General features: G+C 39.8%; 1 protein-coding gene and 1 long non-coding RNA gene across 2 annotated transcripts; one reads left to right on the top strand and one right to left on the bottom strand.

Moving 5' to 3' along the window:
* The first annotated feature begins 39,525 nt into the window (after window positions 1-39,525).
* On the top strand, window positions 39,526-126,321 carry MRPS9 (mitochondrial ribosomal protein S9). Its single transcript, XM_079110712.1, has 11 exons — window positions 39,526-39,691; window positions 50,916-51,095; window positions 66,363-66,425; window positions 66,513-66,543; window positions 73,605-73,684; window positions 84,332-84,417; window positions 85,076-85,151; window positions 119,791-119,959; window positions 120,841-120,949; window positions 123,930-124,099; window positions 126,048-126,321. The coding sequence occupies exons 1-11, from the start codon at window positions 39,557-39,559 to the stop codon at window positions 126,137-126,139; spliced, it is 1,191 nt and encodes a 396-aa protein (XP_078966838.1). The 5' UTR covers window positions 39,526-39,556; the 3' UTR covers window positions 126,140-126,321.
* LOC306644130 lies at window positions 89,319-122,699 on the bottom strand. Its single transcript, XR_013759177.1, has 2 exons — window positions 122,363-122,699; window positions 89,319-90,122 (listed from the first exon to the last, which is right to left on the bottom strand). It is a non-coding gene; the product is annotated as an uncharacterized lncRNA (long non-coding RNA).
* Window positions 126,322-144,179: the final 17,858 nt, after the last annotated feature.

Raw genomic sequence — 144,179 nt, 5'->3', positions numbered from 1 at the left:
AATCAACTGTTTACTGTCATATTTAGATAAGCTACTTCTCAGCCCATATAAACTCCAAGAATATCCCTATCTTGGCCTACACACAGGAGATGAAGTGTTTGGGATCAAACTGACTGGAAAGGGGTCATTCCAGCTAAAATCCCACGAGACTCATCAAAAGGGAGAGAACACAGACCAATGGCAGAGACACGTGGCAAATTGTATTGACATCAGTTTATTTTTGATTACTTGGCAAATGTGAAAGAAGAGAGAAAAGTGAGTAAGTAAAAGCACGCAAAAGAGAAAAAGGACCAAGGAATGGGGATGTATGAAAACAGCCCGCTGCTGTCAAACGGAGAACATGTCTTCATTATTTGGAAATCTCCATTTAATTTAACCAATTTACTCAATTAAAGGAAAGTAATTTAAAAATACTTTTGTCATTATGCTTCCTTTACTGATGATTTAATTTTCTATCTTTTTATAAAACATGTCAAAATATTGAGATGTACAGCTTTGGCTTTTATGGTGATTAGTCATTAGTTTAAGCTGACCCTTTCAGGAAGGAGCCAGTTCACCTTTTTGAACACAGAAGGCCATACTAAATACCCAACTATCACCTCCACGGTCACAGCAACTACCACCTCCACCATCACCACCGTCACAACTACCACCACTAACACAACTATCACCATAACCACCAATATCTCCACCACCATCCCCATGGACACCATCACCATTATTACCTCACTATCACCACCACCATCCCCACTACCACAACTATCCCCTTAAACACCAACATTCCCACCATCATCTCTATCACCACCATGACCATTACCACCATTGTTACCACCATAACTATTACCATCTGTAAGGAGCAAAGTTAAATGTGTGACATTCTGTGTGCTGTGTAACTTACAAAAAACAACTTGTGCTGTGTAACTTGCAAAAAAATAACTGAGTGCTCTGTGCTGTAATGAGGTAATGATGTGGTGTTGCCCCCAAGTTGAAGACACGTGCAACTGACCCCGAGTAGGATAACTGACTTCCCCCTGACCAAGACCGGCTGGCAGGGTCTGATAAGAAGGGTTTAAAAGGACTCAGGATGAGCCCAGCTCCAGCCCCCATTTTACACCAATGACGCCAGTGCTGCGCCAAGCCTGAAGGGGACTCACTGACTTGCTCGTTGCTTGATGGACCATCCATCATCCTGACCGTGACCGAGACGTTCCTGTGGAAGTGACCGCGGAGCTGCCCGTGTGCATCCTGCCTGGGACGTCTCCGCCCGGCCTGCCTGCTGTGACCTCGCCGCCCTCCTTCACCTTCCAACCGTCCTCGCCCATCAGGACTCCGGCTGGAGGGAGCTCCCCAGCGAGATCTCCTGAGCTGTCTTCCTGACCGACCTCTGGGAGTCGCTGTCCCTCGACTCACGACAGGTCACACAGGAGTGAGTGGACCTTAGGAACGGGTCTCAGCAAGGAGTGAGTCTTGTTTATTCGGGGCTTACAATAATTTAGTGATTAAGTTGTGTGTGATATTGGTGTGACTAAAAGTTAGAATAACTATAAATAATTGTGTGATCAGCATCAAATAAAAGCCAGTTGATTTTGGACCAAATTCACTCTCATTGACTCCTTGCCGCTCCTGACACCGTCACCACCACAATCACCACCACTACCATGACCATCACCATTGAGCCATCATGCTTCACTTCAAAAATTAAACAGTATCTCTTTGGTCCTGGCCATTCAAAATGTTATTTAGGCCCGGTGTGTGGTGGTGCATGCCTGTGTTCCCAGCAGCTTGAGAGTCTGAGACGGGAGTATCTCAAGTTCAAAGCCAACCTCAGCAAAAGCGAGGCACTAAGCAACTCAGTGAGACCCTGTTTTTAAATAAAATGCAAAATAGGGCTGGGGATGTGGCTCAGTAGTCGAGTGCCCCTGGGTTGAACCCCCAGTACCCCCCAAAATAGAATAGAATAAAATAAAATAAAATATCATTTAGATTCACCTACTTTGAGCAGGGTGTGATTTCTTTGCAAAAGTACAGAATGACTTAGAACCAAGTCACACAACCACTGACATAGGAGGGGCACTAGCTAACGTGGAGATGGTCAAGGTCAAGGTAATTTTATAGAACTGGTAACACAGGGAAGACTCTGCGTAGAAAATTATTGTAATCCAATTTTAGTACAGGTGCTGCACAGGGGTTATGATCCAACAGAAGCAGCAATCGATACGGAAGCTGAATGAAGTCTTACCCTCTAGCCCATTGTGGTCACCCTGGTCTTTTAATAGAAACACAAAGTCTCTGAAAGCCCCATCACATATACATGGGGTCCCTCATACTCTTCCCTGTCACCAAAGATCCCAGAAGGAAAGCAAAGGACTTTCATTTCCAGTCTCAGCATTTTCTCACTATTACCTCACCCACAGTGGCTGACCAGCTCCCGGAGTCTCTTCCCTCAGAGGTGCAGGACCCCTTCCTCCTCTAGTAGCCAACCTATTTTACGGAACCTTCTTTATTGAAGGTTTGGGGACATTAAAGAGGCTGTAGCACTGCCAGGCAGGATAGGAAGCAGTGGAAATCTGAATATGGTGTCCTCAAAGTCTGCAACTGTTTGTCACCAGACTCTCCTTCTCTGGATCCCAGTCTGCTATCATGTTTCTGGGTTTCACTTTCTCTATGGAGACCTCCCTCCTATCTCATTTCTGAGTCTTTTGGTCCCAGCATGACATCTTCCTTTCTGGAAGCCATGGACAAATTCTAGATTCTTCATTCTCTATTACATTTGGCTAGGATAGACTTCATTACCAGGAAGAAAAAGAATCCAACTAATTAATATAATATGTTTCTTACTTAATTGGAAATTCAAATGTTAGGTGATCTTCTCAGAGTTTGTTCCATAGCCAGCCACATCATGAAATGCCAAAGTACTTTCTTCCTTCTTTTTCTTCCAACATCCCTAGAGAATTGGCTTTTCACTCTGTAATGAACTGAATGTGTGCCCCCAAAATTCATATATTAAAATCCTAGTCCCCGTTGAATGTTATTAGGAAGAAGGGCCTTTGGGACATGATTAGGTCATGAAGATGCAGTCTTCATCAATGAGATTAGTATGGTTATCAAAGAGGTTCCAGAAAACTCTTTCACTGTATTTCTGTCATGTGAGGACACAAGCAGAAGTTGACAGTCTGCATCCTGGAAAAGGGTCTCATGCTGGCACCCTGTCTCACTCTTCCAGCTTTTAGAACTATAAGAAATAAATTTGTTTTTTCTCTAGTCACCCAATCTCTGTTACTTTGTTATAGCAACTTAAACTCACTAAGGCACACCCTAATGCTAGAGGCAAGATGGCTGCTCTGGCTCCGGGCATTGCATCAATGTTTTTATGGCAGTATAAAAAGTGGCGTTGTTCTTGTCAAGTAGGCCCTTTCTTATTCTGATTCATGAAAGGAAAGCTTTCCCAGAATCCTCTTCACTGGATAGAACTGCATCACATGATTTTGGAAAACTATGTGCCTAGTAAAGGAAAATGGGACTGGTGTTACTGGTTCACTTTTGCTCTGAACCAAAAGTGGACTCCAAAGTAAAGAAAATAAGGGGTAGGACAATCAAAAGTGTGTGACATTGGAGTTATGCTTTTCATAATCCCAAAAGACTATTGGGCTTTGTTATGGTTTGGATCTGGAATATCCCTTAAAAGCCCAGGTACTGAAACCGCGGTCTCCAATGTAGAAAGAATCAGCAGTGGGGATCTTGGGCAATGGCTGGAGCATTAAGTCTCTGACCATTTGCTGGATTAATCCATTAATAACCCAGTAGACTCCTGGGAGGTGGGACTTGGTTGGAGGAGCAGGTCACTGGTTTATCTCCTCCCCAGTCCCTTCCTCTACCCTCCCCTGCCTCCCAGCTGCGATGAGGTGAGCCCTTCATGATGCCTTCCTCCATGACGTTCCGCCTCACCTCAGATTCAGACAATGGAGTCCACCAGCCACGCACTGAACCTCTGAAACCATGAGCCAAAACAAACTGTTCGTGCTTGGCGTTGTTCTTGTCATGTATTTTGGTCACAGCAATAAGAAGCCCACTGACAGGCTGGCACCTGTGGGTACATTTTGCTTGACCTCTGACCTTTCTTTCCTCTCACTCTACCTTGCTGTCACTTGTTAGCAGGGCAGCCTCCTCCACGTCAAGGGAAGCCTGTTGACAGAATGCTTCCTAAGACTGCTGTACTTCCACCAGGGGAGAGAGGAACCGGGCGCTCTCTTTCTCAGAACTAAATAAGCCCTGCAATAACGTCATAACCCGGTTGTGGCTTGAAGCAGCTCAGGTCAGAGGTGACCATCTCAAGACCCACCAAACACAGTGGCAGAGGGAGCAAGACTTGGATTTATACAGTTGAAATGAGGTGCATCCCATGCATCATTTAACAGTGGCCTGGGAGGTCAGGTCTTAGCAGAGAACAGAAGACCCTGGCCTTGTGAGGGATACTCGCCAGGAGAGGAGAAGAAAGGGTTGCTGGGGGTCAGTGCTTCAGACATCCATCACAAGCTGCCTCCTACTCCCCAGCCTCCACCAAGAGCAATGGGAACCACTCTCATTGTTGTTTAAAATACTATCATCCCTTGGCCAGGGTTCCCTAGAAAGCAGAGGTGGAAACCCTAACCTCTGAGCTGCTGCTTCATTAGGGGAGGAATGTCCTTGGGAAATAAGACCGATGCAGCCCCGTGCGGTGGCCCACACCTGTAATCCAGCAGCTCGGGAGGCTGAGGCAGGAGGATGGTGAGTTCAAAGCCAGCCTTGGAAACTACGAGGCGCTAAGCAACTCAGTGAGACCCTGTCTCTAAATAAAATATAAAATAGGGCTGGGATGTGGCTCCATGGCTGAGCACTCTCCCAAATGCAGTACCCCTCCCCCACCCCAAAAAAAATTGATGCAAAGAAAGTGAGGGAAGGAAGTTGGAGAGTGGATCAGAGAGTGTGTTGCCAGGCTGCTGGGACTTGGTATCATGCTCAAATGATGCTTCGTCTTGGGGGAACATCTTTGTCAAGGTCCTAGGAACCAGACTCAGTCTGAGAAGGAGGGAGGGGAAGAATGCATGTACTGTTCAAAGTTTTGCCACAAGGACATTAACTTTCTCCACTGGACTGGGGGACCTAGAGAATCCTCCTGCACCTCTTGCTGCAGTGGAGAAGGGGAGCCACACGGTGCAGGTGTGAGGTGCAGAAAGGCAGCCATGGAAACTCTGTGAGGCTGGTTGTCTGGAGGAGCCAGGCTGAGTCTGTGGCAGGGGTGTTGTGAGAAGAATCCGGAAAACAATGAAGCTGAGTGCATCCGGGTGGGGGTCCAAAGGTGTCAGGCCTCCTCCTTTCCACTCCGGGTAAATGTTCACCGCGTGCATGCTTGGTGTAAGGCACTTCTTGAGGAGGGAAATACCAAGAGGACAGTGTTCGTACACAACACCTGCCCCTTCAAATATACATCAAATTGGGAAGGCAAGATAGGCCCTTAGGCAAAGACAGCTAATAATATAGGCTAACACACTGAAAAGCTATATCACTGCAAATAATGAGTGCAGAAATGCTTGCATTTATTCTTTTGTGTATCCAAAAACATTTATTTGAGTGTCTATTTTCTACCAGGCAAAGGAGATTTGAAGAGTCATGGTTTCTTTGATCTCAGAGCACCGTCATGCTCTCTATCGACGTTTGAAATCGTGAGATGCTCTTAGAACATTTCAGTTGGAATTTACACATTTGTACACTAAGATCGATGTTCACTTCTCTTGAAGAGTGTGAAGAGGTGGTGTTTCAAGAATATCCATGAGTGAATGAATGGTCATTCTTCCTTGAAATATTTAATAGCTGGTAGGAAAAAAACCCAGGATGGTATTTTGTGAGTAGGAATAACTTTGTAAATGTGTCTCACTGCCAGTCATTCTGTAGAACCATCGAAGTAAGCATGGAAAGACAACGGGGAAGGAGAAAAGAAGTCTGATTTGGAATCTCTAATCCTCGACTAACCAGCTCTTGGACCATGGGCCAATCCTAATCTTGTGGATTCCCAATGTCCTCATATACAATATGGGCATATGTCACACCTGCTTCAAGGCACTGCATTATAATAACACCTTGCACCCGTATAAACCGCTTCACAGTGAAAAATCCTTCCCCAAGATTTAGACCAGTGCATTCATTATAACACCCCATCTGCCCGACCATGAAAGAAATGACTATTATAAAGTGCTTTGTAAATTTTGAGATCCATTAGGCTATCCAGAGGCTCTTTTAAAGTAAAAATAATAACTAATATAACTTAATAGCAATATGATGTCTTGCATTTATAAATCATTTTTTAGAGTGTATAAATTTAAATGTGGATCCAGGTCCCCCCGAGGACAAGGACAGCCTACGGCAGAGGTGGGCCCTGCAGTCTTCAGTCATTGGATTCACGTCCCCAGTTGTGCCACCACCTCTCCATTCACCTGCTGAATATATATCAGCACTTTGAATTGACTTTGTGAGTTTCTTCCTTGGATCTGAATTCTACCTTTACTGGCATTTGTTTATAAAACACGACAACATTCTTATGAAAAAGTAATAATTTTTCCTCTTCATGCTTTATAGTCTTAAAACAGAAGAGTGCTGGGAATTCCTTGAAATTTCAGAGCGAATTATTGGCACCGGCAGAAGGGGAAAAACCCAAGACAAACAAACAAAATTCCTTTCCACCAGATCACGTTGCCCCGCAACTCCAACAGCATTGCTGAAATTCCACTCTGAATTTGAGCTCCATAAAATTAAGAATTCTATAGTTATAAAGAGCTTGGAAAAATTAAGACACATTTCTCACTCCAAAACTTCCTAAATGTAAGAAATTATATATTTTTAAAAGGGTTTAGCTCATTTTTCAGTCAGTGGGTAATACAAGTAGAAGGATGATAAATGGATACAATCCAGTCATCGACCCAAAAATAAGTCTCTTCACGCCTTCTCAGGTTCTGCAGACACCCTGTGTGGGCCCCCTTAATTACCCTTTGACACACAGGAGATCAAGGGTTTAATTCAAATAACTAGCTTTCTTTCTGATGAAAGTAATGTTTACTTTACATTTCAAGCTGCGCCAATATACGGAGGTTATATTTACTGTGATAATCATTCTAGACATTCCGACTTCATTTTTTTCAACATTGGCAAGGGTTTCAAGAGCACAGTCACATACTTATCTTTCACCAGTACAAAAAAGGGCTCTCGCTGCCACAGTGGCACAGACCTATAATCCAAGTGGCCTGGGAGGCTGAGACAGGAGTATCTCAAGTTCAAAGCCAGCCTCAGCAAAAGGGAGGCCCTAAGCAACTCAGTGAGACCCTGTCTCTAAATAAAATACAAAATAGGGCTGGGGATGTGGCTCAGTGGTTGAGTGCCCCTGAGTTCTATCCCCAGTACCCTCCCCCCAACACATAATAAAGGGCTCTCCAAAGTTCAGGCAGAGGAAATGCATGCTTCTGTTCACCCATCCATTCATTTATATATTAGCTGAGTGCCTACTATGTGACAAGACCATACATATCACCAGTAAGTATATAATAAGATGGGATAAATGTTTTGAAGAAAAATGAAATGGAGAAGGAGGAATAAGGCTGGGGATTGTCCTTTAAATAATGTGGTCCAGAAAAGCCTCATGCAGAGGGGCCATTGTACACATTCTGGAGGGGGTAAAGGGATTGCCCTAATATCTGGGACTAGAATGTGACTATCCAGTGCAAAAGGGACACAGGAAGGGGAAGGGGCTGAGGGAAGAAGTTCGATTGGGACATACATAAGTCTAGTATATTTCAAAAATTGCACACAAACAATAGAGCCCGGCAGGAGCAAGAGTGAGCAAGGTGAGCCTAGTAGGAGACCAGGTGAGTGGGGCGCGTGAAGGTTCTGGGTGACCAATTCCACAGGGGCTTCGTGGGTGGTTGTAACCACTTTGCTTTTACTCCCGGGGGATGGGAACCACGAGGAGATTTTGATTAAAGGAGTGACACAACCCACTGTCATTTTAAAACAGTAAGAAGGCAAGTGAGGATGTCCCTGGAAGGTTGTGGCCACAATCCAGATGAGATAAGAAGGCGGCTTTAACCTGGGCAGATGAGTAGTGGGCGTGGCGAGAGGTCAGAGGACTCCGACCTGTTTTCAAGGTAGGTGCTACCCGAGGATTTCATGATGGGTTGAATTTGGAGCGTGAGACGGGGAGGGGCTCAGGGATGACTGGTTTTGGTTTGTGCACTGAAAGTCCCCAATGCTGCTAGGAGAAAGAGGGGGGCTGGACTGGGGCTGGGGGAGGGAGCAGAGATCGTGAATTCCAATGGCACATTGGAGATGTCTACTAGACACTGGGCAGAGGGAGGGACAAGAAGGCAGCTGAACTTACCTGCCTGTAATTCAGAGGTGTGATCAGGACTGGAGATTTAATCCCAGCGGCTCCGGAGGCTGAGGCAGGAGGATAGCGAATTCAAAGCCAGCCTCAGTAACTTAGTGAGGCCCTATACGACTCAGTGAGACTGTCTCTAAATAAAATATAGAAAAGGCTGAGGATGTGGCTCAGTGGTTAAACACTTCTGGGTTCAATCCCCAGTACCAATAATAAAAAAATAAATAAAATAAAATAAAATAAAATAAAAATTGCCTGAGATTACCAAGGGAGTTAAGCAGGTTGAGGAGTACAGGGAGGTGCTAGGATTACAGTCTGCACGCTCCAACACGAAGAAGCGAGATGAGGATGAGGAACAAGGAGGGGGGCAAAGCCTAGGAATTTGTGAGCTGGAAGCCATATGAAGAATGAACGGGCCACCAGAGACAAGTCCTGCTACTAAGGAGTCCAAGACAACCAGTGGAAATTAATACTGCGTCCAGCCAGGTGGAGGTCAGTCAGCTTTTGCCGCAGAGTGAGCTTAAGGCGGGACAGAGGAATTTGGAGAAAGCTTGAAAGAAACCCCAGAAACAGTGGGCAGCAAGAGGCAATGCTGTCCACTTACATTCTCCATTCAGCTGGAAGATGGCGGGTATCTGAATAGATCTTTAATCACTGTGAAGCAGTACTATGTTACTATGTTATGACCGAAGCAGGAATAAGACCTTGAAATAGATGTATGTATCATATAATATAATATATTATATATATTATAAACAATATTTAACGTATGATTTTTTTAAACAACTTGCACAGATCATCTACTCAGATACAAGCATAGATAAGATTCAGCCAAGTACCAAAACCTAAATGGAAAGGCTTACCTTTCCCTCACCATGTTCTATCCCATTATCTTCCTATTTCAGCAATGATATTGGTGGTTATGTTTTGGCCACCTGCCTAAATGCTGGTTGGAATCTATAATTTAAATACGTATCATAGTAAATGCGTCATTGTGCAAAAGCCAAGAGGTTTTTGGTGGTTGGTGTTTTCTCCCTTCCCGAGACACAAAGAAGCTCTTTTTGGTCTCCAGAATGCAGGTGTAATGTTGGAAAATGCCATGAAAATTTCGCCCATGCATTTGCCTGGGAAAAAAACAGCTAAATTTTTAAGCTGTAAAAACATACTTGCTCTTCCATCTGAGTGGGTAGATGGAAATGGGTAAAAAATGTACCATTTCTAGTTGATCTGTTTATGTAGTAAAACCTTGAAAACATTTCAAAATATACAGTCCTAAATAGTTAGGCTAATTTAAATTTTGCTCTGAAATAAGACTTACTTATTATTTTGCATTGAACCTTGACCTGTACCTATGAAAATTAGATTAAGCCCATTTCAGCACATTTAGAATTTATCTTTTCAAAGAGTCACTTGCTATGGATCCAAGGTCAGGAAGAACTCAAACAGCTTCTTAAAATCTTAAGTGCAACAAATTCTTGGCAATAAAAAAAATTTATAAAACATGAATGGGAAATGGTAAGCTGGCCACATCCACCTCCCCAGCCACACTGAGCATCAGACATGTGGATTGTTATAGAAAATCTGCACATAGTATCTAGAGTTGAACTTGACTTCACAGTGTCTACTATGGCAAAAATGGTCTCAGCTAGAGCTGGGGTTATTTACAGAAAGCTATTTCAGTTTTCCTGCACTCAAATTAAACAGTTGTAGAATGTAGTGCTTTTAGTGGGAAATGAAAAGGCCTATTTATTTAATATCATGAGCCAAACAGAAAATATAAAAGTACCATTAATTACCCATATCTCTAGTCTCACTCCCCTGGTCCAAAGTAAGTGTGGTTTTCTGTATGTTCTTACTTGAAGGTTATAGGTGACCAAAGAGGTGATGTTAATTGTTTTTAATCAACTTTTTCACTGCTGTGACTAAACCATCTGATCAGCACAATTTTAGAGGAGGAAAGTTTTATTTGAGGACTCATGGTTTCAGAGATCTTAGTCCATAGAGAGCTGGTTTCATTCCTTGGGGCTCAAGGTGAGGATGAACATCTTGATGCTTTGAAGAGCATGGCAGAGGGAAGCAGCTCGCTCATCAGGAAGCAGAGAGAGAGAGAGAGAGTCTTCACTCTCCAGATGCAAAATATGTACCCCATAGCCACGTCCCAATTCCAATCTCCTCCAGTCACATCCTACCACTTTAATTAATCCCATCTGATTAATTCACTGATTGAGTTAAGACTCTTACAACCCAATCATTTCTCCTCTGAACCTTCCTGCCTTGTCTCACATGTGAGCTTTTGGGGACACCTCACATCCAAACCATAACATTCATGGTCTCTCTTGTAGACTGGCATGGCTGTTGCTGATCCCCTACTTCCTATTACTTGGCTTGTTCTTTTGGGGAGATATTTAGATCTTAAAGCATTATGATAGATTAATAAAGCAGCCACTTACTTGTAACTCTTCTTATTTCCCTACCAATTAAATCTTTGTTACCCTGTGACCTGTTTTGCACAATAGATAGCAGCAGAAGTAAGATTGTGTGTTTAAGCCAGGTGTCATGACTTGGTTCCTGTTTCCAGTTTTTTTCTACATTCCCAGAGCATCAGCCTTATCTTAGCTTCTCTGAAATACCAGCCACCAACTGGCTGACATCTCTCCTTACAGGCCTGAGTGCCCTCACCACCACCAGGACAGGCAATATGGCATCCACAGCAATGGCAAAGAGCTGGTCTCATGCCTCTCTCACTTGCCCATAGATCTGCCATTCATCTGGGATGGGTCATGAGAGATGAGGTCCAGTGGGTGTGGCCCAGCTGACTCCTGGAGGCCATCAGCCCTTTCTACAATACAGCTTTATTTCATCAATACTGGTTACTCACCACTCCATAAGCAATCTCACAGTTTCCAGGACTGCTGTATATCCTTAGGTTGAATTACTACAAGTATCTTTTAACATATTCTTAGATTAATAGTATTGCAAAAAGTGCTAAATCAAAGGTCACCTAGTAGTTAAAGGAAGCCAGAGGGAAGGCCACATGGCCAGATGCTAACCTTTCTTTCTTTCTTTCTTTCTTTTTTACTTTTGTAGTTAAACTTTAACATTTATTAATGACTTTGGATTTTACGTTGCTGTTCAGTAATGTTTCTTCCTTATCTGTAAAACAGAGATTATTGTTCTAACTACTTCATAAAGGTGTTTTTTGTCCTTTCATTTAAATGAGTTGATAATAATTACAAAGATACTCACAAGAATTCAGAAACAATTAACTATTAAATTTATAATGAAGTATAAAAAGATCTGGACATTAAAATGAAAGATATGGAAATTTGAATCTGAAAAATCTGACAATTTTTAATATATAAAGTAGAGGAAATGGAAGAGATCATTTACCAAAAAAAAAAAAAAAAAAAAGTGAAACAAACAAACCAAAAAACCAGAGGAATATTTCCCAGAATTGAGGAAAATCAACCGCAACAATAAAAAGGAATTTCCCAAACCCCCAAACTTCATACGTTCATATTTATTTATTTTTATTTATTTTTTAATTGGTTCTATTTAGTTATACATGACAGCAGAACACATTTCAATTCATTGTACACAGATGGAGTACAACTCTTCCTTCACCTCTTCTTTCTAGCATCTTAGTGGCAAGCAACGACATAAACTGATAACTGCCAAATTGGGCTGTGCAATCTGAATCTGTTTCAGTCTGAACTCTAGAATATACATGAGAATGAGACTCTAGCAAAACAAAAATGATCAGTGCCTAGGGCTAGGGAAATATACATACCCTGCTCATGGTAGAAAGCAATCCTTGGCTGGATCCTTATCCTAGGAAGAAAAATTTAATGTGTGTGTGTGTGTGTGTGTGTGTGTGTGTGTGTGTGTGTGTACATACATTTTATTGCTCATCAGGGGATATTAAGTATCATTCCAAAAATATAGAAGGAAAACCTATATCTGAAAATGATTAACTATAGAAATCAGAAGAAAGATTAACTAATGATCAGGCATTTTTCTTAGTGTGAAAAATAAACCAATTGTGTTCTCCATGACACAAGAAAAAAATGAAATAAAATGGTGTGTCCAAGTGAAAAGACAGTGGAGGTGATAAGAAAGCGTTAAAGGAAATTACAAAACCAATATCGCCTCTGTAACTTCAAGTGTAAAAATGGTGGGAGAAAGGACAAGGACGGCCGGCCCGTTCCCCCTCAAAAATCCCCCTAGAGCATTAAGAGGATAAGATGCAGAAGCAAACCATTTCAACGAGACGGGAAGACCATTTGTAACCCGACCTCAGCACGTGAAGCCGGATTGCAACGCTAGGGAAGGTCAACACAAGTATTGCGCTGCTAAGAGGATGTTCCCAGCCACAGGTCTCACAGGACCTTGACCCTCACAGCTACTTGACCCTCGGCCTGGAACTACCCCTTTTTACCGTGGTGGCTCTCAAATCACGCTTTCCTGGTAGATTCTGCCAGCAGAGGGCGCTGCAGGAAGAGGTGGAACATGTCAGGGGTGGCTGATCTTCATTCACCAGCGGCAGTCGGTTCCAGAAAGAGTTAGTTCATGTTTCCAGACTGCTCTACAGCCCAAGAGCACCAGCCTCATCTTAGCCCTTCTGGAATACTAGCAACCACTGGCTGACATCCCTCCTCACAGGTTATGGTCCCCCCAACCACCACCAAGCTTCCAGGTTCTAGTAATCTTAAATGCCCCCCTTTATTCCTCCAGTACTGGGAGTGGTAGCCTCCTCCTAACTCTGTGTTAACTCTGTGGACTCTTTTTGCACTTGCTATCCCACAATAACTATTTAATAATTTTTTATATTAAATTTTTGGGAGGTTACCGGGGATTGAACTCAGGGATTCAACTCAGGGACACTCCACCACTGAGCCACAACCCCAGCCCTATTAGTATTTTATTTAGAGACAGGGTCTCACCGAGTTGCCGAATGCCTCGCTTTTGCTGAGGCTGGCTTTGAACTTGTGATCCTCCTCCTCAGTCTCCCAAGCTGCTGGGATTATAGGCGTGCTCCACTGTGCCCAACTCTTATATTATATTCGATCTAGTAAAATTACTGTTGGGGTTCAATATTCTTGACTGTACCTTGATTTATAAAAAATCACCAACCTCAGAAGGAAAGAACACACCTTGAGGAGCAAAATTAATCATTCCCGAGGACCAGTGGATGAAATTTCCCAGGGAGAAGTCACATCTAAGAGAATGTTCACACAGGGTCTCAGCTGCAGGAGTTCTTGCCATCCCAGGGTATGACCCTACCCGTGCCCTGGCTTGCACCTCCTACAGGAAACTGGCCCAGGGTTCATCTCATTTAAAGGTGATCAGCAATCCAAGGTGAACTTGATATCAATTATATGCAGATTATATACTATGTCCTAGATAAGAAAACAATTGTGTAAGAGTGTTAATTCATCAGAGCATCGAAGCCATAGCAAAGGGTGAGGTGAACGTGCACACAGGTGAGCTTGCACAGCATTCCCAGAAAACAGCAGGGAAAATCAGAAAGATGAGGGGCTTTGACCCACGCCAGGCAAGCAGAGAATCTGTATAGGTTGTTAAATGTATTAGATTAGACTGGGGTTACTGGGGTTGGAGCAATTTTTTATTTGCATCGCTTTTAAGAAATGAATGTAAGAACTATCAAAATTCAATTAAACTTGAAGGAAAATTGCAGACCAAGAGCCTTGGCCCCTTATCACAAGAGAATTCAAGACATCTATTTACTGGTAAATTGAAGAGTGAGTTAGAAGATCCTCAGGGCAAGCCATCAGTACCAACCGAACTTACAAATGGTATTAGTCTGAAATAGGCATGTTCTATTTGTTTTAGAAAGTATGTGTTAAAAACTAATATCAGATTCTAGTGAAAAGACAAACTCTTAAAAAACCAAACAGAAGTATTTTGGATTAGGCAGAGAGGAGTGAAGGAAGGAGAGAGGGTAAGGGGGTAGGAAGGACAGTAGAATGATTCGACATTACTTCCTTATGTGCATATATGATTTACATGACCCATGTAACTCTACACCATGCACAGCCAGATGAAAGAGAAGTTATGCTCCATTTATGGATGATGTGTCAAGATGCATTCTACTGTCATGTATAACTAATTAGAACAAATGAAAACATTTTTTAAAAAACCAGAATGCTATGTCTTGGACATGATAAAGAATATCTAACTTAAAACAATGGCCAACCCCCTGTCTTCACTAATCACCTGAGAGATTACTAGATAGCTGCCATTGACAGGTTATTTATTCTCAATTGAGAGTAAAACCAAATACACTGAACAACCCTACCAAATGAATTTCTAGGCCATAAGAATTTAAGATAAGCATAGTATCAGACATGGATTTCCTGCGTTCATATATAAACACATGACCTCTGAAATTCCACATTCTGTGCAATCACAGTAATGGGAGCCTGATGGGAATAAATCAAACTCCATGTATGTATAATATGTCAAAATACACTCTACTGTCATGTAGATCTAAAAAGCACAAGTAAAAAAGTGAAAAAATAAAAAGTGAAAAAAATTTGTATAACATTTTTCTCTTTATTTATTTTATTGTTTTTGTTTGTATCAGGATGGAACCACTGAGCCACATCCTCAGTCCTTTTCATTTTTCATTTTGAAACAACGTCTCACTGAGTTGCTGAGACTGGCTTCAAACTTGCCATCCTCCTGCCTCAGCCCCCTTTGAGGCTGGGATGACAGTCGTGTGCCATTGCACCCAGCTCTCTTTAAGATTGTTCAATTTTGCTGTGTTGTATTTAGAAGCAACATTTTATTATTTCTCCTGTGAACTTTTCAAACTGTGGTCTTTTAATTCTTCTACCTGAAGATTTTCATGTTTCTTTTATTCTTCAAAATATATTATTAAATTCCACTGAACAACAAGCAAGTATTAAAAAAAAAATCAAATACAGACACTGTTTAAAACAGCAATTGCTGACATAAAGAACCTGAATATGAGAACAGATTGCACTAAAGGAAGATTCAAGAGCAGAACCAGATCAACACATCTTCCTACAGGGCACCAGTACGTAATAAAAGTCAACTTCCAGATGACGGGAATGCCAGAATGAAAGGTAAAAGAGAGGGAGGAGCATTTGGGGAGAAGGACGCTGATAATGACTGAAAATTCTTAAAATCTGCAGACCAAAAGCAAATCACGAAGGACCAAAAGATAAACTAGTCAACCCTGGGAAGACAGCAGGGAAACTAGAGGCCCAAGGAGGATAGCTCAATGGGTCTCCACAAAATGTAAGGAGGGATAGTCCCTGCTTCTGAGAGGTACCGCCATGGTAGTTTCTGGTAGGGGAGAAACTACCATGGTAGGGGAGGTAGTTTCTCCCCTCAGAACTCATACAGAAGTTTGATCCTCCAAATCTTACCTTATTTTTAGTAAAAGGGTTAAAACTTAATCCAGCTGGTGACCTTCTAAGGAGGGGGAAAGTGACCACACAGAGAGACACATGTGCTTCTACCATGACGTGATGCAGCCCAGAGAGTACCTCAAAAGAGCCCAAGCCATGCCGTTGGAACCTTGTGCCTCCAGAACTAGAAGCCAAAATAAATCTCTTTTCTTTATAAAATAACCTGCCTCCAGTACTTCTTTATAGTAACTAAAAGCTGGAGAGGAGAAAGGAAAGAAGTGGGGAAAGAAAGTAGTGGTGGCCAGTGAGAAGGTCTGAGGTTGAAGGCTTTGGAGTAGATGTAGCCAGAAGAAATCTCCCAGGAGGGCAATAACCCAAGAATCCGCAAAGGCAATTTTCAAAATTTGATTTAGGGCCATGTACATTGCTAGAATGTAAACTACGCTCCCGTGCTCTTCCCAGTTTCCCACAAGCTGATAATAAAATGTTTGACTCTTCTGAATATGTTTTATGAGAGAGAGAGAAACTAATTCATGAAGGAGACTGAGTGTAATATCTGGGATTGATGTGTATGGAGCAAGGGTGCCCTGCTGGCACAAGGAACCTGGAGACAGAGGTGACCAAAAGAAGGTAACCCCCCAGGAATTTGTAGAACCCTTGGAAGAGAGAGGAGGTTGGACTTCCACAAAGTTTTGAGCCAAGCCCACCTGGACGGGGAGGGCCTGGGAGACCATTCCAGCTGTCCTCTGGGTTGGACACATGCCACTCCAGGACCAAAGCCCTCTCTCCAGGGTGGCTCCCGCACCTGGGATTCCTCCCCTGTGGATCATCTGACAAATATTTCTCTTCCTCTGGGTTCTCAGACCTTCCTCAGTCCCCTCCTCTCACCCTCATCGGCATGTCCTAAGTCCCTCCTCTCTGTCCAATGAATCCCAGCACCTTCCACCAGCCCCCTGAGCACGTCTCTTCTGATCGTCCCAGGCCACTGACTCATAGGGTCATCTGGGCTCTTCACATTGTTTCATTTTACAATTTACCCAATTACCCTGAACTCCAGGGGCCTGAACATCTGCAAGTCCATCATGAATTTGGAAAGAAGGGAGACTCTGTTGTCATATTTTCCTAAACTTTCCAAACCTTTCTGTAAAGCATAGTAGCCATTTTAGATTCTGCAGGCCATCTGACCTCTGCTGCGGCTATTCAGTTCTTCCATTGTGGCATGAAAGTGACCATAGACAATATGTAAACCAGTGGGCATGGCTGGGCATCAGTCACATTATATTTGCAAAGGGCAGGATGTGGCCCACTGGTCTTTGTTTGCTAACTCCTGTTCTAAACAAGCACTTGACAAAGTGAATACCAGTCCCGGATGATGGGAAGTCCAGCTGAGTTTGGCTACCACTGGCCCGATCTTCCCGTGGAGGCCCAAATCTCTCCCCGAGGTTTTTATGGTTTTTATGGTTTCTTGGGGTGAATTTTAACTCTGGAATTCTGCTTTGGCAAGGAGGCCACTGCTCTGCATCTGCTCTACCCTGACTTACACACGGATGTCATTCACTGATTCATGCTCTTCTTAAGCCATTTGCACTACATTTCTGTGAGTGTATGCACTGGCTAGGGCTATCAGAACAAAGCACCACAAGCTGGTGGTTTAAATGACAGAAGCATGTGTCCTCAGCATGCTAGCAGCTGAAGGTCCAGGGTCTCTCTCCTGCTTGGAGACGCCATCTTCTTCTAGTGCCCTCCCATGGTTGCCCTGCTGTGTGCTTCCCTGTCCTGTTCCCTTCTTAGAAGAGCACCAGGTGCGTTGGACTGGAGTCCACCCTAAGGTCTTCGTTTAACTTAGTGACCTCCTTAAGGACCCTTTCTCTAAACATAATCACATTCTGAGGAACCAAGAGCTAGGACTCCAGCGTTTCTTCTGTACAAATTTGGGAGAAATTCAGCCCATCCCAGTCTTCATAAAGACTGTGTCTGTAGGCAGGGCTCATCACACACACACTAGAATAAAACTTCCAAATCGCTCGTTAGCCATTCTCACTGTTGAAAGCCTTTTTGCCCGACTCTGCCATTGTGGGTGTTAGTCAGTTTCCATATCCCAAGTAGTATCTTGATTTCTACCATCTAGCCAGCAAAACTTTTATCTACCCCCTTCTCAGATCTTTACCTCCCTCTCTGGCTTACGTTCACACAGTATTGGCTGACCTTGAGGTCAAGCACATGGGTAGTTCATTGATCACTCTTATGTGATGAAAATCTGATCAAAACTCTGAGCACTGAAGCTTGGGTGAGCATCCCTGGTTGGCATTCCTCTGTGCGTGTTGTTGCATTCCGACGCTGAAAAACTAAGCATCCCCACCAAACAGAGAGAAGACAATAGACCCTCCATGTTTCATTCCTTCCTGAACTGATTCGTGTACTTCTTCCTTGTCTGGATCCCTTTCTGGTAATAAACTATAACTGCAAGTATAATAGCTTTACTCAGTTCCATGAATTTTCCTAGAAATCATTGAACCAGAGGGTTGTTTGAAGAACCCCCTGAATTTGTGCTTGGCTTTGGAAGTGAGGACAATCCCGTGTGGACTAAACATCTTTGTGTGTCATGCCACTCGTATTTCTTTTAGATCCAGCTCAGAAAGGATTAGTCACAAGGTTTTCAAAAGAAGGTACTCAAAATAATGAGAGGGATACTGTTAGAAATTGAGATGCAATAATTTTTTGGTACATCTAAAGGGAAAGAGGGTTCTCTGGCTTCCCTAACCCCTAAATTCAGAAACAGCATCTTTTGGTTATCATGAGATCGGATGCTAAAATGTTCCAGGCAAAGTGTAATCGATGTGTAACTCAGACACCAAAGCTAGTTATTTCAGAAAATCAGTAGAATCAATTAATTCCTAGCCATGTTGACCAATACAAAAATATGAAAGACACAAAAACCAGTATCAGTGAGAAAAAAGATGAGAAAATCCCTGTAAACCCTAAAGGTAGGGAGTAATGTAAAGAACTTATTTTCAAGAATAGTGCCAAATACATTTATCAGAAAAAGGATCATTTTTTCACCACATGGTGTTAGAACAATTAGACAGCCATATGTGCAAAAAATGTTAACCTGTACTTCACACCATATAAAAATTAACTTGAAATGGATCGTAACCTAAAAATAAGATGAAAAGCAAAAAAAAAAAAAAAAAAAAAAAAAAAAAATCCAGAATAAAATGCAAGGCAAAACCATAGTAACCTTCGATTCAGCAAAAAGTTCTCAGATATGACACAAAAATGTGAACTCTAAAAAATCAAAACAATAAAAAATTTTAAAACTTTTGCTGTCCAAAAACAAATGTTAAAATTAAAAGTCAAGCCCCATACCAGAATAAATTATTTGAAAAACATGGAGTTTTATGTAGAATATATAAAGAATGCAGACAAGTCAAGAATATGTAGGTCAGCCAATTTATTTAAATGGGCAATTTTTAAGTTGAGTAGATCCTCAGCCAAGTAAGATATTCATATGATAAATAAGCATCGATCTATCTATCTATCTATCTATCTATCATCTAATCTGTAGGACATGGTTTCTGGAAAAGTTCCTTTTCTTTTGCTTTAATATTTTTTTTAGTTGTAGTTGGACACAATACCTTTATTTTATTTACTTATTTTTATGTGGTGCTAAGGATCGAACCCAGTGCCTCACACATGCTAGGCAAGCACTCTACTACTGAGCCACAACCCCAGCCCCAACAAGTTCCTTTTAGATTAAAGTTTCCTTCAAGATAGTTGAAGGGCCAGTGGTTCTTGGGCTCTGAAGGTGATGTGTAGCTTCCTTTAAGTATTCAAAACATTTTTCTTTTTGAGGTACTCAAGATTGAACCCAGGGTGCTCTACCACTGAGACACATTCCCTAGTTCTTTTTATTTTTTGAGACAGCGTCTCATTAAATTTCTTAGGGCCTTGCTAAGTTACTGAGGCTGGCCTCAAACTGTGATCCTCCTGCCTTAGCCTCTGGATCCCTGGGATAATAGGCAAGCACCGCCACACTTAAGCCTCAAAGCATTTTAATATAAAGTTTATACTTTCGGTTATATAAGAATTTCATGTTCAAGTAAAATATTTGCAATATACAGGACGAAGTAAACATCTCCCTTATTCACGCTGTACTAAATAATTACCATGAATATTTGGGTGTTTACTTGCAGCATTTTAATGCATTTCTGAACATAGTGATGACTAACATACATAGAAATTTTTACTTCCTGTGAAGAACATCTTTAAGTCCAGAAAGTTAATTAATTAAGTGACATGGGGAATTACATCTGCTCAAGTACAAGGGATTTATCAGGGTATTATAGAAGAGATCATCGCCTACCACAATGAGCTTGTGTGTGTGTGTGTGTGTGTGTGTGTGTGTGTGTGTGTGTAATGTAGGAATTCATTTTCTTTTTTACCTGATATCATTTTCACATGGATGTTTGTTTAGATGGATAAAGGATAAAAATCAAAGCAGTATTAGTTACATACAATATTCAACATTAATAATAATTAAATTAACATGCTCCATTGAAAGCTAATGGAGCTAATGGAGAGCTCAGCATTAGCAAGTCCTGTTTGGAGACTTAGAAAGCTTCCTGATACCAGCTTCCTGATAGTCAACTTCTAGGTGAAGAGGTTTTTCCACGGAAATGTGTGCATTTGATGAATGCTAATTACATGGTACCAAATCTTCGTTAGCCAATCCATTTGCAGCTGTTATCCAAGTTATTTCGTAAATGTCTGAAACAGCTGTCAACATTCTGTGGGGGAGGCTCTTCAATCAATGGATTGACAGAAATGCAATAGTTAGATTTTTCTGAGCAGAAGGCAAGGGAACATAATATACATCTATTCAGTGATGTAGCCAGCAATGAAACAGAGCGATTGATACTGCCATTGTGTTTTAAAGCATTGAGAAGAATTTTCATGCTCATGGGCATGGAAAAGATATTATAAGAACACACTGCTTGGGTGGGAGACCCAAAAAGTCAAATGGGGTGTTCAAGTGTCCTAAGGATACAGGCAGAAGCAATCTTATTTCCCATCAATAAGAATGCTTCTAGTGGTGTATAGCAACATTGTAAATCATATTTTAATTAAAATTTTAGTGCTTGTTGATGTTATTTGTTTATTGTCCCCATAAAACATTTTTTAACAGATGACATATGGACATTTTGCTTAATTTCTCCCTCTCTCTTTTCTCTATAAAATTCTTTACTAAATTTAATTGTCAAGAAAGTCATCAGACTGACAGCTTTGAGAAATGAAACCTTTTATTCAGTGCTGTAGATTGGAACTTGAATGTCCCCTGTGTTAGTCAGCTTTCTGTCACTGTGACAAAATACCTGACAAAATCAACTCAAAAGAGGAAAGTTTTATTTTAGCTCACAGTTTTAGAAGGTTCAGTCTTTAGTCACTTGGGTCCATTGCCTCTGGGCCTGTGGTAAGGCATAACATCATGGGAAGGAGCATGTGGCGGTACAAAGCTGCTAATCTCATGGGAGCTGGGGAACAGAGAGAGAAGGAAGGGGCCAGGGACAAGATATAAGGTACACCCCCAACGACCTATTTCCTCCAACTGGGTTCACCTCCTAAGTTTCCACCACCTATCAACAGCCCAATAAATTATCAATCCATGAATGAATTAAACCATTGATGAGTGAGAGCCCTTGGGATGAAGTCACCTCTCAACGGCCCTCCATGTGAACACTGCTGCATTGGGAACCAAGACTCCATCACATTAACTTTTGGGGAACACTTCATATCTGAACCACGACATCTCCCAGAGGCTCTTGTATTAAAGGCTTGGTCTCCAGGGTGATGGACTGGGAAGTGGTGAAATCTTTAAGAGGCAGGTCCCAGTGGGAGGGCTTCAGGTCAGTGAGGGCATGTCCCTGAAGGGGACAGAGGAACCCTGGCCCTTTCCTCTTTCTCCCTTTTCTTCCCGGCCTTGAGGTAAGCACTCCCTCAAAGATGTGTTGCCTTGTCACAGGTCCAAAATGATGGACCCAACCAATCATGGGATGGAACCTCCAAAATGGTGAACCAAAAATAAACCTCTTCTCTTTATAAGTTGATTAACTCAGGTATTTGCTATAGTGATGAGAAGCTCGTACACTTAGCCTCAGAATCAGTGCCTTCGGAAAAGAACCGCCAGTGTGCTGCTGTCGACCTTGATGCTGCATGAGAGACCACTTCCCAGAGAAAGCTTAGGTTACTTTCAACCTTGATTTACTTCTTGACGAAGGTTGCAGCCATAAGTGGACAAACAATCATCTGTTAGAGCAGTGCTCAAACAGAAACTGAATCCAACTCTCTGTCTTCCATCTGCAAGTGGCCCCCCCAAAATGATTTTTGAACTACCATGACCTACTTAAAAGTAACCCAATATTTTTCTTGCAAGGAAAGAGAAAAACCTCATCTGCTCTGATTTTTCATGTAACCATGTCCCTGCATGGGCAGTCAGAACTTGTCACACCCCAGTAACCAAAAGACGGAATCAGGGCGTGTGACTTTGGTAGAGTCTGCCTGGTTAAGTCATGCTGGAAGTATATACACCCTCATCTCTGCAAATTTGAAACTCTTTCTGATGAATGGATAGATGAAAACATTTTACATTGGTACTGTTTTCTGTTAGGCGGAAGTGCCAGTAGTCATGGCGCAATGTCGCTGGGCAATTTTTTAAAAGCACACAGAAAAATCTTTTAGTTTTCCAATGAAGATTAAAAATAAAAGTCCTCTTTGTTGAATTTAAGACTAATCATTGCTGGTTATGTTCATTTACTTCTTTACAATTGATGTTTCATTTGCTATTTTCTCTTTCCTCCTTTAACTAACTTACTTCCAGGGTTAGTTACTTCAAAGCACCATCATCAAACCATGGCCCACTCTGGGTCCCCAAAAGGAGATCCTGAGACAGGAGATGTTACAAGTGATCAGTTCAAAAGCACACCCAGGAGAAACCAATGAGGGGGAGAGAAAAGCAGGACGGGGAAGAGGAGGGTCAGGTAAAGCTGTGATCTCCAACAAGTTCCCTGGAAAGAAGATTGATGTTGATCCAACTCTTGAGCCTCACCTTAGTTCCCCTCAGCTGGAGGTCAGAGAACTGGGTTTTCACAGTGCATCCATCAGCTACTGGCTGGGATGGACATTCCCAGGCATTTCCCACTTTCTGTGCTTGTACATGTCGTGGCTCCAATAGACGTGGGACAGACCTCCAAAAAAGACACAGGTGGACAGGAGAGGCAAAAGCAGAGGGCATGGGGGTGGGTATGGAGGAATAAAAGAGATTCCACTGAAGCTGGCTGAGCCCCAACTATGTCCACAAACAGGTAGGGGTGGCATATGACAATATGCTGGAATTATAAAGTATGGACGAACACTCACAAGGAAATCATAAGCTCTGCCCTAACAGAAGATAAAAGTCTGAGCAGTCTATTTTGAGTAGCATTAGAGAAAGAAAAGGCACAGAGCAGAGATTCCTATGCCATTCATATCACCTGGGGAACATTTAGAAATTCTACAGCCTGGCCATACTCCAGATCATTCCAGCAGAATCTCTGGGCCTGGAGAACAGGCTAATGTTTTTCAAAATGGAGCCAGTGTTGTTAGCAGCTTGGTGCATTCTTCTCTCCATCAGAAGAATCAGATATCAGTGGCATAACTGTGATGGGCACAAGACTCTTTCTTGGGACTTCTTGCGAGAGCAGAAGGCAGACTGCATTGAGTGTCCCAGGGTTCCCAGGACAAAGAAGAGGGCTGTTCGTACATGTATGAAAGGGTGTTAGGGGTGGACTAGAGTTTAGGACTGATAACTGGTTTCAGGTACATTCCAAAACGTGTTTTCTTTTTCAACCTTGAGGGAGGAGTAGTCGGTTGGTCTTCTTGGACCAAGAGTTGCGTGTCAGATTGATGCCCCTCTTGCATAAACATGCTTGCCCTGTGATAAGGCTGAGTTGCCAGAGCTGTTAAGAGAACACACAGGGGGAGTGGAAGGGAACACAAAGCAAGGTAAGGATGCTGGGACGTTGCTGTTGCAGTGACTCCCAACAGTTTCCTTTCATGGTGTCCTTAGAGGGCCAGGGTGAGGGTGTCCTGGCTTTAATGATGCACCTGGTTTCTGGAGCCATAAAGAATGAAAGTGGACAAGAGGACACATTAAGCTTCTGGTGTCTGACAAACTGTGAGTTTAGGTGGAAAGCAGGAAAAAGCACACAGTCATCTTTTAACGGCTCTCAGGCCATGAGTTAAGGCCCAGGAGTGAATTTGCCCTTTTCCGTGGGAGTGGCTGACAGTCTCGCTGTTTTGCATAAAGCCTGGTCCCAATATTGACACCATTTGCAAAAAGAGGTGGTTGTCTTTAATTTTTTTTTTTTTTTTACAAAAGGTTGAGATTTACGACAGACTCCAAAAAAAAAAAAAAAAAAGGTTCGCTGTAGCTATAGGTGGCAAAAATGTTTTCAGATGCTTAAGAAGGAATTGTCACCATCCAGGGTCACCATTATCTCAGTCACAGAAGCAGCTTTCTTTTTGCCAGATTTCTTAATTCCGGGGGTCTTTCTCTGCACCTTCACTTCTAACTCCTCAAGTCCGTGTGCTCGTCTTTTTGCTTCTATGTGATAGCCCCATCTTCCTCATCCATCTCCTTGGCCTGTCTCGGGGGATTCTTCTTGCCACCTTCCTGGCCAGACATGGTGCCTGCCACCCCTCCCATTGTCCTACTTAAAATGGTTTGTAATTTTTAAAATAAAACATATAATATGATTAGTAGTATATGTTTATAATATTAACAACATATTAGTGCAGAAAAGTATGACCCATTCAAAGGAAAATAAAATCAAAGTCAAAGATTACCCCCAAGAAAATTGGATGGCAGACCTACCAGGCAAAGAATTAACAACTGTTTTAAAGACTCTCAAAGAACTAAAGGAAGATGTGGAGAGGCATAAGAAAAGAATACATGAATGTTTTAGTTTGGATCTGTAATGTCCACAGGGGCCCATGTGCTAAAGGCTTGATCCCCAGCCTATGGGAAATAGTGGAAGAAAGTTAGGGCATTGGGTTGTGCCCTTGCAGGTATTATTGGAAGACTAATTCCTTGCTCTTGTTTTGCTTCCTAGCCACCATGAGGTGATCCTCTTACTCTACCACATGACCCCCATGATGTACTATGCCCCCATAGGCCCAAAGACAAAGAGGCCAAGCAACAATGGGCTGAAGCCATGTGCCAAAATCTAACTTTCCCCCTTTTAAGTCGATTATCTCAGGAATTTTGTCACAACTGAAAAGCTAACACAATAAACAAAATGAAAATAACGATAAGGAGATAGAAAACCTTAAGGAACAAAAGTAAAAAGAAATTCTGAAGTTGAAAAGAACAGTAACTGAAATGAAAAATTTACTAGAGGAACTGAAAGTCAGAGAGAAGCAAAAAGAAGAATCGATGGACTTGAAGAAAGGACAACTGAAAGGATCAAGTCTGAACAACAGAAAAAAGGTGGAAGAAAGGAAAATGAAGAGAGGCTAAGGGACCTGTGAGGCACCCTTAAGCAGACCAGCATGTGCGTCGCCAGAGTCTTGAAGGAAGGTGAGAGAATGGAGAGGAGAGATTATCCAAAGGAACAAGGACCAGAAATTTCTCAAATCTGATGAAAGGCATAAATATAAATGTCCAAGAAGCTTAATGAACTCCAAATAGAGCACACGCAGAACTATGCCACGAAAGATTATAATCAACCCATGAAATGACAAATACAGAGTCTTGAGAACAGCAGGATAGAAGCAACCAGTCAAATACAAGCATAAGGCCGTGAACAGATTTCTCATCAGAAATTTTGAAGGTCAGAGGGCAGTGGGCTGATAAGTGCTGAAATAAAGACCTTCAATCAAAATTCAGCAAAGTGAGACAGAAAGTAAGACATACCCAAGTTCTCCAAAAGCTGAGTGAGTTCATAATCAGCAGACTTGCTATGTACAAACTGATAAGAGGAGCATTGCAGGTAGAAATAAAGCATACTGGAAAGTTTCTTGAAGGTGTATGAAGAAATAAAGGTAAGAATGTGGGCAATTATAAAAAGCAAATCTTATTGCAAGGCCAGTTTATAATTCTGTTTTTGTTTCCTATATGATTCACAACTAATATTTGAAAAAAAACTAGTTATTAGTTGAAAAGTTGGTATTATCCTGAGTGGTTTGTAACTCTGTGTTTTGTTTTCTACATAACTGAAGAGACTAATGCCTAAAAACTCAATTGTTGACTTATGTTTTTGAACAAATAAAGTAAAAAGATAACTTTGTGACATTAATAACTGAAAGGGGTAGGGATTAAGATATTAAGGGAACAGAGTTTTATTAGTTACTAAAGTTAACCTAGTATAAATTTAAATCACAGTATGATGACTGTAGGATATTAAATGTAATCCCTATGGTAAGTACAAAGAAAATATTTATAGCATTTTCACAAAAGGAAATAAGGGAATTAAATATTTTGCTGCCAAAAAAAAAAAAAAAAAAATCAACCAAACAAAAAAGACAGCAACATGAAAAATGGACAAAAATCAACAAATAGCAAAATGATTGAATTCCCTCTTTATTAGTAATTACTTTGAATCTAAATGGACTAAAATCTAATAAAAATGCAGAACTTGGCAAAATGCATACAAAGAAAATGATCCAATGATATGCCATTTACAAGATAGTCACTTTAGATCTAGAAACATAAATAGGTTGACAACAAACAGCTGGAAAAATATATTCTGTGGAAATAGAACTGTATTAGATTTCCATTAGTGTCTGAAACACCAGATAATCTGATTATAAAGAGAAAAGGTTTATCTTGGACCACAGTTCTGGTGGTTGGCTTGTTGCTTTTGGCCTGCAGCAAGGCAGCATATTATGGCATAAGTAGGTGGTGGAATAAGCTGCTTATCTCATGATGGCTAAAAGCTAAAAGAGAGAGACCAGAGTTCCACAATCCCCTTCAAGAGCAAGCCCCTGCTGAAAACCTCCCACCAGGACCCACATCTTAATGGTTCTCCCAGCAGGACCAAACTAAGGACCAAGGCTTTAACACATGGGACTTTCAGGGACATTCCAGATCTAAACTACAGCAGTAATCACATAGCATCATTATTCACACTATCTAAAACATGGAAGCAACCCCATTGCTTATCAATGAATGGATAAGCAAACTTGGATACATACTTACCATGGAATATTATTCAGCCTTTAAAAGGAAGAAAATTCTGGCACATGCTCTAGCATGTGGATGAACCTTGAGTATACTATGCTGAGTGAAATAAACCAGTCACAAAAACACAAATAGCATTTAATTCTCCTTATATGAAGGTCCTTATGTCATCAAATCCATAGAGACAGAAAGTAGAATGATAGTGCCAGAGGCTGGGAGGAGAAGGGTCTGGGGAGTTATTGTTTAATGTTCAGAGTTTCAATTTTGAAAAACAAAAAGAATTCTACAAAAGGATGGTGGTGTTGTAAAACAACAAGAATGTACGTACTTAAGGACTGGGGATATAGCTCAGTTGGTAGAGTGCTTGCCTCGCAAACACAAGGTCCTGGTTTAATTCCCCAACACTCCCCACCCAAAAAACAGTATGTACTTAATGCTATTGGGCTGTGTCCTTAAAAATGTTTAAGATGGCAAACTTTAGGTTATCTGTATTTTATCACAATTAAAGAAAAAGAACAAAGACACCAATATTAAGCAAAGAGAAAAAAGGTTTTTGTGGGGAGGATAGTAAGCCAATAATGAAAAGGTAGAAGGGACCTCTCAACCAACTGGTTTTCTAAATCCTTATTTCCTCGCTCTTATTCTAAATTTGGAGAATAAACATGATCCCCCTGGCCAAAGGAGCATTCCGTAAAATCTAGAAGCCATACTTAGAGCAAATTAGTGTGTGTGGTGATGAAAGTATCTCAAAAACTATTAAAGAATTTCTCTCATACTATTTAGGATTGTTAGATTCACTCTGTAGGCACATGTGTGCATGTATATATGAAGAAATTAAAAACATCCAAGAAATTTGAGGTATTCTGGTTTTCGCAACCAGTCTAGCTAGATAACATTTTCTATTTCCTTTGAAGTATTTAATTATCATTGTGTTTAATAGGTGAGTTCTCTCCTGACTTTTTTTCTAAGGGATATTGGACCCAGGGGTGTTTAAACACTGAACTTTTTTTTTTTTTTTTTTTTTTTTTTTTTTTGGTATTTTATTTAGAGACAGGGTCTCACTGAGTTGCTTAGGGCCTCACTAAGTTGCTGAGGCTGGCTTTGAACTTGTGACCTACTGCCCCAGCCTCCCAAGCCGCTGGGATTCCAGGCATTGACACCAAGCCTCGTTCCACTTTTTTTCCTTTTTTGGTGTTAAAATAACATTTCCATTTTTAACTCATGTGTTTTTAGCATTTAAAATACACAAACCTGTATAATGAAACTTAACACTGTTTCTGGTATGCTTAAAATCTAATTAGGTTGTTCTCAGAATTCAATAAGGTAAAAATATGTAAAATGCTTTGAAAAACATAAATTGTTGTATAAATATAAGATACAAGTTTTGGCCTAGGTATAGCTTGTAAATCTAATTTTCAAAAAATCTTATCAAATGGAAATTTGTAAAGTAAAACATGGAGTTGTACATAATATGCAATAAATTCACTTTAATTAATTCCTAAAAGGTACTGATCTTTAGGCACTTTAATTAAACAATCATTTCAATAATTTATTTATAGAAATTCACAAACCTGGGTTTGCATGCAAAATAAAATGGAAGTTTTTACAAATATCTAAACCAAAGATGAAATATCAAAAAAATTATTTTAAACAGTTTTTTTTAATAACTAGAAAAAAATATATTATGAAAATGGTAAGAAAGGAAGGAGGCATTTACCTCCTTTAATAAGCAGATCTCCTTATCATCCTTCGCCCCACCTCACGTAAACAGAACCACATCAAGGACATGTTGTTGGGAGAACTGTCATGATAACCATTATTATCTGATTAATCATGCTGTATTTGTCATGCTTCAGGAGCTAAGATGCTTTTTGTAAGCTCAGAAGGAAGGTGTCTTCTGCAGGGTTAAAAGTCTCCTTCAGTACCTTCCCATACAATAGAGAAGTGAGGGCCATGGTGGAGATCAGTGATACAGCTCTTGCCTAAATTGTGCAGAGACCTGAGTTGAATCATCAGCACCTCAAAGAAAAAAAAAAAGAGAGAGCAAGAGAGAGATGGACCCATGAGAGAACCACAATGTTTTTGTAATGCTCAGTCCTACATTGAGTTAATGAAGTATCAAAGCATACTTAGCTCTAAGTCTAAATAGAAGGAGCATATGTATGTACCCACTCATCCACCATTCAGGAAGAGGAAATCAAATCACCAATTATAAAAGAAAATATGTATACAACCTAAGAAAGTGGGGAATAATCAATATATGAAGATTGGCCTCTGAAAGATGGTGGAGATAGGAGAAACAACCTATGTTTTATGTAATCACTCTATTGACTGAGCATTTATTGACTGTCTCCTATGTGTCAGGCATAGTAGTGAGCTGGGGATACGATATGGACAAAATAGACATGGACCCTGCCCTCTAGTTTTTCGAAAGGGACCTCAAGTCATCTCCTCTAACCATCTAATGGATGTTTAAGCCCTAGATGCAAGATCCGCATGAAGTGTCTGTTGCAAAAACTCTGGATTGGCCTCCTCCACATCCATTCCACTTTCCCTTCCTCAATGAATATTTGTGTTCCAGGTTCCAGGTATTGGGTACCATTTGGAAAACTGAGAAATCGAGCAATGGGTCAAACATTTTAACAGTTAGTTTCTCCTATGCCACTAAAGAAGAAGAGTTAGAGTTCTAGGTATGATTTAGTTTCTGCTAATCAGAGACACTCATATGAGACTTGAATTTGGATTCAATGAGTTTGGGAATAGATGCACTGAACACAAGGCATCTACTTGGCCAGTTCAGGGCAGAGTCAATGAAGTTTTGGGTGTGTTCCCAAAGTTCAGCCTCAGCTCAAGCCACCAGAATTTCCCTTCATTGATTTTGTAAGCTAGTTAATACCTGGTAATAAGTCTTTTTCTACTGAAACCAGTCAGAGTTGTTTCTGCTTTCTGCAACAGATCACATGAACCAAGACAATATCCTTAACCCAATGCTTTTGCCTATTGTTTAGCAGGGATCACTCTATCCAAGATTAGCAAGGTGTGCATCTATAATACTGATTACTATTTGTGTGATCATAATAAGCACCAAAAAATCCATGAAGGCCAAAATTCCCTAGCTTTTCTCATGATCTCATTAGCCAGTTACAGGCCAAATGTGTGCATGTATATGTGTGTCTGTCTGTCTATCTATCTATCTATCTATCTATCTATCTATCTATCTATCTATCTTTTAAAATCTAGAAGTTATGTTAATTCATACTATTAGTTGTATCTTCTCTGTGATAAACTGCATGAACTTGTTGAATTTCTAAATTGATCTCTTGATTTTGACAACATAAAAAGCATATCGCACTGATTAGATAAAAATTATAAAGAATATGAATATTTGATAAAGGCATGCATGCCCCGAGATCAGCAATCTATATCCAAAATGTGTTGGACATATAATTAAGATGATAGGAAAACATGGATTTATCACATAAGCATATATAGCTCTAAGCTTCAAAGGGCATTAAGAATACAACTCTAACACTTGGTTGAAAAAGTGATATGCTTATTTCCCAGGATAAAATGTTCCTTTGAGTCTAAAGTCAAAATAGCATCATGCAGGTGTTTACAATTTAATCACAGCAAACTCTATTCATAAAGAGATGAGATAGTTTAATCACACACTAGGCTGTGATATGCTCATCGAAATTGGACACAATTTCAAATATCAGGTATGATACTTGATTTTGGAAAACACTTGGAAAATGGGCTAGGAATGTTCCTCCAGTGCAAACAGGCAAGGTGTCAGGTAAATGCTTAAGAGTCATTTAAGGATATTGAAGAATAATTTTTAAGCACATGATTTGATAAATTGAGAGAGTAAATTCTGCTTTGTCGGTATTATAAAATGTGGTAGGTTAATTGCCTTCAGAGAGAGAGTTTAGGAGTAGTTCTGCATAAGAGTAAAGAAATGAGTTAGAGTTATTTTGATTTGCAATGCTATAAAATGGTTAGGAAACAAAACTATCTTGATCTTTTGGGCAAGAAACAAGGTTTTCCCTTTTGTTTCTTAAATTACTTTGCGATACTTTCATGACTTATTATGGTCTTTCTAGTATCATCATATTCATGTAAGTATCTATTTCCCCTATATGGTTATAAGTCCCTGAAAGGTAGTGTCATCTTACACCCCATGCTTCCTGTCACCAGAACCTTGTGAAATATCAATAAATATTACTTGATAAGGATAAAATAGATTCTGTGTAGATTAACTTCTTCCTTTAATTCCTAAGATATCAAAATTCTACTTTTCAGCTGGGTAGTAAAGCCAGCAGTTTTGTTGAACGGGACTCCCATATCTCCAAATCATGAAATATCCAGTTACTGGTCGATGTTTCTAGGGTCCTAGGCCCTAGCATTTCTCATTCTGAGTAAGCAAAATCTGAGCAGTTGTGAGGTTCATCTCTGTATCAGGAAGCATATGTCAAGTGTGTGGTGCAGCTGAGATAGAAAGCAAGGCTGTAACATGAACTTGGGGACGGCCTGACGTAGGACACCAGGTGGAGGCTGCTGAGGATGTGCTAAAGGGTGATGAGTCATCAACTGAACACATCCCTGTTTATATTTCACACATCCACTCTCAAAACACTGTGCAGGCCAAAGAAAACATATCTGATGGAGGGCAAGTTTTTGACTTCTCAAAAGCAGCTGGAAGCTGAGAGCCTGTAATCCCAGCAGCTTGGGAGACTGAGGCTGGAGGATTGAGAGTTTGAAGACAGCCTCAGCAAATTAATAAGGCCCTAATCAACTCAGTGAGACTCTGTCTCTAAATAAAATACAAAAAAAACAAACAAACAAAAAAGGACTTGGGATGTGACTCAGTGGTTAAGTGCCCCTGGGTTCAATCTTCGGTAACCCTCCCTACCCCCTGATAAAATAAAGCAACTGGGACAAATATAACCTCATGTCCTAATACAGGAGATGGGATGGAGGACACTCTGAGAGCAGTGAGCAGAGTCGCCTGAGCTTGGGTGGTGAAGCTAGGAGACAAGTAAAATGTGAGTCCCTGAAAAGAAGGGTAGCTGCGAGCAGACGCTGTGGATGCAGGCGAGTGAGGACTCACACGACACGCTTGGCAAAGGCAGGGTGTTAACGAGGGTGTTGGTCAAGGTTTGCATGCTCTGGTGCCATCACATGATGTCTGGCTCCATCCCTTCCCTGTTGTGGGATCTTAAGGAAGTCACGTAACATTTTGCACCAATAGCATACTAAAAGTACCTGCCTTGCAAAGACAGTGTTATGATTAAAAAGAAAAACTTTCAAGATACTTAAAACAGTGCTCGACTAATCCCACATGTCATATAATCCTTTTTAAGGACTGCAGTGTTATAGGTAATGTGTGTGTTTCTGTGCCTACGTACACATAATTCATGTCATTTTCTTTTGATTTCTCAGACTTGTGCCTTGTGGCTCATCTAAATCCCCACCTTTTTTCGGATGGAGACACATGAGATACCATGCTTTTATCTTTGCTTCCTTAAAAGATTAAGAATGAAAATTACACTTCAGAACCCTCTCACTTCTCAGATCTGGATCACAACCTTCTTGCACTTATTTACATTTTCAGGCAGCATCAGCTTTGAGGCACTTTTTAAGTTGCTACCCTGCTGTGTAAAGTGGTACTCTTTCTATTTGTCCTAAAATAGTCTCTTTCATGCCTCAAGGAGTCTCCCTTTGGTTCTTGTTTCCTGGAATTTGATTATTAAGTCTGTATTTATTTTTGCCGTATTCCTAGTGATTTTCTTGATTTCAATATATCCATTCTTCTTCTTCTTCTTCTTTTTTTTTCCATTCTGTAAGTCCTAATGTCCTAAATATACCCAGCTTATAGCCTCAGTCATTAGGTTCTCTTTTGTTAGATCTTCCTTATGTCCACTCAGCATCCATTACAGGGATGTCCTTCTCAAGCCAAACCCTTGCTCAGGGCATTGGTGAAACAAATACCCATTGGGCCTGGGGTGGCTCAGTGACAGAACACTGCTCAGCATGTGCAGGGTCCTGGGTTCTAGCCCATCACCAAAACAAAAACAAAACAAGAAATCCCCATGATGCTACAGAACATTTTTGTACACATTGTTATTCCAAATTTCAAATAGGGAACCACACTTAATCCTGCCCCCCTATTGCAATAACCACTTTTATTGTCTACATGCACTTTTTTAAAATGACAAAATCTATGCAAAAAAATTACAAACAAGTTCAAGGAAGCACTAGCCCTAAGCACATTGTCCCTGATCTTGTGCAGGTTGGGAGATGTTTTTAATGCACAGTAAATGGTGTGATTGATTCACCTTTATGTTCCATGTAAATTTGTTTTATTTTTGATAACTAAACCTGGAGAAATGACGCTTGAAGCATCACAACAGCATTGACTGACAGCTCCCGAAGTGTGCTGTCGCTTTTAAAGCAAACATAATTGACAGCTTGGAGGTAAAGAGCATATGTGGATGGATTTAGTCCACATTGAACACAGTGAGAAAAAAATCAAAGAAGATACTTGTTCTATTTATTATTTATTAAAATTCAATTAATACAGTAAAATGTATGCACCTCAGAAAAATCGATTTACTTGTAACCTGAGACAGTTTTTGCTTTTAAACTTGATTGATACACAGCAAGTATATACTGAAATTACCTCCTAACTATTTTACCATTTCAGAGAAATTTACATTGCTCATTTTGTTACCATATATAATTTTTTTTTCCTTAGCTGAGAGCAGTCTAAATAATTAGGGATTTTTCAAATTGTAGATTTAAATACCACCCCAAATTCCTTTTGTGAGAACCTGCCTATGTGGACTAAGCTAAAAATCTGTCCACATTAAAAACAAGAACACTGCAATTCCATTTCTAGGTAAATGACCAAAAGAATTGAAAGCAGGGACTTGAAAAGATATTTATAAATCCATCTTCACAACAGAATTAGTCACACTAACCAAAAAGTGGAAATAACCCAAGTGTGCATCAACAGATGAATGGGAAAACAAAATGTGGTGTACACACACACACGCACACTCGCACACACACTGGAATACTATTCAGAGTCAAGGAAATTCTGACATATGCTACAACATGGATGAATCTTAAGCACATTGTGCCAAGTGAAATGGCAGCTATAAAATGACTAATATTGCATGATTCACTTATGAGGTCCCTGTAGTCATCGAATTCATAGAGACAGAGAGTGGAATGCTGGCTTTCACGGGGCTGCGGGGAGAAAGGAATGAGGAATTAGAGTCAATGGGGACAAAGTTTCAATTTGAAAGTATGAAATTGTTCTGGAAATGGATGGTAGTGATGGTTATACGGTGGGAATGTCCTTAATGCCACTGAACTGTACACTGAAAAATGATTAAAATGGTAATGTCATGCATTTTCACCATAATAATAATGATGATGATGATGATGATGATCTATGGGAATCTGTCAGATGAACAATATATAAGGAGGCACTGCCAGTGGATTAAGTGTAATGGAATTTGATCTTTTACCAAATAGCAAATGGCAAACTCAAAACAACAACAAAGAGAATCCGAAAGGGTTATACTTTCAGCCTCGTGTGCAGATAGAATAGGTCTGGATTACGATCTAAGTGTTTACATTTCTAACATACTGTCATTTTCTCTATGCTGTATAATTAATTACTCATACTTTAGTGGCTTACAACCACTAAATCAGTGGCTCTGGCCCAGGATCTGTCCTGAGGTTGCAGTCAAGATGTGGCAAGAGGCTGCAGTCACATGAAGGCTTGACTGGAGGAGTTACTTCCAGGATGGCTCAGCTGCATGGCTGTTAGCAAGAGACTCAAGTTCATGTAGGTGGGAAACTCCAGAGACTGTCTCAGGATGGAACATCCCAGTTTTCCCAGAAAGGGCCCTTCAAGATAGAGAGAAAGCAGGAACCACAGTAACTTTTATCATTAGAATCCAATGTTGTACACCAAGATTCCCATTTAATCATCTGCTTCCAAGGTGGGTCATTAAATCCAACTTACACTCAAAAGGGATGGTTCTGCCTTTAGCAGAAAGGAATATCCAAAAACTTGGTGGGCATTTCAAAGCCAAGACATTAGGTATATTCCTGGTATAGCTATAAAAACGTTCCATAAACTGAAGGGTTGAAAGCACAGAAATTTTTATTGCCTTACCTTTCTGGAGGCAAGTCCAAGATCAAGGGGGTCAGCAAGGTTGGTTTCTTCTGAGGACTGTGAGAAAGACTGTCCCAGGCCTCTCTCCTAGCTTCTGGTAGCTGTAGGCATTTCTTAGCTGGCAGGTGGCTGTCTTCTCCTTTGTCTTCATAGTGTTTTCTCTATGGGCCTGACTCTGTTCCAAATTTCATTTTTTAAATAAGGACTAGCATCATATTGAATTAAGACACACATCCTAATAACCTCAGTTTAACATGATTGCTTCTCTAAAAACCTTATTTCCAAGTAAGGTCACATTAGCAGGCACATGGCAACAGGAGATGAATCACTTTTTGAAGGCTGGGATTCCACTCGATGCAACCAGGGAAGGGTCCAGGTCTTCGAGAACCCGCAGATTACACTAATGAGAAATGTCGGGTGCTTGTCAGCTAAGGAACCGCTAAATATCAGAGAGCAAGGTAGTGGCAGGGCTTGGTTGAGAACAAACCACCCTGTTTGCTCATCTTTGATCCTGTGCTCTCAGACGATCCCAGTTATCTGTGGAACCCAGTAGACCTTTACAATTTTTTTTTTTTTCCTGGGCTAATGACTTTTATATTGATCCACAAAGCTCTCAGTTCCAGGGACACTTCCTAGGAATCCACTGAAGATGGAGGGCACCAATTTTCTTGGGACTACGTGTAGTATTTAAGTTATACACACTGGGTAGGAGGAGAAGAGAGTAGGAATGAGAGGTAGCAAGAAAGCAGAGAGAGGAATAAGAAAATGAGGTGAAAGGATTTTAGGGGAAAAAAATAACAATCATGGCAATTTACAAGCCAGCCAAGCCTGCCGCACCTTTCAGTGTGAGTCAGGGTGAGATGGAAGATGAAAAAAATTCTTCCTGTTAGATGTAAAATCATCCTTCATTACCTCTAGGACTCTCCTTTGGATACCAAAACACATGGATGTTCAAATCCCTTATATAAAATAATGTAGTATTTGCACACAGCCTGGATACATCCTCCCATATCCTATAAGTCAACTCCAGATTACTTATAACATCTAATCCAATGTAAATGCTATGTAAATAATTGTTACACTGCATTAAGGAATAATAACAGGGAAAAAATATGTTCATGTTCCATACAGATGCAATAAAAAAGATATTTCTGATCTATAGTTGGTTGAATCTATGGATGTGAAATGCACAGATACAGAAGCCAAGGGTATCCTTCTCAGGCACAACAACTGCCTTCCATGACTAATAACATAAACGGTCAGAAATATTTGTGCTTGGTATGGGACTTATCCCATTCCATTTTCTTTGGGCTTATTTACTTTGGGGCCTTTCTCCATTCTTCCACTATTTGGGTGAGGGCAGGAGAAGAGGATGCCTTGGGAAGGTGGGTTTTTAAGATGCTTATATTGGGGCATCAGTGGAATATTCTTTTGTAAGTGAGAGCCAGAGCAAGTTCTGTATCAGTGTTATCTCACCACCAAATGAATAGTTTTCCTTTTCTTTAAAAGGTGGTTTCTTAACCTCTTTTAAAGCAGTGAAGATTTTGTAAAAAATAAATATACTATTCTACCTGTGTATTTTCTCCGCCAATTCTGAGCCCCACAATACCATTAAAGAGATGGTGTCAAACTTAACAATGAATCAAATTACTACACTTTGGCTAGGGAGAACTGAAGTCCGGAACCTTAGAGTCAGCATTTGGCTTGCTGGAAGAAAAAAATATCTGTAGCTATAGGACAGAGGAGAAAGGCTACATGTTGTTTGAGAGGGAACCCTGGGCAGGCTTGAAGTGACAGTGAAAGCCACAGGGAGTCTAAAAGGTACATCAGAGGCCTGGGAGTTGAGAGGATGGGGGTTCAGGCCCAGAGCATTTGCTTCAACAGACAGCTCTGTTTTATATGTTCTATCTTCTGGTAACATGTAAAAGGGGTGTGTGTGTGTGTGTGTGTGTGTGTGTGTAAGTCCAACTGCAGACACAATGCATCTGCAGAGCTTCAGAACAGTAATAACACAAACATCAATGAATCCAGAGATCATCCACAGAGAGATCATTTACAGGAACGCTGCAGTCCTCTATTCTGTTCGTGTCATCCCTTCCCCTACTCTCAGGGATTTTTACTATCCTGAACTTTTGTTTATCATTCTCTTGTGTGTGTTTTTTTTTTAATGGCTTTATTACCTAGTGATTAAACCCTTATGTATTATCTTGCTCCGTTTTGCCTGTTCTTGAACTTTATGTGAAAGGGGTCATATTTTGTATATGCATAAGTGATTCCCATGTTTTTGCACCACCTGGTGAAATTCATCCTTAGTCATGTGTGTAGTTACAGTCCGTCTGTTGTCATTGCTTTATGGTGCTCTCTTATTCATCCTCCTAGCAACACGACAGATTGTTTTTGTTATGACAAAACTGTTGCTATGAACATTCTTATTCATGCCTCCTGATGCCGTGCATAAGACTATCTGTAGGGTATATATCTAGGCATGCACTTGATGGATTGTTGGGTGTGCTCATCTTAACTTTAGTAGGTCACTGGTTAGTTGGATCACTTCATGAAAATTGTATCCACTTATATACCAGCGACATCTAACAGTGCCTCCTCCTGCACGTCTCGAAAACACTTGATGTTTACCCAACATTTTTTCTTCCGTGAAGTTTAGGAGATTACTTTAGAACCAAATTTCACATTGTACATGACCCTATTGTATTGGACTTTTGGTACCTAGGATGACCCATGCCTATGACATAATAAATATTGCTCAATCAACGAGAGAAAAATGAATCTAAGCCTTAGACATTTGGTAAAACAGATTTTTTTTTTTGTATTTTAAGTGTTCATCAACACATTGATTTTTCCTTCTATTTGCCAAATTATGTAAACATAGCAATATATTTATTCAAAAACTTGAAGACTACACAGGAAATTCAAGGCAGCAGTGTAAGAGTTGCTTCTAGAGGTGGACAACGTACTATATTTACTATACTGATTATAGTAAAAGACTAACATAAATTTAAGAAAAATAAGAGGAAAAAACAACTCTTCACCCCAATGTCAGTCAGTACTACATTCTTATATGCTCCAACATCAATTTTCTAAAGGTAAAATTCTGCTTTTGTATATTTCCTTATTGTTTTGGTTTAATTTCCACCATTAACATTTCATTCTTTAAAAAAAAATGTTGCAATATGTAGGAACTGCTACTTGGCTGTACTATTTTAGTGAACTATAAAGTCTTGGTTTCAAAATGTTAGTTCATGGACCTCTGCCAATTTCTGACGAAATTTTCATTAAAAAGTGATAACAAAAAGAACACCAGGATAAGTTTTTCATACAACTAAATGTATTGCATTTAAAGAATTGCCCTTTATCCTGAAATTATTCCTTTTCCACTTTTTTGAATGTTAAAATTTCTGTGCTTTGGGAAATGAGGTTTATAAATAGATGGCAAGTATTCGCTGGACCACTTCGTATGATTTCAGATTTTCTGTGGATGTGTATGATCCTTCAAATCTAGATGTTTGGAAGCCCTTTAGTTTACTAAATCGCCTAATTTGTATTTGATAGAAAGTACCCTGGGAGTTACTGTCAGAAGCACACAAGTTTCAAAAACCAAGGCACACTCATCTGTATTCAACCACTGTTCAGTTCTGAGTGGCTTCAATGAGGCTCAGTACTAATGCCATAGGGAATCCCCTGCGAAGACAGGTAGTGTTCGTCCTCAGTCTGTTATAACAGTGTGGGAGCGAATGCCAGGGAACCTAGACTGGTTTGGCAGTTGCTGGAGAAGGGTCTTCACCTAGATTCTGAAAAATGCTTAAAGTTAGGAGCGGCAAGTTCATTTTAGGAAGGCAGGCAGGAACCACGCCTTGGTGTGAGCGAGGGAGGCGGTGGGCCCAACGGTGCTGGGGAACGAACTCCCACCGAAGAAAGACAGGTTCGGCGGCTACGCAGGGTGCCTGAACACGAGGTGCAGGGAGAGCCAGCTCGCGGTGCAGCACTGGGCCTGGGAAGGAAGACTGATTAAATAGCCACGCATAAGTCAGTGCCAAAAAAAAAAAAAACTGGAGAGCCACTGCTAGACTGGAGAGCCACCTGAAGGAGCCCCAACTAAAACACCTACTAACCACGCCCACGAAGGGGTCGACCCCGCCCAGGGGGTGGAGTCTGACACGCCCCTCGGGCTCATTCATCCAATCAACCGCGGACCGCAGGACACGCCCCCGTGGCAAACGCCGGTATAGCTCCTCCTCGCGAGCGCCCGGGGCGTTCGGAGCCCGACTGCGCCTGCGCAATCGCCAGGCCCCGCCCCTTCGCCCCTCCCTCCGGGTTCTCCGACAGCCAAGATGGCAGCTCCCTGTGTGTCCTGCGCTGGAGCGCTTTCCTACCGGCTCTTTCTCCTGGGTAGGGTTAGCCTCGCCCGGAGGCAAGGACTTTGGCAAACCGCGGCGGCCAGTTTGCAGACAGCTATCGGATCCCAGGTAAGGCCTCGGAGAACTGGAGAAGGTGGTGCATGTAGTGTGAGGAGGTGGAGCCGCCGCCTCCACCCCCGGCGTCCCGCGTGTCCCCAGGTGGGGACTCTGGGATCTGAGATATTGAGTAGAGTTCTGAGTTTAGGACTGGGGAGTTGGGTATTGTCTTGCAGCCGTCCCTCCGGAGGTCGTTTCTGGCATTTTGGAGTGCCTTCAGACGGAGCAGGAGCGACCCCTCCCTTGACTTGCTCTGGCCAGGTTCGGTGTTCTGTGCTTTGGTGTGCAGTTGGGTCAGAGTGGAGGGGACCCCGTCAGAAGAGGGGAATGGACACTGGACTCGTGCAGTGGCCTGAAAGACTGAATGAAGGAAGTCACACCGTGGAGAGAACAGCAGCTTTTTAAGAGTGTCTTGCATCTGTACCGTTTAATTTCTTAAATTTCCCCACACCTTATCTCTGTAGAGATACAGGCCAGAATTTGTACACTTCACTTTAATCCTGAGAGCGGTGGGAAACTGTCATGCTAGCTAGCTTCATAGCTGTTTCGCTGATTATGCCAGTTAACTGCAATAGGGTCCCAGGAGGCGGAACCAGATTTAAAAGGGAAGAAAACCAATTTATTTTGGGGTGTAATTGTGTTTTAGGTATTCGTGGCATTTCCAACTGGAGATTTCCACACGGCCTGTAGTTATGTATGACTGTAGCCCAGGAGAGCTGACTTAGAAGTCCCCTGTTACCTTGGATTTGGCATACTGCATGAAGAATAGGCGGAGGGACAGACAATAGAATAGCCTAAAGGACAAACAAGACAGGAAGTGACCCCAGGAGTTTGAGAATGAACTTTCAAAGAAGTAGGGGAAAATCAGTATGGTGTCATGGAAAACAGGAGATTGTTTCAAGGAGGGAAAGTACTGAATATTGGTAGAGAAGTACCAGTACCAAATATTACAGAAAAGTCAAATACTTTGCCCCAGAATCTATTCTGAAGAAAAGAATACCATCTTTTTTGTATATTATTTGTATTTTAGCCTAAATAAATCAATCCACTCATTATCCATCAAACTTTTAAAAATTTTTTTATTGGAAAATATGCTAGAACTTTCAAATTTTTCATGCATGCCTTTGAGTCTACCTTTCTTGTTTGTGCGAAAATGTTTATGAAAGGGACCCTAGCATACAGGATATTGCTGTTTTTGACAGTGTATATGTGGGAGTGGGTCACTAACTTCCTCCCCTCCTCCACAACTGTGAACCTTGCATCTCTCCTATGTATTTCCCTATGTTCTTAAAATCCTATATTAATAAGTATATCAGATCACATTTACTCTTTGCTTTCCTATCATACGTTGTAGAAATTGCTTCAGGTCACTTACATCTGTAAAGCAGTTTTTAAATTGCTGAATAATATTCTGCTATGTGTGTATCAAAGTTAATGGATGGCTGTATTTTCACTTTCTTCCCATTAACAGGTTTGCAGTAAATATCCTGGTCTGGTCCTTAGGTTCCAATACTTTTATTTCTGTTGTAGAGAGTTCCACTTGTGAGGTTATGCTACAAAGGATGCATACATCTTAAATTCTAATAGATTTTTCCATATAGATGTACTGAAAGGCTATAGCAGTTCACATTTTATCATTATGAGAAAATCTCTTTTCTACCTACATCAAGATTGATTGATCAATTGGAATAAGATGAATGAAGACTGAGTTCTCTTAGATTTGGTCACTCTGACCACTCTTGAAATAAAATTCCCCCTACCTCCATGGCAGGTGTTTACTGGTCACTTCACTTGAGGTAAACAATATATAATCCAGTAATTACCTGACAGTATCAATCTTAGCACTTTCAAGGTGAGTCCTGAGAAGGCTGAATCTCAAAATTCCTGAATACTACCACAGCATATGTTTTACCACATGGGTACAGTTCAGATATAACTGGAAAACTTAACTAACCCTTTTAGATCCTCAGTGATTCCACATTGGTAGTGAAAGACATTTTTAAAGCTATTTTTTTTTTCCTTTCTGGTACAGAGTTTGTCTATCTTAAATATTAATATTTTTTAATATATTAAGAAACACCTTCTGCCGTGTTAAATATTTATAGCTATGTTAATAAAAGTTTTAATTTTTACTTACTTCATGAGTGACTAGAATACCTAATGCTCCCCTACTTTTTTTTTTTCCACTAAATTTGGGTCATAACCCATTAATTATGAAATCTCAGAGGTCATAGACAACTTAAAAGGAGTAGAGAAAATAGAATAACTTATAATTAAAGTGCTTATACAGGTTAAGTATTTTTGCATTTTGTATATGTGTGTATTAGGTGATAATATAAACAGTAGATGTAACTAGGTCACAGACAAGAAGTTTGAGAAACATACAGGAAAAAAAATTAAAAAGAAAGAAAAGTTTTGTTAAACTGCAACTCCTGGTTCTTAGTTGTGACCCTAAAGAGCAAACTTCATCTTGCTCACCAATCTTGTAAAATGTGTTTCATACTAATACCTTAGTACAATGGCAAATAATCTGAGTGTCCCAAATTTGGGTGAAGAAGGTTAATCTTGTAAATGGCCAGACTTTTCAGATTATATATCCATGAATATACTGTGAGATTTAGAGAGATCAATACAGAAGAACACAGAATTGAAGTGCCTAATTCAGATAAGAGCTGTAAAAGGATAGAGAGTGTATATGAGCAGCATCCCAGAGCAAGTGGTGGTAGCAAAGTGGAGCCATTTGCAGTTATTAGGAATGAAAAAAGGGAGGTATTCTGCTCTAGAAAAATGTAAATAGACGCAAAAAAGTATAGAGATGTGTAGAATAATAGTGGATTCTGGCAATAACTAATAATTGGTTATAGCATAGTTTTGGTAAGAGAATTGTGTTACTGAATCAGGCCGTGCAGTATGCCTAATGATTGAAAGAAGAGTTTTGCAAAAGAGAAAGAGTTTAAACACAGGGCAGCCAAGGAAATGAAGACAGTAGAGCATCTCCCAAGGATAGGGAGCTAAAGAAGCAGGGTGGTCGTGGGGAAAGCTTGTTGGAGGTAGGGTATAATGAAATAATCAGTGGTCTGTGTATGCTTAATCAAGTTCATGTCTCTTCATAGGAGGCACGTTCACAAAGTGGCCAAGTTGGCACGCTCTGAAGGTAGAGTTCTGGCCCTCTGATGTTGGAAGTTCACCTGTTAGATACTTGTGTGGGTCCAAGGGAAGGATGAGTGGTTTCAGCTCATTGGAGCTGCCTCCAAGTACTGAAAACCAACTTAGACAACTGTTACCATTGTGAACCTGATCAGTTATCTATAGAGAGCTAATGGGAATATGTATCTTAGCAGTGTGATCTCTAAATTGGTGATAAAAGCAAGTAACTAAAAGAAGTGAAGGTGGAATGTTTATGCAGATTTTCCTTTGGTTCAGTGGTGACAAAAGGATTGAAAAGTTGGGCAGGGGTCAGAGTGTGATCTGCTTTACTATGCTAAAGTACTTGATTTTTTTTTTTTCTTTACTATGACAAGTAAAAATAGGCTGGCATTATTATGAGCAGTGGACGGTTCTGTTTCATGGTGTTCTACAAAGATTACCCATGAATTTTTAAATCCTCTAGGGCTGTAATATAGTAGTACCAATTCAGCTTTTCATATATTTATGATTTTGTAAACAAGGCAAAACAGTAACCAATTGCTGTTTTGAAATTATTGCTAGGATATTAGTAGGATTTTTCTCTTAACTTTTATTTTCTACGCACTTTCTTATTGCTTTCAGTTTCTACCAAGCCAATGCGCCCCTGTCGATTTAAACTGTCTGCCAGAGAAGAATCATCAGTAACATTTGATGACTTAGATTTGGATATTTGGATTTCACTATAAACACATTCCTGTCTCTTGTCTGAAGTATCTGTTCTTTTTTGTTTTAATCTCTGATAGATTCTGGAGGTTATTACATCCTATAATTATTGCAGAAGCCCATTGATCTACAGAAAAGGCTTAGTAATGTGTTTTTTTTTTTTTTTGATAAATGGCTAAAAAATGTTTTGAAAAACAAATTTTAAAATTGACTTTCATTATTATCAGTTGCTTTATCCGACTCTATAAATTACTTATGATCCCCCTGATAATTGTTGGAAAAAACTCCATGTAGTTGATCCTAGTTTATTAGCAGTGGAAATGAAAACCCCTTTTGTGAGATAAGTTGTTCTTTTTGAGATCCCATCTTGTCCTTATGACGATAGAATTTAATGTGGTCCTCATTGCTTTAATTATAAAAATACCTCTACACTAAAATTTGTGTTTCCCTTAGGTAGCAATTTATGAATTTTTTATTTGAATAAAACTTGAAAACATATGCTAGTATCACCTCCATTTCTCTTTTCTTTATAAAACAAGATAAGTAAACTTTCTTGTATTGTGCTTTATTTTTACAATTAAGATGATGAAGTAATTATTTATCACTCTATAATAAACTACCTGAAAACATAATAGCTTAAAACATCAGACGTTTGTCATCCCACAGTTTCTGGGGTGCAGGGCTCCAGGTCTATCTTCTCAGTCTTTGTGCCCAGGGTCACTCATCAGACTGCAGTCAGCTGTTTGCTGTAGCTACAGTCATCTCAAGTCTGCCCCGGGGGAGACTCTGCTTTCAGGTTCTCACTAGTCAATATCAGGATTGAATTCCTGCAGAGTTTTGGCCCTAGTTCTTTGCTGGCTCTTGGCTAGAGTCCTACCTCAGTTCTTGCCACATGGACTTCTCTGTAGGGCAGCTTGCCACATTTGTCTGCATCAGGTTGGTCAAGAGAGGGTGACCAAGGGGAAAACTGTCTTTTTGTAACCTAAATGCAGAAGTGACATCCATGTTTTTAATTTTTTCCACTCATCTGAATCAAGTAGTAGGTCCAGCCTGCACTTGAGGAAGAAGAGGATTACACAAGACATCAGCTTCAGCGGAATCATGGAGAACCATATTGAAAGCTGCTCCTGACAGCAGAAGACCCACATATAGTTCTTTTGTTGATGTCTCAATGTCTCATGTATTTGCAGCTTTTCCCTGAAGTCACCTGGTAAACCTTTTAAGAAGAAAAGTATCATAGTCCTGTATCCCCACTGTGATTCCTAGCACAGTGTCTACAGGTAGCTCATACATGTTCATTATTTCTTAAACACCTGGCCTGGGTGCACTAGCGAACCTGTAGTCCAGCACTTGAGGAGCTGAGGTGGGTCACTTGAACCCAGGAGTTGAAGGCCAGCCTGGGCAACGTAATGAGACCCTTTCTCAAAAGACAAATAAATGTGAATAGTTCTTATGTTTGGGCATATGTGTGTATATGTGTATATATGTGAATACCTGCTACGTAATTCTTCTTTGCCAAGTAGGGTTAAGACATGTTTATTATGCCTTATCTTTATTATGCTTCCTTATCTTATGGCAATATTCCCATCCTAGTGTCACTCAGTTCTGCCCTGCAATTATTTCTCTTCAAATGTAGCACAGAGCCTGGCCTATGGTAGATGCTCAAATTTGTTTAGTGAACTTATAATATAGTTTTTTTTTTTTAAACAATTTTATTATGAAACATTTCAAGCATATACAAAAATATAATGAGCCCCTGTAGGCTTTGACAATTATCAAGGTTTTCCCAGTCTTATTTCATCTCTCTCTGCATCTTCCCCCAACCCTACCTCCTGGAGGCATTTAATGTAAATGTCAAACATTGTGTTATTTACTTATACTTGAATATTCAACAGATAAAGATTTTTAAACTCATAACTTTCATACCACTACCATATCCTAACAGACCGAGCAGTAATTTCTTAATGTCATCTCTTATCCATTCCATGTTCAAATTTCCCTGATTGTCCCAATAATAACCTTTTATAGTTGGATTGTTTTAATCATGATTCAGAGTCCATACATTTTATTTAATTGGTAAGTATGTTAAGTCTCTTAATTTACAATTTTTTGCAAATGAATATAAACGGTGAATTTTTTTTTCAGCAATGCAGTAGATTTCCTAGTTTGTTTAATCTAGCTTCCATTTCCCCTTTAAATAGCACCTCGGTTTTCTTCGGAGGAATTAGTTCTTTTGCATTGAACATAGTCCAGCAGAACTACAATATGGGGCATCTAATGCAGAAGAGTCACATTAGATACTCCCTCCCTTGAGATCTCGGGCATAGAAACAAGATTGTTTGACTCTCATTTGATCTTATAGCCACATTCTACTAAATAGAACCTGTGGTAGATGGTTGGAATTCCTGCTTTTTGACTGCTAGAGATTCCATAGACCCTGCCTGCTTTCAAGTATTGTTCTGTGGGTTCCTAATAGCCTTCTAAGAAATGTCCCTTTAACTTAGGTAAACCAAAGTCTGTTTCATTTGTTTTCATCCAGTGACCTAATTTATACCTAATTTATACAAGTAAAACCCTATTCAGAAGTTCCTATAACACTCTTTGGAGACCTTAGAGTGTTTTTATTCACATTTTCCCTTATCTGACTTCAAGCTTTACCTTTTTAAAATTTCTTCAAAGTTTGTTGTTGTTTTTTGCCTTTCAATTCACATTAGTAGCACATTCTTCTTTGTTCCATTTATCCAATTAAACCAAAAGGAAACTCCTTAATACTGCTGTAATACCATTAAAGTAGTGTTAAACTGGCATCTGGCCAAATTTGGGACATCACTGCTGTCAAGATCTTTGGCAGCCTGCTTTAATGAAATTATAGTTGTCTGACCCACTGATTATCTTTAAAAAGAAACAAATCTGTCAGGTCATATCTGTACTATTTCACAAACAAAAAGTCTGATGAATATTCTCTTGCCATAGCTTTTTAGTTGGAAATGAAATCTAGAAAATTTTGTTGGGATTGTTCTTAACAGTTGCAAAGCAAATTCTCTCCAGGAATTCTTAGTGTTTTTGGCTGAAGATCTTGTTTTTTCACACTCTCTGTCTTCTTATTTAATGGATTATACCCATGAATAATGAACTCCTTTAAATGTAAATATTTTTGTATGACTTCCTTGCTGAAATAATCCAGAACATTTAACAAATATACTCAGTAGCCTGGTATTAATGCTGTGATAACTTTGTAAATTTAATAAATTTAATAAACCTACTATACTAGTAGGTTAGCGTTATTTTTAAAGCCCTTTCTAAATGAATGATAAAAATCCTTATGAATATGTTTACACCTCATTTATATTAAAAGTAGAAAAGCTACCATTTAGTGTTGCTCCAGAGAACATAGGTAAATGTAAAATTTTAAATCCAGTGAAGAAACAAATCTTCAAGTCAGTGATCATCTGTGTTGCTTGAGAAGATGCTAAAATATTATAGGAACCAAAGAAGAGAACTGTTAGAAGCAAAAGACAAAGAAAATACAAATAGATATTTATTTAATAAAATAGAAGAATTTATAGTAGTCCCCACCCTCCATCCATGATTTTGCTTTTTTCTAGTTTCATTTGTCCATGTTCAACTGTAGTCCAAATATTTTTCTTAACTCTCTCAAGAGAGAGACCATGTTCACTTAACTTTTATACAGTATATGGTTTTATAATTATTCTATTTTATTATTAGTTGTTATAATCTCTTACTGTGTCCAATTTATAAATTAACCTTTATCAAAAGTATGTAAATACAGGAAATAAAGTCTGTGTAGGGTTCTTCTGTACTACCCATGATCTCAGGCTTGTACTGGAGAGTCTTGGAATATAACCTCTAACAACTGTGTTTTACCACAACTCTGCTCACTGTGAAAGATGCCATTGAAAGGTTTTAAGAAGGGAAAAGCCAAGGAGATATGATTAAAAGAAAATCCTGAGACTTGAATTTTGAAGATAGACAGTGATACAAAAAACAGAAGTTCACAATGACTGCTGTAAGCAAGATTGACATCGCAGAAAGAGGAATAAGAGTTCAATTAGCCCAAGTGCAGAAACGGGACAAGAAATGAGAGTAAGAGAAGCTGCTGTAAATGGAAAACACGAGAATGGATGATTGCCACGGAAGCAGAATAATTTGGTGAGAATCCAGTGGTATTGTTTTTCCAAAGTTGATAGGAAAAGTACTTTTAGACATTTTACTTAGAGACACACTAGTAAAACAGAGCAGGCTGTATCCTATTCAAATTGCTAGATCGAAGGATAGATTAAAAACAAAAGGCAAACCCAGATCCTTCCATATGGTAAAAGAAAGAAAATAGGAAAAAAGTATGAAAAATATAAAGGTAAAATAAGATGACAGAACAGCTAAACCCAAATAAATGGGATATTTGCATCTATTAAAAATTCAGATTGTATCAAACAAAACCTAAAATGACCTAAAATTTAAATGAAAAGCATGGGCAATGATATCTCAGGACATGTAAAGGGTTGCAATATTAAGATCCAACAGAATGTAATTCAAGGTAAAAATAATTTCATGAAGTGGAAAACTTTGTTATGCTGAGAGGTAAAATCTGCCCTAAGATGTAACTCTCTGAACTAAATAGTGTATTGAATGTGCTGAAATATGCAGAGAAAATTTACAGGAAAGGAAAAGATAACTGACAACATGTTACAGGTACTGTGTGGTTGTAGATTCCTGTTTCTTCCTACATCTGAAACCACTGTGTCCTTGCTCTTCAAATATGGAATATTCAGTCCATTAAACCTATCACTCTTTGCTCTTAGTAGACCATCTCATCTACTTCTCAAAGAAAATAGTGGCCACGTAAGACAAGTAACTTTACTTTTCTGATTCCTCTCCCTCATGTGTAAATAATTTTGTTTATGTAATACAAGAAACCATTCTCATTCTAATACCAATGCCTGCCATCTTCCTGACGCTAAAGGTGTTTGCCTCATGTCTCATTTGGATTTTAACACACCTGTCCCCGTACCTCAGATCTCTCCCATGCGCATGCCCTCGGAGCCATCTGCCCCTTGGGATGTCCATCAAATATCTCAAACAACATTCCCATAGTTGAGCTCATCACTTTCCTCCCTGATCTTGCTGTTCTACAATTCTTTACTTCAGTGACAGAGCCGTGTTCTCTGGAAGGCTCATTTCTCCTGAGATCTGTGGGTGGCGATTGCTGGGAAGTGTGGTAGTAACCTAAAACAATGTCTTCAGGAATTTGTTTGAGTTGTGGGTTCACTTGTTTTATGAGTGGATTGTTTTAGCCTTGGGCAAAAACATTTTGTCATATCATTTATAAATCTGGCAGCATAATTGTAGTTTGTCAATGGAACATTTGGGAGAATTACCTCTAGTGTACAACTACTATTTTTTGGCCCCAGTTTATAGCTTTGACAGATTCTTGGGTCCACAAAGCATTTTCTCTTCACTTTGAATATAAGAAGCAGCATTCTCTTGCTCACGGAAGACATGGAATCAAAACAAAAACAAACCAACCAGAAAACCACTGTACACCCGTAAAACATGAGATGATAAAACTCCTAGAGGGGGGAGTTGGTGGCTGTGGCGATCAAAGGTGTAAAAACAGGTCCTGTTCGTAAGAGTAGGGAAACTGTAGTAGCCCCCCGTATCCACAGGGGATGCACTGCAGACCCCAGTGGATTCATGAAACCACACATAGTATGAACTCAGTATTGTTTTTCCTGTAACATATATACCTGAAAGAAAGTTTAATCAGTAAGCAATTAGCAATAATAAATGATAAAATAGAACAGTTATAACAATGTACTATAATAAAGGTAGTAGCAATGTGGTCTCAAAATATCTTATTGTACTGTATTGTCTTTCAACTGCTAGGATCAAGGAAAGTAAAGCGGTGGGTCAGAGGATCCACCATATACACAAGCAAGTTGTGGTCTTGTTTTTATTCATTGATAATAACACTGTATCTTTACATAGCTCTGTAAAAAATGTAATACTTGATTCATTACATATTTAAAAGGGAGAATTTCCTCTGTGCTCTCCAAAGAAAAAATAAAGTTTCATGGAATTTGAAATCTCCCTTTCTTACCCATTAAAGAATAGGAAGATCTCCTTTTCATTTACTTTTGAAGCTTAAAATATAATTTTACCATTAATTGGGTGTCGTAATGTTTTTCCTATATTTTTTTTTCTGATATTTCCTGTTGTAACTCTAGTGTCATTACTATAGAGTCATTTGAATTTAGGTTTCTCAGGGGAAGGGGAAAGGTATGGGAAGGATGGAGGTATGAGAATTTTTATTTATGAAAAGGGAAGTGAGTGGATTACTATGATTGCAGTTATAAAGTTTTGAATATTGCTTTAGCAGTTTTAGAGTTGTTGGGGCAGGGATAAAGAATAAGATCTTAAGGAAAGTCTTAATGATCTGTTCTAGTTATAGCCAACATCTGAATGCAGCTGAAAGTCATTTGAAAACATTTTCAGTTTTTTTAGTGTATTTATCGAAGATAAAATGTTAGTGCTTTGGAAGGAAATTCCTAGTTCCAAGCACAAAAGGACCAACAGCAACAAGTATGATATAATTACTGATGTTTTAAAAAAGATGTGAAAGCTTTTGTTTCTACAGTTAGCATGTTGGACCAAATTTGGAAGAAGAAATCTTTTTAGTGTTTAGTGAAGGAGCCTTTTCATTTTATAAGTTTAATGCAGGGACCCTGGAGTAAAGTCTCAAGCTAAGCCCAACCTATTATTTTTAGTTATTTAAAGATACGCTGTACTTTTACCTTCAGACGAGGTGATTACCCAGTCCAGGGCTACTGTTCCCAAGTTCATGCCCACTTCCTCCTATGTCTTCAGCTTGCTAGTTATTGGCAGCATATGCATTTGTTTTTTTAAGGGAATAGCATTTTGCTCTTTTTCACGTGTGCCAGGTATCACTGATATTGACCAGTCAGTACCAAATATGAATGTTTATGGTAAGTAAGGATGTGTAACATACCACTCAGATATTTTTAATGTGCTGAAATGCTAGTAGTTTAATCTGCTTCACAGGCAAGTTTTTGAGCAGGATCAGTTTTTAACACCTTTCTTGTTTACGTGCTTTGTGGTGTTGGGGATTGAACCTGGGGCCTCCTGCATGTATGGCAAGCTCTAGCACTGTATTCCAGGCTGTATTCCCAGCCATCTTAACAGCTTTCTCAAAGACCCTTTTACTTTGTTTCTGGACTCCTTGCCAACTGAGTATGATAATAAAAAAAAAAAAAACAACTGTTCAGATATCCTCTTTTATTTAGAGATGCTGGCCTGTTGGATCAGTTTAATTTAAAAATATTTTCTTTCCATTTACATTTTCTTTTAGATATTAAGGTTAATGCACACCACAGTTGTAACAACAAAGAAAAATGTTCCAGCCTCAAGATGTGAAACATACACAGAGGATTTTATTAAAAAGCAGATTGAAGAGTTCAACATAGGAAAGAGACACTTGGCCAACATGATGGGAGAAGATCCAGAAACTTTTACCCAAGAGGATATTGACGTAAGTACAGTTAACTCTGTTGGAAAAATAATTGCTGTAGAGTTTTTAGACATTTACAGCACTTTTCTTCAGCATGAGCCCCTTAGCTCTGTGTAAATTTTAATCAAACTGTCAGAATAAGGAAAAATGTCACTATACATTGCAAATTGGAACCATGATTTCAAAGAGAGATGCCACTTTGTATTTGAAGCATCACAAAGTATGGTGAGTTTTAGATTTTAACCAGGTACGGATACTTTTCTTGACTCAACGTTGGAGGACCTCTGTGGATGCTTATATACCATTTGAAAACATTTATCCTGTTGAGTAGTCTTAGGTTCTGCTTTCTGACAAAAATGATAAAATAGATGGTAATATTTTTAAAACGAAAGCATGTTCTAAGTAATTTGACAGTTAGGGTCAGAATTCAGTTCCTTTTGTGCTCTTGAATTACTGATAAAAGTAATAATAGTAAATAATACTTTTGTGTTAGAAATTCCAGATAACTAGCAGAGGAACTTGAATTTAATCACTAAGCTTATGCTGATTTTTAAAAAGTAACATATGATATCTCCTGATGTTTTGTATTTAACTGAAAATGGCATATTCGTATAGACGTAATATTTTTACATGCTTTTTAAATATAACAATGCTTTGCTAAATGACCAGGGTGTGTTCTGAGAAGTACATCCTTAAATGATTTTGTAATTTTGTGAACATCATAGAATGTACTTCAACTAAGAGGGAATCTATGTCACTAGCCAATGTAATCTTATGGGACCATCATGGTATGTGGGGTACGTCACTGATTGAAACATTATTATGTGACATATGATTGTATATGGTTGTCCCTTGTTATCCTGGGGGCTTGGCTCCAGGATATCCACAGATACCAAAGTCTGATGATCAACTCTCATATAAAATGGTGTAATATTTTCACATGACCTGCATACATTTTCCAGTGTATTTTAAATCATCTCTAGATTACTTATAATACCTAGTACAATAGAAATGAAATGTAAATAATTGTCACACTGTATTATTTAGGGAACAGTGAGAAGAAAAGTCTGTACATGCTCAGTATAGATGCAGTTTCTCTTTTTTCAAATATTTTCGGTCTGTAGTTATTGAATCCACAGATTGAGGGTACACAGACATAATTACCATTTTTAAGGAATTAGTTTAATTCCCATTTTTCAAGTATACATTTCCTGTTTGTAAATGGTTCTGAAGTATCTTTTTAATGTCTCAGGTGAACATTTTTTGACTTGAAAATTTTCCATTCCCCTTTTAGGTTTTGGTGATTTGAAGTTATGGACCTTATAGCTGCTGTCCTCTTTTAATCTTAAGACAATCTGGACAGTATTTGGGAATATTAATAAAACTGTATTTTTATAACACTAACTTTATCCTAGGTAGTGTGGATTTAAAATGGTTGCTTGCTGCATTTTTTAAAGAGAAATCTAAAGCACAGAAAGGCTTGTTTAAGTATGCAAAAATGAAGAAGCTGAAAAATTTATACTTTAGAGTTCTTTCTTCATTTCTGCCTCATTTCATAGATCATGGTCACCTGAAAGTATCCATAATTCTTACTCGAATAATTTATGATACTCAAGAGAATTGAAAAAAAAATTATTCAAAAAATATTAGTTTTCAAGAGTTGAAGGAAAGGTCAAAAACAAGATTTTCTTCATCTCCATTTTCTACCATGTCCCCTTTGAAAATATAGATAAAAGAGCATCTTGGCACAAATTGTCATACTGTAGTTTTCTTTTCCAGATAGGAATATAATCTCTACTTCCCTAAGTATTATGTCCTGAGATAACTTTTTTGCTATTTACTTTTTTGGGTGGTAGCTGCTGGATTAAGACATAACTCATATATCATTTAGGGTATACAATTCACTGGATTTTAGTTTAATCACAGAGTTGTGCAGTCATGGCCATAATCAAACTTTAGAATATTTTCATTATCCCAAAATGAAACTTCCTACCCTTGGTGCTCTGCACTTTTTCCCATCCTGCTGTAGGCAACTATACTTTCTACATTCTGTCTGTATTGATTTGCCTAGTCTGGATATTTCACATAAATAGAATCATGCCATATGTGGTCTCCTGTGACTGGCTTCTTTCACAAACATGTTTTCAAGATTCATCCATGTTGTAACTTGTGTCGATTTTTATTACTTTTTATTACTGAGTAATTTTCTATTAAAAATTTAGTCATCAATTGATGGGCGTGTGGATCGTTTCTGTTTTTGATTGTTATGAATAGTGTTACTATGAACATGCATGCTATGAATATGAAGTTTTTTATGCAGGCATGTTTTTAGTTCTTTTGGGTATATACCTAAAAAACCGTTGCTAATCCAAGGTCATGAAGATTTGCCCTTGTGTTCTAAGAGTTTTATAGTTTTAGTTATTACATTTAGGTTTTGATCCATTTTGAAGTAATTTTCGTCCATGGTGTGAGGTAGGGGTCCAACTTCATTTTTTTTATATATGGATCTTCACTTGTCCCAGAATCATTTGTTTCCCCCATGGAGTTCTTTCATCCCTGTGTGTCACCTTTTTGCTTCTGTGAACAAAATACCTGACAAAAACATCTTAGAGGATGAAAAGTTTATTTGGGGCTCAAAGTTTCAGAGATTCAGTTCATGGTTGGCCAAGTCCACGACTCTGGACCTGTTGATACAGAACAGCTTGGCACAGAGCGGTGGTGGAGGAAAGCTGCTCAGCTATGGCAGCCAGGAAGTAGAGAGAGACAGCAAGGTGCCAGGGACAAAATATAAACCCCAAAAGCATGTCCCCAGTGACCTACTTCTTGCAGCCACACCCTCCCTACTTGTAGTTACCACCTAGTGCAGTAGTTCTTTCAAATTATTAATGGGCTAATCCACTAGTTAGGTTACAGCTCTCATAATCTAATCATTTCACCTCTGAATATTCCTGCATCTTCTCACGTATGAATTTTCAGGGAATACCTTATGTTCAAACCCGTAACAGTCACCCTTATCAAAACCCAATTGACCGTAAATGTTAAGGTTCATTCTGGACTCACAGTTTTTTCCCGTTGCTCTGTATGTTTATCCTTAGACCAAAAACTACTCTGTTTTGGTCATTATTACTTGGTAGTAAGTTTTGAAATTGTGAAGTATACATACTTCTACTTGGTTATTTATTTTTTTCAAGATGATTTGACTGTTCCATGCCTCCTGAATTTCTGTATGTAGTTTTGGGATTGGCTTATCAATTTCTGCAAAGAGCCAGGTGGAATTTTAATAGAGACTCTGGTAAATACCTAGATCAGTTTTGTGAGTGATGCCATCGTAAAGCTAAATTCTAATCTCTGAGCATGGGGTGTTCATCTGTTTCACTTAGAGCTTTAATTTCTCTCAGTGATGTTTTGTGGTTTTCATGGTTTAAGTTTGATACTTCTTTTGTTAAATTCATTCCTAAGTTTTAGTTTCTTTTTAAAAATGCTACTGTAAAACAGAATTGATTTTCTAATCTGGATTCTTCATTAAAAGTATGTATAGTTTTTGTGTATACTTTGTATATCAGTCATGAATCTAGAACCTTGCTGAATTCACCCATTAATTCCTATAGTGTTTTAGTGGATTTTCTATGATTTCTACATAAAATATATTGTCACCCACAAATAGTCCTGTGTTCTTTCTTTCTTTCCCATCTGGATACCTTTTCTTTCACTCTTTTTCCTTACCTGATATTCCTGGCTAAAACCTCCAACAGTATTGAATTGACACAACTAGAATAGACATTCTCAATTTGTGCTGATCTCAAGTGAAAGCAGCCATTGGTTGACATTAAGTATGATGATGGTGGCCGTGAGTTTTGTGTGGGTGTATTGTGTCAGATTCATGAAGTTCCTTTTCATACCTAGTTAGTTGAACTTTTTTCTGGTGGTGGTAGTTGATGATTTTATCATCCAGGGGTGTTGAATATTGTCAGATGTCTTCTCTGCTTGTTTATGATCGTGGGTATTTTTTTTTTATTCTATTGGTGTGGTGTATCACATTTAATTTTTGAATGTTAAACCAACCTTGTGCCTCTGAGATAAATTTCACTTGATCAGCTTATATAGTACTTCTACATGTTTCTAGATTGGTTTGCTAGCATTTTGTTGAGGAATTTTGCATCTAATTAATTCTAGTGTGTACTTTTCTTAGAATGTCTTTATCTGATTTTGATATCAGAGTAATGTCGGCCTCATAGAGTAAGTTGGGAAATATTCTTTTCTATATTTGGAAGAGTTTATAAAGAATTGGTATTAATTCTTCTATGAATATTTGGTTCAGTTCACTGGTGAATCCATCTGGGCCCAGGTTTGTCTTTGTAGGTGGTTTTGGTTTTGTTTGGTTTTGTTTTTTACTGTTTGATTTTAAAAATGGCACTGTTTTCTCCTTGTGGCCTGTGTGTCCTTGAGTAACATTTTACAGTACCAGATGAGTTTACCGCTAAAGTGGTTTTGAGCTGCTTTTAACTATCTTTTTGGATGTACATCGGGTATATTTGGCTAACAGAGAAAGAATCATTCAGCAGTTTTGTAATTCTGTCTAAGGAGATAAACATTTTCACACTGTACGTATTTGAATTAATTATGTTGTTTGTAGTGGCAAGTTTGTGGTTGGCTCTTTACTCAGAATATTAGTTTGGGGTGTTAAAATTATTTTTGCAGAGGCTCACTTTATATAGAGTAGACATGGCCTATAATTTAATACAGTCACCTAGTTAAAAATCTGTGTTCACTATACTTGGTAAATTAAGTGCCATTGTATTCAGATTAAACCATTAGTTATTTTATATGTTTTAGAAACCGCTTATTTCCATACTACTTATCTAGTTGCTAAAATAACAAGGGCCAGAACCACTTAAGAAATGTATTTAGGCAAAAATATCTAAGATTTAAAACAAACCATTTCATACATTAAAATATCTTGAAGATTTTTCATTAAGGTATTGACTGTCACACATTGGTGACTCCAGCTAGAGAATCCTTTTTAGTGTTACATGGAGAAATCTAAAAGAATCCTATGGCTTAGTGAGTACATGATCATTTATCAAGTAGAAACAAATTTTTGACAGTATTAGTTCTGGTTCTCAACATATGAAATTGGCCTCCAGAGAAGAGATATTTAACATCATTAGATAAATGTGAGTGGTGACAATTATTCTGTACTTTTAAAATACATGTATGTATTTGTATGCCTCTTTGTATTTGGTAAAAGTACTTGATGTCATTTTATCATTGTTCTTATAGAATATAATAAAAATTTCTCATTGGTTTAGCCAACTAAGCAATGAATTAATATAAAAAATATCTAGTTGCTCCTTTAGGATATGTATCTCTTCTAAAATGAAGTTGAATTTTTTTGGTGAGGAATATTGAATGCTGAGGTTGTAGAACTTTGTTATTAAAATTTTTTCCTATTTGTTTTTTCTTTTGATAAATTCATTGTAGTTGAAGTGATGGTGTTGAAAGGTGCAGTGCCTGGGAGTAGAAGATTCCATCTGTGTCGCTAACTAGCTTTGTAGTGTTGAGCAAGTCATAGCTTTCTTTCACTTGATTTTCTAATCTCTAAAATAATGCCTGGTTGCCTGCCTCAAAATAAAACCAAGGAGCATGAGATTGGTGGAATGTGTTATTGTTTTCATTACTATCAGTAGTAATAAATACAATCTACCATAACTGGAATCATTCACTGTTTCTCTAATTGCCTTTGTCACACAAATCTTCCATGCCACCTGAGACTGAATGTGGGGAGAATCATCCTAAATACTGTTGAGCGTGTTGATTTATCATGGTTGATTTAAAGGTTAGGTTGATACTGTGTCTCACCTAGCTTGGAATCTGGACACTCGTAGGCAAGTAAGTGTTCTCCATTTTCTTTGACACTGGTGATGCTATTCTGCTGCACTAGACTTTGCTGCAAGTGATTGATTGGCTTCACCGAGTCTCGCTGTTTATATCAATTAACTTTTTTGCATTTTATTAATTTTAGCAGATTCTCTTTAGCATCTGAGTAAATGTAAAAGGAAAAGTGGACAGTGACAACCAACTGTTGCCAGAGCGTTTTAATTATATGCCCATTGTGATTCCTGTTTTTATTTATGTTTCTGGAATGGTTTTGTAACGAGCTTGTCTGTATATATAAACTGAAAGAGAAAGTATAAGTGATGGATCTATTTTAGCATTTTATGTTAAAAATGCTTAGTTATTTCTGAAGAGAAAAATAATTTTAACATATTTTAAGCCCCTATTGCAATTACTGTCACATATTTAGAAGTTACAATGCTTTCATATAATGTTGACTTTTCATATATAAATTAAAAATAGGTACGATCATTTTTCTTTTATTTAATATAATCAGGAAATTAGATATTTCACCAAGTGAGTTTTCCAGGCAAGGGGAAATTATTTTTGGTCATTATTTGTAAAGAGGTCCACCACCACATACTGGAAACCCTCTCTGTGTGTGAGAGATGCTTTCAAGAAGCCTCACTTGATCTTCATGAAAATGTTACGAGGTGGGTTCTGTCGTTATTTTTAATGTTGAGAATAGCAAGACCGTACAAGATCTTTCTATAGCCTAACGATGTGTTCCTTCCATACTTAGATTGAGTTTTGGGGTAATATTTTCTAAAATAAATTGGTACTCTCATTAACTTTTTTATGGTAGAGGACAGTGATTGTAATTTAACTCTGCAGTGCCTGCCGAATTTCCTTTCCAGTGTGGCTGTTAACCCTGACTGGCTCAGAGTGCATATCTGCCCCGTACTAAATGACCCGGCTGTGCTCTGTCGCGGATTCTTGTCGTCTCCTTTCCTGTCAGGATGTCTTGTGTCTGTGTGTCTGCCTCTAGCCGTTCTCACCTGCCTGCCAACCTCTCAGCATAACTAAACTTGTTAGACATGTGAATTAAAACTAAGAGCCATTAGCTCTCACCGGGGACCAATACATCCTTCCTAAGTAAATTCCATGAATTTGTGGCAGCTATTTTAGCTACTCATTGGCCTTTCTGTTTGATTTCTAAGTTTACAACTTTATTTCAGAGGAGTGAGTTTGAATAGAAATCTGACCTCGCCAAATTTGTGTGTGAATATTATACCGAGTTAATCTTATATGCTAGTGTTTCCTTAATTTAATAAAGCATTCTAAATTGTAGAGATGTAGATTGGTAAAACAAAGAGAAATATATATATAGCGGATATAATTTTGGTACAAAGATAATTCTGCGTGTCACTGTTATACTTAAAGTTACATCATTTAGATTTATTATTACTAAGGCTACAGTACTGTGTGTTTGCTGAAATATTTTCAAAATTACTTAGCTATAGTTAATGCTCCATCTTTTTATTATATTTATGTGAAAAATTGTAATTGGTATGATAGATAATTAAAAAGAAATTAGTCATTGGCAGGTATGGATGTTCTCTTTTAGCTACTCATTTAGCTCTGTGAAGAGCTCAGTCCATGAGTGCAGAATGGGCAGGACAGGAGCAGTTGTCCTTCTTGACCCCAGGGTAGAAGGATGGCCAGGTGAGGTGCAGCCAGGGTCTAGGGATCTTTGTGGATTTTGGAACACATTGCTATACTAGAGCAGACATGGAGTAACAGTTGACTGCCAGTTTGTTTAATGTTGTTGAATCTCGTAATCTTTCATGTGCATCAAAAATTATTTTACTCAGAATCATGCTGTAAACACAGAAAAGTTGAGGGCCACCGATATTTACATTTTCCTTTTTGAATTAAGCATGTAGAAGTTATAAATTTTAAGTTGGAGACATTTCACTTATATTACATACTGTGAATACAGATCTGCACTTGCATTTAGTAATGACTATTTGGGAATTAAAAGTTAAGTTCTACATTACTATAAAATTTCAGGGAAAAAGCCAGCAAATTGATATATAACACTGCTGAAGTCTACCAATTACTTTTTAATTGGTATTATAGACCTCATTCTGAAACCAGAATGTTTTATTCTCCTAAGTGTGAATATGCTGTATGAAGTTTCTCTAATTGATTTGCTGTGCCCATTCCATTTGATGTATCATTTTTCACAATATTTCATAATTTGTGCTCACTTCTAATGAACAGAGTCGTTAGGACAGGCATGTCTAAGTACAACTGACAGCTAACATTAGGTGCCAGATGCAGTTTATGAAGCTATGTAGAACTGTAGAGAACAGTTTAAATAAATTAGCACCTGTACATTAGTCTCACTTGCTGGTAATTTATAAGCGAATCAGTAGAGATGACATTTAGGTAAGTCATTGATCAAGTTAACAGCTGCAAACCCACTGCCCAGCTGGGATACCTAATTAATAGAGATTGCATTCCTGACCCAGCGCTTCTCCTGGGTTGAGCCTACGGTCCTTTTATACTTTGACTTAAGCTTAAGAATGTAGTCAAATTCTTTGCCTTCATTTTAGAGAACTCTTAAATTATCAGTATTCTGGTTAAAACCTAAACAGCAAAAAACAGCAGCAGCAGAAAGCACAACCATGTTCACTAGAGAGTTTAGCTTTATTCAATTACTTAATTTAGATCATATTTTTAAAATTTACATTGCTTTTTTGTCAACAGTATCTTATTTTGGATTTCACGTAAGCATATACAGCATACTTAACATTAAATGTCTATTCTGTTTTTTTTTTTTGAAGAAATTTTTATTCGTTTGTTTTTTGTGGCCTACCAGCCATTGAAATGAAACCGTTCGTATAACACTTTCTCAAAATATGACATCAACGAATACCCAAGGGCTTTGCCAAGTAAATTCCATACAGATTTTAAAATTTAATAAGAAATGCTAAGCTAGAAGTTATTCCACTTCCTTAGATTTTCTTGGGATATGATTTTAAATTGAAAGATTAAGGAATCAACAGCCTTAAATCAGAGAGTAGGGCAGTGGTTTGGGTATCTTTTCAGGTACGTGGACCTGGGTCTTGATGGTGCTTGAATACCAGTGTGTGTATGAGGCCACTCCAAAGTCTGATTCTTATACTGAGAAAACATTTCTTGAAACACAATCGTTAAGCCTTTAAACAAAGGCTTTTTGGCTAGCCATGTTGTTTTGAAGCTTCTAGAAGAGTCATTTAAATGAGTCCTGACACAGCATTTTTTTGTGTGTGTCGTGCTTCCTATTTCTTAGTAAGTAATAATTTTTTCATGTGGGTTGTTTAGAAGGGAAAGAGCTCTTATTTCAGATAATTGTGAAATTTCTGTTAGTTCTATCATTGTTAGCAAGCTTGGTCCACAATTTGAAAGTGAAATGCCAGTATTTCTCTAGTTCTAAAATACTTGAGGGACAAGTCCACTTGCTACTGGTGAGTGACCCCCCACACGTCAGAATTTGTATTTTTGTCTTATGTTAAGAGAAATAGAATACTTGGAAGTATAATATTGGTCCGCTATTTTGTTTTTATATTATCTTTCATTGAAACAATCCAAAATATCTGAAGAGTTAGTTTTGAAAGCAGTTCAAAATACTATAAAAGAGTAAATAGAAATTTTAAAATTGATAAGCTGTAAATAATGCTACAGGCAGTTGGCAGTTAGAAATTGTAGCTTGGGTGATAGTTTTGTTCTCTATTCTATCTACTTGAGAGGAAGAGACTCAAAGATGAAACTGAGGGAACCAGCTATTCTATTATGAGAGCAACAGAGGTCTGTTTAGAAGAGATTAAGAAGGATGGGCTGGGGAGATAGCTCACCTGGCAGAGTGCTTGCCTTGCAAGCACAAGGCCCTGGGTTCAAATCCCCAGCACCACAAAAAAATAAAAAAGAGATTAAGAAGGAGTATTCAGGCAGGTAGGAGGGGAAGGTGACTCAAGGGAGCGAGGAGGCAGAAGCCTCACAGGATGAGACCTGAAAGTAGGTTGTGGGATTTGAAAGAGACCTTGGTGACCCATGAGAAACCAATTGCAGGACTGGAGTTAGGGTAGGCTAGATTGAAGGTAGTTCAGGGAGTGTGTGGATGCTCCTAAGAACAGAAATATTAGATGACTTCTTCACGCGAACGTCCTTTGGGGTCACTGACAAATGTGGCAGCCCTGGGTACTGACAGGAGCCAGGGGGAGCATTAGCCCTTTGTAAGTGCTGTGAGCAGTAATGTGGAAATGGAAGGCGGTGGCAGTCTGGGGAGACGATGGCGTGGCCAGGTGCTGTGGGCCTTCAAAGAGCTGGTTCTGACCTGGCAGGGCCGTCCACGAGCGCAGAGAGCACTCTAACAGAGAGGCCAGGCTTGACAGGTGGGGCTGCTTTGATCTGGGTCTGCAGAGACCAATGGGAATGTGTGGAAGGAGAAGGAGAACAGGGGTGTGCCAGGCAGCTCTTACCCAGCATGTTTAGAAAGGAAGGAAGTGGACAAAAAAAGATGAGAAGTACCACTGAAACAGGTGACTCCTTTGTACCCTCTTGTGCAAACTAGATGTGGTTCTGTCCTAAGTTTTGTGTATTTTTTATGCCATAATATTTTATGATAATACTACAGTAACCCCAGTTTTTGAGATTATGTATATTTTGTCTCCACTGGTAGAATGAGGCAGGGAGCTGTATCTTGTTCATCTTTTCAACAAGCAGAGTGCCTAGAATTCAGATGGGGTGAATTTGTTGAATAAAATAATTTCCTTTGGATTTCCTCTTCATTTTACTACTAAATAGCTGAATGTCCTTGATGTCAGTGGAAAAGTCCATCTATTATCTAGGAAAATTAGATTGGTTTCTTTGTAGGAGAAGAGCACATTCCAAAATTAAATTTTGGGAAGATCAGGTTTTGGCTTTGCCATTTATTTCAATGTGATTTTGGACTAGCTTTTAAGCTGCTTTTTCATCTGTAGAATAGAGCTATGAATGCATAATTTTTATTATAAGTCTTACTATGGTGAATAATGTGCTTTAGGTAAACTAAAAATTCATTTTTATTTACTTAACATTTATCAAGTGCCTTCTTTGTGTTGTGTTTTTATAAATATCTTATTTAACCATTTAATCCCTTTGACAAGCAGATAAAAGTTGATCTCCTTATAAACCAAAATCACTAGGAGTGGTTGTATTTGAAAACATGGTTATAATAAGACACAATAAAAATTAGGTTTTTATTTATTATTCTGTTCTTTTATTCAGCACTCCCTTCTGAATCCTGCAATGTAATGAAAGTAAAGGTTTTCCTATTATAGCTCATAATACTTGGTCCCAAAATATATATATCTGTAAACTGTTCGACTCAATAGTCATACTCAAATTTTTTTTGCTTTTTATACATTCACTATTTATTTCAAAGGGGTATCTATCTTTTGTGTTAACAGGGAGTTAAGTAGACCTAGAAAATAACAAAATTATTTTTTCATTAAAGCCAGGTATTTCCTTGCTTTAGAGTTTGCAAAACTATAGAATGCACATAAGAGACGAATGGAAGAGTTTTCATTAAACTCTAAAATTCTAGTTAGTGGATCACCCAAGTTAACAGAAATTTTTATTTTTGAAGATGATGCCAGTGACAGCTTGATCCTCCTCTGAGAATCAGGGGCCTGTCTGGATTGTGATTTTGGAGAGTTAACCATCAGCTGAAGAGTTGTACTTAGTCTTCTGTGCTGTGTGCTCTTCTGATCCAGTAGCCTCTTTGCCAAGGTGCTGACTGCCTCGGAGCTGCTGTATATGACTGTGAGGACAAGGCCTGAGGCTAGCTAGGTGTCCAGAGGTGCTATAGACTGGATTGCTTGTTTTTCAAAATTTTAGCATTTTTCTACCTCTTTATTTTGAAACTTTTCCATGTCTAAGAAATTTGAATATTTGGTGACTGCAAACACATAAGTATGCATGTGCCCCTCACATAGATTTGCCAGTTAACATTTTCTCACATTTCCTTTTTCTGTACATGTAAAATTTTTTTGAGTAATCCATTAAAAATTTCAGATTTAAACTTAACCTCTAAATGCATCAGCATATATTTATAACCCTAAATACTTCATCATCTGATAGTAACATCACATATCATGTAATCATGAAAGTTCGGTAATGTTTTATATAGTACGTATTAAAATTTCCCCAGGTAACCCCAAACACCTTTGTAGCAGTCCAGTTTTTCTGTCGAACCTTGACCACTTGTTTTATATGCTTGTCCTGTGTCTGGCTTCCTGATTGCTTCCTCTCCTCCTGATCAGACTTGGAATGTACCAAGAGTGCTATTTAGGGAATGCCTGCTTCTCATTGCATCACCCCAGGGGGTTCCTATCCATCTGTCCCACTGTTGATGATGGTATGACTGAGACCTGGGTGAATTAAGGTTGTGACCACTCAACCACTTGTAAAAAGTGACTTTTTCCCTTTGACCTCGTAAGTAATCTGTAGGGTAATGTTTTGAGTCTTTGTAAATTTTCTGTTCCCCAGTAAATTTTCAACCTGGGCCTTTAGCATCTGATGATCCCTTCCTGAAACTGAAGACTAACCTGGAAGTTTTAAAATGTTGATTTTTCTCCTTTTGTCATCCCTTCTACTTTTAGTGTTATTGGTCTATAAAGCAGTTTTCTTTTTCTCCATGTCCCTTACCTGTAGTGTGTGTGGGCACGCACGTGGATGCATGTGCACACCCAGACTTAAATGTATGAACACCTACATATCAAATGTGTTTTTATACATTGTCTTTTTAATGTTAAAATTGTCCTCCCTTTGGCCAGTGGGAGCCCATTGAAGCTGACTTGTGTCCTTTTGAGCACTTTTTTATTTTCCGACACAGGAACATGTCTCAGGCTTATTTTGTACCTTTTCTATTTTGTACTAGGCCTACAACCAGCTATTTCTGCAAGATTTAGTTCCTTATACTGGGCAATTATATTTGGAAACCAAGACTTGGGTGCTTCTGTGTTCTTTCCAGGGGTCAGAAATAAATAATATTTAAAAAATATTTTAGGAAATAATATTTTTTAAAGATCCTAAGTTTATATTAGTTGTTTAAATTCTACTTGACATTATAGGGTTTTTGCTTTTCTTTTTTTTTATATTTGTATCTCTTGTTCTATAATAAAATTGTGGTCCCCTTAATATTAATGTATTTTCTTACCTGCTTTATGGTGCAACATTCCCAGTATATTTCAGAATTTTTATCAACAGTATGATTGACAAGAAACCTACTGAGAAAGTTGAAGTTTTTTAAATAATAATTTTTTCTTGTTAGAAGCTAGATTTGTTTACATTTTTAGAGCTTCTCCTGTAAACTTTAATATGTAAAATATTTATGTGCTTCAGAGTTTAAGTCTTGTTGTCACTCCTGTTATTCTCCCCGCCTAGCCTATCAGAGAGAAACAGTTTCTGTTCGTTTTCTTGTGTTTATATTTGCAAAAAGAAGACCATGTGTATTTCCCCCCAATGCCTGTATGTATTCTCTGCTTCCAATTCTCTTTGTTTTACCACAGCAGCACTCTGGGTACGTTTCTCTTGCATTTTGTTTTTCTGTGTTGTTGGCTGTGTAGCACCTGATTGCACAGATCTGCCATTGTTTGTTCAGCTAACCTCTTACGTATGGCGATTGGTTGTTTCTAATCTTTCCTTCTATTAATTCATGGATAACTCGTGTTTGTGGTCTTTTGTGTTTGTGGGGGTGTGACCTTCCCGGTAAGTGGGGTTGCCACGTGTGCACTCTTGATAGAGAGCACCAAGCTCCCCACCACTGAGGTTTGGCATTGGGCACTGCCACCAGCAGCATGTCACAGTATTTCTTTCTAGCCTCACCAAACAATGTGCTGTCACATTTTGGAACTTCTGGTACTCTTGTTAGAGCAAAGTGTTATTTCATTTGTTTTTGTCTCACTTTTTTTTTTTTTACTTACAAGCACATTTGAGCCATGGTTTTCATTTTGGTATGTTTATGTACTTTAGTTGTTCAGTCTTTTTAAAATTGCTTCTGAATTTTCAAGCCAAAGTTAAGAAAGATTTTCCCATATCTGGGCTATAAAAGAATTCACCCATGTTCGGTGATGGTACTTGTGTGGTTTCATTTTGTAAGTTTAACTCTGACTCACTTGGAGATTATTCTGCTGTTTGGTGTGAGGTTTTGGATCCATTTTTATCTTTTTCCGAATGCAGTCAGTTGTCTCAGTATCACTTACTACAAGGTCTGCTGTTTCTCTTCCAGCAAAGGAAGTCGAGTCTCTAGTTTTAAAAAAACAAAAAGTGTGCTAAATTCAGCATTCTGATGTTTGATCTAAGTTTTTTTAAGTGTCAGCGCTTCTGTGTGAAGATTGAATGAGAGAATTCACCCAGGGCTCCCTGATGTAATGTATACCCCCCATCACAGGCCCCTCCTTTCAGGGTAGAATCTGATCCCACACGTGAGATTCTGTATGGCGGGCAGAGGAGGCCCACCCTGAGGACAGATCTCCACAGAGCAGCACTGCATTTAAATGGACTGGCAGTTCAGTGGGAGTTCAGATCAGGCGCGAAGATCCCAGGCCATAGACTTCATCTGACACCGTTCAACAGGAAGGGGAAGGTGTACCTTGTTCCTCAAGAGGAGGGCATTGAATAGGGCACTATCAAGCTTAAGCGGTTTTCCTCAAGTGGGAGGTGGTTCTGCTTCCTAGCAGGTGGGGTGACATTTGTCTCAAACACTGGCATAGATTAGACAAGGGCCAGGAACATTCAGGGACTGCAGTATGAGGGAGGTTGCCTATAATAGAATTGTCACATCCAAAATATCAGTAGCGTCCCTGTGGAGAAACAGGCCCTTGAGAGAACTTGTTTGGAAAGAGTATAGTTTAAAAACTCTGGAAGGACTGGAGGTATGGGTCGGTGGTAGAGCAGGTACTTAGCATGCTCAAGGCCCTGGGTTCAGTCCCCAGCACAAAAAATTTAAATTTCTGGGAAAAGTGGAAACATCTAAAACTTCAGTGGGGTCATGGTGAATGAGACTTAGAACCCAGTCTTTGCCATTTGCAGGACCAACTGGGAGTTGAAACGATTGCCCTGGAGCGTATTATCACAGAAGTTATGGAAGGGCACCTTGAGTTTCCCTTTACGATAAAGGATTTGTGACAGCACATCGAGGGGTTAAATTTGAAGCTAATACTTGAAAATTGTCAGTAACCAGTTTAATTGTTATAATGAGGGGTATGTAGTAATTTTATTATCCCATTCAAAAAAATTATGCAACAAGAATGCAAATGGAACTCTAGTTCAATGACTGGCAGTGAGCAGTCAATAGCTGTTAGTTATAAGGTGAACTTGTTTTTTATAACAGTTGTTAATTAACTTTTGCATATTAACTTTCAGAGAGCTATTGTCTACCTATTTCCAAGCGGTTTGTTTGAGAAGCGAGCCAGGCCAATAATGAAGGTAGTTATCTAAGTTTTTTTTAAAAAAATTTAACTTAATTTTATATGTTACAGTAATTATCTAATACACTTTTAATTTACTTTCTAGCATCCCGAACAGATTTTTCCAAAGCAAAGAGGTAAGTTTGCGCAAGAATAAAATTGTTTTTTTCTTTATTTCAGTGTTGGGTAACATGTCAGCAATTACTCAAATGTTGTAGAGTAGCCCTCTTGCACCATGGTAATCTTGAAGGAAGGTAAAACATGTTTTGTGACTGATAATGAATGACTGGGGTTTGCAAATTATTTCTTTTTATTAAATTATATTAAAATTAGACCAGGTCAGAGCGTAAGTCTATACTAATGGCACATTAGTTATTTGTTTTTTAGTATGCCGTTTTGAAGAAAAGTGTGGTACAGATCTGCTGAAAACTCATTTGTTTATATGAAACCTTTCTGTTCCTCCTCCTCCTCCTCCTCCTCCTCCTCCTCCTCCTCCTCCTCCTCCTCCTCCTCCTCCTCCTCCACTACCACCACCACCACCACTACTCTTTTTCTTCATTTTGGAAGCACATTTTCACTAAATACATTTTTTCTTTCAGCACTTTAATGGTGTAATTTCTTTGCCTTTTCTTGGCATTGTTTCTGATCAGCAGTTAGCCGTCATTCTTACCATATCCCCTATTTTCTGTGGCTTTTAAAAAGATTTTTCTTTTTCTTTTAAATGTGTTTAAACAAAAATCGTCAAAACACAAGAAGCTTTAAGGTTGTTTGGAAATTGAATAGTACATTTACTACACATTAGAAGTCTCTTGCCCAATATAGACTGGTGGTGCTTGTCACTTAATTTAAAAAGTATTAATGCTAAAAATCACTTATTTAAAAAATACTCAAAATACAAACATATTCATTCATTTGTCTCTTGTTATATATTCCTGGAGGGATTTTTGAATATGTGTTCCTCTCTGTTCTTTTTGTATATCTGTGCCCCTTAGGTACCATTAACATTTTTCAATTTCAATTTCCTTTTTTACAATGGAATAAAGAACTTAAAGAAACTGCCCAAGAAATCCCAGTGCAGAATTTATCTGTCTTCCCACGAATTTTTCCCTTCAACCACATGAAAGTTGAACACAACATTTCTTTTCAGCTTGCTGCTGAGTCTTTCTAAAGCATTCAGCTAGTCTTCACAGAGGCAGCTACTATCTTTTCTGTTTGCACTCATAGTTCATCTGTTTATGTAATACTTAATTCATGTACAGTAATTATAGAAATAAGTGCAGCTGTAATAAATTGGTTTGGGGATAAACACAACTGACTCTTAGTAAGCTTGTAACTCCACAGCAGATATATGCAGGGGTAACAGAGAAGGGCCTGGGAGCCACCCGCTGAGTGTGCAGCTCCAAGGTAGCATTAGGCCTTTCAGCATTAGGCCCTTCGTTTAGTGTTGATTAAATGGAGGTTGGTAAGAGAGGAGGCATTGCCGTAGAATGCCTCCTTTATTTGTTTTACTTTAATGCTTTTGCTAAGTCTTAACTCTTCAGAACTAGGCTTTCTGTTCTGCTTTACTTCATTCTTTGAAATTGCTTTACTTTGATCCTTTTTACAAATATTTTGAATCTTTTTATAAATATGTTCTGTCTTTTTTGTTTCTTCAATTCTCAGACATGATTGATTATATATAACATCAATTTAATAATAGCTTTTGAGGAAATAAATGAAGGCTGTAGAAAATGCACCCACCAATTTTAAAGGTACAGCTCAGTTTTATGATATAACCATATACACAAGACATAATAACTTACACCTAGTGGCTTTTCCATAAATGTTTGTAAAAGTGATCCTTCCCTCTTTTTTTTAACTTGGTTTCTCTATTTTTCAACCTCTCTCCCCACCAATGCCTCTTCTCTTTGGTCTACATACCTCTCCTGCTTGTGTCTCTCCTAATACATCTCTCTTCCAAAGTTTTGTTTGTTCCTTCAAATCCTTATCAGCTTTTCAGTATTAGAAGTTCATTGTTACAGGCAGCTGGAATGTAACAATTGAAACTTCTGTATATCCTTGCAAGGTACCCAAGTGTTATTTTGAAAATATATCAGAGTTGGTAGGATTATTTTGTGCTGCAGTTAACTATATTTAAGCAGTATTTCTTCAAGATTAGCAAGGTAGTTTTTGACGAATGCCTCCCAACCTCCCAATTTTGTCGTACTTTGTAAATATAGGTGAAACTGATTTTTTGTGGCTTAAAAAAATAAAAGTGAACTTTAGATTTGGATAGACAATGGCACTTACAGTGTACTACCGCTTCCCTTATTAAAAGACAGAAACTTCTGGAGAGAGTTAGTGTAAAAATCCTGCTAAACAAGTGGTAAGACTATTGGAAGGATGAAGATGTAAAACAGGTTGATGGCAGAATTGAGGAGCAGAGTTAATATTAGACAACGTGGTATTCAAGGAGGGTGAGGAGTGGTTCATTGAGACAAGAATGTTCATTTATATTGATAAAAGCCTATTATGCATTAAGTAGGTTTGACGACCATGAACATTTTTACACCAAACATTTAACACTGAAATGTTGTAAAGCAAAAGCTGTTAACTAAGACTATAAGGAAGGAATTTGAAAACATACATGATTTTATAGCTTCAGATAGAAATATAAAGAATACATTTCCTATTCAGATGCTATGGAATAGTAATAAAATTTTGACATATTGGGTCATAGGAAAACCTGACCAAAAAGTAGACATCATATTAATTAGATTTTTTGACTTAAAATCAATAAAACTGTATCACTGTTGGGTTAAACAAAATAAAAATTGAGATTGTAGACTACTTAGGAATACATGAGAATTAGAACAGTTCCTGTCAAATCCTGTGGGATGTGGACTTTATCATGCAGAGACAAACATATATTACTAGTAATTAAGAGAGACTGAAAATAAATGAACTCAGTGTTCAATTCAGGAAGCCAATAAAAGAAAAACTAAATGAATGAACATAATGAAGAAATTTAAAAGAAGATTTATGATAAATAAAACCAAGTAGTTCTTGGAAAAGTCAATGAAATCAATCACCTACTGGCAAATCTGATCAGGGAAAAACAAAACAGAAGAGAACAGTGTTTTTTGTTGTCGTTGCAGTGCTGGGAATTAAATCCAGGGCTTCTTGCATGCTAGGCAAATGCTGTACCACTGAGCTAACATCTCTAGCCCAATATTAAAAATTTTAAGTAATAACATACAGAGGATATTTTTAAAATATAAGATTGTTATAAATAACTTCATTCTAGTTACTATGAAAAATCTTCCTGATAATAACAATAGCTAGTAGCATTTATTGACAGTCTTAACTTCCAAAATGTGACTTTAAAAAGTAAAGATAAAAAAAATCCCAAAGAAATTAGGAAAATCAGTTGTTACTTGTAGAAGTTATGATTACCCACTTAGGAAAAAAAAAAAAAAACAAGCTAAAGCTTATATTAAAATATCATTATCAAAGTGTTAAAACTTTGAATTGCTGTGAAAAACAATTGAATGATACCCTTTTGTAAAAGCATGCCACAGTATAAAGGCATACTGTCTATACTATATGTAACATAAAGTAACATGGGGAGTAAAATGCCTATCTTGTGGATTCACATGAGCACTCTGCAAGTTGATGACATCATGGTGGCCAAAATCACACCGATTTCTTTCAGCATGATTGAATGGAGTGTAATGATGCTCTAGGTAACATGATGGTTTTATTGGTAACAAATGAATTGCCCTCTTTCTCTGCATTTTGGCAGACACAGAGTACCATTATAAAAACACCAACATAATGCCCACCTGACAAAACCCTGGCTGAAGGAAAAGCAACCTAAATCACTTAATGGTTGTGGTGGTAATATGAACCAGTGTGCCTCTGAGCTCATCAGGAAAGTTGGGGTGCTCTGAAGATAATCCCTACGCCTCTGCAGCAATTGCGGTTGAAGTATTATTTTACAATTGTTTGCCATTAGGATACTCATTCAGATAATGTTTTCTTACTATGGATTACAAACTTTAACTACTTTTTAAACCTTAAAAATATTAAAAACAAAAGGAAGTGTTATTTTCCTACATTTTCTTTAGTAATTATTTGGATTTTTCCTCTGATATTGGGCGAGGCAGTACTACAGTACGGAGAATGTATTGTTCTAGTGTGAGCGAAAGACTTATTAGTGGGAAGCAAATAGATACCATTCGCATAGATAAAAAAAATCGAATCCCAGGTATACAAACATATATAACACGTCCATGTGCTTTTGAAACTAAAAAATTCAGACTAGAACAGAATTTTAAAAAGTGACTAGTAGAAGATAAATATACACCTATCAATATTTTTAAACGCTATAGTATGCCCTTACATCACCAGAAAAGCAAAGGGTCAAGAAGATGAATTATCCATTTTGAATGTAGAAATTTCTTTTTGATAAAAAAAAAAAAAACCTTGAAAATTTGAAACATGACAGAGAACTGATATCTGGAATAAATTATTCTTTGAAATTAACAACAACAAGAAAATATTAATAGAAAAATGGGCAAAAGAAAACAAACAAATCATAAATGAGAAAAATAAGAGTAACCAGAAAACATTTTAAATTATCAAAGACCAGAAATAATGTCCTGTAAAATAATAGCAAGAGACCATTTAATCACCCAAGAGATTAGAAACTGTAAATATTATGTGTCAACAAAAAATTGGAAACAATCTAAATGTTCATCATAGACTGGCTAAATAAATTGTCAAAATTGTAGCCGGCATATGTATAAGTTGTTCAAAGAATGAGGTAGATATAGTTGTATTAGCACAGATGGGACATTGAACTTGAAAAACAAGTGAATATGCTGTAGTGGAAATGTAATATAATAGCTTTTATGTTTATTTACTTGTTTTTTTTAAACAGGCAAATAATACTCCGCTTTATGCAGCTGTATGTATATAAATATGTACAGTGTCTGGAACAATAAATTCTTACCTCTGGCCAAAGAATTCTAATATTCAGTTTTTAAAAGAACAGTATATTATTTGTGAAATTACAGTTACCTGTTTTGAAATCTATTATCTATTATAGATTATCTATTGTCTGTTATATATAGTCTATTATAGATAGTTATATATTCTATATATTATAGTTATATAGTCTATATATTATAGATATTATAGAAAGAAGGCAGTAACCAGAGCAATGAAAGCTAAACTATTTATAAATACAGATAAAATGTGCAAAATATATGAGATTTATATAGAAAATCATAAAACACAGTTAAAGATCATATATAAAAATATGGATAGGTGGAAAAAAAGGTTACGCGTTCTGTAAGAGAAAACAGTATTCCGAAGTTACAACTTTTAAAATCAACAAATTACAGGCCAGTCTTGGTGTGACTTTGGAGAAACTTGTCAAGTTTGAAGGTGCAAGAAACACTGAGAAATTTTTGATGAGAAAATTGAAGGGGGTTTACTCCACTTTTTGTGAACTATAATGTTTTTGACAACAGGATGCTGTTTTCAATTAACGTCGCACTGACACATTCTGCGATTTAACATTTTTCTTTTTCTTTGTGGTACATAAAACCACGTGATGGAGCATCTTGAAATCTGTGATGCCTGTGTTCAATGAAATTAAGTGTGTGTACATATAGGTATCCAAGTGCATTGTGGAATCAAGTATGTGTACTTACATGTGTGCATACATACACATGATGAGGTCCAACTCAAGCATCTGCCCAGGCTTAGCATTGGAGTGTTGTTTGATGTTCCTTGTTTGTCACTTTCTGGCTGATTAACAGTACAATGAAAATCTGTTGCATAATAAAGGTACAGATATTAGAAAATATGTAGAATCTCATGAGGTCCATAAAATGATGTTGGAAAAATACTTAAATTATCTACAATATGTTGGCAAGTAAGAATTATGTTTTTAACTTTCAATCTAAATACCCAATCAGGACTCTTTTTTACTATGACATGTTGTTGTTTACTCGGTTCTAGGTGTAGTCACTTAAAGTGGACCACGTCTGTCTGATATTGATCATCCTTAGAGAAGAAAGACATCCTACATGTTGTTACAGGCAGCATTCCAGCAGAAAAGTGTATACTGTCCAAAAAACTGTACAGGGACAAAAGATTCTTTGATAAAATAATATTTGACTTTCTGCTTCGCAAACAAAAATTCCAGAAGAAAATATAGGAAAATTGTTTAAGAGAATCCAAAGCCTCTTACAGCATGCCTCCTGGATGGAGATGAAGGCTGGTTCATAGGGAGCGAGGAAACCCAGGGCTGGTTTCTGCCCTCCAAAGGTCCACTGTTACGTATCAGTAGATATTCAGTGAATCCGTGGTGATGAAATGTCATGGTGAAGGGGGCAGTTAGGGGGAAAGCATCTAGAGAGGTGCCTTAGTGGGATCAATAATGAAAAAATAGCCAAGAAACACCACCAAAGAGAAGAAACAACAAATTGCGCTTGGTGGTTATTAGATGTGAATGACTATACTGCAGAAGGAATTAAACCTAACTCCTTTCTGAGGTCCCTTCTACTGTGGGTATTTTAAAGCTGTCAGAGGTAGATAAATGTAGGGTTGGAATAAATGATGTGGCATAGAAAATTAAGTTGTTTAGTTTTTTAATTTGTTATATTATGCCCATTTCAGATTCCATGAATGTACTGTGTTATTGACTACCGGTTTTCCTCTTGAAGACAGCGGGAGTGCCTTGTATTCTGTTTTCATTTTGCAGTGCTGGGGATAAACCAGGGCCGTGTGCATGCCAGGCAGCATGCTCTACCACTGAGTTATGTGCCCAGCCCCAGGAGTACATTGTATTCATATCCAAACCTACAATTTTTATTTTGTTCTAACAGATGATTTGGGCTATTTTTGTAGTGTTTTCATTTAAAAGAAATTACAGAGATTTAAAAGAAATTACAGAGATTTTCATGGTGAAATATTTAATCAAATATAAACATTTTATGTTAATAAATATGAAATATTAAATACCCTAAGTGTTTGCATATTAAGTATGCTAAACTAAATACATGAATTCTAAATACTGATAATGTTTTAGTTATTTTAAAAGTTAATCAGAATTATAAATCTGTCTTCTAACTTCAATTAAATAACAGCTGTGTGGTCAGTATCTGTGTATATTTTAATTTGTTTTCATCTGGCTTTTACTTAGCAATCCAATGGGGAGAAGATGGTCGTCCATTTCATTTTCTCTTCTATACTGGCAAACCATCGTATTATTCATTGATGCATGTAAGTATATTTTGTTTATGATAAATAATATGAACTGTAGGGTACAAAACTAATTATAATAGAGACTTCTCAGCTTCAGAATTTACCTAGTATTTTATTATGGACAAAAATTGGACTTGTGGAGGCAAGACAGAATGCTGATGAAAGATTTCACATTATTTGACTTTTTCTAAAGGTATGCTTTATAAAACTTATGTCAGAATGGTTTGTCCTTAAATGCAGAGATATGCGATCAGAGTGCAATGCGGCGCGTGCCTTGCAGGTGAGGCAAGAGTGCCTGCGGGGACTGGGAGGCACTTACCTGGGGTCAATGATCTCTGCTTTGTTTTTGTTATTCTTTAAAATTTTTGCTTCTCACGGCTGAATGCGGTATCTCAGCCAAGACTTCAGGCCCCCAATAACCTGAGAAATGCTTTTATTACACTTTGACTTCCGCCTGCTTTGGGTATACTGGGAGCAGTTTTTGTTGTTTTCAGAGCTGCGCTTGATAGTGTGCAAATTTGGGAGCATTCCCCAGAATTACTGTGAAAAGAAAAAAAAGGCCAAATGCCAATATCCAGTTTTAAATGGCAGAACATTTTTTATTTTTAGAACGTGATATCAAATTCTGTTTTACCATTATATGATTTTTTTTAATTACAGAAATATTTATGGGGTTTCCCCCATCCACAGTAAGAGTGGCTTGAATCCATGCGCACATTTCACTCTGCTTTTTAGACTTATCTGGTGTTTATTTGTGCTCCACAAACCCAAAGGACAAAATCCCCACTTGTCAGGTACATTTGTTTCTTGGGGAAATAAAAGAAAACCTTCTTTTCGCTTTTTGTTGACCTTGGGCAAATGAGCTTCTTGCCCTGGCAGAAATGAAATGAATGATAAATGTAGAGTGTGTCTTTGCTGAGTAATGGAGCCGCGGCTCTGGCTTCCACCAGGCCCTCTCCCGCACAGCCCGAGGCTGCCCGAGGACCCCTGCTGTTCATTTAAATAGGTATGTCAAATCTGCCTCCAAACGCCGCTGGTTTGATCTGTGGTAATATTTGTGAAGGTTCCATATGGACTTGAGCCCCCTGCAGTGCTAAGAAATAATGTACAACGCTTCATGGTGCAGACGCAAATTTTCTCTGAAAAGGGATGCAATGCTGCGTTTTAGCTGTCGGAGGGGATGATGGAGCTGACGCGCTAGGCCTGTCAACTTGTTACACGGATGGGTTGCACGCAGCGAAGCTGTGGAAAATCTGTGCCTTTTAACTTTTCTACTTAATCACGGTTGTAGCATTGCCTTTAGACTGTATGCTACATTAATTCTCTTCCTGCCTTCTGCCTTTCATCCCAAGTTTCACGGAAAAAAGTAAAGCATGCAGGTCTTATAGAGGAGCCTTATCAAACAGCTGTCATCTGACAAGCCATTTGCATTTGTTTTGGCTGAAACTGAGCCACCCAGGGGCGAGATATTTTGTTGCATTCCATCATAATGAAGAAATTACACATCGTATAAGAGGTCTGACTTAATTTTTAGTTGCTTATGTGTTTTAAAATGTACTGCTCCAGAAACTGATCGGTTTCTCAGTGGATAGAATCTTACTGAACTCTAACTAAAATGTCAGATTATATCTGACTAATAAATATTTCTTCTTTTGGAGTAAGATAGGTTTGTTACATATGGGAATTGTCTGAGCCTTATTCCAACTCAGGAATTCCTCGATGTTTGCCAGTATCTTTAGTATCATGGATGGCAAATGTCATTGATTACAACTGCAGTCACCTCAGTCTCATCTAATGCGTACAAATCACTGTCATTCGAGGTACTGTAACTTTGAAATAGTGACTGAATGTTCACTGTTGGACTTACAGAAGTACTTTGGTGGTGAAGCCAGACACTGCATATAAAGCCTAACTATAACACTTGGAACCCTTTTGAGTGCTTTCTCTCTCCTTTGTTCTGCCTTCTGGTGGCGAGGAGGCGGGAGCCTCCTCTGCTGTCCCCAGAGTCCTCACTGTGAGTGCTCACTGTGCATCCCCACCAGGGGAAAGGAAGTAGCCCCTGCAGACTGGCAGGTTTGAAAGACTTGGAAATGAATCTTTGTTGCTGCCATTTATTTTTGTTGATGAATTTCCTTCCTCTGTGACAGGGTAAAGGACTAAGCCAAGCGGTTTTTTCCCCAGGTCTTCAACCAGCTGTAACTGTGTGAGGCATGGCAGTCAGTGGCCATGCTTTTTGACAAGGAAGCAGATCTGGAGCCTGTGTGCAGCTGTGTGAGGAGACCTTTTTGAGGTCGATTAACCTTTCTCATCTCCTGTAATCGTGCCAAGTCTTCTCTTTAGGGTTTGGTGGCTGTTCGCATATTAAGTGCATATGCTACTTTATAGCAACTAATTAAAGATCGTCCTGACGCAGCTTACAATTAAGGTCAATATACAGGGCTTTAAGGAATGCTGGTTCCAGTTGACCTATATTTGGTTCATCCGAGTTTTATGGAGAATTGGGAGGTTTTTGAGGAATGTTGTCAATAAGAAATGTGCAATTTATTTCTCCTGGCCAGAAATGAGGCCAGGAGAAGGATAATAAATGATAAGAAAGAATAAAGTGAAGGAACAGTTGCCGATCTGTGGGGTTCTCACACTTTGTCACATTCTAAAGGTTCATTTGCAGGTCAATTGGGACTCTCATTTTCCTATGGATCTAATGACCTGTTTCTTCAGGTTCCTGGAAAGTGGCTTAGTGGCAGAGCTCTTGCCTCAAATAATACAGTTTTATAGTTTCATTAGTAAGACATACATACATAATGAAAAAATATAAAACAACACTGTCATTATTTCTTAAATAATAAAAAGTATTTTAAGAAGAAATAAGGGACTTCCTGAGTTTCTCAAAGTGGCGTTGAATACCATAAAGGAGATTCCATGTTTGAAATTGACTGGGCTGGCTTTTTTTTACCCAAAATAGATGGCTTCCCATTTGCTTAATGGCCATTTAACCAGTAGTACTTGTACGCTTTTCAGACATGACTTAGGGCTCTTCAGTTTAGATTTCAGTAACAGAAGGAAAAAAGAGAAAGAATAACAGAAGTTTCTTCAAATGCCTGAGGAAAGGAAAGAATTTTAAAGAGGTTTAAAGAGGATATAGATGTTTGTACAAAAAAGAAAATGCTGTACAACAGAATGATGGAGTTGTGACTAGCCTAGGTCTAGATTAAAAGGAAGACCCTCCATGCACAATTAAGGGGAGTTGACAAAGGGGCTTGGTCATGGAGGTTATAGTATGACACATTCACTATGTGTGAGAACCCGTGGATTGGCAAATTTTCCTTCATTTTGTACTTCACTATCATGCTTCAGTTCTGGGCAAGAACAATACATTTCATGCCCTTTGGGCCCATGGTGGTAACCCTACCAGGGCTACCTCTAGCCCACAACGATTTGATCCTGTCCAGGGCAACCAAACTGATAGTGAAAGGAATAGTGGACTATATTAATAGTCAAGGCATTTGTAACCTCAGTAGTCACCATTTATTTTTTTGTAGGTCTGTTAATACTAAGAAAAATGTCAATTCAAGTTTATGTACGTATTTTACCAAATACATGTGTTCTCTAAAAAAGGTTAAAACTCTCCCTAAAACCGAATTGAAAATTGTTTTAGTCAGTTTTCCATCACTATAACAAAATACCTGAGATAATTAACTTAAAAAGAATAAAGGTTTAGTTTGACTCACAGTTTTGGAGGTTTCAGTTTGTATTTGGTCAGTTCCATGCTTTTAGGCCTGTGGCAAGGGGAACAAGTAGCAGGTGAAAGAGTGAAAGGAAGAGACTGGGGTCCCACAATCCCCTTCAAGGCTACACCTCCAATAACTGGAAGGCCTCCCATTAGGCCCCACCTCCTAAAGATTCCACCACCTTCCTATAGCCCTACTTTGGGACCAAGCCTTTAACACATGGCATTTGGGGAAACTTATCCAAACATAGCAAATCCCATTTGAAACCTGTGGGAGGTGACTATTTGACCATGAGGTGGGAATCCTTTTGTAAAATGTAACTTAAAAAGACATGTACAACAATTGCAGCTTTCCTCAGTACACTGGCTGTGCTATGCTCTTCCAGAAGGAGTCTGTTGTGAAGGTGTGTGTTGTATAGTGGGGAGCTCTAGTAAGGGACTAGCTAGCAGAGGCAGGCTCTGCCAAGCCATGAGCAAAGAACCCAAGTGCTTTAATCCTCTGCTGCTCAGAGGGAGCCCTTTGTACCAGGACTCATTTTACTACCCCATGAAGCCATGCTGGGATAAGGTGGTACAAGATGTTGGAAACTCTTAAGTTTTCTGTATAGTGTCTCAGTTTCAGGCCTAGTGTCAGTCCCAATACAATAAGCATCTCAAAAATTTTGTATAAGCTTACCTCTTCCTGGTCATTACGATAAGGGAGGTATACTTCAAAAACTGCACTTGGGGATTTTGTATCATATAAAAACTTAGATTTCAGGACTAATTCTACAGTAAATACTGGAGTATTTTCAAAATATTTCTTTAAATCGAAGGAATTACATGGCCACTGATGTACCAAACAAATGTGTAAAATGAAGGACTAAGTAGTTCATTCTGTGCTTTTGGTGCTGAATCGAAAGCAAAGTTTAAAATCTGAGAGAAAGCCAGGTAATTCTAATCCTTGTAAATTGTGCATAAACAGGGCTCATTTGCCTTGTGAAAAAACTTCCTGAGTTATTCAGAGATTCTCCAGTTCATCTTAAATGACTTAAGCAACCGGAGTGCTTAAAGTCCAAAAACAGCAGCCCTAAGAACGATTCAGCTCTTCTGTGTGGCGGTTTCAGTGGGTCAAATACCTGAAGACCAAATTCTTGCTTGGTTTAGATGCTTCTAGATCCTCTTTGTGACCTTGTGGTGAATATTTTAAACTCTTGTATGTAATGCTGTTATCTTTAAAACCGAAATTAAAAAAAACAAACCTTCTCACAGTGAGCTATTGTAAAATAACTATTTTACAACTATGTTTAAGTGCTTATTTTTAAAAAGCTACAGACTGGTGCTAAAGTATGTCTGCATGCTGTTTTAAGACTTCTTGACAGCAGGAGTTAATTCAGTAATTAATTCAGTAGTAGAAATTGCTGTTCTAGAGATATCTTTAATGTACATTTCCCTCACATATGAATAATTACCATTGTATATCTTGTGTGCTCCAAGTGGAACAATTAGGAAAATTAATTTTTTAAAATATGGATTCAACGTGTTATTATTGCCTATATGTTGATTTTAATCAGATTATTTTTTTTGTAATGGTACAATTGTTATTGTAATGCATGATTTTAATTTAAGAAGTAAGAATACCTGGTATCTGCATTCCGTTCCAAGCATTTGGATGTTACCACTCCTGGTGGCACATATCCCCAGAGTCTTTTTTTCGTGTGACCTGTATCTGAGATGTTTCCTTTATATATTAAGTTGCAACATTACATGATGTGTAAAGCATACGGTATGTTGTATTCACAGAGGAGCAACAGGAATCTGTAGTAGATGTATGTCTCCTGGGAACTTGGGGTACGTAGCAGACACCTCTGAACTACATTTATGTTTATTTCAGTTGAGTTTGGATATGCCAGTGGCAAAAAAAAAAAAAAGACAATGGTTATTTAAGAAATTGATTTCTGTAATTATAACAAAGCACAAACTTTAAGTTACTTGAACTAATAGAAAAAACGGCAGCTACTGTTAGCTCGTTAGTGTTTATTTTGTGTACAAAGTATGGTTGACTTCCTGTGGCATCCCGGCCCAACCGTGAAATGTTACGTGTTTACCCTTCCTAAAATTAGAATTTCTACATGATTAATACAACCAAAACAGATTTTAGGACACTAAAAATCATATTGCTCATCCTCTTAGAAAGGTTTCGTTTTAAGCATTTCTTTCCTGCAACCTGAGCATCTGGTATTTTCAAATTAGGCACCTTCTAAATTTGACTCATACATTATGGAAATCTGATGACACGAGGGGTGGATAGGCTTGCTTTGATTTTATGAAATATTAATCATAGCTGTGATTAATGATTCAGCATTTCACATCTGGGTTATTCCTGTCATATTTGGAAATAACACTATTAAATACAGTATATAAACTTAGTATAGGTGGGGTCACTCTAATTCTCCAGTGTCCCTTAAAAATCAAGTGAAAACTTAACAATATACCAGAAGCTACCAGTGATAATCTGTGATGTTGACAGTTCCTGGCATATTTTATGCCCTCAGGACTTTTTGATGTAAATGAGAATGCATCTCTTCAGGGAGTTGAAGTTACAGAATCCACTTTCCAGAGAACTCTTTTCTCTAACAAAAGTAGAATCTCAAAAGTGGTTTTATTACGCAGAAGAAATAGAAATGGCACACTAGTAAAATTGTTTAGACTTTTAAACTCTTGAAAGCCATACCTCACCCCTGCTAGCACACTTGATCATTGCTGTGGGTGAGGCCCTGTGCCAAGTGCCTGTCGTACAGAAATTTATGGGTGTATATATTTTCTTAGAAGAGCGGACATATCTGGTGGTGCCGCTCAATGGTGGAAAGTGTGCTTGGCCTGTGTAAGGTCCTGGGTTAGATTTCCAGCACCCCACCCCCACAGAAAAGAAGCATGTGGAGAGAGTTAACGAGCCCTGTGTATTTTGGGGTGGAGGGCTTATAACCGTGTAGTTGTAAGCATTTGCTTTAAATGAATGGGACTTAACACGTTTGGAATTTGATATGTACTTTTTGTGGATTGTTTTCTCTCCCACATCTTTTTCCATTATTTCACTCATACCATTTGTAAATTGTTATGCAGTGTAACTCTGACACTGGAAGGAAATGACATTGTGAAACAATATTCTAGAAAAATATGAATCTAAAGTGAAAATTGCTGAAAAGTCATTGGAAAGTGGAGCTTCATAAGTAGGCTACACTTCAACTTGAAACTTACCTGTGAGGAAGTTCAGTTGTTATTGTAGTCGTCACGATTACTCCAGAAAATTAAGGACACCTTTTCAAGCAGAGGAGGTCATTACTGTTCCTGATGTTGCTTATGTTCTCGTCAGTTCCTATATCCTTAGCTCCATCTGAAAGCTCTGCCTGTGGACCAGGCGGCTGGCTGCGAGGTTTGCTGCTGTCCCTTTACAGACGCACGCAGGCATAGAAATCTGGGGGGCAAATTATAGAATTTTGTTCTAAGTTGCATGACGGGTACTCTAGATGTGATTGTCCACATAAGAACTAGTCCTTGCTTTCCTTAAGGTGGAGAGTGGTGTATTGGTATTACGTGTTTACATGTGTTCCTCTGCTTCCGTAGCTGACGGATTTGCGTGGGAGAAGTAGCAGAAGGGCAGTCACACTTACTTTCTGTGGGCACTAGGATCAGGTTGACTCCATTCGTCCCTCTGCTGTTGTGTTGAACCCGACTCCACTGTTCACCCACCTCCGTGTGTGCGCCACTTGGAGGCTCACTGGACCCCCTAGAGGTTCCTCTTCAGCAGGTCTGGTAAGGCCTGAGAATTTACGTTTCTAAGGAGGTTTGGGTGTGGATACTGTTGCCCCTGGTGTGGACTGAACCTGTGGAAGTAGTGAGCTGGAGCAGTGGATTCCCTTCAGCTTGAGGCATGTGTGCCCAACACTTAGCTCACCCCATTTTGTACCTTGTAAGTGCAACTTTTTTTCTTTTTCTCTGCTTTTTCTTTTCTCTTCTAAACCATCAATTCTACTATTTTTACTGAAAGAATAAACTAAAAACGGAGTCTCTCCAGCCAAGTTTCATATTCTTATTCACTGAGAAGTCCTGCCCATTGAGTATCTTAACCTTCCTCACCTGTATTTATTTGCAGAAAGTGAGTTTTAATCATTACACCTTTTTTTCTTTTTAGCATTCTTTATCCCAATGAGAAAACTGGACTCTCAAAAAGAGACTACAAAACAAAGATAGTGCCAAATTGCAGGCATCAGTTAATATGACAGTGGCAAAGAGACATTTTAAAACAAACTTTCTCAGCTCCATTCAGATGTCATATTTCAGTCTACTCAGAACCCACAAGAATTGCTTCCCAACACTTGAAGTTATTTAGACTGTTTGAGATATAGGAGGACATCTCTATCAGTAACAGGTTGTGTCTTCTGACTTTAGGTAATGATATTGGAAGTCAGCATGATTAGCAAAAGAAGAATCATTTTTGGCATCTCTAGCATCCTCTTCCCCCACCCCCAATGCTGGGGATCAATCCCAGGGCCTTGCACTTGGCTAGGGAAGTACCATACCACTGATCTATGCCCCCAACCCCTAGCTGATCCTTTTAAAATGTCTACCTGATCATTAGATAATTATGTGGTAGGACATGTGTAAATTATAAGTGAATAAATGCAAACATAATGTGGTATGAGTCCTCAAAAAATTGTTTGCTCAGTCAAAAACATGAGGAAACCATTGTGTTACTCTGCTTGTTGTGAACTCATTGCCTGGGAATGTATTTCATTGATAACCCTTATTGCAGTATTACTGCTTTTTTTACAAGTTCAAAGTTAGCAACTTTCTTTTCCATCGCAAATTTTTTTTTTGATGATGAGAAAGATGTCTTTAAATTGTCATCATTTACAGAACATGATTGTTTAATTAAAAAAAAACAGGAGTATATACATTTTATTTTTTAATTAGAGCTTTATAGTTATACATAGTAGTTGGATTCATCTAGACAAAATCATACATGCATGGAATTTGATTTCAGTTCATGATCCCCCCTTTTCCCACCCTGCCCTCCCTCCTCTCCTCTGTTCTCCTTCCTCTACTCCACTGAACTTCTTTTGCTAATATATTCATTTATATTTGATTGGTTCTTTTTACTTTTACATAAAGGTGAAATTCCCTGTGGTATATCTGAATATGCACATGACATGATTTTTAAAAGAATTCATTCTACATTGCCTCCCCTTTCCCATCCCTCCACTCTGCCTCTTGATCTTCTGCACTGCTGCTCTTCCCTGTATCTTAACGATATGTCCTTCCCTCCTCTCCTTTGTTTACTCTTGCTTCCACATGAGAGAAAACATTCAGCCTTTGGTGTTTTGGGACTGGCTTTTTTCACTTAGCATGATATTATCCATTTCCATCCATTTACCAGCAAATGCCATAATCTCATTCTTCTTTATGGCTGAGTAGAACTCCATTGTGTGCGTATGTCAAGATTTCTTCATCTCTTCGTCTATCGATGGGCACCTGGGTTGATTACGTACTTTGGCCATTGTGAATGGGGCTGCCGTGCGCACTGAAGTGGCCGATTGCCGTGGTGTGCTCGTGTTTGTTCTTGGGAGAAAAGAGCTAGCCGTGGGATAGCTGGGTCATATGGTGCTTCCCTCCCTAGTCTGTTGAGATGGATGCTTTCCAGAGAGGTGGTACTTTTCTACAGTCCCACCAACAACGTACAAGTGTACCTTTCCCCCCACGTCCTCGCCAGCAGTTATTACTATTTCTCTTGATCATTGCCATTCTGATCGGAGTAAGATGAAATCTTAGTGTAGTTACATTTTCCTGATTACGAGAAATGTTGAACCTTTTTCATATATTTCATGGCCATTTGTGTTTCTTCTGAGAAGTTTCTGTTAAGTTCTTTTGCCCATTGATTGACTGGGTTATTTGCTTTTTTGGAGGTGTTTTTTTTTTTTTTTTTTTTTTTTTTTTTTTTTTAGTTTTTTGTGTACTCTGGATATTAATTTACTCCTGTTGGAGGAGTGACTGGCAAAGATTTTCCCCAATTCTGTAGACTCTGTCTTTATGCTCTCAATCACTTCCTTTGCTGTGCAGAAGATTTTTAATTTGATGCCATCCCATTAATTCTTGGTTTTAATTCTTGTGTTTTGAGGGTCTTAAGGAATCGGTACCAGCACCAATATGATGGAGCTTTGAGCCTATTTTTTCTTGTAGCTATTGCAGGGTTTCTGGTCTAATTCCTAAGTTTTTGATCCATTTTGACTTGACTTGCGCAGGTTGAGAAGTAGGGATGTAATTTCATTTTTCTACATGTAGCTCTCCAGTTTCCCAGCACCATTTGTTAAAAATCTTCCATTGCAATTTAACAGGTGACAGATGTTCACAGTCTTTGTTAAAAAAGTAAATTAATGGAAAAAATCAAATAATGGAAAACAAATACAGTAGAAATTTACTTTTAAGGTATAGACTACATGGAATGATATTAAATATTATTTAAGTAGTTCAGCTATAAATGCTGGTTGTTCTCTAATTTAAAGTACATATTAGAAATAAATAAAGTACATAATACTATATAAATCATAGTTTTTCTTAAGGAAAATTTTTATCCTGTTTGTGAAACTCTAAGGAAAATGGCTTATAGGGCTCTCGTTTTAGCCATCCTCACTGAATGGAGTTGTAAATTTGTTAGAGTTATTTTTAAATCACTTAAAGTGTGCTATGATATACTCTGAATTCTCATTCAGACTACTCTATCATCTTTTAGTTCGGATGAGAAATAGTTTTATTCAAAAGCATTTTCATTTTATTTACTCTGCAGCTAGACTGAGGAGGTCACATTAAAATAAGGAGTACTCACAGTGAGAAAATATAAACTATATCATAAGTAATGATGTACCATCTCTCTTATTTTAGCTTGTATATTTTATTTGCCGTAGGAAGTATATGGAAAACTACTCCAGATAGAAAAACATCAAAATCAGTTGCGAGCCAAAGGTCTACTTCCAGAAAAAACAGAAACCAAGTAAGTTCTTGCCTTGCATTAGAGCATATGTAGATTTTGAACTCTGAAACATGCCTCTTAACTTACTTAGCATTCCAAGTAACGGGTTATTTTTGTTTAGGAGGAAGCAAATATTGAGGTTATTTTTCTGCTACTTCAAGATTTATGTATTAAATTACTGTGTTTGGATTTGATGTCCTCAGAATTTTTATGTGGATAGCTGCACATTTATCCAGCATCTGTGTGCTTTCTGGGTTTTTCTTTTATGTGGTATTTCAAGGCCTGTACTTGCATTTGGCAAGCAGTAATAGGTCAGATCCATCAGCCTATACAGCCAATGTTAAATTTTGGCCTAGCTATTCACCTTTTTCCTTGTCAAAAGACAGGTCAATGAACACACCTTAAGTTGTGTGTTCCTAGTCTTTTATTTGGATTTTATTACTACTTTAGTCTATGGATTGAACTCCTTGAACATAACATTTGGTAACGTTAGTACCTTTTCTGAAGAAGATTGAGGAAATGGAATAATATTTCTCAAAATTCCTTGGATGAATGTACTACTATATAATATGAAAATTTGTTTTCAAATCATGAATTGCCTCTTATATGTGAGATCTTTTGTGATATAACACTAATTGCATGGTTAATTAAAAAGAGAATATATGTGATATTTTAACAGAGACCTGATTGGCAGCAGATGGCTGATTAAGGAGGAACTAGAAGAAATGTTAGTGGAAAAACTGTCAGATCAAGATGTGAGTAATTAATCTTTTCAATTTAAGGAGACCTGTGTCATAAGAATGCAGACAATTGCTGTATTAAGGATCCTAATAGTAACAGTCTTCAGAGGCAGGTGTTCCTTGGACAATTTTTCTTCTTGAAACATATTCCTTGTCTATTTCTGCCATGGGAGGAGGGCCTTACCTGTGGTAAGGAAAGTGAAATGTCCAGTCTCCAGGTCCTCTGTTTTAAGAGCCCTTTTGTCCTCTGCCAGTTGTTTTAGAGGAGTGCAGCAGATGTCGTTTTGTCTCCTTCAGTAAGGCCAATAACTAATTTAACAAGCTAATGATGAGTGCGTGGAGCCATTGCAGGTTAAGTAGCAAAGGAATGTAGCACATGGAATCTGTCTCACCTGTCTCACCACATGTGCCCTGTCTGAAAGGTCAGTGGTTTCACCTTGGGATCTGCAAACCCCACCTGTGTGTCACTTGGAGGGCTTTTTACAAACTGCAGTGTCCTAAGTCTCGCCCTCGACCTGGGGCAGAATCTCAAGGGGTCACCCAGGAATCCCTCTCATTGGCACACTTCCCAGGTGAATCTTACGCTCTATGAAGTCTGGGACCCCACCAGCCCTACTACAGACCTTGATTGCAGTCTTATTTTGTTGAATGTTCTAACAATATAGCCGGACATGATCAGAAGTAATTTGATGTTTTAAACATTTTGACATTCTAAATTTGCATGACTTTCTGTCAGATTCAAGTGGAGCTAAATCACACAAGTCCTCCCAAGAAGGATTATTTTTTTCCATGGCAGTGGCTGGCATTGTTAGTTCCTGCCACCATGTAGAGTTTAAGTTGTGTACTTTGGTTGCTCTTTTTCTTTTTTAGCATATTGGAGACATTAATGATTTGGAAAAGTTGCAACTTCCTTAAACAAGGTGTCAGACATTTGGTTAGTGGTAGATCTGGAGTTGATTTTTAACATCCTAACTGCCAAGTATTGCTGCACTTGAATCAAACTGAAAAATCTCTTTGCTTCTTCACCATGTGCATCATTCCATTATTTCTTTTGTTTTCTAAGTACTGTGATTTTTTTTAAAAATTCAGATTTTTTCCCCACTTTGGAACTGTCCCAAGGACGAATACAGTCATGCAATTATGAAAACAAAAGCAGACAGTATATGATAACCTTCTATACTTTAGGGGTACTGAATATCAGAATATCCTGAAGTTTGTGATTGGCACCAAACCAAGGGAAGTGGGAGTAATCTGTGACTACTTAAACTTCAAGCTTAGTTTACAAGCAAGGCCTTTATACCTGTAGTGATTCTTTGCAGTCTAAAGCATGGTCACAGGAGTGTGTGAGGTGGAATTGAGAGACCAGCTGAGAACAAAGGACGTAGGCCAGTGAGTGGGGGGAAGCCGGAGCGCTGTCGGGCCTGGGACCACAGGCGGCTAAGTATTTACACCCTTCCTTGGAAAGTTGCTGTTTCTATTATTGCATCCTAGAAAGCTGTATTTGAAGACGTTTCTTTAATATTAATTTTACCAATGAAATTCCTAAATATTTTAAATTATTATTGGTAAATTTTCACTATAAAGGCAAATGGTGACAAAATTGAGTATGATTTTTTTAGGGCTGGCAAAGAAAAGTGATCAAAAACTGGAATTCATAATCCATATTAACTAAGGATCTCAAGTATTAGTTGTTTCCTTCTCCATAAACACTTTAGAATGATTATTCTGGCTTCTAATTTTAAGGGGTTAATACCAAGTTGTTTACTTTCTAATCACATGTTCAAGAACTATTAAAAAAAATGCACAGAGTAGCAAGGATAATTTATTTCAAGAGGTTGCCCTTTAAGTCAAGTATCTCTTGAATTTTTAAATAGCTTGATTGTTCAGTTTTAAAGGAAATCATAAACATTAAAGTAACACAGCTTGAACAGCCAAAAATATATTTGCCAAATGTATTATGAAATATAATTTAAGAGGTGCACTTTCTCAAAATCAGACTCTTCCCATTTTACTATACATAACTTACTGAAAATCATTTCTAATGTTTCTTTTGATAGACTTATAATAAAAGTGGAAATTACACTTGAAGATCCTCTAAATATTTTTTGAAAATGAATTTAAATCTCAGTTTCATAATCATAATCCAGAGGAACTGATTTTTCTTTGAATGATAAATCTCTTTGTTTCTCAAAAGAAAAGACTTAGCACTAAAGATACACAGAAGTGATGCATCTGCATGCTGTTTTAAAAGCAGCATGAAGATGCCAAAGTGTCATCCTGTCAAAATTCATCAAGAAAAGCAACATTGGAAAGATCAAGTATATAAAAATAGAAAAAATTTAGCAAATGCAATTACACTTGCGTCTTCTAATGAATTTTTATTGTCTGCAGTATGTGCGGTTCATTCAGCTGCTAGAAAAGTTATTGACATTGCAGTGTGATCCTGCTGAAGAAAAATTTGTGCAGAAGTTTCGCAGAAGTGTAGCTATTCAATCAAAAAAGCAACTGATTGAACCTGTGCAGTATGACGAGCAGGGAAGAGCCTTCAGCACAAGTGAAGGTAACGACGTTCCAGGAGAGGAAATGAATGTGGTGAAGACTGAGAAGCTCTAATTGTTTTCATTTGCTATTGCTCTGTGGTATCCATTTGATTTGCTTTTGCTACTGCTACATTGGATTTCCTAATTTCAGGATTCTGTTGAAGTTTTTGAAATCTTACAATTTAACTAAATCTTACAGTGTCCCAAGAAAAAGAGTCCTACATGATCTACATGATCATGTCAACTATTCTGTTCACATTTTCAAATGGAAGGATCAATAAAATATTTATAGTAAAGGTTTCTTCTCAAAAACTAAAACATGCTCAGTGAAATACACATGTCAGATGCAAAGGCTATGTAACATGAGAACTAGACCCTCAGAGATTTGACACATTCTGTCCTGTAAGAATTGACCTACTGAATTATATTTCGCAGCTCTCAAAAATTTAACGTTGTCCCTTTGTCATTTTCAGCCATCATATTGAATGAATTAATGACCTTTCCTGAGGATTCCTTGCTTTTCTTTTACATGTCATTACACTATTCACATATTCTTAAAATTTAAATTATTAGGTATATTTCTATTGATGATAAAAGATCATTATGTAAATTGCTTTTTTTAATAAGACAATTGAATATGAACGACTGTTGACTATTGAAACTAAAATAATTGCAGTGTTGTAAAATAAACTTGTAGATCAAAATTACCCCATGGTAAGCTGTGTTACTTCAGTTGTATGCACTTACCTGTTTTCCTGTTGTTTGACTTACATAGTTATAGGACTTTCCTAGAAGCAGTATTGTATGTTGCTCTTCTGGGAAAACTAATTTTAATGTAGTTTTGTCCTATCTCAAAGCCCAGGTCCTTATGCTGAATACTAATAGGAACTTTAAATTTTTAAAGGTAGAAGAAAGAGTGCCAAAGCAGAAGCAGTTGTTTATGAACACGGAAGTGGAAGAATAACAGTGAATGGAGCCGATTATCTGCTGTACTTTCCAATCACACAGGACAGGTTCGGTTTTTATTTAGCTTGTTTGTAAAGAGAATATGCTCTAGAGCAGATCATGATCAGTTAAGTAGGCTTGTTGTTTTCTAATTCTGTTTGGTTGTGTCTCTTTACTAATATAACAAACTAGCTAACTGGACGCTGTTTATTTTTCTGTAAGCAGTTTTCTGGATTTTTGAAAAAGCATCTCTTTAAATCCTCCTTAATTGACTCTTCCCCTCTGTGAGATCACACTGGAATTTAAGTAGTCTTAAATAGATCTTACATTCTAAATGCAGGTTATGCCAATAAGCAAAGCAGGTTTCCATCTTCTAGTTTGGGAGTGGCTGCACACAAAGCAACACAGCCGCCACAGAAAGTGACCTTAGCTCTTGCACCTGCCTTAGGCCACTGGGTGGGAAAAGTACCAGCCCGTCACTTGTGGTATATGTTTGTTTTTCCTAATCACCAATACTAGAAAGAGTCAGCTTTATTTTTAAAAATTTTTTCCCCTGTTAAAGGAAGTTGATTATACATATATGGAGCAAGCAAAGAAACCTGGTACTGTGGGATACAAAATGTTTATAAGTTGAAATAAGAGCTCATCAGCTTTGCTTAGTTTTCAGTGCTAAATATGGCAGTCATATTTTCTAAACTTTGTATCCCATGGAGAAACACATTCATCATAAATAGATATTACAGTTCTTCTAATCCCTAAATGTACTCCTCTTTGAGCTCTTGGGAGTCCCTATATAAAGGCCTCTTCTTAAGATGGTTATTATTTTTCCAGTAGTTACTGTCATTATCCATGAGTAACAGAAATTCCATATGATTAGTTCCTCCTGTCCTGTTCCTTCTCCTGTTCCCTGAATGCACTGCGACAGTACGTTAAGGTCAAAAGGACCGAAGCTCCTCTGATCCCAGTGCTCACGTAAGGAGAAGGGGACTGAAGTGGCATAAGAGTCTGGACAGAATAATTACCTCAGGAAATGTATGCTTATTATATTTGTGTGCCTGTGTCAAGAAGTAGCCCACTCTTAACTCTGTTTAATATCAATTAAATTAACTCTGCAGTCATCCTCAGAGGGAAAGGGGTGGAGGAAGTTCTTACTTCCCTTAGGAAAACCCAGAGACCCTTACTGCTGGGGCGGGCACTTCAGCACCGCGAGCCGCAAGGAGGAATGGCATTTGACTGTTACTTGAGTTCAGATACCATTCCTAATGACTTAGAAGCACGTCCCAGCGCTGGCTTGGTCTCACAGTTATTTCACCTCCTTAGATCTTATTCTTCAGTTTGAATCAGCAGACATTGAGTAAGGATTGTCTCTGTGCCTAGTCTTGTGCTGGGCATTGTGAAGATATTGCTATGTTAGGCATGATTCCTGTCATCAAGAACCTGGGTTGGGCAGCCTCAGGCTAGTCTTGGTGGGGGTGGCCCCACCAGCCGTGGACTGGCCATCCTGTCACAGGAGCGGCACAGGGGCTTACCTAGTCAGCGGTAGAGTGACCTCTGACCAGTAGGAAGACCACTGAGTCCAGAGCCAGGGGTCTCGATTCTAGTCCTGTTTATTATCTCTGTGACCTTGGCCATTACAACGAACGTGTGACTGTGTGCCTCACAGTACTGTGGGGTACTTTCTGGAAAGGCCTGTGCTCCGTTGTGTTAGGCAGCCAGTCAGGTGCCTTCTTAACTGACCATCTCTACACATGAAATAGTTTTCTCACACAGTGCCCCCATGCAAGAGAGGAGACAGGGTTGGCATTTTAATCAATTACTGAAAAATTATCAGTCTCTAAATTTTCTTTCAGTATGATAATATGGCTACTACTTTAATACTGCTATTTTCCTAATATGGATTTGGTTACTTTGAAGTCTTTGTTAAAAAGGCAATATAGATTTATGTTTTTTGTTGTCCTAGGCGTTATGTCTTCCCTGTATAATATGGTACAAATTCAATTTGCTATGGCCTTAGAGGGCTGTGGGTAGCCCATCTGCCTGGTCATCTTGCCCTTGTAGTGTAAAAGTAGCATTTGAATATCCTGCCATATCCATCTCTAGGCTTAACTGTTGAATAAACTTTATTTGGGATTCTAGAAAGACACAGTGTCAGTCATAAAAAGCAAATGCAATATACATGGACTTTCCTAAAGAAAAATTCTGGGACGGCAGTGGAATTAACTCTGTGGTGGGGTGCTTGCCTGACATAATTAGGCAAGGCCCTGGGTTCACTCCCTGTCACCACAGAAAAAAATAAAAATAAAATAAATAAAAATTCAGCAGAAATAGTAAGGGAAAATAGCAAAATCAAAGTCCTTGCAAAGATGATGATGAACATCATGCCTGGCATGTAAGTGGTATTCAGTAAATGCTCGTTCAGCTGAGCAAGGGAAGGCGCAGGCCTTGGTCTGTGCCATTTTCTCTGGTGTCTGCTCGGGACCACGTGGGCCTCATGCTCCCAGGGAGCAGGCCAGACTGCAGCTGTGCAGCTTGGTGAACTGCCATTGGAGTGTGTGTTCTTCTGGTGGAGGAGGAGTTTTAAATGTTGTTTCGTTAACTTTTTAAAAGTAACTGTGTAAAGCAGTGTACATTTTGCAGATACATTACAGTGTACTTGCTTTAGAAGATCCAAATGGCATTTGATGATTGCTTGGTTAGGCCTATTAATTTTATATCTGATCATTGAATCTAGAAAGGGTAGATCAGTTGATTAATGGAGTTTCCTAGCGTCAAGACTTTACGAGGTTATCTTCACGCCTCGTGAAGTTCTCATGAGACAAAGGGAACCAGTAACCAGTAAGAGAGTGTATTGCTGTCCTCCGTAAGTGCATTGCTGCATATGGAGAGAGAGAGAGAGAAAGAGAAACCTTACAGTCTTGGTGTAATGGATTGATTGACAAGAAGTGTGAAACATTAGCATGTATCAGTTTTTATCAATATTCAGAATGCCACCAGTTCTGTATCTTTATGGTGGAATTAACAGTATTTATTTCTAATGTGTGTGCTTTAGAGAACAGTTGATGTTCCCTTTTCACTTCCTTGATCGCCTTGGAAAACATGACGTGACCTGCACAGTCTCGGGGGGCGGGAGGTCGGCACAGGCAGGAGCAATTCGCTTGGCTATGGCAAAAGCCCTGTGCAGCTTCATCACCGAGGATGAGGTCGAGTGGATGAGACAAGGTATGCATTTGGGTGGGACACTGTGCTGTCCCCCATTCCCCACAGATGTTTTCTGAGTCTTGTACTGGTGACCTGAAATCAGGCAGAGATACTCAGTCCACTAGGTGATCTTATAGCTCATCAGCTGCTCCATTCTTGCTCCAGAATTGTACAGTATTATTCGGGTTTGATTTCTACAAAGTGAACTTGAATTAGAACAAGAAAGGGGGACACACTCCATATGATGCCTGCTAAATTATCCAGTCCCAAGGACGAGGGAGGTTTACTTTGACCTTAAGGTGTAAACTTTAGTCCAGTTTAACAAGCACTGGGTTCAGTTGCATTTTGAGACAGATTGCTTATTTTAATTTTATCATAGAAATTTGTAATTCGTAATAATTGCTTGGTTAATGATAAAGCACCTTAGGTATTTCTCTCCAAGATTAAGGGAGATTTGTGATTTTTTTTTTTTTTTTTACTCCACTCGGTGTGGCCCCTTCACTTGAGCTTGAATACAAGAATCTGCACTGTGGGGAGAAGGATGGACACTTGCTTCTTCCATTGGGTGCTACCTGAACATCTATAATAAATCTGGGAGGTTTGAGCCAAAGGTTCTCTGCATTACGGAGGACGGCGGTGCTATGCACCGTGGCCAGCTACACAGCCCGTGTGAGTTGCCCAGCACCGTGGTTCACAGCCCCTCTCCGGCTTATGATCTGCCAGCTCCCTGCCTTCCAGTATCAGCCCCTGGGATCCAGGATAGGCACAGCCTGTGGCTTAGGCTACTTAATTTTTTGTATTTTGAAAATCTATTTGCTTGTAAACAACTTGCATTATATAAATGCATTATCTTCTCATTATCTACTACTGTGAAATCATTGGATAATACTTGGCTTAGCTGTTCTACTACTTTGGACTCCTTTACATATCTGAAAGTAATAAAGCATCATTACTTAGAATTTCGACTTGATCTGTATTTTGTCCAAAATATTCTATGTGTGCCCTTTAAGTACAAGTAAGTGCAAAGGCTTGTTGGGTACATAATAAATGATTTAAGTTTTCTTAGCCATTAAAAGACCACTGATAAAATATCTAAGCTTTATATAAAATGAAGAGAAGTTCTAGTGTTGAAAGAGCAAAAAGATGAAAGAAAAAACTTTGGTCTGTTTCTTCATTTACAAAAGCAGCTTACAAGCGTTCTCATGGTGGTCTTCTGGGAATCCGTGTTTTTTGCTCACATGCCTTGGCTCCAGCCACTGCTGGGCGCTTCTGTGTGGACCATTTGCTGAGAGTAACTCAGTGATTGCCTGGATACATAATTGTTCCTGATGATTAGGGGAGAGGCTGCTTCCAATTTAAGCTGACTTTATCCTTCTAGAATAATAACTGCTTATGCTCAGAGTACAACTCTAAAATTGTTATTTAGGTTCGAAACAAAGTACCAAGGAATATAATTTTTATAGAAATTATCGTAACACACAGTTCTTTTCCTCATGTTTGGCAAGTCCTGTTTGTACGCATGGGTTTGTTCACATACCTGCTCAGGTGTGGTGTCCATGTGCTTCCTCACACCTCACCGTGCTCACCTCCTGCCTCCATTGAGACTCTCTCCTCAGCACTAACAAGCGGGTGGGGTAAGGCCTTGGGGTGATAGCAAGTGCCCACGAGAGAGCAGCTTCATCTAAGTTGAGCAAGCTTAAAAACCAAAAAGAGTCATAATTCTGACAGGATAAGCAAAGCAGACTCAGCATCACTGCTGTTTGTTGTAGAATTGAAAAAATATCCCAGGAGAACGAAGCAGACTGCCATCATGAGGTTTTTACAAGGGTAAATTTATGGGTCCTGCTTGCTTTCCTGTGGTTGTTCTGACAAGCGTTCCTGTAAACCCACGCGGTTCGCCTACTGTTCTGCTAGTCAGCCTGTGTTTTTCCATGGCTCATAAAGGCTTCTCTCTTCCTGCTGCGAGCCGGACTCCTTACTCCTGATCCTCGTGTCAGGGAACGGAAGAAGCCAGGCCAAGAGGGAGCCCGGAGAAAGTTTACCCTGGAAGAAGCGCTGAAGGTCTTTCCCGGAAGGGCAAGGAGAGCCTGAACTCGGGCCTGGCACGGGGCAGAACATGGTCAGCCTCTGCTGGCCAGTGAGGGCAGCACTGGCAGAACTTTCTTTGAGTTGTGAGATGATTTATTTTTAAATGCTGCTTTGTAAAGTTGTCAGTTAATAAATTAATAAGTTTAAAAAGGATGTTCACTTCATTCTTCTACTTAAACTTTTTCAAAAGATAGTTCGAAGAAGCATAATTCATAAAATCTTGGCATATGAGACTTGAAAGGAGCATTCAGCAAAATCTAGTCGGGTTACCTCATTTGCAGATGAAAAGGCTGTTTCAAAGATGAAGCAGCCTACCAGAGCCAGACCATCGCTGATGTAATGCTAGGCCTAGACTGGAGCTCATTCTGCCTGGTTCTCTTTGTTTTCCTACACAGCAGTTGCTGCAGCGGTCGTTTGAAATCTAGAGGTGAGAGTGATATTCAGAAGAGTGAGGTGAGTTAGGCACCTGTGCCAGGAGCTCTGCCAGGCTGGAGAGAGCTGAGCTGCCAGTCGAAGGCGGGCGACCACAGCAGCCACTTGAAGGTCACAGGGAGAGCCTTAATCATTCACTGAGAGGACGGAACCAAAGGCTAAACCCATTTTGAATCAGTTTCATTTGGAGGGTTTTAAAAATAATCTTTTATTACATATATTTCAGGTGTAAGATGTGGTGCTTTGGTAACATAGTAAAGTGGTTCCTATAGTGAAGCAAATTAACATACCCATGGTCTCAAATAGCTCCCTTTTTTCTGTGGAAAGAGCACCTAAAATCCCTTCTCATGCCAGATTGCTAGTATGACATACAATATTATTAATCATCATATTGTACATTAGATTCCTAGACTTATCCCTCATAACTGCTATTTTTTACCCTTTGATTAACATCTTCCCGTTTTCCCCTGCATTTGGTAATCACTCTTCTATTCTTCTGCCTCTCAGAGTTTGGCGTTTTAGGTTCCATAGCAAAATTCGATGGTACAGGTATTGGTCTTCCTGTGCCTGAACTTATTTCACTTAACATAATATCCTCTAAGTTCATCCTTGTTCTGTCAAATGACTGAATCTTCTTCAGATTGGATGATATTCCACAGAGAGAGAGAGAGAGATTGTCATATATTTGTCAGCTTTCTGCCACTGTGACAAAATACCTGAGATAAACTTAAAAAGAGGAAATGTTTATTTGGCTTATGGTTTGGGTCCATGATCACTTTGGTCCTGTTGCTCCAGGCCTAGGACAGGGCAGAACACACATGGCAGAGAGTGAGGGTGGACCAAAACCACTCACCCTCACAGTGACTAGGAAGCAGAAAGAGAGAAAGAGGCCAGGGTTCCACTAGTCCCTTTAAGGGCACTCCCACAATGATCCAACTTCCTTCATCTAGCCCCCCACCCCAAAGGTTCCACTGCCATAGGGTGGCAACCAAGCTTAGCATATGGGCCTTGGGGACATTTTAAGAATCCAAATCAATAATATACGTAGTTTCTTTATTGGATCAATTTTTGGATTTCATTTGAGATCAGCAAAATGTGAAAGAGCATCTTCAAGATCCTCCCCCCTAGAGGCCTCAGCAAGGTGGCTGAGGAACATCTTGGCCAAGAGGACAGAGGCAGGGTCCTCATTAAGACGCCTGGGCTAGGAGGGCCACTGCGCCAAGGCCCATGGGATGGGCGGGCAGGCTGCGTCCCTGGCTGACCACCAGTCAGGTGCAGGCGACAGGCGCTTCAAGGGACGTGTGTCATTGGTTTGCAGCCAGACCTCAGCGATCACACGCCAGGCGTTTTGGCCAGGAGCTGGACTCCTCAGTCATGGCTTGTTAAACTGAGGAATTTGCTCAAGAATTCCTAAGTCCCCTTAAATGAAGAAACTTGCATTTAACCTTGACGCGATTTTGCATGTGTTCTTGAGTGGGGCTACTTTAAAGCTGCTTCAATGCAATTGGTTTAAGTAAGACTGATCCTTGGACGAGTGGATGTAGTTCAGTGGTAGATCCCTGCCGAGCATGAGCAGACCCTGGGCTCCATCTCCAATATCACGCAGAGAAAAGGGAGACAGAGAGAGAGACCCTTAATTTTCCTTTATATGGAGAATTGTACAGTACCGATGTCTTCATCAGTGTTTTAGGAAACGTTGGATAAGTTCTGAGATACGTGTGTACGTATCAGACCATTCCTGCCCAATAATGACAGAAATGCGGTAAGGATCATCATCCTCTGGTACCCAACATTCTTCATCTCAGATGTAATTGTGGAAACGTCTTCTGTGCTCCTTGCTCTACAACAGTCATTCTGAGGTGACAACATGAACCGCGGCAAGTTTGGCCGGTCCTGGTGATTTAGCCTCCCCCCATTGGATCGTTCTCTCGACACACACTGTTGACTAAGAGAAGAGATGAGTGCTGGCCCCCGTTGTTGTGGTGTGGTGGAGGTGGGCGCGGATGGTGTGGTGGTTGTCAGCCTTGGTGGAGCGCCCGCGGAGCCCTGGCCATGCATGGTGAGCGGGCGTGCAAGTACTGTCTGGAGGAGAAAAGGGCACAGGCGTTGTTGATGAGAAAACCAGGTAGGAGAGGAGACCAGCCCTTGAAGGAGGGTGACAGCCGTGAATGGAGAGGCAGGAGAGGGAAGGGAAGCCTGGGATGTGCTGGGAGCTGAGGGGCTGGCAGGCCTGGGGGTGCTGGGGAAGGGAGGGGCTCAGCGGAGAGGCGACGAAGAGGATGCTGAGGCAGGCGGGGTGGTGTGGGACCCTCTGAGATGTGCACACGTCACTACTGGCCAGTTGGAAACCATGAACTGGTTTTTTTCCCCGCTGAGAGAATAACGTATGAGTTGAGACTAAGAATGATAGTTTCAATCTGTATTAGCAGAAGATCCTTTTTCAAAAAAATTGTACATATATTTTATTTATATATATTCTATATTATATATATATTTATATTTATATATGTATGTAATAGTAATGAAATGATACTAGAACAGTGGATTCAAACTTTATTTTAGCAAGATGACCCCTTTTAAAATGTAGACATATATATTTGAACTCAGGGGCATTCAACCACTGAGCCACATCCCCAGCCCTATTTATTTAGAGGACAGGGTCTCACTGAGTTGCTTAGCGCCTCGCTTTTTGCTGAGGCTGGCTTTAGAACTCCACGGTCCTCCCTGCCTCAGCCTCCCGAGCCGCTGGGATTACAGGCGTGCGCCACCAGCGCCCAGCTGGATCATAGTGTTTTTAATGCAACAGAAGCGTCTGAGCCTTGTTAAGTCTTGCCTCCCTGTGAGGGTAAAATCTCCTAAACCCAGAGCTCCTGGGAAAGGTTTGAACAGTCTGCTTCAGGAGGCTAACTGAGCTGTTGCAGGGAGCAGCGGGGACCGAGGAAATGAGACCCAGCATGGAGCTGTTGTAGGTTGTAATACTGAAGGAGCAGGCCAGGCAAGCGGCCAGGAGGGAGGGTGGGCACAGAGCTCCACCTGGACAGATGGGCTACCTGATGAGGGGAGGGAGTACAGGTGTTAAATGTGAGGTCCAGCAGGGCCCCGGGGGCCGCGAAAGCTGAGAACCCTGGGAAGAAACCCTGGGTGGAGGCCACACTGGAGGGTGGCCTCCTCAAAACGCCTGAAGAGCTTGGAAAGGAGAGGCTGGACTTGGAAGAGGTCAGGCTGGCCGACAGTGGGGAGGTTGTTCCCATGAAGGGGGATTTGGAACGGGCCAGGGTGTCCAGGAGGGATATATCAGGGGATACCAGGTGGGAAGGAGACAAGGCTCAGCGGGGAGAGGCTTTGCCAGGGTACAAGTCGGAGGGAGGGAGGAAGAGCCAACCCCAGGTGCCTGGACGTCAGATATCGACCTGGCAGAGAGGAAGTGCAGGCCCTTTCTCGTGCTGTCAGAAGGAAATACACCTTCTTCCAGTTCTTCCCGGGGTTCTACCCTGAGTCTCAATTTCCTCACTCCAGCTTGGGTTTTATTATCTGTCCTCCCAGCCCCTCCTGCCATTTTGTGACAAGTACGACCTGACTTTAAAAGTATTGGGCCATCTGCTCTGATGCGACCACAGTCCTAGGAACTGGCGAGTGGAAAACATTGATGCGAGGCAGCCGAGGAAGAGGATGGGAGCACACCCAGGCTCACCCTTGGCCCTTTCCGCAGTTTGGGGACAGGCGCATTTGTCCACAGGTCCCTGCAGGGCAGGCAACAGTCATTTCCCAGCCCCTGATTCTTGGCCTTCTCAGGTACCCCGGCTACCTTTGTTTTAAATGCCTGTTATGGTTTGAATGTGAGGTGTCCCCCAGAAGCTCAGTGTGAGACAATGCAAGAAGGTTCGGAGGAGAAATGGCTGGGTCGTGAGAGCCTTAATCCAGTCAGTGCAGTAATCCCCTGAGAGGGATTCACGAGTGGTAATGAGGCGGTTGGGTGTGGCTGGAGGTGGTGGGACCTTGGGGGCATGACTTCGGGGTCTGTATTTGTATCTGGCAAATGGAGTCTCTCTCTGCTTCCTGGTCATCATGCGAGCTGCTTCCCTCTGCCACACTCTTCTGCCATGCTGTTCGGCCTCACCTGGAGTCCTGAGGAGTGGAGCTGGCCGTCTGTGGACTCGGACCTCTGAAACCGTGAGCCCTTAAATAAACTTTTCCTATTCTAAAGTCATTCAGGTTGGGTCTTTTAGTCACAGCAGCCCAAAAAAAGCTGACTAAAACATGCTCATTCCTAATAAAACTGTTGGGAAGTATTTTCTGAACATCTGTGTTCACACATTGGGGAAGTCAAACGATCGTTGGATCGGATTATTGTCTTGAGGTAGCAACAAGAGCTCCCACTCTGTGTCAAGTACTGTCGTAGATATTTTAAAATGAGAACTCATCCAAGGGGCTGGGGGCATAGCTGGTTGCTCGATGGGAGAGCACATGCTCAGCTGTGTGAATCCCTGGGTTCAGCCCCCAGCGCCAAATAAGAAAATGTGTTCAGTCCTCGGGTAACCCTGGGGTAGATACTGAGAGAATCAGCACTCAGGTTAAGTAACTTGTCCCAAGTCATTCATCCAGTGAGTGCCCAAGCCAGGTGGACACCTGGAACCTGGCTGGTACTCTGAGTCTCTGGGGGGGCGCGGGGATGGCATGAGGAGACCAGAGCAGAAAGCTTGGGCTAACTTGGTTTAGTATAGTCAGAAGACCTGATGTAGCGCCTAGAATTTAAGTCTCATCCCAAAGGATGGGTGAGTACTGATTAAGTAGCGTTTATACTCTGCTCTGCAACTAGAGCCCTCCTCTCACGCAGGGAGATGCTGATGATCCATCAGGAAGGGATTGTCATGAGGACAGAGTGGCCCATGTGACAAGAAGATTCCTGGAGAGGTGGAGGGATCTGTTAGGAGACAGAAGTGTTGAAATCGTTTCTAGAGTTTACGTATGTGTTTCTGGGCATAGGCCAGGCTTACATGACACACGCAAACAGATCCATCCCTAGAAGCGAGTCTGCCTTTCGTGGACAGCACTGAACCCAGCAGGTGAAGTGGGGCAGATGTCAGCAGGATGCTGTGGTGACAGGGCATGTGCTAGGTGGGAGCTGAGGTAATGGCAATGACCTCTAACTGAAGCTGGGAGGTGGGTCCAAAACGAGGGTCCACTTCCTCATGCTTCGCAAGTGTGATGCACATGCTATTCATAGTGAAAAAAAAAATGCTTTTTATAAAAGATGAGCTGAGACTGTGTGTGGGTGGTTCGGAACACAGGCTCTGGAGTTTGGGTGTGATCTCAGACACGGTGACCTTCTTAATCCTCGATGACTCATTTGTGCACCGGGGAGAAAGCTGCACGTCTCCAAGACTTCCAGGATCCAGTGCCATTGGTGGGGACACCTCACCCACCAGAAGGGCCCTGGACATGCTGGTTATGAAACTCATCGAAAAATCCGTCTTTGACCTCTGTCACTTGGTTGTACAAAAGTGCACAGTTATCCAAGAGTTTGGAAAAGGAAAGGAGTGGATGAGGCGGTGTCAGTGGTTTCCTTGAAGATGAGTGGCAAAGCCAGTTGGGACATTATTTTCCTTCCTTAGCACTAAGCTCATTGACTGCTCAGAAAAAACAAAACATGAATGAGGTAAACCGCAGCAATTTGATGTTTCCATGCCTGTGAACTAAGGCTCGGCCTGATTCAGGAAGCCTCACAATCGTGTGTTCAGCCCCTCACGAAGACATGCAGCTGTACTCAACAGCCCACGAGGAGCTCACAGATACTTATGAGCAAGATCATTATGTTATCGTACATGAATATGGATGTTAAGTAGAAAGGAGAAGCATCAAAAAGTAAAAATCTCACAAAAACGATGATTACCTTTTTTGGTGAATGACTTCATAAGGTGCAGACATTTTTCTTCTTATTTTAAGCCTTTGGTTTATTCCATAAAACCTTTACTACAAGTTGAAAGTAATCTTTGAACACGAAGCTATAAAAACTACTAAACTTCAACAGTGAGCAAAATCTTACCAAAGAATTTTTGTCATTTCACAAAAAGTATATTATAAATAATTACGTGGGTCCCAAAAGTGAAAGATTGGTGATTGGCGATGAAGTCATCAGTGGTCTGAACACATGTAATTAATCTTCATGGTGTCGTCATGTGATGCGTGTTCAGAAAATAGGGGTATTATGCTCAGGTAGAGTTTCTGCCCTCTGACATTGGGGTCACCATGAGTCACCTGTGCAGACCCAAGTGCGGAAGCAGTTGGTTTTGACAAAACGGTTTTCAAGTCTTTGAAAAGTAACACAGACGATCTTATCATCATGACCCGTGTGTCAGCTGTCACCTACAGAGATGGTGGGAGATTGTTAACCGGTGACCTCCAGAATTAGTGATCCCGAAAGTCAACCAAAGCAAGTAACCAAAGGGAGCAGGGTCTCAAGATCAGAGTACAGAGGGTCAGTCGGTGTAAACGAGACCAGGCCAGCTGTGCCCGTTTGCTGCTGCGGATCAGTAAGGAGTCTACTCTCCCAAGGAACCTTGGAGATAGAGGTCTCATTCTTTCAGTGGTTATATTCTTGGGTATTTCTTCAAGATTAGCAAGGTAGTTTTTGACGAATGCCTCCCAACCTCCCAATTTTGTCGTACTTTGTAATATAGGTGAAACTGATTTTTTGTGGCTTAAAAAAATAAAAGTGAACTTTAGATTTGGATAGACAATGGCACTTACAGTGTACTACCGCTTCCCTTATTAAAAGACAGAAACTTCTGGAGAGAGTTAGTGTAAAAATCCTGCTAAACAAGTGGTAAGACTATTGGAAATGATGTAAAACAGGTTGATGGCAGAATTGAGGAGCAGAGTTAATATTAGACAACGTGGTATTCAAGGAGGGTGAGGAGTGGTTCATTGAGACAAAAATGTTCATTTATATTGATAAAAGCCTATTATGCATTAAGTAGGTTGACGACCATGAACATTTTTCACCAAACATTTAACACTGAAATGTTGTAAAGCAAAAGCTGTTAACTAAGACTATAAGGAAGGAATTTGAAAACAACATGATTTTAGCTTCAGATAGAAATATAAAGAATACATTTCCTATTCAGATGCTATGGAATAGTAATAAAATTTTGACATATTGGGTCATAGGAAAACCTGACCAAAAGTAGACATCATATTAATTAGATTTTTTGACTTAAAATCAATAAAACTGTATCACTGTTGGGTTAAACAAAATAAAATTGAGATTGTAGACTACTTAGGAATACATGAGAATTAGAACAGTTCCTGTCAAATCCTGTGGTGTGGACTTTCATGCAGAGACAAACATATATTACTAGTAATTAAGAAGACTGAAAATAAATGAACTCATGTTCAATTCAGGAAGCCAATAAAAGAAAACTAAATGAATGAACATGAAATTTAAAAGAAGATTTATGATAAATAAAACCAAGTAGTTCTTGGAAAAGTCAATGAAATCAATCACCTACTGGCAAATCTGATCAGGGAAAAACAAAACAGAAGAGAACAGTGTTTTTTGTTGTCGTTGCAGTGCTGGGAATTAAATCCAGGGCTTCTTGCATGCTAGGCAAATGCTGTACCACTGAGCTAACATCTCTAGCCCAATATTAAAAATTTTAAGTAATAACATACAGAGGATATTTTTAAAATATAAGATTGTTATAAATAACTTCATTCTAGTTACTATGAAAAATCTTCCTGATAATAACAATAGCTAGTAGCATTTATTGACAGTCTTAACTTCCAAAATGTGACTTTAAAAAGTAAAGATAAAAAAATCCCAAAGAAATTAGGAAAATCAGTTGTTACTTGTAGAAGTTATGATTACCCACTTAGAAAAAAAAAAAAAACAGCTAAAGCTTATATTAAAATATCATTATCAAAGTGTTAAAACTTTGAATTGCTGTGAAAAACAATTGAATGATACCCTTTTGTAAAAGCATGCCACAGTATAAAGGCATACTGTCTATACTATATGTAACATAAAGTAACATGGGGAGTAAAATGCCTATCTTGTGGATTCACATGAGCACTCTGCAAGTTGATGACATCATGGTGGCCAAAATCACACCGATTTCTTTCAGCATGATTGAATGGAGTGTAATGATGCTCTAGGTAACATGATGGTTTTATTGGTAACAAATGAATGCCCTCTTTCTCTGCATTTTGGCAGACACAGAGTACCATTATAAAACACCAACATAATGCCCACCTGACAAAACCCTGGCTGAAGGAAAAGCAACCTAAATCACTTAATGGTTGTGGTGGTAATATGAACCAGTGTGCCTCTGAGCTCATCAGGAAAGTTGGGGTGCTCTGAAGATAATCCCTACGCCTCTGCAGCAATTGCGGTTGAAGTATTATTTTACAATTGTTTGCCATTAGGATACTCATTCAGATAATGTTTTCTTACTATGGATTACAAACTTTAACTACTTTTTAAACCTTAAAAATATTAAAAACAAAAGGAAGTGTTATTTTCCTACATTTTTCTTTAGTAATTATTTGGATTTTTCCTCTGATATTGGGCGAGGCAGTACTACAGTACGGAGAATGTATTGTTCTAGTGTGAGCGAAAGACTTATTAGTGGGAAGCAAATAGATACCATTCGCATAGATAAAAAAATCGAATCCCAGGTATACAAACATATATAACACGTCCATGTGCTTTTGAAACTAAAAAATTCAGACTAGAACAGAATTTTAAAAAGTGACTAGTAGAAGATAAATATACACCTATCAATATTTTTAAACGCTATAGTATGCCCTTACATCACCAGAAAAGCAAAGGGTCAAGAAGATGAATTATCCATTTTGAATGTAGAAATTTCTTTTTGATAAAAAAAAAAAAACCTTGAAAATTTGAAACATGACAGAGAACTGATATCTGGAATAAATTATTCTTTGAAATTAACAACAACAAGAAAATATTAATAGAAAAATGGGCAAAAGAAAACAAACAAATCATAAATGAGAAAAATAAGAGTAACCAGAAAACATTTTAAATTATCAAAGACCAGAAATAATGTCCTGTAAAATAATAGCAAGAGACCATTTAATCACCCAAGAGATTAGAAACTGTAAATATTATGTGTCAACAAAAAATTGGAAACAATCTAAATGTTCATCATAGACTGGCTAAATAAATTGTCAAAATTGTAGCCGGCATATGTATAAGTTGTTCAAAGAATGAGGTAGATATAGTTGTATTAGCACAGATGGGACATTGAACTTGAAAAACAAGTGAATATGCTGTAGTGGAAATGTAATATAATAGCTTTTAGTTTATTTACTTGTTTTTTTTAAACAGGCAAATAATACTCCGCTTTATGCAGCTGTATGTATATAAATATGTACAGTGTCTGGAACAATAAATTCTTACCTCTGGCCAAAGAATTCTAATATTCAGTTTTTAAAAGAACAGTATATTATTTGTGAAATTACAGTTACCTGTTTTGAAATCTATTATCTATTATAGATTATCTATTGTCTGTTATATATAGTCTATTATAGATAGTTAGATATTATAGAAAGAAGGCAGTAACCAGAGCAATGAAAGCTAAACTATTTATAAATACAGATAAAATGTGCAAATATATGAGATTTATAGAAAATCATAAAACACAGTTAAAGATCATATATAAAAATATGGATAGGTGGAAAAAAAGGTTACGCGTTCTGTAAGAGAAAACAGTATTCCGAAGTTACAACTTTTAAAATCAACAAATTACAGGCCAGTCTTGGTGTGACTTTGGAGAAACTTGTCAAGTTTGAAGGTGCAAGAAACACTGAGAAATTTTGATGAGAAAATTGAAGGGGGTTTACTCCACTTTTTGTGAACTATAATGTTTTTGACAACAGGATGCTGTTTTCAATTAACGTCGCACTGACACATTCTGCGATTTAACATTTTTCTTTTTCTTTGTGGTACATAAAACCACGTGATGGAGCATCTTGAAATCTGTGATGCCTGTGTTCAATGAAATTAAGTGTGTACATATAGGTATCCAAGTGCATTGTGGAATCAAGTATGTGTACTTACATGTGTGCATACATACACATGATGAGGTCCAACTCAAGCATCTGCCCAGGCTTAGCATTGGAGTGTTGTTTGATGTTTCCTTGTTTGTCACTTTCTGGCTGATTAACAGTACAATGAAAATCTGTTGCATAATAAAGGTACAGATATTAGAAAATATGTAGAATCTCATGAGGTCCATAAAATGATGTTGGAAAAATACTTAAATTATCTACAATATGTTGGCAAGTAAGAATTATGTTTTTAACTTTCAATCTAAATACCCAATCAGGACTCTTTTTTACTATGACATGTTTGTTGTTTACTCGGTTCTAGGTGTAGTCACTTAAAGTGGACCACGTCTGTCTGATATTGATCATCCTTAGAGAAGAAAGACATCCTACATGTTGTTACAGGCAGCATTCCAGCAGAAAAGTGTATACTGTCCAAAAAACTGTACAGGGACAAAAGATTCTTTGATAAAATAATATTTGACTTTCTGCTTCGCAAACAAAATTCCAGAAGAAAATATAGGAAAATTGTTTAAGAGAATCCAAAGCCTCTTACAGCATGCCTCCTGGATGGAGATGAAGGCTGGTTCATAGGGAGCGAGGAAACCCAGGGCTGGTTTCTGCCCTCCAAAGGTCCACTGTTACGTATCAGTAGATATTCAGTGAATCCGTGGTGATGAAATGTCATGGTGAAGGGGGCAGTTAGGGGGAAAGCATCTAGAGAGGTGCCTTAGTGGGATCAATAATGAAAAAATAGCCAAGAAACACCACCAAAGAGAAGAAACAACAAATTGCGCTTGGTGGTTATTAGATGTGAATGACTATACTGCAGAAGGAATTAAACCTAACTCCTTTCTGAGGTCCCTTCTACTGTGGGTATTTTAAAGCTGTCAGAGGTAGATAAATGTAGGGTTGGAATAAATGATGTGGCATAGAAAATTAAGTTGTTTAGTTTTTTAATTTGTTATATTATGCCCATTTCAGATTCCATGAATGTACTGTGTTATTGACTACCGGTTTTCCTCTTGAAGACAGCGGGAGTGCCTTGTATTCTGTTTTCATTTTGCAGTGCTGGGATAAACCAGGGCCGTGTGCATGCCAGGCAGCATGCTCTACCACTGAGTTATGTGCCCAGCCCCAGGAGTACATTGTATTCATATCCAAACCTACAATTTTTATTTTGTTCTAACAGATGATTTGGGCTATTTTTGTAGTGTTTTCATTTAAAAGAAATTACAGAGATTTAAAAGAAATTACAGAGATTTTCATGGTGAAATATTTAATCAAATATAAACATTTTATGTTAATAAATATGAAATATTAAATACCCTAAGTGTTTGCATATTAAGTATGCTAAACTAAATACATGAATTCTAAATACTGATAATGTTTTAGTTATTTTAAAAGTTAATCAGAATTATAAATCTGTCTTCTAACTTCAATTAAATAACAGCTGTGTGGTCAGTATCTGTGTATATTTTAATTTGTTTTCATCTGGCTTTTACTTAGCAATCCAATGGGGAGAAGATGGTCGTCCATTTCATTTTCTCTTCTATACTGGCAAACCATCGTATTATTCATTGATGCATGTAAGTATATTTTGTTTATGATAAATAATATGAACTGTAGGTACAAAACTAATTATAATAGAGACTTCTCAGCTTCAGAATTTACCTAGTATTTTATTATGGACAAAAATTGGACTTGTGGAGGCAAGACAGAATGCTGATGAAAGATTTCACATTATTTGACTTTTTCTAAAGGTATGCTTTATAAAACTTATGTCAGAATGGTTTGTCCTTAAATGCAGAGATATGCGATCAGAGTGCAGTGCGGCGCGTGCCTTGCAGGTGAGGCAAGAGTGCCTGCGGGGACTGGGAGGCACTTACCTGGGTCAATGATCTCTGCTTTGTTTTTGTTATTCTTTAAAATTTTTGCTTCTCACGGCTGAATGCGGTATCTCAGCCAAGACTTCAGGCCCCCAATAACCTGAGAAATGCTTTTATTACACTTTGACTTCCGCCTGCTTTGGGTATACTGGGAGCAGTTTTTTTGTTTTCAGAGCTGCGCTTGATAGTGTGCAAATTTGGGAGCATTCCCCAGAATTACTGTGAAAAGAAAAAAAAGGCCAAATGCCAATATCCAGTTTTAAATGGCAGAACATTTTTTATTTTTAGAACGTGATATCAAATTCTGTTTTACCATTATATGATTTTTTTTAATTACAGAAATATTTATGGGGTTTCCCCCATCCACAGTAAGAGTGGCTTGAATCCATGCGCACATTTCACTCTGCTTTTTAGACTTATCTGGTGTTTATTTGTGCTCCACAAACCCAAAGGACAAATCCCCACTTGTCAGGTACATTTGTTTCTTGGGGAAATAAAAGAAAACCTTCTTTTCGCTTTTTGTTGACCTTGGGCAAATGAGCTTCTTGCCCTGGCAGAAATGAAATGAATGATAAATGTAGTGTGTCTTTGCTGAGTAATGGAGCCGCGGCTCTGGCTTCCACCAGGCCTCTCCCGCACAGCCCGAGGCTGCCCGAGGACCCCTGCTGTTCATTTAAATAGGTATGTCAAATCTGCCTCCAAACGCCGCTGGTTTGATCTGTGGTAATATTTGTGAAGGTTCCATATGGACTTGAGCCCCCTGCAGTGCTAAGAAATAATGTACAACGCTTCATGGTGCAGACGCAAATTTTCTCTGAAAAGGGATGCAATGCTGCGTTTTAGCTGTCGGAGGGGATGATGGAGCTGACGCGCTAGGCCTGTCAACTTGTTACACGGATGGGTTGCACGCAGCGAAGCTGTGGAAAATCTGTGCCTTTTAACTTTTCTACTTAATCACGGTTGTAGCATTGCCTTTAGACTGTATGCTACATTAATTCTCTTCCTGCCTTCTGCCTTTCATCCCAAGTTTCACGGAAAAAAGTAAAGCATGCAGGTCTTATAGAGGAGCCTTATCAAACAGCTGTCATCTGACAAGCCATTTGCATTTGTTTTGGCTGAAACTGAGCCACCCAGGGGCGAGATATTTTGTTGCATTCCATCATAATGAAGAAATTACACATCGTATAAGAGGTCTGACTTAATTTTTAGTTGCTTATGTGTTTTAAAAGTACTGCTCCAGAAACTGATCGGTTTCTCAGTGGATAGAATCTTACTGAACTCTAACTAAAATGTCAGATTATATCTGACTAATAAATATTTCTTCTTTTGGAGTAAGATAGGTTTGTTACATATGGGAATTGTCTGAGCCTTATTCCAACTCAGGAATTCCTCGATGTTTGCCAGTATCTTTAGTATCATGGATGGCAAATGTCATTGATTACAACTGCAGTCACCTCAGTCTCATCTAATGCGTACAAATCACTGTCATTCGAGGTACTGTAACTTTGAAATAGTGACTGAATGTTCACTGTTGGACTTACAGAAGTACTTTGGTGGTGAAGCCAGACACTGCATATAAAGCCTAACTATAACACTTGGAACCCTTTTGAGTGCTTTCTCTCTCCTTTGTTCTGCCTTCTGGTGGCGAGGAGGCGGGAGCCTCCTCTGCTGTCCCCAGAGTCCTCACTGTGAGTGCTCACTGTGCATCCCCACCAGGGGAAAGGAAGTAGCCCCTGCAGACTGGCAGGTTTGAAAGACTTGGAAATGAATCTTTGTTGCTGCCATTTATTTTTGTTGATGAATTTCCTTCCTCTGTGACAGGGTAAAGGACTAAGCCAAGCGGTTTTTCCCCAGGTCTTCAACCAGCTGTAACTGTGTGAGGCATGGCAGTCAGTGGCCATGCTTTTTGACAAGGAAGCAGATCTGGAGCCTGTGTGCAGCTGTGTGAGGAGACCTTTCTGAGGTCGATTAACCTTTCTCATCTCCTGTAATCGTGCCAAGTCTTCTCTTTAGGGTTTGGTGGCTGTTCGCATATTAAGTGCATATGCTACTTTATAGCAACTAATTAAAGATCGTCCTGACGCAGCTTACAATTAAGGTCAATATACAGGGCTTTAAGGAATGCTGGTTCCAGTTGACCTATATTTGGTTCATCCGAGTTTTATGGAGAATTGGGAGGTTTTTGAGGAATGTTGTCAATAAGAAATGTGCAATTTATTTCTCCTGGCCAGAAATGAGGCCAGGAGAAGGATAATAAATGATAAGAAAGAATAAAGTGAAGGAACAGTTGCCGATCTGTGGGGTTCTCACACTTTGTCACATTCTAAAGGTTCATTTGCAGGTCAATTGGGACTCTCATTTTCCTATGGATCTAATGACCTGTTTCTTCAGGTTCCTGGAAAGTGGCTTAGTGGCAGAGCTCTTGCCTCAAATAATACAGTTTTATAGTTTCATTAGTAAGACATACATACATAATGAAAAAATATAAAACAACACTGTCATTATTTCTTAAATAATAAAAAGTATTTTAAGAAGAAATAAGGGACTTCCTGAGTTTCTCAAAGTGGCGTTGAATACCATAAAGGAGATTCCATGTTTGAAATTGACTGGGCTGGCTTTTTTTTACCCAAAATAGATGGCTTCCCATTTGCTTAATGGCCATTTAACCAGTAGTACTTGTACGCTTTTCAGACATGACTTAGGGCTCTTCAGTTTAGATTTCAGTAACAGAAGGAAAAAAGAGAAAGAATAACAGAAGTTTCTTCAAATGCCTGAGGAAAGGAAAGAATTTTAAAGAAGTTTAAAGAGGATATAGATGTTTGTACAAAAAAGAAAATGCTGTACAACAGAATGATGGAGTTGTGACTAGCCTAGGTCTAGATTAAAAGGAAGACCCTCCATGCACAATTAAGGGGAGTTGACAAAGGGGCTTGGTCATGGAGGTTATAGTATGACACATTCACTATGTGTGAGAACCCGTGGATTGGCAAATTTTCCTTCATTTTGTACTTTACTATCATGCTTCAGTTCTGGGCAAGAACAATACATTTCATGCCCTTTGGGCCCATGGTGGTAACCCTACCAGGGCTACCTCTAGCCCACAACGATTTGATCCTGTCCAGGGCAACCAAACTGATAGTGAAAGGAATAGTGGACTATATTAATAGTCAAGGCATTTGTAACCTCAGTAGTCACCATTTATTTTTTTGTAGGTCTGTTAATACTAAGAAAAATGTCAATTCAAGTTTATGTACGTATTTTACCAAATACATGTGTTCTCTAAAAAGGTTAAAACTCTCCCTAAAACCGAATTGAAAATTGTTTTAGTCAGTTTTCCATCACTATAACAAAATACCTGAGATAATTAACTTAAAAAGAATAAAGGTTTAGTTTGACTCACAGTTTTGGAGGTTTCAGTTTGTATTTGGTCAGTTCCATGCTTTTAGGCCTGTGGCAAGGGGAACAAGTAGCAGGTGAAAGAGTGAAAGGAAGAGACTGGGGTCCCACAATCCCCTTCAAGGCTACACCTCCAATAACTGGAAGGCCTCCCATTAGGCCCCACCTCCTAAAGATTCCACCACCTTCCTATAGCCCTACTTGGGACCAAGCCTTTAACACATGGCATTTGGGGAAACTTATCCAAACATAGCAAATCCCATTTGAAACCTGTGGGAGGTGACTATTTGACCATGAGGTGGGAATCCTTTTGTAAAATGTAACTTAAAAAGACATGTACAACATTGCAGCTTTCCTCAGTACACTGGCTGTGCTATGCTCTTCCAGAAGGAGTCTGTTGTGAAGGTGTGTGTTGTATAGTGGGGAGCTCTAGTAAGGGACTAGCTAGCAGAGGCAGGCTCTGCCAAGCCATGAGCAAAGAACCCAAGTGCTTTAATCCTCTGCTGCTCAGAGGGAGCCCTTTGTACCAGGACTCATTTTACTACCCCATGAAGCCATGCTGGGATAAGGTGGTACAAGATGTTGGAAACTCTTAAGTTTTCTGTATAGTGTCTCAGTTTCAGGCCTAGTGTCAGTCCCAATACAATAAGCATCTCAAAAATTTTGTATAAGCTTACCTCTTCCTGGTCATTACGATAAGGGAGGTATACTTCAAAAACTGCACTTGGGGATTTTGTATCATATAAAAACTTAGATTTCAGGACTAATTCTACAGTAAATACTGGAGTATTTTCAAAATATTTCTTTAAATCGAAGGAATTACATGGCCACTGATGTACCAAACAAATGTGTAAAATGAAGGACTAAGTAGTTCATTCTGTGCTTTTGGTGCTGAATCGAAAGCAAAGTTTAAAATCTGAGAGAAAGCCAGGTAATTCTAATCCTTGTAAATTGTGCATAAACAGGGCTCATTTGCCTTGTGAAAAAACTTCCTGAGTTATTCAGAGATTCTCCAGTTCATCTTAAATGACTTAAGCAACCGGAGTGCTTAAAGTCCAAAAACAGCAGCCCTAAGAACGATTCAGCTCTTTTGTGGCGGTTTCAGTGGGTCAAATACCTGAAGACCAAATTCTTGCTTGGTTTAGATGCTTCTAGATCCTCTTTGTGACCTTGTGGTGAATATTTTAAACTCTTGTATGTAATGCTGTTATCTTTAAAACCGAAATTAAAAAAACAAACCTTCTCACAGTGAGCTATTGTAAAATAACTATTTTACAACTATGTTTAAGTGCTTATTTTTAAAAAGCTACAGACTGGTGCTAAAGTATGTCTGCATGCTGTTTTAAGACTTCTTGACAGCAGGAGTTAATTCAGTAATTAATTCAGTAGTAGAAATTGCTGTTCTAGAGATATCTTTAATGTACATTTCCCTCACATATGAATAATTACCATTGTATATCTTGTGTGCTCCAAGTGGAACAATTAGGAAAATTAATTTTTTAAAATATGGATTCAACGTGTTATTATTGCCTATATGTTGATTTTAATCAGATTATTTTTTTTGTAATGGTACAATTGTTATTGTGCATGATTTTAATTTAAGAAGTAAGAATACTGGTATCTGCATTCCGTTCCAAGCACTTGGATGTTACCACTCCTGGTGGCACATATCCCCAGAGTCTTTTTTTCGTGTGACCTGTATCTGAGATGTTTCCTTTATATATTAAGTTGCAACATTACATGATCTGTAAAGCATACGGTATGTTGTATTCACAGAGGAGCAACAGGAATCTGTAGTAGATGTATGTCTCCTGGGAACTTAGGGTACGTAGCAGCCACCTCTGAACTACATTTATGTTTATTTCAGTTGAGTTTGGATATGCCAGTGGCAAAAAAAAAAAAAAAAAAGACAATGGTTATTTAAGAAATTGATTTCTGTAATTGTAACAAGCACAAACTTTAAGTTACTTGAACTAATAGAAAAACGGCAGCTACTGTTAGCTCGTTAGTGTTTATTTTGTACAAAGTATGGTTGACTTCCTGTGGCATCCCGGCCCAACCGTGAAATGTTACGTGTTTACCCTTCCTAAAATTAGAATTTCTACATGATTAATACAACCAAAACAGATTTTAGGACACTAAAAAGCATATTGCTCATCCTCTTAGAAAGGTTTCATTTTAAGCATTTCTTTCCTGCAACCTGAGCATCTGGTATTTTCAAATTAGGCACCTTCTAAATTTGACTCATACATTATGGAAATCTGATGACACGAGGGGTGGATAGGCTTGCTTTGATTTTATGAAATATTAATCATAGCTGTGATTAATGATTCAGCATTTCACATCTGGGTTATTCCTGTCATATTTGGAAATAACACTATTAAATACAGTATATAAACTTAGTATAGGTGGGGTCACTCTAATTCTCCAGTGTCCCTTAAAAATCAAGTGAAAACTTAACAATATACCAGAAGCTACCAGTGATAATCTGTGATGTTGACAGTTCCTGGCATATTTTATGCCCTCAGGACTTTTTGATGTAAATGAGAATGCATCTCTTCAGGGAGTTGAAGTTACAGAATCCACTTTCCAGAGAACTCTTTTCTCTAACAAAAGTAGAATCTCAAAAGTGGTTTTATTAGCAGAAGAAATAAATAGAAATGGCACACTAGTAAAATTGTTTAGACTTTTAAACTCTTGAAAGCCATACCTCACCCCTGCTAGCACGCTTGATCATTGCTGGGTGAGGCCCTGTGCCAAGTGCCTGTCGTACAGAAATTTATGGGTGTATATTTTCTTAGAAGAGCGGACATATCTGGCGGTGCGCTCAATGGTGGAAAGTGTGCTTGGCATGTGTAAGGTCCTGGGTTAGATTTCCAGCACCCCACCCCCACAGAAAAGAAGCATGTGGAGAGAGTTAACGAGCCCTGTGTATTTTGGGGTGGAGGGCTTATAACCGTGTAGTTGTAAGCATTTGCTTTAAATGAATGGGACTTAACACGTTTGGAATTTGATATGTACTTTTGGATTGTTTTCTCTCCCACATCTTTTTCCATTATTTCACTTACCATTTGTAAATTGTTATGCAATGTGACTCTAACACTGGAAGGAAATGACATTGTGAAACAATATTCTAGAAAAATATGAATCTAAAGTGAAAATTGCTGAAAAGTCATTGGAAAGTGGAGCTTCATAAGTAGGCTACACTTCAACTTGAAACTTACCTGTGAGGAAGTTCAGTTGTTATTGTAGTCGTCACGATTACTCCAGAAAATTAAGGACACCTTTTCAAGCAGAGGAGGTCATTACTGTTCCTGATGTTGCTTATGTTCTCGTCAGTTCCTATATCCTAGCTCCATCTGAAAGCTCTGCCTGTGGACCAGGCGGCTGGCTGCGAGGTTTGCTGCTGTCCCTTTACAGACGCACGCAGGCATAGAAATCTGGGGGGCAAATTATAGAATTTTGTTCTAAGTTGCATGACGGGTACTCTAGATGTGATTGTCCACATAAGAACTAGTCCTTGCTTTCCTTAAGGTGGAGAGTGGTGTTTGGTATTACGTGTTTACATGTGTTCCTCTGCTTCCGTAGCTGACGGATTTGCGTGGGAGAAGTAGCAGAAGGGCAGTCACACTTACTTTCTGTGGGCACTAGGATCAGGTTGACTCCATTCGTCCCTCTGCTGTTGTGTTGAACCCGACTCCACTGTTCACCCACCTCCGTGTGTGCGCCACTTGGAGGCTCACTGGACCCCCTAGAGGTTCCTCTTCAGCAGGTCTGGTAAGGCCTGAGAATTTACGTTTCTAAGGAGGTTTGGGTGTGGATACTGTTGCCCCTGGTGTGGACTGAACCTGTGGAAGTAGTGAGCTGGAGCAGTGGATTCCCTTCAGCTTGAGGCATGTGTGCCCACCACTTAGCTCACCCCATTTTGTACCTTGTAAGTGCAACTTTTTTTCTTTTTCTCTGCTTTTTCTTTTCTCTTCTGAACCATCAATTCTACTATTTTTACTGAAAGAATAAACAAAAACGGAGTCTCTCCAGCCAAAGTTTCATATTCTTTCACTGAGAAGTCCTGCCCATTGAGTATCTTAACCTTCCTCACCTGTATTTATTTGCAGAAAGTGAGTTTTAATCATTACACCTTTTTTTCTTTTTAGCATTCTTTATCCCAATGAGAAAACTGGACTCTCAAAAGAGACTACAAAACAAATAGTGCCAAATTGCAGGCATCAGTTAATATGACAGTGGCAAAGAGACATTTTAAAACAAACTTTCTCAGCTCCATTCAGATGTCATATTTCAGTCTACTCAGAACCCACAAGAATTGCTTCCCAACACTTGAAGTTATTTAGACTGTTTGAGATATAGGAGGACATCTCTATCAGTAACAGGTTGTGTCTTCTGACTTTAGGTAATGATATTGGAAGTCAGCATGATTAGCAAAAGAAGAATCATTTTTGGCATCTCTAGCATCCTCTTCCCCCACCCCCAGTGGGGATCAATTCCAGGGCCTTGCACTGGCTAGGGAAGTACCATACCACTGATCTATGCCCCCAACCCCTAGCTGATCCTTTTAAAATGTCTTCCTGATCATTAGATAATTATGTGGTAGGACATGTGTAAATTATAAGTGAATAAATGCAAACATAATGTGGTATGAGTCCTCAAAAAATTGTTTGCCTCAGTCAAAAACATGAGGAAACCATTGTGTTACTCTGCTTGTTGTGAACTCATTGCCTGGGAATGTATTTCATTGATAACCCTTATTGCAGTATTACTGCTTTTTTACAGTTCAAAGTTAGCACTTTCTTTTCCATCGCAAATTTTTTTTTGATGATGAGAAAGATGTCTTTAAATTGTCATCATTTACAGAACATGATTGTTTAATTAAAAAAAAACAGGAGTATATACATTTTATTTTTTAATTAGAGCTTTATAGTTATACATAGTAGTTGGATTCCATCTAGACAAAATCATACATGCATGGAATTTGATTTCAGTTCATGATCCCCACCTTTTCCCACCCTGCCCTCCCTCCTCTCCTCTGTTCTCCTTCCTCTAACTCCACTGAACTTCTTTTGCTAATATATTCATTTATATTTGATTGGTTCTTTTACTTTTACATAAAGGTGAAAATTCCCTGTGGTATATCTGAATATGCACATGACATGATTTTTAAAAGAATTCATTCTACATTGCCTCCCCTTTCCCATCCCTCCACTCTGCCTCTTGAATCTTCTGCACTGCTGCTCTTCCCTGTATCTTAACGATATGTCCTTCCCTCCTCTCCTTTGTTTACTCTTGCTTCCACATGAGAGAAAACATTCAGCCTTTGGTGTTTTGGGACTGGCTTTTTTCACTTAGCATGATATTATCCATTTCCATCCATTTACCAGCAATGCCATAATCTCATTCTTCTTTATGGCTGAGTAGAACTCCATTGGTGTGCGTATGTCAAGATTTCTTCATCTCTTCGTCTATCGATGGGCACCTGGGTTGATTACGTACTTTGGCCATTGTGAATGGGGCTGCCGTGCGCACTGAAGTGGCCGATTGCCGTGGTGTGCTCGTGTTTGTTCTTGGGAGAAAAGAGCTAGCCGTGGGATAGCTGGGTCATATGGTGCTTCCCTCCCTAGTCTGTTGAGATGGATGCTTTCCAGAGAGGTGGTACTTTTCTACAGTCCCACCAACAACGTACAAGTGTACCTTTCCCCCCACGTCCTCGCCAGCAGTTATTACTATTTCTCTTGATCATTGCCATTCTGATCGGAGTAAGATGAAATCTTAGTGTAGTTACATTTTCCTGATTACGAGAAATGTTGAACCTTTTTCATATATTTCATGGCCATTTGTGTTTCTTCTGAGAAGTTTCTGTTAAGTTCTTTGCCCATTGATTGACTGGGTTATTTGCTTTTTTGGAGGTGTTTTTTTTTTTTTTTTTTTTTTTTGTTTTTTTTAGTTTTTGTGTACTCTGGATATTAAGTTACTCCTGTTGGAGGAGTGACTGGCAAAGATTTTCCCCATTCTGTAGACTCTGTCCGTTATATGCTCTCAATCACTTCCTTTGCTGTGCAGAAGATTTTAATTTGATGCCATACCATTAATTCTTGGTTTTAATTCTTGTGTTTTGAGGGTCTTAAGGAATCGGTACCAGCACCAATATGATGGAGCTTGAGCCTATTTTTTCTTGTAGCTATTGCAGGGTTTCTGGTCTAATTCCTAAGTTTTTGATCCATTTTGACTTGACTTGCGCAGGTTGAGAAGTAGGGATGTAATTTCATTTTTCTACATGTAGCTCTCCAGTTTCCCAGCACCATTTGTTAAAAATCTTCCATTGCAATTTAACAGGTGACAGATGTTCACAGTCTTTGTTAAAAAAGTAAATTAATGGAAAAAATCAAATAATGGAAAACAAATACAGTAGAAATTTACTTTTAAGGTATAGACTACATGGAATGATATTAATATTATTTAAGTAGTTCAGCTATAAATGCTGGTTGTTCTCTAATTTAAAGTACATATTAGAAATAAATAAAGTACATAATACTATATAAATCATAGTTTTTCTTAAGGAAAATTTTTATCCTGTTTGTGAAACTCTAAGGAAAATGGCTTATAGGGCTCTCGTTTAGCCATCCTCACTGAATGGAGTTGTAAATTTGTTAGAGTTATTTTTAAATCACTTAAAGTGTGCTATGATATACTCTGAATTCTCATTCAGACTACTCTATCATCTTTTAGTTCGGATGAGAAATAGTTTTATTCAAAAGCATTTTCATTTTATTTACTCTGCAGCTAGACTGAGGAGGTCACATTAAAATAAGGAGTACTCACAGTGAGAAAATATAAACTATATCATAAGTAATGATGTACCATCTCTCTTATTTTAGCTTGTATATTTTATTTGCCGTAGGAAGTATATGGAAAACTACTCCAGATAGAAAAACATCAAAATCAGTTGCGAGCCAAAGGTCTACTTCCAGAAAAAACAGAAACCAAGTAAGTTCTTGCCTTGCATTAGAGCATATGTAGATTTTGAACTCTGAAACATGCCTCTTAACTTACTTAGCATTCCAAGTAACGGGTTATTTTTGTTTAGGAGGAAGCAAATATTGAGGTTATTTTTCTGCTACTTCAAGATTTATGTATTAAATTACTGTGTTTGGATTTGATGTCCTCAGAATTTTTATGTGGATAGCTGCACATTTATCCAGCATCTGTGTGCTTTCTGGGTTTTCTTTTATGTGGTATTTCAAGGCCTGTACTTGCATTTGGCAAGCAGTAATAGGTCAGATCCATCAGCCTATACAGCCAATGTTAAATTTTGGCCTAGCTATTCACCTTTTTCCTTGTCAAAAGACAGGTCAATGAACACACCTTAAGTTGTGTGTTCCTAGTCTTTTATTTGGATTTTATTACTACTTTAGTCTATGGATTGAACTCCTTGAACATAACATTTGGTAACGTTAGTACCTTTTCTGAAGAAGATTGAGGAAATGGAATAATATTTCTCAAAATTCCTTGGATGAATGTACTACTATATAATATGAAATTTGTTTTCAAATCATGAATTGCCTCTTATATGTGAGATCTTTTGTGATATAACACTAATTGCATGGTTAATTAAAAAGAGAATATATGTGATATTTTAACAGAGACCTGATTGGCAGCAGATGGCTGATTAAGGAGGAACTAGAAGAAATTTAGTGGAAAAACTGTCAGATCAAGATGTGAGTAATTAATCTTTTCAATTTAAGGAGACCTGTGTCATAAGAATGCAGACAATTGCTGTATTAAGGATCCTAATAGTAACAGTCTTCAGAGGCAGGTGTTCCTTGGACAATTTTTCTTCTTGAAACATATTCCTTGTCTATTTCTGCCATGGGAGGAGGGCCTTACCTGTGGTAAGGAAAGTGAAATGTCCAGTCTCCAGGTCCTCTGTTTTAAGAGCCCTTTTGTCCTCTGCCAGTTGTTTTAGAGGAGTGCAGCAGATGTCGTTTTGTCTCCTTCAGTAAGGCCAATAACTAATTTAACAAGCTAATGATGAGTGCGTGGAGCCATTGCAGGTTAAGTAGCAAAGGAATGTAGCACATGGAATCTGTCTCACCTGTCTCACCACATGTGCCCTGTCTGAAAGGTCAGTGGTTTCACCTTGGGATCTGCAAACCCCACCTGTGTGTCACTTGGAGGGCTTTTTACAAACTGCAGTGTCCTAAGTCTCGCCCTCGACCTGGGGCAGAATCTCAAGGGGTCACCCAGGAATCCCTCTCATTGGCACACTTCCCAGGTGAATCTTACGCTCTATGAAGTCTGGGACCCCACCAGCCCTACTACAGACCTTGATTGCAGTCTTATTTTGTTGAATGTTCTAACAATATAGCCGGACATGATCAGAAGTAATTTGATGTTTTAAACATTTTGACATTCTAAATTTGCATGACTTTCTGTCAGATTCAAGTGGAGCTAAATCACACAAGTCCTCCCAAGAAGGATTATTTTTTTCCATGGCAGTGGCTGGCATTGTTAGTTCCTGCCACCATGTAGAGTTTAAGTTGTGTACTTTGGTTGCTCTTTTTCTTTTTAGCATATTGGAGACATTAATGATTTGGAAAAGTTGCAACTTCCTTAAACAAGGTGTCAGACATTTGGTTAGTGGTAGATCTGGAGTTGATTTTAACATCCTAACTGCCAAGTATTGCTGCACTTGAATCAAACTGAAAAATCTCTTTGCTTCTTCACCATGTGCATCATTCCATTATTTCTTTTGTTTTCTAAGTACTGTGATTTTTTTAAAAATTCAGATTTTTTCCCCACTTTGGAACTGTCCCAAGGACGAATACAGTCATGCAATTATGAAAAACAAAAGCAGACAGTATATGATAACCTTCTATACTTTAGGGGTACTGAATATCAGAATATCCTGAAGTTTGTGATTGGCACCAAACCAAGGGAAGTGGGAGTAATCTGTGACTACTTAAACTTCAAGCTTAGTTTACAAGCAGGCCTTTATACCTGTAGTGATTCTTTGCAGTCTAAAGCATGGTCACAGGAGTGTGTGAGGTGGAATTGAGAGACCAGCTGAGAACAAAGGACGTAGGCCAGTGAGTGGGGGGAAGCCGGAGCGCTGTCGGGCCTGGGACCACAGGCGGCTAAGTATTTACACCCTTCCTTGGAAAGTTGCTGTTTCTATTATTGCATCCTAGAAAGCTGTATTTGAAGACGTTTCTTTAATATTAATTTTACCAATGAAATTCCTAAATATTTTAAATTATTATTGGTAAATTTTCACTATAAAGGCAAATGGTGACAAAATTGAGTATGATTTTTTTAGGGCTGGCAAAGAAAAGTGATCAAAAACTGGAATTCATAATCCATATTAACTAAGGATCTCAAGTATTAGTTGTTTCCTTCTCCATAAACACTTTAGAATGATTATTCTGGCTTCTAATTTTAAGGGGTTAATACCAAGTTGTTTACTTTCTAATCACATGTTCAAGAACTATTAAAAAAAAATGCACAGAGTAGCAAGGATAATTTATTTCAAGAGGTTGCCCTTTAAGTCAAGTATCTCTTGAATTTTTAAATAGCTTGATTGTTCAGTTTAAAGGAAATCATAAACATTAAAGTAACACAGCTTGAACAGCCAAAAATATATTTGCCAAATGTATTATGAAATATAATTTAAGAGGTGCACTTTCTCAAAATCAGACTCTTCCCATTTTACTATACATAACTTACTGAAAATCATTTCTAATGTTTCTTTTGATAGACTTATAATAAAAGTGGAAATTACACTTGAAGATCCTCTAAATATTTTTTGAAAATGAATTTAAATCTCAGTTTCATAATCATAATCCAGAGGAACTGATTTTCTTTGAATGATAAATCTCTTTGTTTCTCAAAGAAAAGACTTAGCACTAAAGATACACAGAAGTGATGCATCTGCATGCTGTTTTAAAAGCAGCATGAAGATGCCAAAGTGTCATCCTGTCAAAATTCATCAAGAAAAGCAACATTGGAAAGATCAAGTATATAAAAATAGAAAAAATTTAGCAAATGCAATTACACTTGCGTCTTCTAATGAATTTTTATTGTCTGCAGTATGTGCGGTTCATTCAGCTGCTAGAAAAGTTATTGACATTGCAGTGTGATCCTGCTGAAGAAAAATTTGTGCAGAAGTTTCGCAGAAGTGTAGCTATTCAATCAAAAAAGCAACTGATTGAACCTGTGCAGTATGACGAGCAGGGAAGAGCCTTCAGCACAAGTGAAGGTAACGACGTTCCAGGAGAGGAAATGAATGTGGTGAAGACTGAGAAGCTCTAATTGTTTTCATTTGCTATTGCTCTGTGGTATCCATTTGATTTGCTTTTGCTACTGCTACATTGGATTTCCTAATTTCAGGATTCTGTTGAAGTTTTTGAAATCTTACAATTTAACTAAATCTTACAGTGTCCCAAGAAAAAGAGTCCTACATGATCTACATGATCATGTCAACTATTCTGTTCACATTTTCAAATGGAAGGATCAATAAAATATTTATAGTAAAGGTTTCTTCTCAAAAACTAAAACATGCTCAGTGAAATACACATGTCAGATGCAAAGGCTATGTAACATGAGAACTAGACCCTCAGAGATTTGACACATTCTGTCCTGTAAGAATTGACCTACTGAATTATATTCGCAGCTCTCAAAAATTTAACGTTGTCCCTTTGTCATTTCAGCCATCATATTGAATGAATTAATGACCTTTCCTGAGGATTCCTTGCTTTTCTTTTACATGTCATTACACTATTCACATATTCTTAAAATTTAAATTATTAGGTATATTTCTATTGATGATAAAAGATCATTATGTAAATTGCTTTTTTAATAAGACAATTGAATATGAACGACTGTTGACTATTGAAACTAAAATAATTGCAGTGTTGTAAAATAAACTTGTAGATCAAAATTACCCCATGGTAAGCTGTGTTACTTCAGTTGTATGCACTTACCTGTTTTCCTGTTGTTTGACTTACATAGTTATAGGACTTTCCTAGAAGCAGTATTGTATGTTGCTCTTCTGGGAAAACTAATTTTAATGTAGTTTTGTCCTATCTCAAAGCCCAGGTCCTTATGCTGAATACTAATAGGAACTTTAAATTTTTAAAGGTAGAAGAAAGAGTGCCAAAGCAGAAGCAGTTGTTTATGAACACGGAAGTGGAAGAATAACAGTGAATGGAGCCGATTATCTGCTGTACTTTCCAATCACACAGGACAGGTTCGGTTTTTATTTAGCTTGTTTGTAAAGAGAATATGCTCTAGAGCAGATCATGATCAGTTAAGTAGGCTTGTTGTTTTCTAATTCTGTTTGGTTGTGTCTCTTTACTAATATAACAAACTAGCTAACTGGACGCTGTTTATTTTTCTGTAAGCAGTTTTCTGGATTTTTGAAAAAGCATCTCTTTAAATCCTCCTTAATTGACTCTTCCCCTCTGTGAGATCACACTGGAATTTAAGTAGTCTTAAATAGATCTTACATTCTAAATGCAGGTTATGCCAATAAGCAAAGCAGGTTTCCATCTTCTAGTTTGGGAGTGGCTGCACACAAAGCAACACAGCCGCCACAGAAAGTGACCTTAGCTCTTGCACCTGCCTTAGGCCACTGGGTGGGAAAAGTACCAGCCCGTCACTTGTGGTATATGTTTGTTTTTCCTAATCACCAATACTAGAAAGAGTCAGCTTTATTTTTAAAAATTTTTTCCCCTGTTAAAGGAAGTTGATTATACATATATGGAGCAAGCAAAGAAACCTGGTACTGTGGGATACAAAATGTTTATAAGTTGAAATAAGAGCTCATCAGCTTGCTTAGTTTTCAGTGCTAAATATGGCAGTCATATTTTCTAAACTTTGTATCCCATGGAGAAACACATTCATCATAAATAGATATTACAGTTCTTCTAATCCCTAAATGTACTCCTCTTTGAGCTCTTGGGAGTCCCTATATAAAGGCCTCTTCTTAAGATGGTTATTATTTTTCCAGTAGTTACTGTCATTATCCATGAGTAACAGAAATTCCATATGATTAGTTCCTCCTGTCCTGTTCCTTCTCCTGTTCCCTGAATGCACTGCGACAGTACGTTAAGGTCAAAAGGACCGAAGCTCCTCTGATCCCAGTGCTCACGTAAGGAGAAGGGGACTGAAGTGGCATAAGAGTCTGGACAGAATAATTACCTCAGGAAATGTATGCTTATTATATTTGTGTGCCTGTGTCAAGAAGTAGCCCACTCTTAACTCTGTTTAATATCAATTAAATTAACTCTGCAGTCATCCTCAGAGGGAAAGGGGTGGAGGAAGTTCTTACTTCCCTTAGGAAAACCCAGAGACCCTTACTGCTGGGGCGGGCACTTCAGCACCGCGAGCCGCAAGGAGGAATGGCATTTGACTGTTACTTGAGTTCAGATACCATTCCTAATGACTTAGAAGCACGTCCCAGCGCTGGCTTGGTCTCACAGTTATTTCACCTCCTTAGATCTTATTCTTCAGTTTGAATCAGCAGACATTGAGTAAGGATTGTCTCTGTGCCTAGTCTTGTGCTGGGCATTGTGAAGATATTGCTATGTTAGGCATGATTCCTGTCATCAAGAACCTGGGTTGGGCAGCCTCAGGCTAGTCTTGGTGGGGGTGGCCCCACCAGCCGTGGACTGGCCATCCTGTCACAGGAGCGGCACAGGGGCTTACCTAGTCAGCGGTAGAGTGACCTCTGACCAGTAGGAAGACCACTGAGTCCAGAGCCAGGGGTCTCGATTCTAGTCCTGTTTATTATCTCTGTGACCTTGGCCATTACAACGAACGTGTGACTGTGTGCCTCACAGTACTGTGGGGTACTTTCTGGAAAGGCCTGTGCTCCGTTGTGTTAGGCAGCCAGTCAGGTGCCTTCTTAACTGACCATCTCTACACATGAAATAGTTTTCTCACACAGTGCCCCCATGCAAGAGAGGAGACAGGGTTGGCATTTTAATCAATTACTGAAAAATTATCAGTCTCTAAATTTTCTTTCAGTATGATAATATGGCTACTACTTTAATACTGCTATTTTCCTAATATGGATTTGGTTACTTTGAAGTCTTTGTTAAAAAGGCAATATAGATTTATGTTTTTTGTTGTCCTAGGCGTTATGTCTTCCCTGTATAATATGGTACAAATTCAATTTGCTATGGCCTTAGAGGGCTGTGGGTAGCCCATCTGCCTGGTCATCTTGCCCTTGTAGTGTAAAAGTAGCATTTGAATATCCTGCCATATCCATCTCTAGGCTTAACTGTTGAATAAACTTTATTTGGGATTCTAGAAAGACACAGTGTCAGTCATAAAAAGCAAATGCAATATACATGGACTTTCCTAAAGAAAAATTCTGGGACGGCAGTGGAATTAACTCTGTGGTGGGGTGCTTGCCTGACATAATTAGGCAAGGCCCTGGGTTCACTCCCTGTCACCACAGAAAAAAATAAAAATAAAATAAATAAAAATTCAGCAGAAATAGTAAGGGAAAATAGCAAAATCAAAGTCCTTGCAAAGATGATGATGAACATCATGCCTGGCATGTAAGTGGTATTCAGTAAATGCTCGTTCAGCTGAGCAAGGGAAGGCGCAGGCCTTGGTCTGTGCCATTTTCTCTGGTGTCTGCTCGGGACCACGTGGGCCTCATGCTCCCAGGGAGCAGGCCAGACTGCAGCTGTGCAGCTTGGTGAACTGCCATTGGAGTGTGTGTTCTTCTGGTGGAGGAGGAGTTTTAAATGTTGTTTCGTTAACTTTTTAAAAGTAACTGTGTAAAGCAGTGTACATTTTGCAGATACATTACAGTGTACTTGCTTTAGAAGATCCAAATGGCATTTGATGATTGCTTGGTTAGGCCTATTAATTTTATATCTGATCATTGAATCTAGAAAGGGTAGATCAGTTGATTAATGGAGTTTCCTAGCGTCAAGACTTTACGAGGTTATCTTCACGCCTCGTGAAGTTCTCATGAGACAAAGGGAACCAGTAACCAGTAAGAGAGTGTATTGCTGTCCTCCGTAAGTGCATTGCTGCATATGGAGAGAGAGAGAGAGAAAGAGAAACCTTACAGTCTTGGTGTAATGGATTGATTGACAAGAAGTGTGAAACATTAGCATGTATCAGTTTTTATCAATATTCAGAATGCCACCAGTTCTGTATCTTTATGGTGGAATTAACAGTATTTATTTCTAATGTGTGTGCTTTAGAGAACAGTTGATGTTCCCTTTTCACTTCCTTGATCGCCTTGGAAAACATGACGTGACCTGCACAGTCTCGGGGGGCGGGAGGTCGGCACAGGCAGGAGCAATTCGCTTGGCTATGGCAAAAGCCCTGTGCAGCTTCATCACCGAGGATGAGGTCGAGTGGATGAGACAAGGTATGCATTTGGGTGGGACACTGTGCTGTCCCCCATTCCCCACAGATGTTTTCTGAGTCTTGTACTGGTGACCTGAAATCAGGCAGAGAATACTCAGTCCACTAGGTGATCTTATAGCTCATCAGCTGCTCCATTCTTGCTCCAGAATTGTACAGTATTATTCGGGTTTGATTTCTACAAAGTGAACTTGAATTAGAACAAGAAAAGGGGGACACACTCCATATGATGCCTGCTAAATTATCCAGTCCCAAGGACGAGGGAGGTTTACTTTGACCTTAAGGTGTAAACTTTAGTCCAGTTTAACAAGCACTGGGTTCAGTTGCATTTTGAGACAGATTGCTTATTTTAATTTATCATAGAAATTTGTAATTCGTAATAATTGCTTGGTTAATGATAAAGCACCTTAGGTATTTCTCTCCAAGATTAAGGGAGATTTGTGATTTTTTTTTTTTTTTTTACTCCACTCGGTGTGGCCCCTTCACTTGAGCTTGAATACAAGAATCTGCACTGTGGGGAGAAGGATGGACACTTGCTTCTTCCATTGGGTGCTACCTGAACATCTATAATAAATCTGGGAGGTTTGAGCCAAAGGTTCTCTGCATTACGAGAGGACGGCGGTGCTATGCACCGTGGCCAGCTACACAGCCCGTGTGAGTTGCCCAGCACCGTGGTTCACAGCCCCTCTCCGGCTTATGATCTGCCAGCTCCCTGCCTTCCAGTATCAGCCCCTGGGATCCAGGATAGGCACAGCCTGTGGCTTAGGCTACTTAATTTTTTGTATTTTGAAAATCTATTTGCTTGTAAACAACTTGCATTATATAAATGCATTATCTTCTCATTATCTACTACTGTGAAATCATTGGATAATACTTGGCTTAGCTGTTCTACTACTTTGGACTCCTTTACATATCTGAAAGTAATAAAGCATCATTACTTAGAATTTCGACTTGATCTGTATTTTGTCCAAAATATTCTATGTGTGCCCTTTAAGTACAAGTAAGTGCAAAGGCTTGTTGGGTACATAATAAATGATTTAAGTTTTCTTTAGCCATTAAAAGACCACTGATAAAATATCTAAGCTTTATATAAAATGAAGAGAAGTTCTAGTGTTGAAAGAGCAAAAAGATGAAAGAAAAACTTTGGTCTGTTTCTTCATTTACAAAAGCAGCTTACAAGCGTTCTCATGGTGGTCTTCTGGGAATCCGTGTTTTTTGCTCACATGCCTTGGCTCCAGCCACTGCTGGGCGCTTCTGTGTGGACCATTTGCTGAGAGTAACTCAGTGATTGCCTGGATACATAATTGTTCCTGATGATTAGGGGAGAGGCTGCTTCCAATTTAAGCTGACTTTATCCTTCTAGAATAAACTGCTTATGCTCAGAGTACAACTCTAAAAATTGTTATTTAGGTTCTGAAACAAAGTACCAAGGAATATAATTTTTATAGAAATTATCGTAACACACAGTTCTTTCCTCATGTTTGGCAAGTCCTGTTTGTACGCATGGGTTTGTTCACATACCTGCTCAGGTGTGGTGTCCATGTGCTTCCTCACACCTCACCGTGCTCACCTCCTGCCTCCATTGAGACTCTCTCCTCAGCACTAACAAGCGGGTGGGGTAAGGCCTTGGGGTGAATAGCAAGTGCCCACGGAGAGCAGCTTCATCTAAGTTGAGCAAGCTTAAAAACCAAAAAGGAGTCATAATTCTGACAGGATAAGCAAAGCAGACTCAGCATCACTGCTGTTTGTTGTAGAAATTGAAAAAATATCCCAGGAGAACGAAGGCAGACTGCCATCATGAGGTTTTTTACAAGGGTAAATTTATGGGTCTGCTTGCTTTCCTGTGGGTTGTTCTGACAAGCGTTCCTGTAAACCCACGCGGTTCGCCTACTGTTCTGCTAGTCAGCCTGTGTTTTCCATGGCTCATAAAGGCTTCTCTCTTCCTGCTGCAGCCGGACTCCTTACTCCTGATCCTCGTGTCAGGGAACGGAAGAAGCCAGGCCAAGAGGGAGCCCGGAGAAAGTTTACCTGGAAGAAGCGCTGAAGGTCTTTCCCGGAAGGGCAAGGAGAGCCTGAACTCGGGCCTGGCACGGGGCAGAACATGGTCAGCCTCTGCTGGCCAGTGAGGGCAGCACTGGCAGAACTTTCTTTGAGTTGTGAGATGATTTATTTTTAAATGCTGCTTTGTAAAGTTGTCAGTTAATAAATTAATAAGTTTAAAAAGGATGTTCACTTCATTCTTCTACTTAAACTTTTTCAAAAGATAGTTCGAAGAAGCATAATTCATAAAATCTTGGCATATGAGACTTGAAAGGAGCATTCAGCAAAATCTAGTCGGGTTACCTCATTTTGCAGATGAAAAGGCTGTTTCAAAGATGAAGCAGCCTACCAGAGCCAGACCATCGCTGATTTAATGCTAGGCCTAGACTGGAGCTCATTCTGCCTGGTTCTCTTGTTTTCCTACACAGCAGTTGCTGCAGCGGTCGTTTGAAATCTAGAGGTGAGAGTGATATTCAGAAGAGTGAGGTGAGTTAGGCACCTGTGCCAGGAGCTCTGCCAGGCTGGAGAGAGCTGAGCTGCCAGTCGAAGGCGGGCGACCACAGCAGCCACTTGAAGGTCACAGGAGAGCCTTAATCATTCACTGAGAGACGGAACCAAAGGCTAAACCCATTTTGAATCAGTTTCATTTGGAGGGTTTTAAAAATAATCTTTTATTACATATATTTCAGGTGTAAGATGTGGTGCTTTGGTAACATAGTAAAGTGGTTCCTATAGTGAAGCAAATTAACATACCCATGGTCTCAAATAGCTCCCTTTTTTTCTGTGGAAAGAGCACCTAAAATCCCTTCTCATGCCAGATTGCTAGTATGACATACAATATTATTAATCATCATATTGTACATTAGATTCCTAGACTTATCCCTCATAACTGCTATTTTTTACCCTTTGATTAACATCTTCCCGTTTTCCCTGCATTTGGTAATCACTCTTCTATTCTTCTGCCTCTCAGAGTTTGGCGTTTTTAGGTTCCATAGCAAAATTCGATGGTACAGTATTGGTCTTCCTGTGCCTGACTTATTTCACTTAACATAATATCCTCTAAGTTCATCCTTGTTCTGTCAAATGACTGAATCTTCTTCAGATTGGATGATATTCCACAGAGAGAGAGAGAGAGATTGTCATATATTTGTCAGCTTTCTGCCACTGTGACAAAATACCTGAGATAAACTTAAAAAGAGGAAATGTTTATTTTGGCTTATGGTTTGGGTCCATGATCACTTTGGTCCTGTTGCTCCAGGCCTAGGACAGGGCAGAACACAATGGCAGAGAGTGAGGTGGACCAAAACCACTCACCTCACAGTGACTAGGAAGCAGAAAGAGAGAAAGAGGCCAGGGTTCCACTAGTCCCTTTAAGGGCACTCCCACAATGATCCAACTTCCTTCATCTAGCCCCCCACCCCAAAGGTTCCACTGCCATAGGGTGGCAACCAAGCTTAGCATATGGGCCTTGGGGACATTTTAAGATCCAAATCATAATATACGTAGTTTCTTTATTGGATCAATTTTGGATTTCATTTGAGATCAGCAAAATGTGAAAGAGCATCTTCAAGATCCTCCCCCTAGAGGCCTCAGCAAAGGTGGCTGAGGAACATCTTGGCCAAGAGGACAGAGGCAGGGTCCTCATTAAGACGCCTGGGCTAGGAGGGCCACTGCGCCAAGGCCCATGGGATGGGCGGGCAGGCTGCGTCCCTGGCTGACCACCAGTCAGGTGCAGGCGACAGCGCTTCAAGGACGTGTGTCATTGGTTGCAGCCAGACCTCAGCGATCACACGCAGGCGTTTGGCCAGGAGCTGGACTCCTCAGTCATGGCTGTTAAACTGAGGAATTTGCTCAAGAATTCCTAAGTCCCTTAAATGAAGAAACTTGCATTTTAACCTTGACGCGATTTTGCATGTGTTCTTGAGTGGGCTACTTTTAAAGCTGCTTCAATGCAATTGGTTTAAGTAAGACTGATCCTTGGACGATGGATGTAGTTCAGTGGTAGATCCCTGCCGAGCATGAGCAGACCCTGGGCTCCATCTCCAATATCACGCAGAGAAAAAGGGAGACAGAGAGAGAGACCCTTAATTTTCCTTTATATGGAGAATTGTACAGTACCGATGTCTTCATCAGTGTTTTAGGAAACGTTGGATAAGTTCTGAGATACGTGTGTACGTATCAGACCATTCCTGCCCAATAATGACAGAAAATGCGGTAAGGATCATCATCCTCTGGTACCCAACATTCTTCATCTCAGATGTAATTGTGGAAACGTCTTCTGTGCTCCTTGCTCTACAACAGTCATTCTGAGGTGACAACATGAACCGCGGCAAGTTTGGCCGGTCCTGGTGATTTAGCCTCCCCCATTGGATCGTGTCTCTCACCACTTTGACAAGAGAAGAGATGAGTGCTGCCCCCGTGTGGTGTGTGTGTGGAGGTGGCGCGGATGGTGTGTGGTTGTCAGCCTTGGTGGAGCGCCCGCTGAGCCCTGGCCATGCCTGGTGAGCGGGCGGCAGTACTGTCTGGAGGAGAAAAGGCACAGGCGTTGTTATGATAAAACCAGGAGGGAGAGGAGACCAGCCCTTGAAGGAGGGTGACACCGTGATGGAGAGGCAGGGAGAGGAAGGAAGCTGGGATGTGCTGGGAGCTGAGGGCTGGCAGGCCTGGGGTGCTGGGGAGGGAGGGGCTCAGCGGAGAGGCGACTGAGAGGATGCTGAGGCAGGCGGGTGTGTGGACGCCTGAGATGCCACACGTCACTACTGCCAGTTGGAAACCACTGAACTGGTTTTTTTCCCCTCTGAGAGAATACGATGAGTTGAGACTAGAATGATAGTTTCAATCTGTATTTAGCAGAAGATCCTTTTTCAAAAAAAATTGTACATATATTTTATTTATATATATTCTATATTATATATATATTTATATTTATATATGTATGTAATAGTAATGAAATGATACTAGAACAGTGGATTCAAACTTTATTTTAGCAAGATGACCCCTTTTAAAATGTAGACATATATATTTGAACTCAGGGGCATTCAACCACTGAGCCACATCCCCAGCCCTATTTTATTTAGAGACAGGGTCTCACTGAGTTGCTTAGCGCCTCGCTTTTGCTGAGGCTGGCTTTAGAACTCACGGTCCTCCTGCCTCAGCCTCCCGAGCCGCTGGGATTACAGGCGTGCGCCACCGCGCCCAGCTGGATCATAGTGTTTTTAATGCAACAGAAGCGTCTGAGCCTTGTTAAGTCTTGCCTCCCTGTGAGGTAAATCTCCTAAACCCAGAGCTCCTGGGAAAGGTTTGACAGTCTGCTTCAGGAGGCTAACTGAGCTGTTGCAGGAGCAGCGGGGACAGAGGAAATGAGACCCAGCAGGAGGCTGTTGTATGTTGTAATACTGAAGGAGCAGGCCAGGCAGCGGCCAGGAGGGAGGGTGGGCACAGAGCTCACCTGGACAGATGGGCTACCTGATTGAGGGGAGGGAGTACAGGTGTTAAATGTGAGGTCCAGCAGGCCCCGGGGGACGCGAAAGCTGAGAACCCTGGAAGAAACCCTGGGTGGAGGCCACACTGGAGGGGTGGCCTCCTCAAACGCCTGAAGAGCTTGGAAAGGAGAGGCTGGGACTTGGAAGAGGGTCAGGCTGCCGACAGTGGGGAGGTTGTCCCATGAAAGGGGGATTTGGAACGGGCCAGGGTGTCCAGGAGGGATATACAGGGATACACGGTGGGAAGGAGACAAAGGCTCAGGCGGGGAGAGGCTTGCCAGGGTACAGTCGGAGGAGGGAGGAAGAGCCAACCCCAGGTGGCCTGGACGTCAGATATCGACCTGGCAGGAGAGGAAGTGCAGGCCCTTTCTCGTGCTGTCAGAAGGAAATACACCTTCTTCCAGTTCTTCCCGGGGTTCTACCCTGAGTCTCAATTTCCTCACTCCAGCTTGGGTTTATTATCTGTCCTCCCAGCCCCTCCTGCCATTTTGTGACAAGTACGACTGACTTTAAAAGTATTGGGCCATCTGCTCTGATGCGACCACAGTCTAGGAACTGGCGAGTGGAAAACATTGATGCGAGGCAGCCGAGGAAGAGGATGGGAGCACACCCAGGCTCACCCTTGGCCCTTTCCGCAGTTTGGGGACAGGCGCATTTGTCCACAGGTCCCTGCAGGGCAGGCAACAGTCATTTCCCAGCCCCTGATTCTTGGCCTTCTCAGGTACCCCGGCTACCTTTGTTTTAAATGCCTGTTATGGTTTGAATGTGAGGTGTCCCCCAGAAGCTCAGTGTGAGACAATGCAAGAAGGTTCGGAGGAGAAATGGCTGGGTCGTGAGAGCCTTAATCCAGTCAGTGCAGTAATCCCCTGAGAGGGATTCACGAGTGGTAATGAGGCGGTTGGGTGTGGCTGGAGGTGGTGGGACCTTGGGGGCATGACTTCGGGGTCTGTATTTGTATCTGGCAAATGGAGTCTCTCTCTGCTTCCTGGTCATCATGCGAGCTGCTTCCCTCTGCCACACTCTTCTGCCATGCTGTTCGGCCTCACCTGGAGTCCTGAGGAGTGGAGCTGGCCGTCTGTGGACTCGGACCTCTGAAACCGTGAGCCCTTAAATAAACTTTTCCTATTCTAAAGTCATTCAGGTTGGGTCTTTTAGTCACAGCAGCCCAAAAAAAGCTGACTAAAACATGCTCATTCCTAATAAAACTGTTGGGAAGTATTTTCTGAACATCTGTGTTCACACATTGGGGAAGTCAAACGATCGTTGGATCGGATTATTGTCTTGAGGTAGCAACAAGAGCTCCCACTCTGTGTCAAGTACTGTCGTAGATATTTTAAAATGAGAACTCATCCAAGGGGCTGGGGGCATAGCTGGTTGCTCGATGGGAGAGCACATGCTCAGCTGTGTGAATCCCTGGGTTCAGCCCCCAGCGCCAAATAAGAAAATGTGTTCAGTCCTCGGGGTAACCCTGGGGTAGATACTGAGAGAATCAGCACTCAGGTTAAGTAACTTGTCCCAAGTCATTCATCCAGTGAGTGCCCAAGCCAGGTGGACACCTGGAACCTGGCTGGTACTCTGAGTCTCTGGGGGGGGCGCGGGGATGGCATGAGGAGACCAGAGCAGAAAGCTTGGGCTAACTTGGTTTAGTATAGTCAGAAGACCTGATGTAGCGCCTAGAATTTAAGTCTCATCCCAAAGGATGGGTGAGTACTGATTAAGTAGCGTTTATACTCTGCTCTGCAACTAGAGCCCTCCTCTCACGCAGGGAGATGCTGATGATCCATCAGGAAGGGATTGTCATGAGGACAGAGTGGCCCATGTGACAAGAAGATTCCTGGAGAGGTGGAGGGATCTGTTAGGAGACAGAAGTGTTGAAATCGTTTCTAGAGTTTACGTATGTGTTTCTGGGCATAGGCCAGGCTTACATGACACACGCAAACAGATCCATCCCTAGAAGCGAGTCTGCCTTTCGTGGACAGCACTGAACCCAGCAGGTGAAGTGGGGCAGATGTCAGCAGGATGCTGTGGTGACAGGGCATGTGCTAGGTGGGAGCTGAGGTAATGGCAATGACCTCTAACTGAAGCTGGGAGGTGGGTCCAAAACGAGGGTCCACTTCCTCATGCTTCGCAAGTGTGATGCACATGCTATTCATAGTGAAAAAAAAAAATGCTTTTTATAAAAGATGAGCTGAGACTGTGTGTGGGTGGTTCGGAACACAGGCTCTGGAGTTTGGGTGTGATCTCAGACACGGTGACCTTCTTAATCCTCGATGACTCATTTGTGCACCGGGGAGAAAGCTGCACGTCTCCAAGACTTCCAGGATCCAGTGCCATTGGTGGGGACACCTCACCCACCAGAAGGGCCCTGGACATGCTGGTTATGAAACTCATCGAAAAATCCGTCTTTGACCTCTGTCACTTGGTTGTACAAAAGTGCACAGTTATCCAAGAGTTTGGAAAAGGAAAGGAGTGGATGAGGCGGTGTCAGTGGTTTCCTTGAAGATGAGTGGCAAAGCCAGTTGGGACATTATTTTCCTTCCTTAGCACTAAGCTCATTGACTGCTCAGAAAAAACAAAACATGAATGAGGTAAACCGCAGCAATTTGATGTTTCCATGCCTGTGAACTAAGGCTCGGCCTGATTCAGGAAGCCTCACAATCGTGTGTTCAGCCCCTCACGAAGACATGCAGCTGTACTCAACAGCCCACGAGGAGCTCACAGATACTTATGAGCAAGATCATTATGTTATCGTACATGAATATGGATGTTAAGTAGAAAGGAGAAGCATCAAAAAGTAAAAATCTCACAAAAACGATGATTACCTTTTTTGGTGAATGACTTCATAAGGTGCAGACATTTTTCTTCTTATTTTAAGCCTTTGGTTTATTCCATAAAACCTTTACTACAAGTTGAAAGTAATCTTTGAACACGAAGCTATAAAAACTACTAAACTTCAACAGTGAGCAAAATCTTACCAAAGAATTTTTGTCATTTCACAAAAAGTATATTATAAATAATTACGTGGGTCCCAAAAGTGAAAGATTGGTGATTGGCGATGAAGTCATCAGTGGTCTGAACACATGTAATTAATCTTCATGGTGTCGTCATGTGATGCGTGTTCAGAAAATAGGGGTATTATGCTCAGGTAGAGTTTCTGCCCTCTGACATTGGGGTCACCATGAGTCACCTGTGCAGACCCAAGTGCGGAAGCAGTTGGTTTTGACAAAACGGTTTTCAAGTCTTTGAAAAGTAACACAGACGATCTTATCATCATGACCCGTGTGTCAGCTGTCACCTACAGAGATGGTGGGAGATTGTTAACCGGTGACCTCCAGAATTAGTGATCCCGAAAGTCAACCAAAGCAAGTAACCAAAGGGAGCAGGGTCTCAAGAATCAGAGTACAGAGGGTCAGTCGGTGTAAACGAGACCAGGCCAGCTGTGCCCGTTTGCTGCTGCGGATCAGTAAGGAGTCTACTCTCCCAAGGAACCTTGGAGATAGAGGTCTCATTCTTTCAGTGGTTATATTCTTGGGGTGAATCTCAGGTCCTTGAGATGCTTCTGAGCTGTAAAGGACACATGTGGACAATTATAAGCATTGTTAATAAACATTCAGTGAAGATTATGGGATACTCAGCAAGACCTTGGTTTTAATATGACTTTTCATTGAGTCACTTACGCTTTAACAAAAGTCAGACCATTTTTGGATCTTCTACGAAAACTGCAGGAGAATTTCAAAATTTATTCCTTTGAAATTTGTACTTGATTGTACTTCTCCTAAAAAAGATTGAAACATCTCCAGGGGGACCAGCTTAACAGCGTGAGGTCCCTGTCTGTGTCAAGAATGAAAGATTCATCCCAAGCCTCCACCTTGTGTCTAACCTCACTGTAAACCTTCTCCACCAAGGACCCATCATTACTCTGGTGGAATAACAGCTCCTTCACAGTGTCCCTCACTATTAAGTTGACTTTCTCCTTTGTAATTTCGGAATATTGCTTCTTTGAAACGAGGGGAGGAGCTGGTGGAGGGAAGGTGGGTTTCATAGCGGTGTTTAATAGATAAGGAGGCTGAATATTACCTTTTCAGTTCAGTTCTATTAGGTTACATTAGGATTCTTGGTTACAGGTTGTGAAAGCCCAACTTGGACTATTTTTAAGCTGAAAAGAGGAATCGGGGAAACTCTCAGGGTGCCCAGTATTCCTGAGAGAAGACTGGGACAGCCTCTTGCTGGAAGGACTCGCCCAGGCCTCAGGGATGAAATGCCCCAGCGCCCTCCTCTCCACTGTCCGCTTCCTCCCTTCCTGCGCAGAATCACCACTTCAGCTCTCACATTTCCATACCTGGGCTTCCCAGGGTTCTTCCCAAAGATGCCAGGACCTGGGGAGGTAGCTCAGCGGTGGTAGAGCCCTTGCCTAGCATGTGCGAGGCGAGGCAAGTTCAATCCCCAGTGCTGCCAAAAGAGAAAAACAAAATCTCAAAGAGGCCAGAAATCTCTCGCTGAGCTGACTCTAGAGCTGGGAACGTGCTGGAATGAGGGCACCAGCTGTTGAAATCTGGTTCCAGTAGGAGAAGGGACAATTCCAAGAACACAGAGGACCTTCTTCCCCAAAGGTGGCAGGTTACAGACCCTGCCCAGGATGTCCCTGGGCTATCTTAAAAGAGAGATTTTAGGCCTGAAGGACGTGTCTGAGTCCTCTACAAGCCATAGTTGTGGAGTTGGCTGAACTGCTTTGTCTTCTGTCCATCTTTCCAGGGTCATCCCACCCACCGTGATGCCTGGGTCCCTACCCTGCAGCCGGGTTGCTGCCTCCCTGGCTGGCCCTCTCCTGTCTTCTGTCCAGCATCTATCGTAGTTCCTCCTGGGTGGGGGCACTTTCCTTTGGGTTTTCTGCCCACCAGACCGGAAGCGGAAGTGGAACAAAGGCAGGGGTAGGGATCTGTTCATCCTTATTGCCTGGGCTCCGGCACATGGAAGGCACAGAAATAAAGTTTGCCCACTAGTTGAAGAACCTCACTACTGATTTCTCCATAAAAACATTCAAATCATGGAGAAGGTGGCAGCCTGCCTGCCTGCCTGCCTTATGCAGTCTGGGTTCTTCTCCTTGTCGGCACATGTTTACTCATAACTCCTCTGGGTCCAGTGGTAGGGGTTACAAAAAGTAGTTAAGCAGAGATTTTTGTCCTCAGAGCTTCAGGTCTAATTAGAGAAACACAACAAACACAGAAAACAATTAGGAGGTAATTAAGTAAGGTGCCGACTGAGTGGGAGCCAGAATGACTCACAGCTGGGGGAGGTATCCTGGGGGGTTGGGGGTGTCGCACAACCTGTCACGTGAACTGGGAGCAGGTGATGGAGCTCAGAGTCCCAGGCTTCCCTCTCCTGGGGCTCCAGTCTGGAAGAGGCCTGGCCTAACCCTGACACATAAAGATGTTCAAGACGTCACGCCCTTCATGTCTTCCCTGAGCCTCACTTCTCTTGTCTGAAAAATGGGGACAATGTTCCTACTCTCTAGGACCCCCAGCCCTCCAAGAACATAAGTGAAGCTCTGGCAGAGTTTCCCGCACTGCACAGGCCCTTGGTAAAGAGGTGTTACCAGCATTGGCCAAAAAATTAAAACTGCCTTAAGGAGAAAGTGGACCCTGACCCACAGGTGGTATTTGTTCAGAAAAGAGGTGACATGGATGAAGAATCACCTGGGAAACCATACTAACTGGCGATGTCTTCTCTTTCCCTCTTGCCTTATCTCCCACAGCACCTTGTGGGGTGAGTCGGCTCTGGCCTGTCAGAAGGTGATGGGGTGCTCTTCCGATAGACATTTCTGCTGCAAACAAGACTGACCAAGCCAGGGGCACGGTGCATACCATCGTACTTCTGTCTTCTTTCGGGAGAAGATGAATCTAAATAACACAAAAATTCCGATGCCCTGGAATCAGCACGTGTAAGCATTTCTGTGCCATAATATTGAGGAGTTTGAGAAGCCCCTAACTTTTGTCCATGGATTGGGGTGGGGGGGTCTGTGTGAAGAATTCTTACTCAGTTCATTACTGTGACGGGACACATTTCCAAATTTTGTAGTCAAATTTTATCCTAACTTAAATAATTTCTGCTTTTCCTACCCTTACCTTTAAAATGTCCCTTGTGAGCCAGGTGCTGCGGTATGCACGTGCGGTCACAGGATGCTGAGTTGGGAGAATTCCTTGAGCCCAGGAGTGGGAGGCCAGCCTGAGCAACATAGCAAGACCATGTCTCTTAAAAAAAAACTTGGCTAAAAGACATAATTGATTAATTTAAATAAAATCCCAGGACAGCCTCTAACTGCCTGTGAGACCTCCCCACCTGAGGGCTTCCCCTGCCCAAAGTGACCAATGACCCCTCCCTCCCTCCGCAGTGTGCACACCCAACCTGCTTCCTGCTGATGGGACAGAGTCAGAATGTCTCCTTGCCCTCGTCCCCACCTGCCGCTTCTCCAAGACCGCTCTGCTGATTGACAGGAACTTGGGTTTCTGAGGTCTCAGAGGCTGTGGCAGAAGAATTCAGAGGTCTGTAGGAAGCCACCCTAAACTCCGAAGCAGATCATTAACTTGAGCACTTTACTCCATGACATGCTAGAACTCGCACCTGGGTCCTGTGAGGATGGGAGTCACAATGTCCCCTTGTGCAGGATGTCACCCCCATGCTTGAGGTTGGGGGTGACAAGATAAGTGTGGCCTAGTAGCAAATATTGGGTGTCTTTAATTTCCAGCACTCCTACTATGTGGCTATTACCCATTTTGCTCTAGCACTAAAGTCTTCTAGAATATTCTGAAATGATTTGATTAACTTCTGAGCTCCAGAAGTATAGTGACAATAACTTGCTTGTAGCTCAGTAAATCTGCTTATATTCTTTACATTGAGAAATTAAGAAAAAGTTTTTTAAGATGAATGATTTCTTTCATATTCTATGCTCTCAGTTTAGCCAGCAAAAAGAATCCCTTGTCTCCTTCCAAAGGTGTTGGGGGCATCAAGAGGGGCTGGGGTGTAGCTCAGGGATAGCTAATTGGTTGTGATGGCTGGGAGTTCAGGCCTGTAGGGCTCAAGGTTCAAATTCAACCAGATAGGAAGGAGCCCTGCTGGATTCAAGATCATTGCTAGGTGGGGCAAAGACAGCCAGAGCACTTCCTGTGCCCAGCCTCACACGGTCTGACCATCCACGGTGAAGCAGGGTAAAACCTACCCAGATCAGTGGGCCAGAGCTCTCACCACCACAGGGTGCATGGTCCCCTAATGAGCATCTGGGTCTTTCACGGACCCAGCGAACGGTGGTGGCTCATTACTACAGGCAGCCCTGGGCTAGGTGCTCGGGGGGTTCAGGAGGGTGGCGGGTGGGGCTCAGGTTCCTGCCAGGAAAACAAACCTGAAACCAAGTCAAGGACCTAGTGTTCCACCCGGTGGGAAGTGCCATGAAGCCGAGAAGGGGGGCAACGTCCGTGGATGGACAGTTGCTAACTAAATAGACGAGGTGAGAGACAGAAGGGGTGACCTGCAGGGCCTTGAACTTACTTAAAGCTGTGGTTTCTCTTGGAGTGAGAGGGGACTCACGGGGGTGACCTGAGCAGAGGCTGGCCCGCCTCTGCTCCTGCAGGGGGTCGGGATGAAGGCAGGAAGGCCGGGCAGCCGGCACTGCCCCAAGCCAGGTGACGTGAGGCAGCGTACACTGGACTGGAGAGAGGTGAGGACAGACTCTGCACTTTGAAAGCTGTATTTATTCGAAGGCCAATTCTAAAACCAAATGGAAGTGATTCCAGATTCATCTGAAGTGTCTGTTACCCTATCCTGTTCCTTGGCCAGGGTTTCCCCAAACCACCATTTATTTAATTGATGTTACTGTCATCAAGTCTCATCCTGAGAACAGGGGAAATTGTGAAACTCAATAGCCAGAGGGTGAAAGATGAGTGGATCAGAAAGAGCAGAAAGAATCGGGTGTCTTCACTGAGTCCTCTCCAGTCAGTGTTCTCAAAGCTAAATGCGCACAGACGTCACCCAGAGACCTGCTGGCCCCACCGGAGCCGCCTGAGTGAAGGCCTGAGAATGTGCATTTCTGGCTGGTTCCCAGCTTCAGCGGCCTGGGGAGCCCACGTGGAGAACCCCTACTCTCCTTTACTAAGTTCTCAGAATAGGAACAGCATCGTTAAATGTCTCAACGGAGGGGAATTTGGGAATCATTTCATCCAGCTGTTGCTAGCAAATGTGTCCCCCAGGCAGCCACATAAATGTCCGGACCAGTGTCAGCCCGGAAAGCCTGGGAGTGAAACAAGACATCTTTTAACCCAGACATTTCTATGCAAGTCTGAATTTGGATTTGGGGTCCCACTGATGTGCAACCCCTGATACCTGAGCCCTACTCCCTTTAACAGATTCGCACACCAGAGCCTCACCTTAATTGTCTTGAAATTAAATTCAGAATTTTTAGTTCAGCCTGCTAACAGGATCAAATATTGACCAGTTTTCATTCATGAGTTGTGTTGAGTAGGTGACTCATTTGAAATGAAAAAAGGCACTTGGTAGCTATTCCTCTTCCATTAAAAAAAAAAAAAAATGCACGTGTTATGTGCCTGTATTTGACTTGTAGAATACATGTGTGTACAGAGATCTCCAGGCAGTAAGATTAAGGATACTTTTTACTTTCTTCTCTCTTCCTTTCCATATGGTTAGAATTTTTTTGAAAGCTGGTTCATAATTTTTATGTGGCTTGAATTTGTTTAAAGCTCATTTGGAACTTTTAAGAGAAGAAAATGTGGTAGTTCTTTCTTAGCTGGGGTTTCACTTTCCATGATCCTAGGCATGGTTGCCTGAGGTCAACCATAATCTGAAAATATTAAATGGAAAATTTCAGAAATGAAAAATCACTGGGTTCTAAGTTGTATATTTTCTGAGCAGCCTGACAAAATCTCACAGTGACACACTATGTCCTGTCTGGTTCACGAAATCATCTCTTTGAAGTGGTAAGTCCTTCCTTGAAGTGAAAAGGTAAGATTACAGTATATTTTGAGAAAGAGAGAGAGAGAGAGAAAGAGAGAGAGAGGCATAAGAGGCATAACTTATTTCATTATATTGTTTTAATTGTTCTATTTTATTATTATTGTTAATTTCTTATTGTGCCTACTTTATAAATTGGTTTATCAGAGGTATGCATGTATAGGAAAAAAATATATATATGGTTTCGGCATCCATGGGGTAGGGGTCTTGGAACATATTCTCCATGGATAATGGGGAAGCGGGTGATATACACAGATTTTCTACGTGAAAATAAAAGCAGCCAGATTTCTAGCTATTAGTACCCTTTTTTGACCACAAGATGGAGTAGTGTACAACCGAATAAGCAACTAAAAGACAGGAGGGAGACAGGATTCCTGCCCCTTTCTGGATTTAGTCTAGGTGATTCATGTGCATTTAAATCCTCTTGAAAACATCAGGCGTATTCATTGCCTTTTTAAAATCCATCTATTGCAGATGAATTTCTGAACTCTGATTTATTTTTCTCATGCTTACATTTGAACCTATAATTATCTTACCTATTAAATTGATTCCTTTCAATGAAAGGCAAATTGTTAGAGAAGCCAGAGTTAGGATACTTGGCAGCAGCTTTTCGCAGTGAAGGAGAATTCTCGGGAGTGGAAGTCTGGGATCTGCTTCTATCTCAAGCTGCCCTGTCCCCCAGTATAGAATGGTGACCACTTGACTCCAAATTGTCCTTTCAAATGTTTATTTGCCTCAATGTTTTGAATCACTAATAAGCCTTCTAAATGTCAGTGTGCCAAAAAATCAGAAAAATAGAAGGAATATAATTTAAACATAGATGTGGACAAGCCAGACACAGTACATTCCTGTAATTACAGTGACTCTGGAGGCTGAGGCAAGAGGCTCACATGTAAGAGGCCAGACTCCACAATTTAGCGAGATCCTGTCTCTTATCAGACCTCAATATTGTCAGAGTGTGATGGAGAAAAAGTTCAGTGATCTCTTATTTTATTTTATTTTTAATATATTTTTATTTGTTCTAATTAGACATGACAGTAGAATGCATTTTGAAGTATCGTACATAAATGGAGTATAACTTCTCATTCATCTGGTTGTACATAATGTAGAACTACAGAGGTCATGCAATCATATAGGCACGTAGGGTAATAATGTCCGATTCATTCTACTATCATTCCTACCCCCATGCCCCCTCCCCACTCCCTTCATTCCCCTCTGTGTAGTCCAAAATACCTCTATTCTTGGCTCCCCTGCTTATTGTGAATTAGCATCCCCATATCAGAAAAAAAAAAAAAAAAAAAAAACATTCTTTGAGATTGGCTTATTTCATTTAGCAAAATATTCTCCAGTTCGGTCCACTTACCTGCAAATGCCATAATTTCATTCTTCTTTAATGCTGAGTAATATTCCATTGTGTATATAAATCACATTTTCTTTATTCATTCATCTGTTGAAGGACACCTAGGTTGGTTCCATAGTTTAGCTATTGTGAGTTAAACTGCTATAAACATTGATTCAGCTGCATCACTGTAGTATACTGATTTTAAGTCCTTTGGGTATAAACTGAGAAGTGGGATAGCTGGGTCAAATGGTGGATCTATTCCAAGTTTTCTTAGGAGTCTCCATACTGCTTTCCAGAGTGATTGTACCAATTTGCAGTCCCATCAGCAATGTTTGAGTGTAGCTTTTTCCCCACATCCTCGCCAACATTTATGGTTGCTTGTATTCTCAATGATTGCCATTCTGACTGGAGTGAGATGGAATCTCAGTGTAGTTTTAATTTGCATTTCTCTAATTACTGGAGATGTTGAACATTTTTTCCCATATTTGTTGACCATTCATAAGTACAGTTATCTCATACTAGACAAAGACACCAAAAACATACACTGGAGAAAAGACAGCCTCTTCAACAAATGGTGCTGGGAAAACTGGAAATCCATATGTAGCAAAATGAAATTAAACCCCTATCTCTCACCCTGCACAAAAATCAACTCAAAGTGGATCAAAGCCTAAGGCATTAGAGCAGAGACCTAATCAAAGAAAAACTAGGCCCAAATTTTCACCATGTCAGCCTAGGATCTGACTTCCTTAACAAGACTCCTAAAATACAAGAAGTAAAATCAAGAATCAATAAATGGGATGGAATCAAACTAACAAGCTTCTTCACAGCAAAGGAAACAATCAATGCATGAAGAGAGAGCCTGCAGAGTGGGAGAAAATCTTTCACACGCACCTCAGATAGAGTGCTAATCTCCAGGATATACAAAGAACTCAAAAAAAAAAAAAAAAAAACACACACACAACACCGAAAAAACAAATAACCCAATCAAAAAATGGGCAAAGGAACTGAATGGACATTTCACAGAAGAAATACGAATGGTCAACAAACATATGAAAAAATGTTCAACGTCTCTCACAATTAAGAGAAATGCAAATCAAAACTACACTGAGATTACTATTTTATTTTCTTTATTTTTGAGGTGCTGGAGATTGAACTTAGGACCTGGTGCATGCTAGGCAAGTACTCCATCACTGAACCATAATCCCAGCCGCAATGACATACTATTTTAAATGGGATAATAGCTAATAAGATATTATCCTATGTTGGTTGTTATTCTAACCAGAATTTTAGCATCAGGATTCCAAATGAGCTTACCAATTGGAGAAAAAAATTATCTCCTATAATCTCACCATTATCCCCAGCCAACCACCAATAATTATCAAGGATTCTCTTGCAGTGTTCTTTCATGTGAAATGAGATTTCACTAGTTGCCATTAGAGTATACATACAATTTTAAGACTGATTTTTCCATTTACAAACATAACCGTGTTTCTATGTAGCTATAAACTTCGTAATTATAATTTTAATGACCTCATAATATTCTATCCATTGAGCATATGTTCCATAATTTACTTAACTAGTTTCCATACCGCTAGCCACATATGCTTTTTAAAAATAATACTGTAAATAATGCGTCAGGAGCATATTCGATGGTAGGCATTTTTAAAATTCATCCTTAGGGTATGTCAACAAACTTCACTAAAAAGGAATTCAAGAAAAGTGGAGGTTTTATTTCCAAAAAGTAATGAAGTCTGCAAACCAGAAAGACTGCAGCCTTCCGTGGAAAGTACTCTCGGAAGGAACAGTGGTAGGTCCTGAGGCACCTGGAGTTCCTGCCCCATCAGGGGCTTAAGGGAATGAAGGGGGACTGCTGGGGTGCTCAATCCTGATTGGTCGGCTTTATGTAAATGAAGGATGCAATCATGCCCATTTCTGATTGATTGACATTTACACAGGACCTGCTCCCTTGTCAGTTATCTAAAGCAAAATGAGTTTTTCTGGAGACCATTTTTGTAGTTGAAATGGGTGCATGCCTGGACAAGAGCCACAAAGCCCAGTTGCCATCTTTCTAAGAACACAGTGTGTGAATCCATAATCAGAGAATGGTCTCAGGCTCCATTCTGAATTTTAGGTGCCATTAGTCACTTGGGACCCTTGTTGGAGATTCAGCTTCTCTTAAAGTTCACAACCACATTTCCCAAAAGATCAAGTCAATGGGCACCAACCAAATGACTTCTCAAAAGGCATTTACCATTTCCAGCCTGTGAGTGTCCCAGCTTCACGGTGTGAAGATTGGCATTGAGGATTTTCATTTTCAAACTGCTGTGAGCATGCGCATGCTGGCCTCTCCGCTCTGCTGACCTCTCAGTCTGGTGGCATCCAATGTTGAGAACAGGGTGATCTCTGTGCAGCTAACTGTCTTACTCACCAGGATGCAGGCAGTTGAGACTGCACTCTCAAGAGCCAATACAGCACAAACAGGACTGCTGGGCCCCCGTGCTTATCGAGGTTGTTAAGAGATATTTGTCTGAGGAATGTGCAGCTGCCTGGAAACCTTATCTATCAAGGACAGGGGGGCCTAGCCCCGACTCATCTCCTGCATAGTGCACCCCTTCCCTCCTCCCTTCTTCCTCTAGGACCGTTCAGTTCTGGCGGGACCCAATGAGAATCAAATAGATTGGCGGGACCCAACCAGAGGAGGAATAATGTTTAGCTGTTCAAATGGTAACCAATAACATACAGGTCTTTGTGTGAGAATGCTTGGAAATCTCTTAAATAGAGTGCTTTCTCGCCCCTCGGGGCGCTCCCCACTCAGCCATTGCAATGGTCTGAGAGGCTGGTTGCGGTCCAGGCTGGAGCTTGCAGTAAATCCTCGTTGTATGTCTTGCATTACCGTGTGTGCACTTTGACTCACTGGGGATTGGTCGATATCGGGGAGCAGTCGATATTGGACCCTAACACCACCATCTATCCTAGTGGGTCCTGCCCCTCACTCTATCCCATGAGCTCAAGATGCCATCGGCCTTTAGGAGCTGGTTGCACTAACTGCTGCCGGGTGCACGTTTCTCTGGACTTCCACACCATTGTGGAAGAAAGGTGAACATCCAAAATGGAGTCACTTGAGTCAACCCTAAAAAGGAAAGGTAAGTAGGTAAAACCAGCCTGGAGAGAGGGTTCTCACGCACGATTGCCTGATGAGAACTGATGCAAAAATACTGCCAGAAGCGCAACGCTGCACGAAGGCCACTGCCATCTTATGCAAAAAATACCCTGTAAGGACATCTGTCCAGTAAGTGCCTGTGCAACCTCAGGCTGGCACTGAAGCCAGAACTAGGGACAGGCAGTGAGTGTAGAAATAGGGGATCGGGTCAAATCCAGGAAATGGAGGCCATGAAAGCCATCTGCCTCTGGAATTGGAGACTGCCCCTGGGAGAATGGAATGTCAAGGAGCCCATTGATCACCAAATTTCCCTGCCCTTGTCAGGGACTGCAGGCAAGGAGCTGCTAATGAATGCCCCCTGGGCCCTTACCTGGGTGAATCACTTTGGCCCTCCCCCTGCCCCATCCGCTTCTCACTTTTTACATCTCACCTGAAAAACCAGGCCTAGTCCCTAGGCAGGAAGGAGAGACAAGGGGGAGAGAACTGGAGAACAAGAGACCTTAACCTGTAAAAGATGTAGGGTGCGCTCGCTTCTTGGGACTTTAGAACATCAGCCATGGCCCGTTTCTCCCTCCTGGGAGAAGTCTGTATTATTATTACCTTTAAATAAAACCTGCCTAGAATGCTTGCCTTGGCTGCTTCTCTAGTGTTCAAACTTCAACATTAGAGGGAGCAGAACTCGTCACCGGTCAACGGCGGTATCAGTACCACTTGGTTATTATTTTCACTGTGGCCGAGGGCTTTATTTTCAGAACATCTGAGGCTCTCCTCCTCATTTTTTCTTAAAAAATCCCCTTTGCCTCAACTTCTTTGAATACACCCATGGTTACTATGACCTGTGTATTCTCATTGCAATGCCCTTTATTCCCAAATAAATTTCATTCCTTGAAGACTTTCTGATCTCTTTTTAGGGATTGGCACCCACATACAATCCAGCCTGGCCCTGACGCCTCAGCCAGAGGATGCTGGCTCCTATTTCCTAGCTCTTCCTCAGGTCGCCAGTGATGTCAACTGCACAAGTCAGTGGACACTTCCGTTCCATTTA

Source organism: Sciurus vulgaris, assembly GCF_902686455.1.
Source record: "Sciurus vulgaris genome assembly, chromosome: 14".
Classification (NCBI taxonomy): Eukaryota; Metazoa; Chordata; class Mammalia; order Rodentia; family Sciuridae; genus Sciurus; species Sciurus vulgaris.
The sequence above is the reverse complement of the archived record's forward strand: the minus strand, read 5'-3'. Positions and strand labels throughout refer to the sequence as shown.

Excerpts from the sequence above, each read along its gene's own strand:
- MRPS9 (XM_079110712.1), top strand. The coding sequence starts at position 39,557 with ATGGCAGCTCCCTGTGTGTCCTGCGCTGGAGCGCTTTCCTACCGGCTC. Across the intron at positions 120,950-123,929 it reads TTTCCAATCACACAGGACAG|AGAACAGTTGATGTTCCCTT; the intron begins GTTCGGTTTTTA and ends TGTGTGCTTTAG. Across the intron at positions 124,100-126,047 it reads GGTCGAGTGGATGAGACAAG|CCGGACTCCTTACTCCTGAT; the intron begins GTATGCATTTGG and ends TTCCTGCTGCAG.